Raw genomic sequence first — 144,179 nt, forward strand, 5'->3', positions numbered from 1 at the left:
ATTCCTCGAGATGTAAAATTCTTTAGCATACTGAATTACTGAGTTAAAAAAAAAAAAAGACTTCCTGACATAAGGATAAGGTATATGCTTTGACCTTGACTGTGAGCTATTAGGCTTTTGGAAACTCACACAAAGCCAAAAATAACAAAATCAACTCTTATAGCTCATTCCACTGCTGAGCCACCCCTCCCTAACCTCATCCCCTCCAAAAAACTCCCAGACAGATATTCTCCAGAACACAAAAATATCTTGCTGTAATAAGATTATCAGTCTTACCAAGATGAGAATAGTAATTTTCTTTTACTTTTTTCTTTTTTTTGTGGCAGTACTGGGGTTTGAACCAGGGCCTTTTACTTGTTTAGGCACTCTATAACTTGAGTCACGCCCCCAGCTGGAAAACCATAATTTTCTTTTGTTGATGTTGAAGATAGGATTACAACCAAGGAATAAATGAGAATATCCCCAAGTCACAAATACAATTTAAGATCACTGAAAACAAGCTGTATACATACAAAATAAAGGATTTGACAAATTATGAAGTCATTATCTTGAGGAAGAATTCATGCAGAATTAGGCCCTTGAAATGGAAATCTAATCCTGTTAGTTTGCACGTTCTTTCTATGCTTTCTTGCTCATGGAAAGCTTCCTAAGGTGCCCAAGTGAGGAGCAGTGAGCCCTCAGTGTCAGCTGATCTAAGCTTCTCTGATCTAAGCTTCCAGGTTGTTTTCAACCTTAACCTTCCATTTCTTCTTGGAATCTGCATATCACAATTAAAATATCTGGGGGGACCAATTTGACTGAATGGAGTTCAAACACCAAGCCATTTAAAGTACATTGAAAGTGTTTTTAGGAGGAAGGTTTTGTTCAGGTTTTGGGTCCCACTTGAGCAAGCTCAAGAAGCTGCTGTGAAACATTTCTCCATTGAAACCATAACCCATCGATGAGAAACAAAGCCCAGTGAAACTGGCTGCAGAGTTCAGCCTTGACAAAATCAGAGCCAGTTCAGGACCATGCGTAAAGGACTAGCCCGCCATATATCCACTCCCACAGACTCAGTGCTTTAAGCTGCAAACTAGGGAAGGGAATGTGAGTGGGTGCTGACCCGGGCTTTCTCTTTTGCAGATCTTGATTATTTCAGCAGAAACATAGCTATTCAAATCAAGAGGGGCCTTGAGATAATGGGACTGCCACTGTATTTTTCCTCCCCAATAAAAGGACTGATAATCAAACTTTAAAAAATGACAAGCAAATAGATTTTTGAAGAACAAATGATTGTTTTGTCTCCCTTTGTTCTCATGAAGAGGGTAAAAATGACTCTACTCTGTGGCCAGGGGAGGTAAATGGCTGGCTGGGCTGCTGGGATGGGGTGTGCTGTAGGAAGATGAGCTCTCTCTGGGGTAGGAAGAACTTTTTTTTTCTTTTTTTTTCTTGGCAGCTTACATCACTGGTTACAAACAAGAAATCAGGGATACATTTGCAGTAATGAAAATAATCTTTAGTAAGATTCCATTTTTGGATTTGATCAAACCCTTTCAAGAATGCTAGCTCTCTGATGAGCTGTGCTTTCTGGATGGAAAAGGTGTCCCAGTTTAAAAGCGTCTCAGTTGAGGGGTCAACTGGGGACACAGGTGGATAAACCAGGACACCTGACTATAAGTCCCAAAGTCAGGCCTCTGTCTGCACGGTGAAGGGAAGTTTGTGGCACGAAGAGGGACAAGGGGTGAGGCTAGAGAAGGAGGTCCTTTAGTGACTCAGTCACACAGGGGCACCAACTCTTTATTCTGGGACTAGATGGCTGACAGCCTAGCCAGAAAATTGGGTAGGCCATTTACAGGTACAAAGGCTGTTATTGGATTGTTTGAAGGTGGGTGCAGTTTGTGTTCAGATCTTTCTTCAGCAACATTGGGATTTGAATAAGACCACAGGCTTCCATCTGTACAGTTTTTCTTAGGGCTCTGTATAGAGGGTAAGGCGAGGGCAGTGATGACTGGTCCCCAGTGATGTTTAGTGAAAATATGTAGCATGAGCTACATACACCAGTCTGGTCTGTTCTCAAGGCAATGAAGAGCTGAGTCTGCAGAATGGGCCCATGCCCTGTCTCAAGGACACATCCGAGTCTGTCTTGACCTGACATTTAGAGTTTTGTGTCTTAATGAAGACAGAAGCTTCTCCAAAAGTTTTCTGTCTTGGAAACTTGTTTTATTTTCATTTATGTAAATGTGTAGCTCCGAGTGACATGAATCTTTCTTATTTCTTTACAGAAAGTGATTGAGGGGACATTTTTTCCCTCTCCCTTATAAACACTAAAAAGCCTTTCAAAACAGAAATACTTGAGACTTAGCACATCTTTCAAGCCAGATACTGCTTTTCTCCTTGGTTCCAAAATATGCATATCCCTTTATGCAGCTGGGTAGCACATGGTGAGAAAAAGAAGAAATCTTGACAGCCCTTGTACTCATCCAGGAAATTCCAATCACTCAAATACTGACCTGAGGAATACCTGCAACACAGCCTTGCAGAGACAGGCTAAGCTGATGGGTACAGACTGCTAAGGAATCATAGACCAGTTCTTTCCCATTTTTAATGTGCATGCAATCTCTTAGGATCTTGTTAAAATGCACATTCTGACTCAGTAGGTCTGGACTGGGCCAGAGATGCTACAGTCCTAATCAGCTGCTTGGTGGTGCTGATGCTGCCAGTTCCTGAGCGACATTTTGAGTAGCAAGGGGCTAGACAGCTTCCCAGAAAACAATTTGCATGAGTGGCCGATGGAGACACCCTCAGATGACCCACAAAGAAGAGTAGGAAAAAAACGTATTTAATGACTTGAGTCTCAGAACATGGTACAAGATAAATTGCAAGGTTAAAGATTACATGAAATAATATTCCATTACTTATGAAAAAGGTACATAAACTAACCATTACACGAGATGCGGATTGTTGAGAACACCAGCCCATGAGCAGGTCAGGGATACATCCTTCACTGTAGACATTACGTTGGGCACACAGGAACTGTGGCAGTTGGGGAAAAATTCTGCAGAGATGTACTTACACAGTAATCGCTGTTTACTTAGAGCAAAAGACAATTTCTCCAGGTGATAAGAATGTGACTCCTTGAGTAGAAAATAATCTGATCGCTTAAAAAATGATTTTGAAAAGTGATGTGTAGAGATAATTTTAAACGTGTATTTACATATTTTTCTACTCGGATAGTGTTTTTTTTCCCCCCCAAAGAGCTAACATAAGCTCAGAAGACTGACTTGTGCAGGTCACTGGGAGGCTGAGGACTAAGTAAGGCTACCTGTCCTCAGAGTGCCCAAGACAGCAGGTCCTCTCGTCACACGGATCAGACCCTGTTCAACAGAGATACTTGAACATATAAGAGCCTTGGAGGACATGACAAAAATGCAACAAAATTACTCCAGTGATGTATCCTTAACTCCTGAGCCACTGCAGAACTCACAGAGCAAAATGAAATCATGTTTGGTGCATGTTTAAAACGCACATGCGCCAAACAACCCTAGGTTTTGATGAGTATCTATCCCCTGAGGAGAAAAAAAATTGATTGTGATCAAGATTACTCATGTAGCTTTTACTCTCATTTCCTGTATTGGAATTGCAAAGCCAAGAGCTGTTGTGGGACTTGCATCCCACAGATGAGCCAAATTCTCCTTGATTCATACCTCCCCCTATAAAGAGATCCCAAAAGAGCCTGGCTGAGCCCCTGACGGCTGAAGCTAGGCTGCTCTGATTTCCTTTCTGGTCCTTGTTGACCATGGAAGCACCATGAATTATTGCTTTGTTTTATATTTTTGCAACCTATTATTGCATTTGTGCACATTGAATATAATATTTCTACTTAGAAATGTCCCGCTGAAGATGAATAAATATCATTCATACAACTATCTTTCTAGGTATCCCAGAGTTACTGTTTTTAGGTTTTATATCATGTTCATGCTCAAAGAAACTTTCTGAAATTATTTATTGACTCAGATTGCTTGGTAAGTTGCCCTTGACTGCTGTGTATAAGTAGAGAAGGTGAAAGACAGGAAGACTACTGTCCAGGATTTCATTCATTTGTAGAGAGCCATGAGGGGAGTTACCCAGGACTATCACAGGGTTAGCCCTGCCAGTCAGGAATGCTCACCACGTGAACACTCCTCCTGTCTTCCTATGCCTCTGGAGACTCGGCCAAGACAACAGCTCTCCAGAATTGTCAGGTGTGTGTTTTGCCTTTAGCTTCCTCTCCATTCTCTAAATGCTTCCTTTTTTCAAAACGTGCCCAGCTTCTTTTGTAAGAAAGAAACAGGTCAGTTTCTCTGACCTCTCTTTTCCTTTCTCTTTCCATTGGTCCTGGAAATCACAATATTTTTTTGAGTTTCCTTATTTGTACGTGGGCAGCCTACTGGGTGACTCTTAGGAGAATTGCTTAGGGGTCTGTGGTTCTCTCTGTGGAGAGAGAATTGCATTTCCCATCCTGACAGTTAAACAGTATAGATATAAAAATGAACCAGATAACTTATACGATATTATGTCCAGGATGATGTCAAAGATGCCTTTAAAGTAAAACTTCAATTTGTAATCTTCCATCACTTTGGTCTCATGAATGAATTTTCCTTTATGATCTTTTTTTGGTGAGACACTATCTTGCTATATACCTCTGGGTCCTTGGTGCTGAGATTACAGGCATTTGTCACCATTCTTGCTTCTGTTATATGGTATTTTAAGAGGCTTGCCTCAAGTCAAATATTTCTTCTTAAAGATGCTCTACCTACTGAGACGACTGCTCACAGGAACTTATACCCTAAATTATGACAATTTTTTGTTGTATTCAAATTCTGGATTTAGTTTCCTTTAGTTTTTCCTAAAATTCTGAATACAGTTGTGTTTGTTCTTTTACCATTATTGGTGGTCCAGTTTAAATTGTGTACATTGCTTCATTTGGCACTTCTCTTATGGACCAGAAATCTTCCAAATTGTTCTTTGCATATCCTGATCATTTTGTCATTGAAGTCTCAGAATCAAAACCCTCTTCCTGTCATATAGGTAGGACTTAGTTTTCCCACCTAGTGCTTCCTAGTTTAGGGTTGCTTTAGTTACTGCTATTAATTCTTTTTTTTTAGGGGACTGGATTTGAACTTTGGGCTTGGTGTTTGCTAGTCAGGTGCTTTACCATTAGAGTCACATCCCCAGCCCAATTAATACTTTCTGTAATTGTCCTTTGAGTTTCATTATCCTTGGCAGAAATCAGCCCAGCTTTCTTACTGTGGACATGGCTTTGACTTGTGTCTTTTTCCTTTTGTATTTCCAAAATAGTCCAAGGAGTCCATTAATACTATCAAACAACCAATCTCCTGAGTGAAAAATATCTGTAAAGCGGCCTGCCTGATTGAGCCGCTAGATTGGGATCACATTGCTGTGTTCTCTGGACTCAGGCTTACTAGTACAGAGATCAAATTCTTGTCCCTAGTTTCCAACCAGCTTGATGGATTTAATCCTGTTTACAGTGGCCTAACTATCTGAAATTATTTGTTCAGAATATGGCTGGAATCTGCAGAATAAACAAACGTAACCGCAATAGTAAGTCCCCACAAAACTCCAACTCTATACATGATGATGAATAAATTGTAGTGTGGAGATGAAGGGTGCTGGATGGGAAGCTGAAAAGCTGAGATCGGTCCCAGCTTAGCCGCAAGCCACCTCTCCTGACCCATCTAGGCCAAATTTCCCATCTGCGTACTAAGGAATTGGACTATGGTTTCTGAGACCTTTTCTAGCTTTGGAAAGTTAAGATTACCCTCACATGGAGATCAGCTGCTGCTTGTTGACTTTAGGAGATAGCGTGGATGGTTAAAGGAACTTTCTTCAGGTTTCCGTCTCTTTTTATTTACTTACTCATTTTTTGTGGTGCTGGGGACTGAACTCAGGTTCTTGTGCTTGCCAGGCAAGTGTTCTATCACTTGAACCATGCCCTCAGTTCTCTTTCTATTTTTGATTTCAGAATAATTGTATGGGAGAAATATCATTTCTATTGAAATGATAGTCCATTTTGCTATTAAAAAAAAGAATGAATGATTAGTTTGGTGGAGTGACATTACCTCATTTAGGATGCTTTGTTCTACAAAATGTGTTTTGCTTAGTAATTAACTCCTAGAACCTCTTGGAGACTGAGCTCCATTCAGACACTGAGTCTTTATTTGGGTTCTGGTTTTAGGTGTGAGGGCAATCTTCCTGCCATGAACAAGTTAATCTGAGTGGGCCTTTAGGGAGCTATTTGCCTGTTGAGTGCACACATCTGGAAAATTCTTGATAGAGCCAACACACTGCTTTCAATTTTTCATCCACATCAATAACTGAGAAGTGGCCTTTAGCAAGATCTAGCTATGCAATAATTTAACAAAGCTGGCTAATAGCACTTCCTTTATGATGGCTAAATGTTCATTATTGTTTGGAAAGGATACTCTGTAATCTCTGCAGAGTTATAGTTCATACACAGTTGATTTCCACCTACCAAGTCAAAAAGTCCAGTTTTCTCTAAATGTCAAGTTTTGACTTACAAAACCGTTTCCCTTTAGATGGTATGTGTGTGTGTGTGTATATATTTAGGAAAATGTGCAGCAATTAGATGGGAGAAAAGAGAAATAGCACTTGAAGTGTGGGAGAAGGGAACGTGCATATTAGAAATGCTAAACAAAAAGAACTCAAAAAACTGAAGGAGTGTCAGGGAAGATCTTAAGAGAAAAGACTCATATGACACAATTGTTTTCTGTGTGGTTCTACTAGGAGCTGAAGAGACTAGAAAGACTGACTTTTTTTTTTCCAACAGAGTGAGTTTGACTCTGGAATAAAATTGGCGTAATTCCATAATGAAAAGATATGCTTGGAGTATGCAATTAAATGCCTATCTGAGAGATTCTAGGGCATTTGTAAGCAAGGAAGACTGAAGAGAGGTCATTTTAGCCTCCAATTAAACAGTAGGAGCAAACTCACTCTATGCTGAGAATTCCTGGGTGTTTGGAAGTGTCCTGGAGCAAAGACACGTGATTACTTATTGAGGGTATTTCCTTCCCCAAGCCCAAGCCTCTGCTGAATGTGTATTATTCTACGAATGGTTCCAGAGCTTGGCACACGCAAACCTACTTCCTAAGAGAGATTTGGGAGAATGAGTAAGGAAAGAGAGACAGTAATTTAATTTAGTTGTAACTGGAAAATGTCATCTTAGTGGAATGGGAGCTTCCCTGGGGCATGTGAGAAGCGCTTTGAGTTGAAGCAAGTGGAAAAATTGGGGCTTTGTTCAACCTCTGGGGATTTGGAAATGTTTGCTTTTTCATGTCCTATGCCCAGATTCTTCTTTTAGGTTGGGTTACAACTGGGAAGATAAAAGGAATTGGGCACAGAAGAAAGTGTAAAATCGAGAGAGGGAGCAGTTTAGTTCACTTGGCTGAATAAAAAATATTTTAAAAGATATTTTCAGCCATATTCTTGTCCTGGTCACTTTGATTTTTGTTTTGGCAGTACTGGAGTTTAAACTCAGGGCTTTGTGCTTGCTAGGCAGGCACTCTACTACTTGAGCCATGCCTCCAGCCCACCTTGTCCAATTTGAACGAAAAGCAGAAATACTATTTTCTTACACACAGTTCACTTTTAGTTCGTATGACATTATAAGATGGGAGAAAAGCAAAGGATTTATGAACTTAAGCATTTGTAGGGTGAGTCTTTGGCAAAATTATGGACCTGCTATAGTTCAGATGATGTTTTCTTCCAGCCAGTTCCAAAAATTGTGGCTTTAAATCTGTAAAGTTTTAAAGTTTTCCCGTGTCTTCTTATAACCAGGCATTCAGAGGTACATATTGGTTCTGACAACTTTGGTAGAAACCTGCTGGAAATAGAAATGAATTAAGTCACCTTGTCTTTAGGCTACTTTGGTATGGATTCATAAGGCCTGAGTAAGCTGGAAATTAGAAAATTGCCTGAAATAATATAAATGAACATAAGACACGTGGGTATAAAAGCAGAACCAGAAAGAAAAGTTAGTGTTGCATTCCCCGGTTTTGTGAAAGACATCAAGTAAGGCCACAGTACAGGAACCATGTCCTCCTCTGGCTTTCCTGTGATGATCTCCCATCAGCTTCACATTCAGGGGAGAGGAGAAGTGAAATGCAAGATGGCCTTTGACCTGGTTTCCAAAGTGTCCAGCAGGGGCACCTTCTGAAGTCAGGGCTCAGCATTCTTGGTGAGCGCAGTGTGGAGGCTTCTGTCTGGCAGGGACATGGTGGTCGGCTGACATGATGGTGTGACAGGAGGGCTTGCAGGGTGGAAGGCAGGCCTCTGTGTGCGGGAATTCCTTTCTGGTCTCGCCCTCCTTTTTGGCTGGAGCTGGGTGGCAGAGGTTAGCTGCCATTCTCATCGTTGGATGGGGTGGAGGCGGGTCTCAGGCAACCTCAGATAATTGAGCAGCTGTGGCACTCAGAACAGCCTTTCTTCTTTTTCTTGGGGTGGAAAATGGTGAGGATTGCTTCATCAAAAACTGCTTTGAGACCTTTCTGAGTCAGGGCCGAACACTCCAAGTAGCATTGTGCTCCGATCTTAAACAGAGAGAAAGTCATGAGTAGGGGGTGGGGAGAAAGAGAGCAAAACACAGGGGTATCCACCCTCTGCCCAGCCACGTCCTCACTTCTGCTTGTCCCACAAACAGCCTGGGGTTTTGTCTGGATTATGTTTTCTCTTTTGCATTCCAATTTGTATCTGCTACTCTAAATTTTTGTATTTTTGACATTCCTATATCAAGGCAATAAATGGTTGTGGATCACTTTTGGTAAGTAATAAATCCTGAAAGTGATCCACAACTATTTACTCCTAACATAAGAATATGAAAATATAAAAAATTAGGAGAGGATGCAGTGGTATGGTTCGAATATATTTTGTGAAAAACAGGGTTGTGTGATGTTTCAGTATCTTCTCATTTGTATGCAGAATACAGAAATCAAATCAAGTGTCATGTATCTCCTGTGTGTAGTAAACAAAGTGTCAACCTGACTGATAAAGCATCTAGAAAGAGAGTGGGTGGTAGGATTTATGGGTCACTCTTGATTGAAATGTACTTCTGATAAGATATCTCTCAGCAAGGTAATATCTGATTGGCATAATTATTCAGTTTCAACATACTTTAAAAAATATATTTTAAGAAGTTAAAAACCAAAACATAATAAAAGTCATGGGTACATTTATTGACAGAGACACTGCTCCTCGTCAGTGTACAATTTGTAAATTTATTTCCTCACTTACTTTGAGGTGCTGGGGGTGCAACCCATTACCTTGTGTTGCATGTGGTGTCTGACTGACCTATATCCCCTTCAGTTTTTGAGACAGGGTTCCACAATGCAGCTTGGACTGGCCTCAAACTTGATATACAGCCCAGATGCCCAGAACTCTCGATTCTCCTGCTTCTGCCTCCTGAGGGCTGGCATTACAGATGTGTACAGATTTATACCACTGCACCCAGTGCCCAGTCTACATATTTAAATGACAATGTATTTTGTCTTTGCCTAAGGCTTTATTTCAAAGCTTTTTGATGATTTCCTATGATGGTGTATTTGGTAATTACAAAATCCCCATGAGAAACCTAGAAATTCAGGCCAGAAGTATAGATTCTCATTAAGAAAATCACAGACCATGAAGACTATGGTTGGCAGTCAGCTTCATTGAAGGAGACCTGGAGTATTAATTATTAATTGCTTACAAACTCAGCAGAAGCCAGCGATATGATGTGGGCTTCTTCATAGTAAGAACATCTGGAGAAACGCTCTTATTTTTGTTTCATATTGTGAGGCTAACTTTGAAGAATTAAAGCAGCTGGGCACTGGTGGCTCACACCTGTAATCCTAGCTACTTAGGAAGCAGAGATCAGGAGAACCACAGTTCCAAGCCAGCCAGGCAAATAGTTCATGAGACCCTATGTCGAAAATATCCATCACAAAAAAGGGATGGTGGAGTGGCTCAAGGTGAAGACCCTGAGTTCAAGCCCCAGTACTGAAAAAAAAACAAAAAACAAAAACAAAAGAAGAATTAAAGCAGATTTAGGAGAGTTTGGGGGGATGATGAACCCCTGAAAACAATGGCCAATGAACAGCTATAATGGCAGAAAACCGCATGCCTGTGTGGCTAGTAGTATATGCAAATGAAAAAAGTAGGGCTGGTGCCCAACAATAAGGAGAGGTGAGGACTGTGGTGCATGGTAAAGTACAGGCTCCTGCTAGAGTGGGAGGTCTTAGTCTTCTTCCACATGGGAAGGTTGGGTGATGACTGCTCACGTGTATATTTTTCAAAGGAGCTGGGAATTTGGATTTTTGTTTAATATTCACCAAATTTATAAGACATTCTGTAGGCCAGTGAGGACACTGATGTTTGACTATAACCAGTTGGTGGAGTTTAGTTTAGACTAGAGTAGGCACAGCTCCAGGAAGTTAAAATGAATCACTTGAGGGCATTAACTAGAAAGTGAAAAGACCAGGCTTAAACTCTGGCTCTCTTAATGTGTGCTCCTTTCCTGTTTCATGATGGACTCTGTGACCTCCATCATTTAGCCCAGAAAGAAGTTTGTCAGGTTGACCATCAATGAAATGAAGCTGCTCACTTATTTGAAAGGTCAGTAGACAGAATATGAAATAAAGTCATTTTTGGATAGGCCTGGAAATGATTTCTTAACTTCTCCAACAGATATTATGTTCTTTTTTTTTTTTTTTGGTTTTGTTTTGTGCTGACAAGAATGGTTACTGTATGAGCCAAAGGAAAATACGGTATTGAAACCATCAGTGGATGTTGAAAACATATTTTATGGCTTTCATTTTGACCATGGTTTGGCCTTTAGATTGGGAAATAACTTTCTTTATGAAATAATTAAAAACAGTAGGATATGAGAGAACAACAACAGTCAGAGAAAAATTTCTTAATTATGTCATGAAGTGCCATCTATTGCATTTGGGGATTGGGTCTATGTTTGATATAAACACACATGAAAAGCACACTAATTTAATGGAAATGGACCAACTGAAGGACTTCTTGTAATAGAATGACTCTTGCCAGTCAAATTGAAAAATACCTAGAAAGTGTTATGGGCCATTCTGTGTGTGAAACCACCCTACAAATGACCACAGCCTCAAACTTATTCTGGAAATCCCAGGAGAGCTGGGCTGAACTCTCTTCATACTGGGGTCCTGCAAGATGGATGGGACACTCTCTCCTCTGCCTCCTCCCCAGTGAAGCACCACCAACTGCTAGTCTGTCAGAGTTTGCCTTTGGAGGATGCAGGATGAGCCCAAACTTGTCTCTCTCAATTCTGACATCACTGGGGATGATGAAACAGTAGAGAAAGGAATTATTATGTGACGAGGTTAACATAACAGTACATTGTACTGATGGTCAGGGAAAGTAGCCAACAGATTTTGGGTGTAGTTTGGGAAGTATTTGTGAGAAACAGAACCCAGTGATGAGGTTCTGTTTGAAGTGCTCTGAGAGTCAGAGAGAATTCATCTTACTTCAGAGAAGAGGCACAGCCACGTTAGAGAGGTTGCTAAAAAAAAATCATTTGTGTCATAAAAGATGTGAAATGGAAAATCATCTCAAGTCTTCTAGTAGCAACTTCATTCTCAGAGCAAAATGACATACTCAGCCAAACATTTAGAGTCCATCTGGAAGAGCTCAGGATTTGGAGAAGACTCCTTGTTTAGACACGCGTTAGTGATCTGGAACCCCGACAGATTTTCAAGAAAAATGTAGAGATTGAAGTTGTAAACAGACTGAACAATTCTGATAATTTTTACAATAGCTAAAACTGTTTCCAAAGCTGGAAAATACACCATAGATGTACAGAAGATGAAAGAGCTTCCTAAGTGTTAAATCGTGCCCACTCAATACCTGTGTAGAGGGATAAAAATATTTGTGGGTAGAATTTGGCCTGTCAGTTTCCAGTTTGCTTCATGTGCCTTAAAAGATGCCTTTGAACATGCTGGGTTCCCTGTCTGGAATTTTTGTTCCCTGTCCTCTGTCTACCTGACAAATCCATCCTCAGCCTCGATAATACTTGGCTGACATGTCACAGTGTTAAGTCTCCTCTGACCCCTCCCTGCTGCTTTAATGTTGTGCCCAGTGTCTGTAACTGCCCATTCAGCGACGTGGGCTTGTGTGCCCACCTCCCTCCTCTTCTGGCCTAAGTGCCCCTGGAACGCAGTTGCCATGGGTGAAGTGAGCAGCTTCCCATGAGCACAGGGAAAGAAGAAACAACCAACACATGCAACGAGGCAGACTCTGACTGCTTCATCCCCGAGGGGGCGGAAGGCTGCCTTTCGTTCTCACTCGACTGGACATTGATTTCAGGTCAATGCAATTTTGCTGCTTTGATCCCACCTGTGCTCCTTAAAACCCGGCAGGAAACAGGTGCCAAGTTACAGCAACAGAAGGGACTGGGGGAGGAGCAAAGAAGGCTAGAGATGGGAAAAAAAGACAAGTAGGAAAGTGTTGCATCAAGAAATATCCTAGGAAGTCTAAACCAAGTGCTGGCAATCCCAGCATTTGGGAGGCTGAGGTAGGAGGATTATGAATTTGAGGCTAGCCTGGGGGGACAATCTGAGGCCCTGTCACAAAAAAACCCAACCGGCTCCCCTACTCCTTTCCTGCCTCCTTCTCCCCGAAAAAAACCCTTTAGGAAGTTTGAACTTAGATGTGTAGCAACTAGTAAAACACCTGGTAATGGTAGGTGTTTTGTAATTATTATTGAGTAAATCTAGAAGTAATGTGGACATTTACAGATGTGTAGGCTGAGGTTTAAAAAAAATAATTAAAAGAAGAGGGAGGATAAAACAAAGGATAATAAGGAATAATATTATAAATTAGTGCAAAACACTTATGTAAATGCACTTAGCTTTGGAATGTAAAGTATAGAAGTATGTATGCTATGGAAACATTGTTTGAAAATAAAATGCCCTTTGAAATAAAAAACCCAATGACCATAGATGAAAAATGCTTTGGAAATCAAAAGGCACTGAAGGAAAAGAACCAGCTATGAGAACTCAGAATCTACGATGTACTTGAGCTTTACACATTAAAATATGGTGTTCAGAATATAAGAAAAGAAGCCCCAAACCTAAGCGTGTCTTTTCTGGTTATGGGAGGGAGCAGAAAAGCACTGTGGTTAAAGCATGGCTTCGTATCCTCAGTCTGGCGAGTTCTAGATGCGTGACCTTGACCTCTCTGAGACTCAGTTTCCTTTGGGAAAGGGGAGATAATAATATACACACCTCAGGGGGTTGCTGTGAGGAGTAATTAAGATGAAGTTTGGAGAGCGCTTGGCATTCAGCCTAGCACAAGATAAACACTCCACAAATCCTGGCTGTTATAAACTACTCCACAGAGAAGTCAAAGAGTAGAGAAACTTCCAGCATCCCTATAATTACATGAATTGTGATGAAACAAGTTAAAATCTCGCTTGGTTTTCTTCTAAATTGGATTTTGTAAGTTAAATGTGATTCTCTCTGCATCTGAGTGCAGTTGCTAGGAGAAGCTGGCAAAAAGGCAATAAATTGGTGAACTCAGCCATTGTTCCGAAAATAAGTCTGAATCGAGATGGGAGGCTTTGGTATAACTTCTTTTCAGAGGGAAAAAACAACTCCCCAAGTGAGAAATGAGGCAGGAAGCTGACAGGGTGCAGGTGGGAGACTGGCCCAGAAGCAAGGAACTGGGGACTAAGCTCCTGGAGAAAGCTGGTGTGGAGCCAGCTGGGACCTCCTGCTGGGAGTCACATGCAGTTATGTATGGAGCTGTGTGCTTACACATGTTAATAACAGCCTCTGAGGTGGAAGAATACACAGACACACTCATTTGCCCTGCAGCAGTGCATATGGCAGGGGAAGAGACAGTTTACACAATGGTCAGGTGCGCAGACGGCCATGTCCCAGAAAGGGATTCAAATTTCTTTGTTCTGCTTAGCTGTGTAAGTCGAGTGTGCTCATCTCCCCAAGCTTGTATTTCCTCTCCTGAGAGATGAGACACTGTCCACTTAAGAGGGTCATCATGAGCCTGAAATAAGGTAAAGTTTGTAAAACTGCTTAGCATCATGAGAACTCTGTGAATAGCTGAGGCTGGTAGTCTTAATATGACTGGGTGCCAAAGTAGGAAGCATTCAAGTATTTGTGAGATGTCCTCACTAGTGCATGAGTCAAAATATCTTACTTACTTTGTCTCTAGTTAAGTGGGTCGTACTTTTATTATCTGTCAACAACTTTCAATAAGAGAAAGGCATACATTGTTTTGTTAATGGGAATTTGTGTGTGTGTGTGACACAATCCAGCCTAAGTGGCTATTCATTATATGAAGGGAAATACCAGACAAATCTAACTCTGTCAGATGCTAGCATAAGTCTTGCCCAAGAAAGTCACAAAATGCCTTGCATGAGGTCATTAAAATGAATGGCACAGATAATAAACAATAAGATTTGCAGTTATACACCTGATGACTCCCTTCAATTGGCAAGGCTCTGTTCTAGAGGTTGCTAAGTGGAAATAAGTGTTTCAGCTGTTCTAATCTTAATGTAAAACAGACAATGCTAGCTGACAAGAAAGTGAACCAAATGGCCCTTCTGGGAGAGAGAGGATTCTCAACCCGTCCCAGTTGAAAGCAAGACCCCAGTGTAGCCCACCTGTTCCAAGCCCACACCAAACCCTTCTCTCTGGGCATACACTGCAAATTAATTCAACGCTGACTGTACCGCTTTTGCAAGCTTCACTCCGTGCTCGTAGGTGAGGGGCTTCTCCTTCATGTACAGCAGGCGGGCCAAGGTTTTGGGGTCATCTCGGAGATCAATCTAGCACAGAACACACAAACCATAAGCTCATTTGTCTTCACAGGCCTTATCAGACATTTTACACTGTGATACGATAGGGATTTTTTCCTCCTGAACAAGCAGGGTGATTCTTTGTTGGTGGACATACCAGCTTGTCCTTACACTCTACTTCAGAGCAGTCACCCTGGGTGCTGAGGACTCACTCTGATTTTGGTGCTGTGTGGTGTTTTTCAAATTTTCTGGACTTCGCTGATAGGGCATACAAGATGACAAGGTGTTCTTGACTTGTTTGATTCCAAATTATGTTACTCATTGTTTGTTACTTATTTCCTGGATTTCTCCGGATATATATATTTTTCTTTCCCAAATCATTTGAGGGTGATGATGGTTTGTTCGTCCCTTTGAGGGTGATGATTTTCTTCCTGTGAGACTATTTTAACAAATAACTAGTGTACAGGAAGCTCGAAGGCAGTCCCAAAGAGGGAGATCCTTGCTCAGTGAAGAAGCATTGAGCTTTTCAAGGCAGCACTGCTTTGAAGGGAGCATATTTCAGATCTGATAATTCCATTAGGTATTTTAGTTGCTTTACCACTTCACTGTGATTGTCAACCTAAAGGTGAGCTCACAGGGCTGTGTCTTACAGAAAAACAATCTGTCACCTGCTGAGGTCCCGTTCATAAGCACAGTGCTCAGCTCTACCAAGCTATGGTTCTGTTGTTTCATTTTTTTGTTTTTTTTTTTCCCTCAATTGTTCAACTTAGTACCTACCTGTTATAATACAGGCTCAAGTCACACTAAGGTGTAATGTTCTATCATATACTTTGGAAGCAGGGATCCAGGCTCCGTCAATATGGAAAAACATAAATATTTGGAATTTTCAGGCAAAAGGTTTCATTTAAATAAATGATTATCTTTCAAAGCAGAAGCACTAATTGTACCCTGATTTACTGATATATTAATTCTTCTACATATTGTCTCTATTTATCCATATATTCTTTTTTTTGGGTGGGACTGGAATTTGAACTCAGGGCTTTGTGCTTGCACAGCAGGTGCTGTACAGCTTTAGCCATGCCTCCAGTCCATTTTGGAGAAGAGGGTTTCGAGAACTAGTTGCCCAGGCTGGCCTCAAACCTTGATCCTCCCAACCTTAGTCTCCCAAGTTAGCTTGGATTACAAGTGTGAACCACTGGTGCCTGGCTATCCATATCTTTTTTTAGGAAATACTTGTCTTTCCTTTATGAGTTTCAAATTTTGCTTTATCAAACAAAATGTAAAATGAGAAACAGAAAGAAGCAGCATATGAAGCAGACAACCATAAATCCTTTCAGTGTTATTATACACTTACGTCTTTGGAATAGTAATTTAGGTTTTAATAAACAAAAGAACTGAACCCATTTAAAACTATAAAAACTTCAGACAATGTCTGATCCATTTATGCAAGTGGCTTACTAGTGGAAGTTCAAACTGTGAACTTGACTAGTTTACAAACACTGTAGAGGCTTTTATAAGCCAGGTCTATTTAGCTCGGTTTGTATTTTACTTTCTTTTCTAAGATCCAGAAGACCTTAGGGTTTAAGGAGAACAGGGAGCAGTGAGTTTGCCTTTCTTCTCCAGGAGAGCTCACAGGGGTTTCTTCGTAATTCTCACTGCTGGAGTCTTTTTGACCCTCACACCTATTTTGTGATTTTAAAACAACCACAGATTTCAGCTACAAAAATGTTAGATTATCTACAAAATTAACATCCTTACTTCATTTTTCTACTTCAGGACTAAAGAAGAGTGTGCATTAAAAAAATACTTTGTTATTTAAAGAGAAAAGTTGAGAGATTAATTTTAAAGGCTTTATCAAAACTTCCTGTTTCATATTAAAGAGCTGTCTTATCTTTTCAGCTCTGGGCTATCATCATGCATACCTTGTAAGGACTTCCATTCCTACAGTGTTACGCCTGAGACTTTTCCTTAGTATTTGGTGGAAGACATGGCTGGGGACAGTCCTTCCTTCTTCCACAGCCCGCCCCACCCAGCCATCACCCGCATCTTCACCTGGGTCCCTATGAGGACGTAAGGCACGTGAGGCATGCAGTCTTTCAGCTCTGGGACCCATTCCTCCTGGACATTGTGGTAGGAGGCAGGATTTACGACAGAGAAGCAGATGAGGAACACGTCAGTGTTGGGGTAGGAGAGTGGCCTCAACTGGTTATAGTCCTCCTGTGGGAAGAGCAGACGAGAGTTTGACAGCCTGAGTCAGGGAGTCTGTGTGGCTGTAGAGGGTGACACAGGGAAGAGTCTGCGCACCGTGGTCCAGCTCCTTCCTCGTTCTGGAGTCTGCTGGTTCTCTAGCTTACTAGAAATAAAAGAGCCATCGGTCAGGAAAACACCTTTGCATTCTGTACTGAACTTATATTGACCCCTTGAAGATAGTTATGTATATTTTTCACAGAATTTAGTGACCTGTAAGTCAACAGGAACTTGTGTGTGCGTATACACACAGGCACCCTTTTTATGTGTGTACCACATAGTACAACATGATACGAGTATCCACACCCATGACATGTTCATATATGCACCACAGAGCGCTATGTCCGTGCACGCACTGTGTGTGCATGTATTCACACTTACCATACACGTGTTCAGAGGCAGCCAGTGGATCAGTTCATCTGGGCCCTCACTGCTCTTCCTAGCATTTAAAAAATTATAAAACACACACATGCTCATTGCAAAGTGCAAACATTATAGAAGTTGCAGAGGTAGGAGTGAAATTTGCTTTCATCCCAATGACCTCTAAGAGTCTCTCTCTCCTTGGAAGTGCTCACCATTCTTTATGCATCCAATACACGTTCAGCTTTAAAAAAATGAATTGATTATATAACTATATTGTTTTGCCCTTTTTTAAACACAATATATCATGAGTATAGTTTTATTATTTAATTTTAATTTAATTTATTTATTTTTAGTTTTATTTTTCTTGCACTGCTTTTGTGCTGGGGATGGAAACCACGGTCCATAAGGGCTAGGGCCATCCGACCCCTCCTCAGTCCCTTTAGCAATGTTTTTAAAATTTATTTATTTGTTTATTTGTGTATTTATTTATTTACTTAGTGGTGCTGGGGTTTGAACTCAGGACCTTATGCTTGCCAGAGAAGCCCTTTACCACTTCAGTCACACCCCCAACCCTGATCTCACACGTACTGTTACGGTACTTTTCTTTTGCTGATACTGGGTTTTGAACTCAGAGCTACAGACTGGTTAAGCAGGCGCTCTACCATTTGAGCCACTCTACCAGCTCTCCATTTTATTTTTGACACAAGGTCTTGCTATGTAGCCCAGGTTGGCCTGGAACTTTCAATCCTCCTGCCTCAGCCTCCTGAGTGATAGAATTATAGATGAGTACCACCATACCTGGCAAATGCATATAAATAAATAAATAAATAAATAAAATGTATATTAAAAAATATATAAAAATATATAAATAAATATAAATATAATTATATATATACATATAAAATGTAGAGTTGTACTGGGTGGGGGTACACTGGTATTTACAAAAGTTCTTACAATATATCAAATATATCATACTTGAATTCACCCCCTCCACCATTCTCCTTTTTTTTCTTTATTCATATATTCATATGAATATACATATATTCATATACATTGTTTGGGCCATTTCTCCCCCCTGTCCCCCACCCCCAACTTCCTCCTCCACTTCCTTGCTTCCAGGGAGAACCTGTTTTTCCCTTTTCTCCAATTTTGTTGAAGAGTAGACATAAGCAATAATAAGAAAGACAAAGCGTTTTTGCTACTTGAAATAAGGATAGCTATACAGAGAGAGTCCTAGCATTGCTTCCATGCACAAGTGTGTTGCAACCCGAATTGACTCATCTCTACCTGACCTCTTCACTAGTTCCCAGTCACCTTCCCATATTGATCTCTGTCGTTTTAAGGTTACTGTATTAGTTCTTCTGGAGTGGGCACATCAAACACTTTCAACTTTTGGGTTTCCTACCTATCCCCATTCCTCCCGTATGTGCTCTCCCCTTAGCATGTGACCCAAGTCCAACAACATTACTGCCTTTGCCCTAGATCTAAAGTCTGCATATGAGGGCGAACATACGACTTTTGGTCTTCTGAGCCTGGCTGACCTTGCTCAAGATGATGTTCTCCAGTTCTATCCATTTGCTTGTGAATGATAAGATTTCATTCTTCTTCATGGCTGAGTAAAATTCCATTAGGTATAAATACATTTTCTTGATCCATTCCTCAGTAGTGGGGCATCTTGGCTGTTTCCATAACTTGGCTATTGTGAATAGCTCTGGAATAAACATGGGTGTGCAGGTGCCTCTGGAGTAACATGAGTCGCATTTCTTTGGGTATATCCCTAGGAGTGGGATTGCAGGATCATATGGCAGATCTGTTTAGATTTTTAAGAAGCCTCCATATTATTTTCCAGAGTGGTTGCACTAGCTTGCATTCCTACCAGCAGTGTACAAGGGTTCCTTTTTCCCCACATCCTCTCCAACATCTGTTGTTGTTGGTGTTTTTGGTGATAGTCATTCTAACAGAGTGAGGTGGAATCTTAGTGTAGTTTTGATTTGTATTTCCTTTATGGCCAGAGATGGTGAACATTTTTTCATGTGTTTTTCTGGCCATTTGAATTTCTTCTTCTGAAAAAGTTCTGTTTAGTTCAGTTGCCCATTTCTTTATTGGTTCATTGATTTTGGGAGAGTTTAGTTTTTTAAGTTCCCTGTATATTCTGGTTATCAGTCCTTTATCTGATGTGTAGCTGGCAAATGTTTTCTCCCACTCTGTGAGTGGTCTGTTCAGTTTAGAGACCATTTCTTTTGTTGTGCAGCACCTTTTTTCATTTTATATAGTCCCATTTGTCCATCCTTTCTCTTAGTTGCTGAGCAGCTGGGGTTCTACTGAGGAAGTCCTTGCCTATACCTATTGCTTCCAGAGTATTTCCTCTCTTTCCTGTACTAACTTCGGAGTTTTGGGTCTGATATTAAGGTCCTTGATCCATTTTGAGTTGATACTAGTACAGGGTGATAAACATGGATCTAGTTTCACTTTTTTGCAGGCAGATAACCACTTTTCCCAGCAACATTTGTTGAAGAGGCTGTCTTTTCTCCATCATATGTCTTTGGTGACTTTGTCAAAAATAAGGTGGGCATAGCCGTGTGGATTCATATCCGGGTTCTCTATTCGGTTCCATTGGTCTTCATATCTGTTTTTGTGCCACTACTATGCTGTTTTTATTGCTATTGCTTTGTAATATAGATTGAAGTTGGATATTGTGATACCTCCAGCATTGCTCTTTTTGCTGAGTATTGCCTTGGCTATTCGTGGCCTCTTGTGTTTCCAAATGAACTTTAGGGTAGATTTTTCAATCTCTTTGATGGATGTCATTGGGATTTTGATGGGAATTGCATTAAACATGTAGATTGCTTTTGGTAGTATAGCCATTTTTACTATGTTGATTCTACCAATCAATGAGCATGGGAGACCGTTCCACCTTCTGTAGTCTTCCTCTATCTCTTTCTTCAAGGGTTTGTAGTTCTCCTTGTAGAGATCATTCACACCCTTCGTTAAGTTTACTCCTAGGTATTTGATTTTTTTTTGAGGCTATTATAAATGGAATTGTTTCCATATATTCTTTCTCAATTTGTTCATTGTTGGTGTATGGAAAAGCTAATGATTTTTGTAAGTTGATTTTGTATCCTGCCACCTTGCTGTAGCTGTTTATGGTGTCTACGAGTTTTGGGTAGAGTTTTTGGGTCTTTAAGGTATAGGATCATATCATCTGCAAACAGGGATATTTTGACAGTTTCTTTACCTATTTGTATTCCTTTTATTTGTTCTTCTTGCCTAATTGCTCTGGCTAGGCATCCTAGTACTATGTTGAATAGGAGTGGGGATAGTGGGCACCCTTGACTCGTTCCTGATTTTAGGGGAAATGGTTTCAGTTTTTCACTGTTAAGTATGATGTTGGCTATAGGTTGTTTGTCATATATAGTCTTTACAATGTTGAGGTACTTTCCTTCTGTTCCTAGTTTTCTTAGGGCTTTTGTCATGAAGTGGTGTTGGATCTTATCAAAGGCTTTTTCTGCATCTATTGAGATGACCAAGTGGTTTTTGTCTTTGCTTCTATTAATGTGCTGTATTACATTTATAGATTTGTGTATGTTGAACCACCCCTGCATCCCTGGGATGAAGTCAACTTGGTTGTGGTGAATGATCTTTCTGATATGTTGTTGGATTCGATTTGCCATTATTTTGTTGAGGATTTTTGCATCAATGTTCATTAAAGAGATTGGCCTATAATTCTCCTTTTTGGAGGTGTCTTTGTCTGGTTTTGGGATGAGTGTTATACTGGCTTCATAAAATGAGTTAGGCAGTTTTCCTTCCCTTTCTATTTCATGGAACAGTTTAAGGAGGGTTGGTATCAGTTCTTCTTTAAAGGTCTGATAGAATTCAGCTGAGAATCCATCAGGTCCTGGACTTTTCTCTTTTGGGGGACTCTATTGCTGCTTCAATTTTATTTTGTGTTATAGATCTATTCAGGTGATTAATATCCTCTTGATTCAATTTTGGGTAGTCAGAAGTAGCTAGATATTTGTCCATTTCTTCAAGATTTTCAAATTTATTTGAATATAGGTTCTCAAAATAGTCGCTGACGATTCCCTGGATTTCTGTGGTGTTTGTTGTTATCTCTCCTTTTGTATTTCTGATTTTACTGATTTGGGTTTTTTTCTTTCTTCATTTTAGTCAGGTTTGTCAGGTGTCTGTCAATCTTGTTTATTTTTTCAAAGAACCAGCTTTTGGTTTTGTTGATTCTTTGTATGTTTTCTCTTTTTGTTTCTAGTTCATTAATTTCAGCCCTTATTTTTATTATTTCTCTCCTTCTGCTTGTTTTGGGTTTTGCTTGTTCTTGTTTTTCTAGGAGTTTGAGATGTAGCATTAGGTCATTGATTTGAGAAATTTCTGACTTTTTAATGTATGCACACATGGGTATAAACATTCATCTTAAGACTGCCTTTGCTGTGTCCCATAGGTTCCAGTAGGTCGTGTTTTCATTTTCATTAACTTCCAGGAACCTTTTAATTTCTTCTTTTATTTCATCAATGACCCACTGATCATTGAGCAATGTGTTGTTCAGCTTCCAACTGTTTACATGTTTTCTACTGTTGTTTTTGTTGTTGAGTTCTAGTTTTAATGCACTGTGCTCAGATAGAATGCCTGGGATTATTTCTGTTTTCTTATATTTGCTGAGGCTTGCTTTGTGCCCTAAGATATGATCAATTTTGGAGAAAGCTCCATGGGCTTCTGAGAAGAATGTTTATTGTGCGGAAGTTGGATGCACTATTCTGTAGACATCAGCTAGGTCCATTTGATCTATGGTGAGATTTAGTTCTAGAATTTCTTTATTGATTTTTTGTTTGGATGACCTATGTGCTAGTGATGGGGGGTATTAAAGTCTCCCACTACCACTGTGTTGGAATCTGTGTGTGCTTTTAAGTCCTTCAGAGTATGTTTGATAAAATTGGGTGCACTGATGTTGGATGCATATAAGTTGATAATTGTTATTTCCTTTTGGTGTGTTTCCCCTTTTGTTAGTATGAAGTGCCCTTCTTTATCTCATTTGATCAATGTAGGTTTGAAGTCTACTTTGTCTGATGTAAGTATTGCTACTCCTGCCTGTTTTCAGGGGCCATTGTCTTGGTAAATCTTCTTCCAGCCCTTCACCCTAAGCCAGTGCTTATTTCTGTCAATGAGATGGGTCTCCTGTAGACAACAGATTGTTGGATCTTCCTTTTTAATCCAGTTTGCCAGATGGTGTCCTTGATAGGGGAGTTAAGTCCATATAAGTGCTAATATTGATAGGTATGTGGTGATTCCTGTCATTTAGTTGTTTTTGTTGTTTAAGGGTTTGATTGTGTGCAGCTGAATCAATGTTACTCTCTGATTCCTTGTCTTTTCTTCTCCTGGGTTTGGTACTGCCTGTCCTCTCATGATTTTGTTTGCTTTCATTTTCTGTGTTTAGAATTCCTTGAAGAATCTTTTGTATTGGTGGCTTGTTGGTCAAATATTGTTTTAGTTTCTGTTTATCATGGAAGACTTTTATTGATCCATCTATTTTGAATGACAGTTTTGCTGGGTAGAGTATCCTAGGGTCAAAGTTGTTTTCATTCAGTGGCCTTCCATTGTGTTTTGTGTTTTTGTTTCATTCTTTTTTTCTGAGGTTTTCCATATCATGGGTTACTTCCTCTTTAATATTGTCTGTTTTCATCTTTAATTCACTTATCTCTCTATTTATAGTGTTCTCTGTTTCACTTTGGTGTTTATTTAGGGTTCCTATGAGTTCATTTGTTTGTTTCTGTGTCTTCTTGTATTCTTTATTTTTGGTGTCTTGAAATTGCTTGAGTGCCTCTTGTACATTTTGGTTGACCATGTCTAGTAACAGTTCTAGGAAATTTTCAGTGATTCCTTGCAGGATTTCTTCTTTGAGAGTGTTCTTCAAGGGGATTGGACTATGAGCACATGATAAAAGTGAGAGCACACAAGGGAGGGGTGAGGATAGGTAAGACACCTAAAAAACTAGCTAGCATTTGTTGCCCTTAACGCAGAGAAACTAAAGCAGATACCTTAAAGCAACTGAGGCCAATAGGAAAAGGGGAACAGGTACTAGAGAAAAGGTTAGATCAAAAAGAATTAACCTAGAAGGTAACACCCACGCACAGGAAATCAATGTGAGTCAATGCCCTGTATAGCTATCCTTATCTCAACCAGCAAAAACCCTTGTTCCTTCCTATTATTGCTTATACTCTCTCTACAACAAAATTAGAAATAAGGGCAAAATAGTTTCTGCTGGGTATTGAGGGGGGCGGAGAGGGAGGGGGCGGAGTGGGTGGTAAGGGAGGGGGTGGGAGCAGGGGGGAAAAATGAACCAAGCCTTGTACGCACATATGAATAATAAAAGAAAAATGAAAAAAAAAAAAAGAGAGTGTTCTTATGGGCATCATTGGGTTCCTTGGTGTCGTTTATCTTTGTTTTGTTGGAGTCTGGAACTGGGTATCCATTTTCTTCATTTCCCTCTGAATCCTGTATTCAATTATTTTTGAGGGAAGAATGGTTTCTATCCCTTTTTCATCTTCCCATCACTCCACTTGGTACTGTGCAACTATCTTTGCCTTGCCCCCTTTCTCTTGGGCAAGGTCGGTGATCCATCAGCCGGCCCCCTGGTTTCAGTGTGTTGTGATGGTTTGCTGATTATTTTTCAATTTTGAGGTATTGTTTGACTTTGGATGTTGCACACTGGCTCAGGAGATGAACTTTGTGGACTGCTACCTGCCTTATTTCAGGCAGCAGCTTATTGACCACCAGCTGTTGGCCCTTCTGCCTTTCCAGCCTTTGTTTACTGAAAGTTCCAGTGGAGATCAGCTCCTTGCTTTCAGCAACTCCGCCCCTCTGCTGTGTGTTACTTTTGAGTTCCTTGTTTATTGTTCAGTTTTCTTTGTGTGTGTGTGTGTGTGGGGGGGGCGGGGAAGGTCAGTCTGCCCAGGGGGCTATGCTGGTTTATTCTAGGGGTGGCTGGGGAATATTGCAATATTGTGTAATGCTTGGTGCTCACCTGTTGGTCTGCCAAATGTCTATCAAGCAGGTTTGGAGTCAGCATCTGGTGGTGGTGAGAGCCCTCCTGTTTTCTCAGTGTAATGTGGCGAGGAGAAGCTTTCCATGGGCTAGGGGTTCAGGGTATCCCGAAGTTGTGATTCTCCTTGCTGCTTTATTGCCACCAAATGTGGCTCCAGTGTCTCAGCAAGGTTTTGGAGTCAAGGAGCTCATGCTGTCTGCTTCTGTGCCCTAGTCACCATCTTGGATCTCTCCTCCACCATTCTCCTTTATCTATTCACCCACCAAATGGGTATATTTTTAAACATCAACCTTGCTGTCTTTCTACTGACACTGCTAATGTCTTTTTAAAAGAGAAAAAAGAAAATTTTATTTTCTTCTTTTTCAATTTATTTTGTATTTGCATATAATAGTTGTCCTGAGGAGACATTGTGACATTTATATATGTGCTTACAATATATCTTAATTATATTCACTCCTCCTGCTAATGTCTTTATGAAAAGCAGTGCATATACATATACACATGTGACTGGAAGAATGTGCTTCGATTGTGTGTGTGGTCATCTCTGGCCATTGGGCACATGTTGATCTATCTTTGGGCTAACCAAAGTGCCCAGAACACAGGGCTCAGTATGCATGGCGCTGGCTGCTATCACCATGGCTACTGTTTAAACTTAAGCAACAGCTTCAGTTATAATGCAAGCTGGCAAGCATGCAGAAAAATAGAATCCTAAAAAGTAAACCCTAAAGAAAAGCCCTGCTATTGTGATTCCATCACCACATTGCTATGAAAGCACATAGTTAGAGTTGGGTGTATTGCTGAATAAATGCTGGTCATGTGGGAGGTTGGTCTGGCCAGCTGGTTGCACCTCAGCTGAATTGTATTGTGTCTGTGTCTATGTTGTGAGTGGTGGGGGGGAGACATGGGTAAGGGTAGCCTGTCTTTTGGGACAACCTTATACAACCATCACTGAACATCGAACTTTCTCTCCCATGGTCTCTTTGCCTTTCTCCCTTTTCTCTGGACTATTCCTCTAAAGCAGCAAGCTAAGACTTCCAAGCTAAGAAGTCTCAGGTCACAATCTATAGCTTTCATGAAATTCCTGCCCTCTGCCACTTCATCCTCCCACCTGGGTTGTCATAAACGGATCAGGGACTAGCTTGATTTTTGTCTCCTTCTCCACCTGTACTCTGTTCACCGCAAATATTCCAACAACATGGCTGACCCACTGGAAGAGATCTAATCTACAGTGACCTCTAATGCACACGTGGATTTTTGGTGACCACTTACTACAATGGCTTTCATTGGAACCACCTGGGAACTCTTCAAACATCCTGGCGCCTAGCTAATCAATTGTCTGTCCCATCACCTTTTGGGATCAATGAAGTCATAATGTCTGGAGGTGGGCAGGGGTACTGGAAACCCAGCATTAATTGGTCTGGGGTGGTCCTCGAGTTGAGAACAGCTGATTTGCCATATTGTCCTCACCATAACCGAGGACCAGCATTGTTTTAAGCAGCATCTCATTGAATTCTCATAATGGCACTGGAAAGACGGCACCATCAACACTGGAACCTCATGGAAGAGGAAGTTAAGGTTTAGAGAAGTTCCTTAATAGACCACAGCCACAGAGTGACTGAATACCAGGAGGGGGTATTTGGCCTACATCCATCTCTTAATTATGATCACATTATTGTGACAGCTTGGAATTTTAAGTGATAGATTAAGCATTTTCTTTCTTCCTTTTTCTTTTCTTTCTTTTGGTTTACTGGGAGTTGAAATCAGGGCTTCATGCTTGCTAGGTAGGGCAAGCATGAGTCACACCTTCAGCCCTGTTCTAGTAGTTTTGGAGACAGGGTCTCACTTTTTGCCTAGCCTGGCCTGTGATCCTCCTTTTTTATACTTCACACCATTGCTGGGATGACAGGCCCATATCTTCACACCTAGCTTTTTCTATGGAATTGGAATCTTGCCAATTTTTTGCCTTGGGTTGGCCTTGAACTGTGATCCTCCTGATCTCTGCCTCCGAAGTAGCTAGGATAACGGGTGAGCCACTGCACCTGACTCATGTTAACCATTTCCTCACATTCAGTTTTCCAGGAGTCAGTGTAGACTCATGAATTCCCCAGAGAGCTAAGAAATGTTAGTCCCTGGGGTGTATTGTCTACTTGATGGCTGGCATCTGCTCAAAGATACCACTAGATGTCAGCAGACACTTGTATATTTAAAACCTCGAGGCTCCAAACCATAACAGAACTAGAGTAGGAGTGAATAACCAGTAGTCTGAAAGGATCGTGTTTATTTGAGTCTTTACCTTGCAGCTATGGAATAAGGAAAAGTTGCTGGGCTGACAGTGGAATGGTGAGAGAAGAGTGTCTGCTATCTACTCTCCCAGGGCTCCAGTTGAGTGGTTTTTGGTGGCACTGGCATGGAACTTCACCATGTTCTGTATTCTGGTTTTTGTTTCTGTGGAAAGCCCTGTTGCATAACTCCACTTAAAAAGATTTATGGCTAACTGAATGAGTGGTGCTGTAAAGATGCTGTATGAACCATATAAGGTGAATAAGAACTGGCAATGTAAAAACACAAAACAATTCCAATTATGTGAACTGAGATGGGTGGAGTTTCTCTTGCCTTTCATTAGTGAATGTGACAACATAGAATACTTATTTGGCTGAGTTGGGAAAATACAAGATCAAGGCTGGAAGAGGTCTTTGAGATGAGTTAGTGCAGTGGTTTCCAGATTGTGGACCCCAGACCAGCAGCATGGACATGGCCTGGAAGCCTGTTAGATGTGCACATTCTCAGGGGTCATCCAGCACTCCTGAAGATGAGGCTGGGAGGAGCTGCACCCTGTGCTTTATCCTGCCCTCCAGAAGATTTGGATGCAGCTCAAATTTCAGAACCACAGGTTACTATTCTTACCCTCACCTCAGCCACTTTTATAGTTTCAGAAACCAAGGTCTGGCAAATTGAGTGATTTAAATAGCACTGAAGAGCAAAAATACTTTCATAGATGGCTCATACCTGGGCTGGCAGAGGGGCGCCATTGGGCATGGCTGTGAAGCATGTCAGGCGTTCAGAATTAATAACAGGAAGTGTCAGTTGGGACTGAGAGCTGGGAGGTGGGAGGTCAGGAATTTGAATGGATCCCACTGTATAGATGGACTTTGCGATGGAGTACACTATGACCCGTGGTTGGATGGGTCACGTTTGTTATGATGATATCAAGGGACTGTGAGGAGGGGCTAAATGATCCACCTGGCACAGACCTCCTTCTAATGTTGGCATTGGCAATGGAAGACAGGTTGTATGCTTCTGGAAGAGCTAGTCTTAGGCTGTAAGAACATTTGTCGGTGCTTTAGAGGCATGAAGGGTAGGCTAAGAGAGGGCTTTGGGCAAGGTAGGTTTCTGAATACTCCTCAGACTTAGCATACATTTGAATCACCTGGGAGCCTTGTTACATCCTAGAGTCTTAGCCAACAGCAGGTCTGGAGTGGAACCAAAAGATTTGCAGGTATTGCTGGTTGGGGACCCTCACTTCGGGTAGCCAGGACATCTGTGCTGAGCACTACCCCCTACTCCTCACAGAATACTGCTTCCAGTTCTTTGTTTGTTTACTTTATCCCAGATTTCCGAGCACCAACTTGGTTAGGAAAATCTAGGCATCCCACGTGGGGTGTAGGATAGAGCTTAAGAGCGTGAGCTGTGGAGACAAATCCTCTGTGTTCAAGTCCCCACTTTGCCTGTTACCGCAGTGTGGTCTTGGGTAAGTTCTCTGTGCCTTAGCTTCCTTCTCTGTGAAGTGTAAGTGATAACAGTGCTGGTCTCATAGAACAAAATGTGTTAATATTTGTAGACTGCGTGGAGCAAGGTCTTGAACATAGTAAGTACTTTAATGGTTGAGTACAAGAGTTCATCCTTCATCTACATGTCAACAACTGCAGCTCCTGGCGCTGTCTCCACGCCCTCATTGGACACCAGCTCAGACTCTGAAGTTAACTTTTTTTGAACTGAGTAGTAATGAGATCCACATGCTTGCAAACTCTGATTGCCATGTCCTAAGGTCACTTTTACCAGCAACCATGTGGGCAGACTTCTCCCTAATCCTCCAAACTACACACTCCTAGGAACCGCATTAAGATGTGTGTGGGTGAGAAAGGGTGAGTTGCTCATTGAGGGAAAACTTTCCAGAGCATCGGTGCCAGATCCTGTGCTCCAGATGGCCCTACTGGCTCAGCCAATAGCAAAGAGGAAGGCCTGTGTGCTTCCAAGTGCACCTTGGGATGCTGGTAATGAACCCCAGCTGTACTTAACTTCCTGTCCACCTGCATGCTTCTTCAGCCCTTGGGGAAATAACTTCAGAAATCAGACCTGGGTGAGTAAGGGTCTTGGCTGATGGCCTTCCTTTCCCCACAGTCACTGGTGGCAGCTAAGCCACTATGGGCTGTGGTTTCTCGGTGACAGACACCATTCTTGGGTGTGCTTGTCCACATGCAGGCAAGTCCCAGGTATGTGAGGCTTGTGTGTCAGAGACTCAAGAGTTCGAGCTGCTCAGAAACCTTGTGCCTGGCTAGGCTGACTTGTAGGCTGCACCTGGCTCCTGACCCCAGGAGAAGCTCTGCCACTTTTGCTAGTGCTGTCTTTGAGAGATGTCTACCCTGGAACCTGGCCTGAGAGGCAACAATGTGGGTAGGCTTTGTTATGTGTCTAGGCGAGTGTCCACTGAATGAAGGAGGTAAGACGCCTTAGTGACATGGCTGGCTCTACCCCAGGTGGTGGGCAGTGGGTGGGAGGACCTGGCTCTGAGCCATAAACTGGGAAAGGCCGCTGTCCAGACTCGAGGTTTGCTGCTGCATTGTCACCCCCAGCCTGCCCTCACTTGGTCTCTCATGACACACTCTGGATGAGCTGGCTTCGTGGAGCACAGCACGCAACAGTCAGCTTGGACTTCTTTCTGTAGCTGAGCCAGATGTGTAAGCTGTACAAATGCCTTTCAGAGAGACTTGGGAACACAGGATGAGGGTGTGGGGCATGGCGGGGACCTGTGCTGCACGGGATGAGTTGGCACGACCTAATAGATTTGGCTGGAGGACTACCTCACTGCCTGCCCAGTGTGGTCTGAAGGGCAAGTGCCTTCCTTCCCTGCCTAACACGGTTGGAGGCCTACCCAGCAGGTGATCCAGAGTCTGGAAGACTCCATGTTCAGAACACTCCACTCAAGCCCAAATGTTGGATGGTTTCAGGAGCTTGCGGGGAGACACCATGTTTGATAGCAGCTGCCTTGAGCTGACAGTTTGGGGGACCTCAGTATACACAGTTTTAGCAGGTGCTTGGCTGAATCATGAAAGGCAGGGGGGTCTTGAGATGAGGGTCTGCTGCAGTCAACTGTGACCTCATAGTTGAGGGAGCCAGGTCGGAGGGTCGGGTCAGGGCTGCCTTACAGGGTAGTGATGGCGAGTTTCTATTAGTTTCCTTCTCAGACCACACATTGGCTGTTTGAGGTTGCTTTTGCCAACTCTGGTCCAGAAGACAGTACTGTTATTTATGTAAGAAAATCTAATTATTCAAGCAGGGATGGAATTCTCTAGCCTGATTCAGAGATCTCCCTTTTTTGTGGTTCAGGGATTAATCACTTTGGTGCCCCTGGGGCTGTGCCCTTGCTAGGCAGGTGCTCTACCACTTGAGTCACGACCCCAGCCCCTTTTGCTTTAGTTATTTTTGAGATTGTTTTTGAGATTAGGTCTGTTTTCATGCCTGGGGCTGGTCTGGATTGTTTCCTGTGTAGTTGGGATGGCAGGCTTGTGCCACCTCATCCAGCTTTTATTAATTGAGATACGGAGTCAAGAACTTTTGCCAGGGCTGGCCTTGAACTGTGATCCTCCCCATCTCTGCCTCCCAAGTAGCTAGGATTACAGGTGTGAGTAACTGGGGCAAGCTTTATCAATTGGTTTCGAGATCTTCTGTCTTTAGTAGTTGGCTAAATGAGTAATTTGAATTATAGATACTCCTTAGCCATTGAGCTCAGCAACAGTTACTAGAATATAACTGAGGATTGGGGAGGGGGGTGAAACTTTTGGGACAATGCTTCTAAATTAATTACAAAGGCTTTTCAGCTAAACTGTAGACCAATAGGAATCAACTTGGGAAATGGTTATTTCCCAGTGAATTCTAACTTTGGGAACAATGCTTCAATCACCAAAGGCTCCTGGAATAATTCTTCTCAAAGTTTAATGTGCATACAAGTCACCTGGGGATCTTCTTGGGGTCAGTGGGCTGGAGCCTGAGAGTCACCATCTGGCAGGCTCCCTGTGAGGCAGTGCTGCCAGTCAGTGGCCATACTTGATGGGAATTTTCTAGAACAGTGTTTTCAAAGTCAGCTATTCAGACCAGCAGCAGCACCAGGACACATGTTAGAAAATGCAAACTCTTGGTGCTCACCCTGGACCTACAGAGTCAGGAATTCTGCAGGTGGAGCCCAGTGGCTGGGTTCAACAAACCCTATAGCCCTACAGGTGACTGATATATGCTCAAGTTTGAGAACCACCGTTCTAGAAAATTCACTGCCGACCATCTTTAGTGTAATGCACGCCAGCGTTCAAAGTCTTTCACTGAAGAAAGGTCTCCCTTGGGTTGTGCCTCAAGTTCTTTGGCTTAATCACCCCAGGTTTTTCAAGATTTCTTGGGCAGTACCAGGGATCTTGGCCTTTTGCCTGGGTTGGTCTTGGACTACATCCTCCTATCTCCACTTCCTGAGTAGCTGGGACCCCTCCTGGCCCTGAAGTTATCATTTTAAGGTTCTAATCACAGAAGTTGAGGCTTAGAAGGAACTTTAAGATGTTCTGATTCCTTTTCCTTATGCTTTATGTTCCTCTGCAAATCTTGTCTACCTCTGAGCTATCAAATTAAGTGGTGGAAAACATTAAAGTGAAATCTAAATTGAAGATACATCTAAAACTCATTTGTTGTTTTATCAGTACTTATCACTTCTGTGTCAGAGGTTTGGGCCATCCTGCCTGCTTTGATTTGAGGTGTAAAGATACTTTTATAATGACTTATAGTTTCACCTCTTATTTATTAATTTTTTTTACAGGAGCAAAGATTGGGAGGATTGTGGTTCAAGGCCAGTCTACTGAAAAAGTTATTGAGTCCCTATCTCAACAAAAAAGCTGGGTATGGTGGTAAACATCTGTAATCTCAGCTATGTGGGAAGCCCAGAAAGAATTGTGGCCAAGGCTGGCCCCAGGCAAAAAGTGAAACCCTATCTGAAAAACAACTAAAGCAAAAAGGACTGCTTGCCTAGCAAATATGAGGCTCTAAGTTCAAACCCCAATACTGCCAAAAGAAAATTTTTTTTTTTCAAAAGGACAGAGCAGTGGGCAAGAATAAGTTAGATGCTACAGGAGCTTTTAGACAGCTTTTTCTTCTTTGAATTTGAAATTAGAGGCCTAGAGAGGTTGCTCTTGGGAAAATTAATGAATAGGTACCAAAAACTGTTATGGATTGCTATGGAAGAGGGAGGACTGAGTGGGCACCAGGGGCTTACCGAGCTTTGTTAGAAGACCAGGGAACCAGAGAGGTTTCAAAGTCATGAAATAATTCTTGCTAGATTGAGCTCTGAAACTGGATTCATACAACCCGACTATGAGGCAGGAGAGTGTAAGCTATCTTTTAGACTGAGGTCCTGATTGCACCTAGACAGATCAGTGACTCTGACTGCATGCGAGCAAGGTGATGCTAGCCCCCCAGAGCAGTGGGCCTGTGTGGCTGGACTGCTCTGGCCAGTGAGGCTGAGCTGTACCAAGGCCCTCTACCTCAGTGTGGAGGAGCCAAACTGATTTTCTCTCTTGAGCACATTCCTTCCTAGTTATGTGTCTTGCTACTGACACTCGTATGTGCCACTCCCTAGTTCCTCACAGTAGTTCGCCAAAACAATCATCTGCCCATGAGGAGAATTTGGGTTCTACTTGGAGCCTTGAGTCTGGTGCTAGATTTTTTTAGGGTCCCCTCCCTAGCTGCATAATACCAGCTTTTGATGTCCGCTCCCCCCAATTCACATAGTGTTCTTGCAAATGCATGTAGAAACCCCATTTGTTTTCCAGGAGAGAGCTTTTGAGTTGAGCAAAATGACACATCTCCAGATACTTGTGAAAAAAGGCCTAGATGAATGCATAACTACTAACAATGACCAGGAAAGTGACAGTGGGAAATAGCATGGTCAAAGGCTCATGCCAAAGGACTTAAGATGTATGAATTTTGACAGGCTGAACAGCTGCTGATTCTGACCTAAATAAATGATCCAAGACATATGCTAAGAAGCTCTAGCCAAAAAATTGGGCTGTGGCCATCCATGGCATAGCCATTCTCCTCCTCCCATGCATGAACTTGAGACACTAGAATCTTTCCATAGCTTGTGGGGGGAACAGGAAGGACAAAGTGACATTTCAACTCAAGTAGAGCATGTGCTAACTGAGCAATCAGGTGTTGAGGGTTTGAGTCCATGGCCTTATATTGTTGGTCACCAGGTTCTGTAACCTGGAGAGATAAATCTGACAGAATATTTTGAGAATCTTAGAAATTAGTCAGTTAACAATGTATGCACATGTGAATAAATGAATAAAAAAAAGAAATTAGTCAGTCGGGTTGAGCTTCACTTTTGGAATTCCAGATTTTCTTTCAACAATTAATACATGGTTTAATTAACCTCTTCCCCCACCAATCTTTATTTTCTTTTTGTGACCTTTTTGTAGTTCATTTGGCAAATCAAAGGATGGCCAAAGAAAAGAACATTAAAAATGGGAAAAACTAAGATTTATAAAATGGACCCATTAATCTTAGACCTGGAATAGGTTTTGGTAGGAGGACATTGAAACCACCATGTTGTTTTGGTTATTGATGATTTTCAGTCGATGAATAAATTATTAGCTGTCAACATCTTGGATAATTAATTTTTAAAAAAAGTATTAAGAATGTGCTTTTGGTTGTTATTTAAATGGATAAGTTGGCCCCAAATGACCAGAACGGGTAACAGCTGTGCCGTTAGTCTCACATGCCTAGCCAAAAGGGTTATTTTTCTTCCCTACCTCCTTCCCCAGCCCTTTATGAAGCCAGATAATAAAAATGTACCTGTCCTGCAGTATCATAGAGTCCCAGCAAGTGCTGCTTGCCTCCCACTGTCACAGTCACTAGGAGAGAAGAGGAGAAACCATGAACATAGCTTCAATCAGGAGACCTTACCGTTCTGCATGCCAGCATCTCTCTGGGCAGCGAGGAAAGCATATGCCTCACACGTGTATATTCTAAACCGAGTTGACAGCATGATTTCCAAATGAAAGGCAACCTTGGGCTGCCATGACAGCAGATGGCCTGAGCCAAGTCCAAATTTCCCAACAAGATGAATAGGGTTGGTGCTGCTGGCATCGGACTGCATGTTGATGCTTACTGGGTTCTAGAGCACCAAGCCTCTGATGGGAAAGGAGGCTGTCCCCTTCATGGTTAGCTTATTGTTGTCATCTTTTCTTTGGTTGAGCCACCTCTCAGAGGATACAGAATTATGTAAGCAACTCCTCTGTTAGAAATCTCTCCACTTTTATCTGCCTTTGAAATGCTAATAAAACCCAGAAAACAAAGAATATTAACCTATCTCCATATTTTATATTTTTAGCAAATAATTAAGTGAAAAAGGCTTAGCATTTATTTAATTTTCTTAACATTAGCATTTATTTAAGTTTCTTAATTAAGCATAAACTTGATTAAAAACATAGATCAAATTTCCTGGGCTTTGGTGCAACAAATTCCTTATGATTTTGAATCTTGGTTGTGAAGGAGCTGTGGTATGGGCTCCATTTCACACACCTAAAGTACACATCTAGAGTGAAAAGTAACCAGGTTGATCGACCCAGCAGGCTCACTGCCTTGCCATGTAACTGTGTCCAACAGTGAGAAGAAATCCAGGGACAGCAATGTGCCCAAGCCTGGAAGTGAAATAAAGTCTCAACTTGAAACTACATGGACTTTAAACAGATTGAATGCAGGAGTAGTACAAGTCTCTTGGTGACTGGAAAGAGTAAATTTAAATTTCCAGAAACAACCAAATCCCTTTTTTTTTGGAAATAGAAATAACATATGAGGGAAAGTATGAGTTCCTCTTCCCTGCCCCACTGATTAAAATATATGCAAATGCGATGTGATGATGAGTTACAAGTCCTATCACTAGCTGTGCAGGAAATGAAACAGAAAAAGAATAGCAACCTTTTCTAACCATATCTCTGATATATGCTGGCCACATTCTCTAGTCTGCTGCCCAGAGTTGCTGCTTTGGTCCTGATTTTCACTTTTCAGGTTCATGGGCTGCCTGTATGCAAAACACTTCTTAACCGTCATTCTTTGGAAAGCAGTTGTTTGAAAGCACTGCCTCCTAGACACTGGGGACGATGCTAATCCACTCAGATCCATGTGTGTTCAGCTCAGTAACATAGCTGCAGTCACCCATGAGCTTTTAAATGTGCATTTTAAACCACGAATCCAGTTCCATCCATCCCTTGTTGCAATGCTGGCAGAGGAAGGGCATTTAAACATTTTTAGTCGAGTCCTTAAGTCAGGGTAGTAATGGAAATGAAGGTAAGAACCTGTGGCCCAGAGTGCTTTGTCCTGTTTTTTTTTTTTTTTTTTGTCTTCATGTTGGCTGGCAGAAGACAGCCTGGTCAGATGTTTCTGAAATCTTTAACAACCAGTTGGCTACTTAGTCATGGATCAGGAATGAAGGGAAGAAATCCATCCATTACAACATGGAATTTCCTGCCTCCAGTGGGCCCAGTGCATGAAGGTCAGGGCAGCTGTTCCTGAGACCCCTTAAGCAGTTCTGTGACACCCAGGCCCAGGGTCATCCATGGAACAAGCACTGGAAGCCAAGTCATCGTACTGCCACTGTGCCCTGCAAGCATTCCTAAGCAATGGCCCTGACCTTTGTCACTGGAGCCTGAAGCGCCCTGTTTTTTTCAGAGCACGCTTTTCCTCTGGCCTCACCCTTTTCTCCTTGGCAGTTTTGGCTCAAGGGAATTTCACCAGGCCTAAAACAAGAGTGAGCTAAGAGAGGTTTTGTCATGGACTGAGAGTCTGGGCACTGCCTTCTTTCCCCCCTCCCTTCTGTCCCTTCCCTTCTTCAAGGGCCTGTTCAGTCCTGGACTGGACCTGGGGCTGGGGATCGAAAGAGCAGATACGGTTTCTCCTGTTATGGAAACAAGTGGTTTCCCAGCAAAGCACAGGCACAATGCTGTGCCCAGGCAGTGTGGAGGGGTTTGGGAGCACACAGCAAGGGCACTGAGTGTACATGCCTAGGGCACACTTGGTCAGACAAGGCCTTCTGGACGGGATGTTTGAGCTGAGGTCCAAGGGATGGCCCAGAGTTCCCCAGGGTACCCTGGGAGAGATGGTGCTGAAAAGTGGGCATACAGGACAGACAGGGCTCACTAACTCAGGTTTTATCTGGAGGCTTTAAGCTATGAAAGTCCTGAATTATTCTTTCCCAAAACTACCATTTTGCCTTACCATTAAGGCAAAATGGTAGTAGGAGGGAGGACACCATTCTTGGCATGAAAGCCACATTGGATTTTCAGCTTTGCTGTTAGGGTCTGTGAGCCCTGCCGGAGGAATTCTAAAGGAAGGGAGCAAAGCTTACATCCCTAGCTTGAGAGGTCACTTTATTCCCTCTTCCCTGCCTTGCATTCTCCCGTTCTACTGCAGGGAAGGTAAGTAGATCGGTTTATGCCAGAGGATATCAAGGGACAACCAGAGCATCAGTCCTACACTGTGGGTGGTACAGGTCATATTTCTGAGCCCTTATCCTGGAATAGCTGTGGATGCCTTGCTACTTGCTACCCTGTATGCCCTAGGCGGCTCAACTGGAAAATTTCAATTGGAAAATTTCACAGAAGGAAGGTGTCATAAAATGTTAATGGTAAATCTAGTGAGGTTGAAAGAGGATTTTTTTTTTTGGTTAGCATATATTGTACAAAATAATGGATTTTTTTAATGATATTTTCATACATGTATATAATATACCTCAATATTCACCCTATCACCCTCACTTGTCCCCTCCTCCGGCTGTCCCCCTCCCCTCCGAATAGTCCTCCTTTGACTTTCATATCCTAAAAAACTAGATTCCATGTGTGAGAGAGAACATTATATTTGTCTTTCTGAGTCTTATTTTGCTTAACACGATGAACTCTAGTTCCATCCATTTTCCTGCAAGTGTCCTAATTTTATTCTTTACGAATAATGTTCCACTGTGTATATATGCCACATTTTCTTTATCTGTTCATCTGTTGATGTAACTTAGGTTCATTTTATGACTTGGCTATTGTGAATAGTGCTGCAATAAGCATGGGTGTACAGGTCTCTGTTGTATGCTGACTTACATTCCTTTGGGTATCTCCCCAGGAGTGGTATACTAGGATCATGTAGTTCCACTTTTACTTTTTTTGAGTAATTTCCATAGTGGCTGTACTCATTAACATTCCCACTAAAAATGTATAACTTTTCCTTTTTTTCTGCATCCTTACCAGCATCTGTTGTCATTTTGTTGGTGATTGCCATTCTGTCTGGAGTGAGGTGGAATCTCAGTATAGTTTTGACTTGCATGTCCTTTATGGCTAAGGGTGATAAACATTTTTTCATGTATTTATTGGCCATTAGTAATTCCTTTAAGAACTATCTATTCATTTGCCCATTTATTGATTAGATTTTTCTTTTGGTGTTTAGTTTTTCTAGTTCTTTATATATTCTGGATATTCTTCATCAGATAAATAACTGGCAAAGGTTTCTCTCCCACTCTGTAGGCTATCTTTTCATGCTGGTAATTGTTTCTTGTGCAGAAGCTTTTAAATTTGATGCAATCATATTTGTCAATTCTAAAAGCAGGCTCTTTTGAGTCATATAGTTGTACACCTGAATCCTATCTTCACCATTGGAGTGATCTTGGGAAAGTCACCTAATATCCTCAGCCCCTTATCTATATACAATGTGGAGTACATCTCCTACCAAAGTGAAGTGAAAGAAAATGAATAAGTGAAATGAGCAAATGCCTGGCATACATCCTGCCTCAGGACAGATGCTGAATAATTATTCAACCAATGCTTATTTGGCCCATTTTGAGGACAAGGGTCACTCTTTCTTTCCATTGATGACCTGGTGCACATTAGCTGGCACATAATGGGATCTTAATATTTGTGAATTTATGAGTCACCTTCTACCCTTTCTGTTAGTTATAGTCCCACTAGATAGCATGATCCTTGAGGCAGAATCTGGTTGCCTGACATACCCCACACTACCCAGCATGCTTCATGCTTCCTGCCGGACACAGTGGCTGCTGAGTTCATGGTACAGGGGTGGAGCTGCAGGGCAGCTCAGGCCCTGGAAGTCTCTTAGCATGTGCAGAACTGCAGCTTGATGCTCTGATTCTTGGGGAAGATACTGCTGGGAAGGCCTGCAGCCAGCAGAACTGCCTGGCAAACAGTGGAGAGGCTGAAGTCCCTGATGGCCTTCTATTCTCGGAGCTATTAGAGTTGTTTTCTGGACCTAGACCAGTTTCAGAGAGAGTAGGCCAAATGACCTGCTAATAGCTAGGATGGGTCTCTCAGTATAGTGTGAAAAGCTATCAGTGACCCGTTATGCAAAATGAAGCCTTTCTTGTTCAAATCCATTCCAACTCTGTTTCCTTGGGTATGTTCTTAGAGTGAGTTGGGGTGGTTAATTCCACTAGGCATTGTGAAGTAGCTAAGTTATGGGTCTAGGTTTGTTCTCTGAGGATCAGTTAACTTTACCCAGAGAGAGAATATCCCAAGCCTCCTTCCTCTGCATTTTAGTTATTACACCAAGCTGTGCGTCATTTGCAAAGGTGAATGAATCGACTTGGGCCATCAGTTCTGCCCTCCAGTGGCCCTAGGAATGGGGTTCAGTGCTCCTTCCTTGTTGGGTGGTGGGCTTGTCTCAGTTGCCAGGAGCAGCTTTTTTTTTTTTTTTTTTGTGGTATTGGGGTTTGAATTCAGGGTCTACACCTTGAGCCACTCCACCAGCCCTTTTTTTTTGTGATGGGTTTTTCAAGATAAGTTCTCATGAACTATTTGCCTGTCGTTGGCTTCGAACCATGATCCTCCTGATCTCTGCCTCCTGAGTAGCTAGGATTACAGGTGTGAGCCACCGGTACCTGGCAAGACCAGTCTTTTGAAGTCAATATGATGACCTGATGACTCCTAGGACTCTACAGGTGGAAACGCCAGGTCATTTAGGGGACGTCCCCAAATATCCTCTGTTCCTAGCATAGAGCTGGCTCTCTATGCACTTATGTCTAGTGTATGCTACTTGCTTTGTGGGATGGTGATGCCTATGTGACTGTGTGGTATGAGTAGGTACTGTGATGGTGCTGTTTTGGAGGAAGAAATGCTAGAGTTTAGATAGAGCAAGAAACAGAATTTTAAGGAAGTTATAGAAATATAGAATGAGCACATGTCAAAGATTTATTAATTCACTAATGAGTGAACACACAAATGGGAAAAATTGTGCAAAGAGCTTTTTGAAGAACTAGGTATTTAAAAGGCAGTGTTGGAATAAAGTGACTAGCTTTAATGGAAAACTGGCACTGAGTATGGTGGTACACACTTGTAATACCAGCACTGGTGAGGCTGAGGTACGAGGATAGTGAGTTTGAGGCCAGTTCGACCTATATTGCAAGACCCTGCTTCAGAAAACAAACCAACAGACAAAAAGTTAGCTATTGTATTATAGAAAAGATAGCTTTATATTCTCTTCTGATAAGCAGGATTTATTTGCATCTCTTCCCTTCAAGACTTACAAGTTAACACATAACTTCACAAAGTCTAAGCTTTTAATTAATAGCAAAATGAGACAAATTTAGCTTCCTCTAGATAAACAAGATCCTGGGGCGGGGAGGGTATGTGTCAACCACCACTTGGTGTGACATTGGAAGGCATCTTGCATCTTGGCCTGCTATCCGATTTTCAGATAATTTTTCTTGATACCCAAATTCAGACCCAAGTTTTGCTACTCATTTGATGAAGGGTTGGGCGAGCAGCCCGAGGGGTTCTCACCTGAAAACATGATTACTCTGAGGGGGCATAAAAGCTGTTCAGAGATCATGGGTAACCACCACAGCAATCTCTCTGTCTTCAGAGGAATGTGTGACTGGGAATTTACACAAGAATTGACAATTCTGACTCCCCTCACACTGTCTGGAGAGCAGAGTGTCCCCTTTCCCATCTAGACTGACCTCATCCCCTGCTCTCCTTTCTTTCCTGTGTTCTGGAAGTTGTCTCGAAATGGCGACCCACCTAGCTCTAGTGGCTGCCCCCAGAGGCTCCCTGACACATTTGCTGCCTGCTTGAAGCTTCATACCTGTGTACATTTGATTAAGGGACAAACTCAGAAGTACCAGACATCCCCCCTAATCGAAATAAGTTAGAAAGCAATTAGTGTGAAACTAGAAACAAAGCACTGCATTTTCCTAATCACCGGTGGTGGCGAATTCCTTTTTGGGGGGTTGGGGGTTGGGGGGGTTGAGGGAGAACCTTCATCTTTCCCGTATTTTTTTTTTTTTTAAACTCAGGGCTTCACACTTGCAAAGCAGGTGCTGTACCTCTTGAGCCACACCTCTAGTCCATATTGCTCTGGTTATTTTGGAGATGGGGGCGGAGGGGGGGGCAGGGGGGTGAAGGGGTGTCCCTCAAACTATTTGTGTGGGCTGGCCTCAAACTGCCATCCTCCTGATCTCAACCTCTCAAGTAGTTAGGATTATAGGCGTGAGCCACTCATGCCCCCAGGACCTGTGTTCTTCCTTATGCTACTTAATCTGCTTCTCACCCAGTCCACTGGCTTTCCTAAACCTGCTTATTTCCTTCCTTGCAAAGGGTTTCTTTTGCTACCTGAGTAATAGGCTGGATGAAAATCTCTCATTTAATGGGCTGACATGAGGTCCTATGTGTTAGAACAAAGATGGAGGAGAAAACTAAACACATTTCCTGGGAATCTATTAGGATTCTGAGCTGAAGGCTCCTTTTCTTAGGTCTGAATAATACTCACTCTGCAATGACAAGTCCCATTTAAACAGGTGACACAGAACTGCCATATATCTTCTAGCCCTGGTCATGCAAATTTCCCCATCTGGTATGTCAATTGTGACCAGCGATTTGTTTTGCAGTTGTACCATTTTCTAAGCTCTGTGGGTTTTAAAGTAGAAGAAGTAACTGGAGCCCTGGGCTTACTAACCTCTGGGACGTTTAGCAAGCCACAGCTTTCCTAAGCCTTGATTCTTCTTAGCAAATGAAGGTTTATTTGAGGAGCAAGAGAGATCGTGAAAATAAAAATTTGGTACCCCAAGGTGGTGTCACTGCTCAAATGACTTCATAATAGTAACAGTACTTGTAGGAACAGAGCTTCCTGGAAAGGTGTTGCCCTGGGTGTGGGTATGGGATGTTTGGGAACGTTCTGCCTGTCAGTACTTGTTTGATGATGGAGGATATTCGGATGGGAGGAGAAGGTGAGTGGGAAGAACTTACTCAGTCTCAGACTCTTAGAACCAACTGGGAATGTGGCCAAACCAAAGAAAAAGTCACAGTTCCAAGAAATCCACATCTAGACATTTCAGTCTTGCTTGGCTCCACCCTTCCTTCCTCAGCATTCATTTGGCCTCTGCCTCTTGCCAATTCTACCTGCTAAGGATCTTTAGGATCTGACTCGTCTTTGCCATCCTTACAGCTGATCCCATGTTGCCCCTGCCTTATCCATTTGGAAAAGGCTCCTAACCCATGTCCCATTCCTTTTCCTCAGTGCCATCAGAGGTGATGCCAGATAAAGTCCAAGTAATGTGTAAGAGCATACACAAAGGGGAAATGTAAATAATGTACAATATAAGTCTGATTGGAATTGTCACTTCAAATCTCCCTGTATAGTGAATATATCCTAATAAAAATTTTATAATTAAAAAATGCATACACATTCTTATAATCTGGACCCTAGTCTACCTGCCCAGTTTTTATTTTCATCCTGTTAGAACCCAAACTCATAATCTGCTGTAGTCATGGTGCCTTTGCGTAAGCTGTTGCCTCTGGAATTCGGGAAAGGAAGTTCTGGAGTACTTTTTCCATACTTGTCAGTCTGGAAAACCAACTTCCTTAATCCCTCGACACGACACCCCTCCCTCCCCCAAGTAATTGAAGCCCATTTCCAGGCTTACTTTCCCATTGGGAACCTGAATTAATCTCCAACCAAAGTGAAGAAACTCTTTTTTAGGTAAGTTTTTGGCACTTCCCAAAAGGTTGCCATGAGTTTCTCTGGATGTAGCAATGGCAGGGTGGAATCACCAGCCTGATGTCTTACACTAGAGCTGGCCTATCTGTTGTGAAGAAACATGGCTTTCTCAGGTGGCATCTCGGCTCATGGCAGTCTTTCCCTTTTCTAGTTTTCTAATCAACATTCACCAGCGACAGGCTGTTGGTGGGGCAGGATCACGGCCAAGATGTCTTGAGTTTCCTGTGGTAGCCAGGCCAGTGTGACATTAGCCACAGAGTAGAAGGGAATCATTTTCTAAGACTTTGGCTAGAAGAGACAAGGCTATAAATGAAATCTGTACATAGAGGTTGTGGCTTAGAAACCAGGGTGTGCTTTTTGTAGGATTCCCTTGTACAGAGAGATAGGAGCAAGTGTTCCTTTAATGATACGCATACACTGCTGGACATTCGTAGTTTAAATAAGCTGTTATTGAGGTATGGTGGAGTAAATATGGTAGAGTAAATACCTGATTTTGAGGCAGATACTTTTTTTTTTTTTGATGAGACTGGGGTTTGAACTCAGGGCCTTGTGCTTGCAAGGCAGGCATTCTGCCTCTGAGCCATGCCCCCAGTCTTTTTTTTTTTTTTTACTTTAGTTATTTCTCAGGTATGTCTCCCTTTTTGCCTGGGGCATGCCTTGGACCATGATCTTCCTACTGATGGCCTTCTGCATAGCTGGGATTGCAGATGAATACTACCAGGTCTGGCATGTTGTTGAGATGGGATATTGCTAACTTTTTGCCTGGGTTGGCCTCCATCTGTGATCCTCCCTCTTTCCCCTCATGAGTAGCTGGGTTTATAGGCAATGTGCCTCAGACACTTGCCATGTTAGCCTTGGCTTTGATTCCTAATCTAAGTCTTCTGTAGTAGTCACAAGGGACAGCTGGTTAAAAACACAGCTTTCCTGGCCTTAGACTGTCTCCTAAGATTCAGCAGAAACAGGTCTGCCTGGGGCAGAGTCTTTTTTTTTTTTTTCAATTTCTTTTATTCATATATGCATACAATGTTTGGGTCATTTCTCCCCCCTGCCCCCTCCCTTTCCCCTGCTCCCTCCCTCTCCCCACCTACCCTCTTGCTACCAGACAGAAACTATTTTGCCCTTATTTCTAATTTTGTTGAAGAGAGAGTATAAGCAATAATAGGAAGGACCAAGGGTTTTTGCCAGTTGAGATAAGGATAGCTATACAGGGAGTTGACTCACATTGCTTTCCTGTACATATGTGTTACATTCTAAATTAATTCTTCTCAAACTAACCTTTTCTCTAGTTCCTGGTCCCCTTCTCCTACTGGCCTCTGTCACTTTAAAGTTTCTGCATTAGTTCCTTTGCATTGAGGACATCAAATGCTATCTTGTTTTTTTTTTTTTTTTAAGGAAGTTTTTTCAAAAAGTGATTTAGCCCTGAACCTTGGTTCTCTCATCTTTAGATGAGAAGCATACTCAGTTTGATACTCTAGAGCATCCCGCCCACTTTAGAGGTTGTGTGACTGGCAGATGAGACAGCCTATAGGGATCAACTTTAAATGCATAAGGCACTAGAGGGGCATTATTTTTTTAGTCACGTCAGACACCAGCACAGGAACAAAAGAGTTTTCCTGTAAGGATCAGTGTTCTCCTCTCCTTGTTGAGAAGTAGTCACTAAGGACATCCACACACCTAGGTGATGAGAAAAGCAGACTTGTGCCTTCCTGTAAAGAGTTGTGAAAGAATTATTAAGCTCATAAAAAGATCTATCAGGCTCTGGCTATAACAAGATAGAAAATATCCTTTCAGAATATCAACAAAAACCATAAAGTGTCCTGGAATATGTAAGACCAATGAAACCTGTGGAGATTGTTTTAAGTAGGACATGAGGGGGAAGAAAGAGAAGGAGGGTGGTGGTGACTCTAACCGAGGTACATTGTAAGCATATACAGAAATTTCACAATGAGCCTCCCACTCCGTGCAGCTAATATATGCTACTACAAATTTTCAAAAAGCACAACACTTTGCTGAGATACATAAAGGTAGAGAAATGTTGAAATATCTCTTGTTCTGGACTGAGAAGATCTATGTTGGGAAGATGTCACACCTCCTCAGTTAATATGTTTAAAGTACACATAACAGGATTTTTGTGCTGGGAACAGGTCAAGTGATGATGGGGGTTACATGAACTTAAATTGGTGAGAACAGCTAAGAATGAAAAGAATGACATGTACTATATGTTAACACATGACACAATAAACATGTTAGTGTATGTTATAAAGTTAAATCATTTAAAACAGTATCAGCCCAGCATAAGAATTAATGGAAGTGAAAAGGAACCTCAGCACCAAAGCTACCTATGAAAGGTATTAGCATTTGATAAATGGCATTTCAAATCAGTGGGAAAGATGAAGTGTTCAATATATAGTATTTAGATAATTGGTTATCTGAAAATGATAAAAGGATTTTGAAAATATAAAAGCAAAGGAAGAGAACCATAAAGAAAAAGATTGACATATTTAACTTAAAAAAAGAAAGGTAATATATTCTAGAAAAAGTGGTCATAGCATATAAAGGTAAAAAAGATTATTTCTTTGATACCTAAGCATACTGTCTAATCAATAATTACCTCTGAAGAAAGTAAGAGAAGAAAATAGACATCTTACAACAAAATAAATGTAAAGGATCAATGAATATTGGAGTTAAAGCCTTTCAAATTCAAGATACAATCCTTGACTTACCAAATTGGCAATGGAAAGGATTGGTGCCTCATACTAGGGAGTCTATGAAGATGTGGTGCTCAGACACTGCTGGAAGAAATGGAAATTGCTCAAGTTTTCTGGAAAGCCACTTGGCACTAGAGGTGAAAAGCCTAAATGTAAAACATGTTTTTCACCTCTAGCTCAGCACTCTTTTCTGCAATGTAGTCCAAGAAATGATCATACAAGTGTGCAATAATATATGCATGTAAGAATACTCACTACCAAAATGTTTATAATAGCTAGCTATTGGAAGCAATCCAAATTCTCAGCTATGAGGGACTGGTCCTCACCAGTTAAAGAGAATCCTTAAAAGGAACCTTTTAAGTTCCTTTTAAGTGAGGGCTCTGGAAAGATATTGAGGACATAATTCCTAGGTAATAAGAAAAAAGTTTTACATTGCATATGCAAAAATATGCGTAGAATTTTTTTTTTTTCAGTACTGGGGATTGCACTTAGGACTTTACACTTGCTAGGCAGCTATTCTGCCAACTGGGCCACGACCACAGTCCTTTTTTGTTGGTTGTTTTGACATAGGGTCTTGCTTTTTACCCTGAACCATGATCCTATTATTTGTGCTTCACTGTGTAGCTGGGATGACAGGTGCACACCACTGCACCCCAGCCATTTTGAGATGGGGGTCTTGCTAGCTAACTTTTTGCCAGGGATGGCCCTGAACTGTGTGCTCAAGAATTGTGGTTATGGTCAGGCGTGGTGGCTCACACTGTAATCCCAGCTAATTGGAAGAAGGAAATCAGGAGAATCTAAGTTTGAGACCAGCCTGGGCAAAAAGTAAGTTGGGTGTGGTAGAGTGTGCCTGTAGTCCCAGCTACTTGGGAGGCATATGTGGGGAGATCGTGGTATGAGGCTAGCCCCAAGAAAAAATGTGAGACCCTACCTTAAAAATAATTAAAGCAAAAAAGGTGTAGGGGTGGGTCCAGGTAGTATTGCTCCCTGCCCACCAAGCATGAGGCCCTAAGTTCAAACCCCAATACAATAAAAAAAAAAAAAAGAAAACCGTGGTTATTCTGCTGCTGTTATTATATATAGATTGGCTTCACGACCTTGTAGGTTACCTCCTCTCACTTAAATTCTGTTTTTCCTCCTAGGTGCACTCTCAGAAGCTCTGTGCTAGGCTTGTCGGATTTGTGTTGGGCTGTAGGAGCGAGCTTGCATTTTGATGAAGAGGACGTGATGAATAGGCTGCTGCAGTGAGGTTTATAAACGGTTGCAGAGCAGGCCATCATTTCCAGAGAATTATGATGACCACTAATGCTCTATCTACACTTCCTTTTTGAAGGTACCAAGGAAATATGTGCATTTGAGAATGCTGGAGTCTGCCTGTGTCTTAGTTGCAAACTGAAAGAAGTATCTGAGCTGTAAAGACAACGGTAGTAAACTGACTCCAAATATAGCTCTTTATTGACAACATCTAGGCATAGTGAGATAAACTAACATGAACTAGGCACAGTGAGATAAACCAGCCAAGTGGATATTTAGTGTGTGTGTTTCTGCTCTCATTAACTCCTTTTCTAAAGTGTTACGAGATAATTTGGAGAACATTAAGTGATTTTTCTGTTTTCTGTATTTGTACATGGTTGTTATCCTATGATTGTACCTACTTCTCTGTTTCTTTTGTTATTCAGAGTCCTGGAATTTTACTTGTTTTTTTTTTTTTGTTTTATTTTTGTATATGTTATTTATCTTTATCTAATGTCCTCAGCCAGAAAAGGGGTTCTTTTCAGATAATAAATAGGATTTCTTGGGTTGGGAGTGTGGAACCTGCCTAGCAAGTGCAAGGTCTTGAGCTCAAATCCCAGCACTGGGGGAAAAAAGTATCTTTTCAGGTAAAAATAAGGCAACTCTATTTTTCACATCTTAATATCAGTCAAGAAATACAAATATCTTCTGATTAATATTTGATGGTTAACTATGATCAAAGGAGGCTATATGTAGATAAGGGTGTATGTGTGGTAAATTGAGATAAACAATTCTTAGATCCTTTCTGTAATAAGTGTATGTGATAGCATCTTTCCTTTGTTATTTTATTAAGTATGTTCTCAGTTATATAAGGTAATACCTAACATTTTTATTTTGTTCACATAGTTTTCCTAACTGCTCTTCCTCAAACCATCTATAAATAAGCATATGGCTTTAGGGATGCTTATCAGCAGCTAGCTGAGGTAGAGGTGCCGGGGATGTGCTGATGGCCACCATCAGAGCCTGTGGTACACATTGGTGCACAGAGCAGAAAGGCCAGGTGCAATGTGTGACATCTGGAGTCAGTTAGTTGGGTCCATCAGTATTCTGAGGCTTAAATTGTCATTCTTGCTGATGCTTTCCTGTCAAGTTTTAGGTAAGGTGCAATTTATCCAGAATACTTGGCCAATTAAAGAGATTAAAAAAACACAACTCAAATATAAGTGGGGAACCCTGTGGATAGTCAAAAGATAGTGTCACAGTACCAACAAGAAAAAGGGCTTATCACCCATGGTGATCCTTCCTGAAAGATAGAGATATTGGAGGCAGAGGGAGGTCAAGTCACTGCTTCTAAAAGCCATTTTCTGCTTGTATCTTTCATAGCCTGCCACAGTCTAGAAGTTTTGCTTCTACCCCCTACTGCTTATCAGAATACCTGTAAATGTTTTTGTCTTCTCTCTGGCAGTGCAGTAAAGCCCAGGGTGTGCCTGATGCCCCCACACTTTCCTTTGGGCTTTGACAACCTTGTGAGAAAAGTCTGGAAGGAGGAAAAGAAGTCCAGTTTTCTGGGGAAAAAGGTGAGGCTGGAGTAGGAAAAGAAGATGAAGGAAGGGGAGACATGGGGAGGCAGTGAGTCACCTTGAAGAATCTTTGAAAGTTGGGGTGGGCTTCCTCCAGGGCAGTCAAGGAGCTGGTTCCATCCAGGTACCTAGGCTGCTTGGTCCTGACATACAGCTTTCATGACAACACCACTGTTGGCCTGAACTGACCTGATCATCTAAAGAATTCCCTAACCTTGGTGTCTCTGCGTGTTTCTCAGTTTTGACCTACATGACCCCTCAGCTGGGAAAACCCAACCCAGTTTTGGAAGACTGTTAAACTCATTTGAGCTGGCTATGGCAGGAGGTTTTGCTCTTGTCAATTTTATTTGGCCTATTCTTTTCCAGGTGTGCTCAGATAGTACAGAGCCCTATCCTCCAAGAAGAAACTGGTGAAGAGACAAGGTTGGACCAAGTATGTTATGAAGGGCAAAGTGTTGGTACGGCCAGTGAGGCCACAATAGCACACCCAGTACCTTTACTGTGCTCTGACACCTCTATCTCGTGAAGCTTTGGCCTCTCTCTCACCCCTCTAACCACCAATTTGTTTTTTTTTTTCTTTTATTATTCATATGTGCATACAAGGCTTGGTTCATTTCTCCCCCCTGCCCCCTCCCCCTCCCTTACCACCCACTCCACCCCCTCCCACTCCCCCCCCTCAATACCCAGCAGAAACTATTTTGCCCTTATCTCTAATTTTGTTGTAGAGAGAGTATAAGCAATAATAGGAAGGAACAAGGGGTTTTGCTGGTTGAGATAAGGATAGCTATACAGGGCATTGACTCACATTGATTTCCTGTGCGTGGGTGTTACCTTCTAGGTTAATTCTTTTTGATCTAACCTTTTCTCTAGTTCCTGTTCCCCTTTTCCTATTGGCCTCAGTTGCTTTAAGGTATCTGCTTTAGTTTCTCTGCATTAAGGGCAACAAATGCTAGCTAGTTTTTTAGGTGTCTTACCTATCCTCACCCCTCCCTTGTGTACTCTCGCTTTTATCATGTGCTCATAGTCCAATCCCCTTGTTGTGCTTGCCCTTGATCTAATGTCCACATATGAGGGAGAACATACGATTTTTGGTCTTTTGGGCCAGGCTAACCTCACTCAGAATGATGTTCTCCAATTCCATCCATTTACCAGCGAATGATAACATTTCGTTCTTCTTCATGGCTGCATAAAATTCCATTGTGTATAGATACCACATTTTCTTAATCCATTCGTCAGTGCTGGGGCATCTTGGCTGTTTCCATAACTTGGCTATTGTGAATAGTGCTGCAATAAACATGGGTGTGCAAGTGCCTCTGGAGTAACAGTCTTTTGGGTATATCCCCAAGAGTGGTATTGCTGGATCAAATGGTAGATCGATGTCCAGCTTTTTAAGTAGCCTCCAAATTTTTTTCCAGAGTGGTTGTACTAGTCTACATTCCCACCAACAGTGTAAGAGGGTTCCTTTTTCCCCGCATCCTCGCCAACACCTGTTGTTGGTGGTGTTGCTGATGATGGCTATTCTAACAGGTCTAACCACCAATTTGTAATGAGGCTGTACATAGGATTGTGCAGTTTGATCCACAAGCTCTGACACAGAGGACAAATGTCTAGCAGAGTACTGGGTCCGCTATAGGGATTCAACATATGGATAATGAATAAAAGAATATTCTTAGTCACAATTTGTTTGATGGTAACTGATCCAGCTGCCGACTGGTGTGTAGTGCAGGGGTAAGTGCCACCGGCATGAGTAATAAATAAAGAAGGTGCTAAGATGATTCGCAAATGCCTTGCCCACCGTGGCACACAGCACACTTCTATTAATGGTGGAGGGAGCATCCTTGGTGAAGTCAAGCAAGGGCCACTTCTTCAGATTTGAAGAGATGTGTCTCCAAAGCAGACAGAAAAGCAGAGATAGAAAAGCTAGCATGGGAAGAGGCAGCCCTTCAATTGAGTGTGAGGCAGGGCAGAGAGCAGGGCTCTCATCCTCTGCTGCCATCAGAAGGCTTATGTAAATCAGGAGCATAGGGAGAGGTGTGGGGGTGGGGAATCAGGATGTGGAGGTGACATGGGGTGGGCGTAGGGGGGCGGCTCTTACTGTACGCAGATGCTGGCTCCATTGGAATCTGTGTTCCTTTCCCTTTCCTCTCTTCCCTTCCTGGATCTTGCTATATAGGCTGACATTGAAGTCAAGATCCTCCTGCTTTGTCTTCCCAAGCACTGGGATTATAGGAGTGTACTTGGTGAAGATTCCATATTTGTTTTTCTTTCTTCTTATTGAAATTTGAACTTAGGGCCTTACTTTTGCTAGGCAGGCACTCTACCACTTGAGCCACTCTGCCAGCCTGAGATTCTACATTTCTAGTAAGCTACCAGGTGGTGCCTTGGTCTGCAGACCACACACTCCATCCTCTTCTCACCTGCTTTCAACATGGCCTATTTGAGCTCCTCAGGTAATTGACAGATACATATGAGAGAGGGTGGTATATTCCACAAAAGACATGCAGAAGGGAACCTGAGTCTAGACACAGTGGCAATACTCATTCATTACTTGCCTCTCCCAGATCTTCAGAAAAGAAGGAGGTGGGGTCCTGCAGAGAGTTGTGAGGGGGTCTGTTATGAGGAATTCACCTGAGGGAGCTGCTGTTTCGCCCCTCCCCCCCGGGGGGTGATTGGAGGCGTGGAAAGGACTATATCCAAAAAAAGAGATGAAATTATAAACAAGTCATATTGGGACTGGAATGTCTCTCTCCCTCGGGTCATTGCTGGGATGTTGATCTCAAAATCTGAAAGCACTGGTAAAGGGAGAGAGGCAAGTGATGGCGTCAAAGGGCCCTGTGGGAAGGCTGCTTTCTTAGTTGTTTATTTCAGTATTTTAGTAGATTGTACCTGGAACTTGGATGACCATAAAAACCCAAGTGGTTTCTTCCATAGGGGGACTTGTGTCGTTTTGAAATTCCACGATGTAATTTTTAAAAATGTACTTCTGGACCTGTGAAAGTCCTTACTCTGGCTGTGTGCCTACATGTCTACCATGACAGCCTGTGTCAACGTGGCTTTAAGAGCAGCTGGTGAAGCCAATGAATTTGTCTTCTTTGGCTGAATCTCTGTTTCCCTGTTTTCTTTGTCCTCTCTAGCCCTGGTAACTGGTATCCTATAGGTCTCTTGTCCCATCTCAGAATTGATTCTGTCTTCTTATTTCTCCACACTGAGTTATTACATCAATGGTTAATTACTGACTGGACTGTGTATTTCTTATAAGCAAAGACAAACCTCTAAGGCTCAGCAGGGTGCCTTGCTAGTGATGGGCATTCCATCAGTGGGTGTATATTGAATGAATGGATAGTTTAAACATCTCTCTGCAGCCTCCAGGAGGGCATCTGCTTCAAGGGGATCACAGCAAACCGATCATGCTCTAATTGGGATCTCAGGAGCAGCTGGTAGGTGGGAGGTGTGTGTGTGTGTGGAGTCTTGCAGCTTTCCCAGCACTCAGGAAATCACAGCAGAAGGTGCTGGTGATACTTTCTGGTGTGGATGCCAGGAGACACAGCTGTTGAATTGAAACTGATCAATTCTAGAAAACAAGGAAGGCCATTGAGCCATGGCTTGGGCCCACTCCAAGATAGACAGTGATGGAGCATTTGGCTAGCTCCCAGTGCTGGCAGCTGAGACTACTCTCATCTAGTCTTGTGGGATGTAAGGCAGCCATTGAAGTAGTCAGGCTTGGGCCTAACGACAGGAACTGAAGCCCTTGCCCTCAACTTCTGCAAGGCACTGGCTCCACCATTGCTCCAGCCACCATGCTGCCCATGAGTACTGCATAGGGATAGGAGTAGAGCTACAATGGCTCTGCTCCCCAGGCAAACAGCAGAGAAAAATAACAGCACATCTGCTAATTATGTTCCAGACTAAAAAATTAGCAGAAATGACCATATCCTTACCTATTGAGATATATTCAAGCTGTCTTTTTAACTATCACACTGGTTGATACTTCAACTATCACCAAAAGCTTTTCTCTTTTAGTGAGAATCTGTGACTCTGGATCAGGTCTTCTGGCTCACCATGAGGTCTGGCATCTGTAGCTGGTTGTTTTCCTTGCATATGATCTCTGAAACAGTGAGAAGTCTTACAAATCAATAAGTCCTGACCTGCCTAAAAATAGAAATGGCTAGAGGAATGCTGAGGACAGCAAGAAAGAAGAAAAGAAAAAGAAAAAGAAAAGAAAATGCTAAGGAAATGATTTAAAATAATTTCTGACATGCTCTGAAGTAGTCAGGGAAGTGTGCTTTTAGCAGGTGGGGGGCTATGAACTGGCATATGTGGAGAAGTGTCAGCCTGATGGTCAGGATTAATGAGAAATGTTATCTATTCAGTGATCCTTTGCATGGTATGACCTTGGGCTTCACCTTGAGAATGATGGAGACCTTGAGCTCTTAGAGCTACAAAAAGTAAGGAAAGACAAGAAGAATAAACAATATACGTAAAAAAATTTGGAAAGCTAGAAAAAATTGTCTAAAAATCAAACCAAATCCTTTTTTAAGTAGCAATGGAGAATTTCTTAATTTCTCTGTTAAGTATTATCTCCTCTGCATCACGTTCCTATTCCTCAGCTAGGGTCATTGTGTGTGTGTGTATGTGTGTGTGTGTGTGTGTGGCAGTATCAGAGATTGAACTTGGAGCCTGGAGATCACTTGAGCGACATCTTCAGTTTTTTGCTTTTTTTTAGTTTATTTTTCGGATAGGGTCTTGTGCTTTTGCCGAGGATGGCCTTTGACTGTGAAGAGATGCTTTGTATCCAACCTTCATGTCTCTGTTCTGATGCTGTTGTATTTTGGTGGGCATGGGGGAGTGAAGGGAGAAGGCTAGGGAATGGCTAGGCATGGGAGAGTTGGAGGGACAACAGAGAAGGTGTGAATTCCAGACAGGAGGAACAACATGCTGGTGCATGCCAGAGGGCTATTGATTAGAAAGCAATGATGATTGTTTTAGGGTTGAAGCCAACCTTTGGAAATATCCCTGGGCTACTTTTCCAGAGTGAAAAGTTTTTTGTATCATGTCTTTGGGTTGAGTTGTTTGAATTCGTGAACTGGATGGTACTGGACCCTGGAGACAGTGCTTTGTTAGGATTTTAACCACATCCCTAATTCATACTTTGGCATAGCCATAGGTGCCTCATTATTTAGTGTAACTCTAGTAGGTAGTATAATGGCCCCCAAAGATACCCATATCTTAATTCTGCAAAAGTCCTGCAGTTCTGCAAATTCTGCAGAATTTGTGGGTGTGATTAAGTTGAGGATCTTGAGTTGAGGAGATTCTGGATTACTTGGTGGGCTCCATATTAGCACAGGGTTCCTTATAAGAGCAAGAGGGAGTTGAGAAGGAGATATTAGAACAGAAACAGAGATTGGATGGACATGACAGAGGCCATGAGCCAAGGAATGCAGGCAGATTCTGGAAACTGGAAAAGGCCAGGTATGGCTTCTCCCTAACGCCTATAGATATGTAGTCAGCTGCATCTTCGTTTTAGCCTACAGAGACACAGTTTGGACCTCTGACCTTCAGAATGGTAAGATAATAGGCAATGAAGTCTTTGTTATAAAATACTTCCTAGCCACATAAATGGTGTGAAGTCAGTGATGTCGAGGGAGAGAGAATGCATGTGAAAGACATCACTTGGTGTTAATCCTCTTATTTGGACTGCTCCCAGAGGAGTAGAGAGCATTATCTGGTGGGTAAATTTGGGAGGCACCGCTTAGCCTCTCCTCCTTTCTTTTTGGGATCTGCCTGCAGAGAGCTTACTGAATCTTGGCGGTAACTATGCCCCCTTACCTCCTCCCCTCTCCACCTGCTGCACACAGGCCTTAGTTTCCCTGAACCATTTGTGATGGATTAGGAAGCCCACTGCTGCCCAAGTACCCAGGCTTGCTCCAATCTTTTTCTGTTACTCTTCTTTCTCTTTTTCAGGCAGGGAAAAGAGGTGTTATTTATTGAATCCCTGAAACACAATTCACCAAATATTCTTTTTTCTTTTCCTTGGGTAAGTTATTAATTTATTTATTAAGTGTTGTTTAGCTCCAGAGAGATGGGAGGTAGTTTGTAAATACATTAAAATTAACAATAATAAACAAGGGAAAATGCAGCAAAGTTGATTGGATGGAAGGGGAATAAGGGTATAAGGAAAAATATATACCATGTGAATCTGTTCTGGCATGGGTGGGGATGAGGTGGGTAAGGGCTACAGATTTGGCTCTGAGCCTTCTTAATCAGTCAAAGTAAAGAGGCAAGTCTAATTGGTGAATGATTTATGGAATCATTATAGAATCAAAATCTCATGATTTATGGAATATGGTAGCAAAGCACCAACTGGATACTCAAGCAAAATATAACCATTCCTAGAACTGAGACTGTGAAAAGCTCTTGTGTAAGGGTTTTCATAAACAAAGTATTTGCAGGGGGAAGAGGGGAGAAATGACCCAAACATTGTATGCACATATAAATAAAAGAAAAAAAATCCAAAGCATTTTATAACATAGTGGACAGCATTCTAAACATCATTTTGAGTAAATATGGCTTTATATTTCCTAAGCTATTTTTCCAATGTCCCTCCCCATAAGTAAGTGAATAGAGCACATTATATATTCTGGGTAATTATTTATCGAGCATCTGCCATGGGCCAGGGGTAAGGCTGGGTGCTAGGGCATACATGGGTGAGCAAAACAGAATTATCTTTATCTTTAGGGAGCTTATAGTTTGAAGGGGGAGGCAAATACTGTACAAATAACCCCTCACTAAGAAAATACAAACTAGGTTGCTAAGAGAGTGTAAGAAGTCTCTCTTTAGGCATCAGGGACAACCTCTTTGTGGAAGTGACATTTACACAGCCTTGAGCAATAAGTAGAATGAGCAAGGCAAAGAGTGTTTGTGTGTTTAGTGGCAAGAGGTCAGATATCTGTTTGTGGAACATTCTGGGCAGAGGGAACAACACATCCAGAGGAGCTGACATTGGAAAGGTGTGGAGGAAAAGAAAAGCCAATGTGGCTGGAGTGTAGGGAATGAGGGGAGATGGTGTGTCCTGGAGACTTGTGTGTTGTATAGCTTGGAAGTTTATTAAAGTCAAATATGATAGCACCATAGACTGAGAGATGGCAGTGAAGAGGCGGGACCTGCGTCCATGGGCAGGGGCAAAAGGTGCACAAACAGGTCGGTTGCTGTTATGGAGAATGCTTCTCCCTATTTCTGAATTCAATGTAATCTTTAATTGTTTAAATTATTTGTGTTTTCAAGTTGGACATGTTGTATAGGGGACACCTCTTCATCTCTAACAAGGCTCTACTTAGAGCATCAGTTCTTAACCTTGACCACTTCCTAGACCCATTACCACAGAGTCCATTAGATGTAGGCATTGATATTTTCTAAAGCTTCCTAAGTGACCCATTGTAGCCGAGGTTGAGACCACTGACTTAGAGCCTTAGATTGCTGATGAGGTATAAATGTGAGGTTATAATTAAATCCAGCATTCAAGGTGGAAAACAAGGTAGGGGAAGAGTATTTCTATTAACATAAAGTCTGAACGAAGCGGAGACTTTGCAATTTTCTCTAACCCACTCTATGTGGGGACAATTAAATCATGATTAATTGAGGAAACTAACATCCTTGAAAACACTTTAACTTTCAGTAGCTCTTGTCAAATTTATTGGAAACCCTGAAGTTTATAAATAAAGATGGATTTTTAGGTATGGCATGAATCAAAGTGTAGGCTAATTGGAAACGAAAGGTTTTACCTCTAAATCACTGACAGAGGCCAGCAGGTTTGAGCATATGGTAGCTGCTCAGGAGTAGTTTTTAACAGAATGCATGGCCTGGGTCCTGCTGCTGTGGAAAGAGTCCCAGGGCTACCCACCTGTTAGCCCTCATCTAGCAGAAATGATTCATGTCTGCACTGAGGTGGTGAGGGCTTCATCCTGGCAACTCTTTAGAAGCTATTATCTCTGTAAGGACAGGGACTGAGTGGTCATGTCTTGTTCCTTCTAGCATCAATTCCAGGCCCTCTTCTTCTTCCTAAAACCACCCTCTGTCATATGCACTGGGCTCTGATTGCCTGCAAGAATAAACTTAAACCTAGCATAGATCCCATGTGCTGACCACATTGATTGGTCAACAGTTGATACATCACCCAAGTCAGACCAATAGAGACAATAAGATGCACTTTGAGCTATGGGGGAATGGGCATGCATATATATATATATATATATATTTTACTAGCAATGAGTAAGGAGGAAGCTGCAGGAGCTGCTGACAGTCATTTTGGAACTATATAAAGAAATTTGAGAAGGCAGGGTTAGAAGATGTCATGTGAGCAATGGATCAAAGTTCACTTGAAGCTAGGACTATTCTTGTAACTTACATAACACAGGGACTGTATCTGTCCTATTCTTTCTGTGACTCCAGGCTGCCAATAGATTTTTCTTAAATGAATAAGGGTTGAAGAGAAGAAAGAACACAATGTAGAAAACAGAAATTAGTATTGAGTTTAATCACAATTATACAATCACCAGAAGAAAAAAAGCCACTGTATTAAGAGCCAAATTCCTATCATTTTTCTGTCTCTGAAATATCAAAATAGAAAAATATGGAATTCCCTTTTGACTACCTTAAATGACAAAGAGAGCTAAAATTGAAAAGTTTAGTAATAAATACTAAGTTTGACTATGGGATGGATGAGAGGGAACAAATTCTTTTTCCATAACACTAGTATCAAAGGAAGTCTGACTCAGCTTTAAGGCATGTAAGTAATTGAGTTCCCAAACTGAAGTATTTTATTATTTTCTTAGCTCTACAAATGTTCCACCTCATTTAATCACATTTACCTTGACATAAATCATCAAAATTTTCCCATATTTGAATTTGTAGAATCAGTAGATCATAAAGGAAAATATATGCTACTTAAGACAACATATTTGGTCAAAAAGCCATATCAACATTTAGTAACATACTTTATTGGAGGCTCTGAATGTATTTTGTATGGCATCTATCTTATTTCACAAATAAAGAGATAAGAGAGCAAAAGAAAGAAGTTATACTAGAAGTCTTGATGAAGCATCTATCATATTTTACCCAAGGACACACTGGAAGAAGAAAAAGCGATAATTCACCTTGATAAGTGAAAGTAAGGATGGTTTGCATTTGTCAAAAAAAACTTACTAGTTTCTTCCCAAGTTATAATGAAAAAAATTCACCATTTCTTCCCTGAAGATTATAGTTTCCTTCCCCCCCTTTTTCTTTTTTTTCCTATTTCTTTTCCTTTCCCTTTTTCCTTTCCTCTCCCCCTTTCCCTTTCCTCTCCTCTCTTCTTCTTTCCTTCCCCTACTCAGTAGAATATACTAGAATCTAGAACTACAGGAAAGAAGGAAGTAGAAACAGAAGAAAAGGATAGAGTTTTTAGGATCAAATTTCATGGTCTGAAAGCTTAAAAACATTTGGCAGGCAGGAAACCACCATTGGAGATGCTGCTCCAGACCTGTACCTCAGAGGCCTGCTGGGCTGGAAGGAACCTAAGGAATATGCAGTGCTTACACTGATAAGCCTGTGCATGGTTTCAATGTACTGCCCCCAACTTTTGCCTAGTCTTTAATGTGCCTCGTCTGTCCTTCAGTCCATACTTCACTTTAGTCATGATGAAGGCCAAAGTTCCCAGGTCTCCCAGAAGTCCCCTGATTAGCTCCAGTTTTTTCTGATCCCAGATGTGTTCTGCATTTCCTTCCAATTTTGTTTCAAAACTTGTAAGATGGTACTGGGTAGGAAGCAGGGACCAGTTAGTAAATGTTTCCACTAAGGGCTGACTTGAAAGCCTTCTAATATACTACCTGTATTCAGGTTGTGATCTAAAGTTTGTCAAGCTGAATTTGGAACTTGGAATATATTTATCTGCTCACACCGCCACTTCTCAGTGTCTAGCTTCCAAGGCTAGCACACAATAAAGTTGACTTCTTATAAATACATATAAAACCAGAAGATTTTCTTGTTGCATGTACTGTTACTGTAGAAAAAAATTGTTAAAAAATTTGCTTGAAACCTAGTGGTGAAAGTAAAGCAGGGTGTAGGAGATAGGAGGAGGGAGATAATATTAAGAATAGCTAACATGCAATTCATGCGTCTTACAATGTACACACTGTACTAAGCATTTGATGTGAATTATTTAATTTCTTACTTTAACAGTAAAGGAGAAAGGAATCTTGGGCTTTGTGATTTTTCCAAGAGCATACTAGTAGTAGAAGAACTGGAAGAGGAATGCAAGTTTGTGTGCTTATAAAGCCCAGGCTTTGCCTACTATATGGCTTTTGTAGAGATCACAAAGAAAGCCTCTGCATATTTGTAAAGCTCTTGATGTCATGGTTTATTATTAAGCTCAATTTCCCTAAACATCCAAGACTTTAATTTTTTTTTATTATTCATATATGCATACAATGCTTGGGTCATTTCTCCCCCCTGCCCCCACCCCCCTCCCTTACCACTCACTCCACCCCCTCCCTCTACCCCCTACCCCCTTGATACCCAGCAGAAACTATTTTGCCCTTATCTCTAATTTTGTTGAAGAGAGAGTATAAGCAATAATAGGAAGGAACAAGGGGTTTTGCTAGTTGAGATAAGGATAGCTATACAGGGAGTTGACTCACATTAATTTCCTGTGCATCAAGACTTTAATTTTTAGTATTGTTATTATTGCATGTTGTGCTCTTCACTTACACATGAAGTGGAGAGAAATTGCCTGAGATTAAAGAAAACTATTTTGAAGACCAAGGGGAAAGGTAGAGCACGAGGAGCATTTGTGAGTAGAGAGGACAGGGGGAGAGGGAGGAGGAATGAGCACTTAAGAAGGTGATGGGAAACAGATCCCAGGTTGTACCCTTACCTGGAGCCTGGCTCAGCTCCCTCCCCTGTTGCCAGGAGAGAACTAGGTCTGGGGGAGGGGAGGCTGAGGCTCTCCTCAGCTGGGTCTTTGAAACATTGGGAATCCTTGCACTCAGGGGTTCTTCTGGGTTTATGAAAAGGTCATAAATCATCTAATAATAATAGTCACATAGATGACACATGGTGACAGAGCTAGGATTAGAATTCAGGTCTGCTTGAATTCAAAGCTTGGGCTCTAAGCCCTCCCCTTTTTTGATGTCTCTAATTGCTGTGATTATAGACATCTTCTATGAGGTCCACTCACAAGTGGTTATGGATTTTAGAAGTTTTATAGAGTTTAGAAGTAGGTAAACATTTACCCACGAAGAGATCATTGTTCCAGATTTACACACTGGTCTGCACATATGTCAGAGTTGTATAAAAAGTGTTTTCTCCCCCAAACAATATGTCCTGTGTATTGATAGAGCTGGTTGTGTTTTTCTGACATTCTTTTAAATGAAGCAAGCCAGTATTAAATTAGCACTTGAGATAACCCAAAGGTGAGGCAAAGTAATGTTCAGAAACAAAAATACTGAACAAGTTCAAGCTGTTGCAGACGGAGTTCTTTAGAACAGTAATCTTTGGGCTTAATGTTTCCAAAGATGTGATGAAGATATGCTTGGTTCCTAGTTACTCAGACTTGCACAGTTCAGGACATTGACATGCAGAGAAGGTCACACAGCAGTAAACTCTGGACACTGTATTTAAATTTGTGATTGTGTGACTCAAATCTCAAGCTGTTCTTGATATGCTGTGTGTCTTTTGGAACATGTGAATACCTGTGTCTAAATGAACACAATCAGAGACAAAGATAATGACATCAAAGCTAAATCCTTGCTTACCTGAAAGCATCTTTATTTGTAGAAAAGTAATTTTTTTCAGAATTCTATGACCTTGGGCAAATTATTTAATATTCTTGAGTTTCCTTCTTTTTGAAAATAGGACCCTCATATATTTGTTGTATTATTATAAGAATTAAAGACTGTATAAATATCACTAATGGAATGCCTCAAGTGGCAGATATTAAAATTTCCGAAGCTAATCATTTTCAACCAAGCATTACCTTGGTTTGATAACACCCCTGACAGTTTCATAAACAACAATAATTGCATGGTAGTTGCTGAAATTTGTTGCCTACTTGCAACAGGCGAATTGCCAAACACATTTTCTGAGCTGTGGCATCTCACACATCCCTCCCAACAAGTCTATGGAGGACACAGCTTTAACATCCCCATCTTAGAGATGATGAAAGCGAAGGTAATTGAAGAGTCATCTGTTTCAGAAATGAATGTCCTACATGCTCTGTGTAGGGATATGTATTTTAACCAACTGACATTAATTGATTACTGAGATTTGTCTATGAAATACACTTTTTACAATGTTATCCTTTTGGTATCCCCTGAGTGATAAGGCCTTATGCACAACTACGTAAACGACTGCCAAGTGCCTCTGAAGAGAGTTCCTGGGCTTCTCAGCCTGGTTGAGAAGATCTCTCTTCCAAAGCAGACACTGGGCTGTTGTGTTTTCTATCTCATGGTTAAAGGAGTCAGAGGCAAAGACTTCCCCATGTGCTGGGGAGTTGTTTTCATACTGGTGCTTTTCAAGATATACTTGCCGTTTAGGCAAAATAGGGTGTGGGCTATTGGGCCAAGTCCTTCCTGCTGCATCAGAACTATCATTTCATGATATTATGTCATTTCAAAGAGGAGGGGAGTGAGAGGGGCTGGCCTTGGTGCTTACTCATGGGTCCATCATACCAATGGAGAAACCTTATGATGCCAGCTGGGTTACTTCAGGACCTAAGAGGAGAAATGCCTTTCTTTCCTTGACTTTTAGAAGGCCTTGTTCAGATTGAAGAGGTAATCCTAAAGGTATAGTTACCACTTGGGAACTTCTCTTTATTTTTTATTTCAGTAAAAATAGAAGAATATGCAATTACTGTGGTTTTCCATTTGGCTACTTTATTGTTTTAAATATTTTTATGACCATAGTGTACATTCTTGTGGGACTGGGAATCCAGTAGGTTTCTTGTATTTGGTGATGTGAATGACATACCTGGTAATTTGAGCTGTAAAGCTCAATAGAAAACTGGAAGCTTTATTTTGAGTCATCTGTCAGTTTTTAAAAATTTATATAAAAATAAAATCCTGGACATGGTGGCACATGTTTGTAATCCCAGGAAGAAGGATTGCAAATTTGAGGTCAGCCTGAGATACATAGTGAGAGCCTGTCTCAAAAAACAACAAAAAATATTTGTAGCAAAAAATTGTGGGCATTTTATTTTAAATCTGTGAGTTATTACTCAATATAACTGCTTGTATTGGTCTGTTGACAGTGGTATTCAGTTTGGACAAGAGTTTATGGATTTTTTTAATATAAAATTAGGAGCAGGGAATGGCTTATTTCAAGAGATTCATGGCAAAGTAACTTATGTTGATTACGAATGTCTGCCCTCGCATCAGACCCTTCTTGAACTGGGTCTGAGTAGTGAGGCACAGAGAGGGGAATTCTTCCAGCTATATCAGCTGCCAACACAGCAGTCAGATAGCAACACTTCCTCTTTGTGTTAAAGCAAAGCAGGATGTCTTATGGGATAGAAAGCCAAATCCACCAGGATAGCAAGATAAAACATAGAACGTCAAAGAACTTTTGTACTTGCCACTACTGGGGACATAGACTGCTGCTCCCGTTCCCACTATTTCCAAGTCACTAGCCTTGCCTTGGAGTTGGATTTGGCACCAAGGATTTCATTTTGCACCAAAGAATGACATTGGATGGAAACTACTGAGAGACACTGCTGATTTCACCCACGGCACTTTAATTTAACCTGAGAATAACATGTTCTTTAAAAAATGGTATCCTCATACCATTTTTTTCTTTATCTTTATTCCATGGACTCTGCTGGCTGAATATAAATTAGCTTGACATTTAGCTATTGGATCAGCCAGCCCCTGCAGGGACTTTGCTCCTGCAGACACCCTGTAGGCCTCAGGCTCATGTCCCAGCAGGCTCTGGGTGCCCGCCTGCACATTCTTCTTCTTAACCTCTGAACAGCATCACCAGCTGTTCTACAAAGTTAGCAGGATATTGATGTCCCTGTCATCTGCAAAGCTGCAGAAGGCATATAACTGTAGTTATTGTGAGAGTCCTTTTCTTATACTTGCTTTCCTTTATAACAATAAATCCTAAAGCCTCCCTTGAAGCCACCCCAAAACAACTGGCAAGTCATCCTTCTGAATGTGTGCCCAGAGACAGGGGGACAATTATTTGTTTAAGGTATAAAAGTAAAACTGGCAAGTTTGGGATTAGAAATTGCTTCCTTACTCCCTGTCTTGGTGCCTCTGAGTATTTATGGCTGTATCACAGGAGGATGCAAATGATGTTGGTCCTTGCTTTCCCAGAAAGTTAGAAGACAGATGATCAATACTATTAAAATGGCATCACATTTTAAAAATCTATACTCTTTAAATGTAGACTTCCAATGACCATGGGATAATGAGTGCACAGTGGCAGGACCTCCCACTGCACTTGACTTTTCACTGAGAAGCATTTTTATGAGCCCCTATAGAATTTGTAATAACATCAAAAGAACGTTCCTAAGCTCTATCTTAGTTATCTGACATTTATTTATGTTAGTTATTACTTCTCATGAGCTGTCTTGGAAGAAAAGTCAGTGAAATATGGAGGGAGAGTATTTGCATTGGTTGAATTGGTATCAAGGACTTTATATGCTGAGTCCACTGTTGAGCACATTCTTAGTAAAGTATAGTTGCTATTTCATGGAACCATTATGAAAAAATGAGAAAGCAAATACAGTGAGTGAACTCCTATTGTAAATGTTTTAGTTACACTGAATGAGTAAAATGTTTTTCCTTGAAAAAACCTAATTTCATGTGTGTATGTGTGAATCCTGATGTAATTTTTTTTTGTTTTTTTGAGGCAGGGTCTTACTAAGTTGTCTAAATTAACCTCAAACTCACGATCCTTCTACTTTAGCTTTCCCAGTATTGGAATTATAGATGTGTGCCACTGTGCCTCGTGATTTCAGTACTTTTTAACTTGTTCTGAAAAGCCAGCAGGTATTTGTGAAGGCTGCTCTGTTCAGCCTTAAAACAAGAATATAAAAGAAATAGCCCTATTGTTTGTGGACTTGATTTTTAAAAGTTTATCTTTGACAGCTTCTGCTGGGCATTGATAATCCACTCTTTTCCTACTGCTTCTATTATATATTCAATGTCAAAATATTCTAGTACCTGTTTATTCACTATTTATCTTCTGCTGCCTGGAGCCCTTTACATCTTCAGCTGCCTTCTTTTTTTTCCTTCTTTAAGATCAGTCAACCAGCAAGTATTTGTTATATTGTCCTCTAGCAGGATTTGCAGGAATAAGACGATAATTCCCACAGGAATGGGGACAATTTCAGTCCAAACTGTTGGGCATAGCAAGTTGTATAGATGTCAAAAAGCACTTAGTAGTTTTGATTTATCATAATAAATTATATATATATATCTTAGAAAAGGATGAGATCTTTGTCTTCTTTCTTTAAAAACACAGCTACACTTAGACTATTCTAGAAAGTATATTCACACACTGTTATTAAAACTTTCAATGTTTGTTTAACCACAAGATACCTTCTAGCCTTTACATCTTCCTCTTAGTCATTAGTCAAATCCACCTTCATTAGAGTTTTCTCAATGACCCTGTTTTCAATGTTATATTATTCATTGTATCATTCTACCATATTCATGAAGTACTTATAATATGGAATAAAATATAAAATTCTGTGACACTTTATAAAAGAAATTCGAGTCAGGGATATTGCTCCTGAGGTTTGGAAGCAGTGAGATTCAAATAGCCTTGAGTCTCATAGCACAGGCTAACTTGCTTCATAACCTCCTCCTCTTCCCTTAATTACAGCAAATATCATACACAGATTGGTAAAGAGCCTTCTCTTTCCATTCCTCTAATCATCTTTGAGAGAAGTCTGTTTTCTTATATTTCTGTCCTGCAAATAGACAGCAGTGGTTACTATTATGATAATTATAGCCAAGGTCTCCTGACTTGACTTTCTTAACCCCTGAAGCAGAGAAGAAGCCCTTGACATGTGCAGGAGGTCAGTCAAGTTAGGTTGTGACAAATAAGTTATTCTTGACAAAGCATCTTTCAGAAAAACCTGTAGCCATTAAAATTTCCCAAAGAATCAAGAAAAGAATTTGGGTTCCTGATTTCTAATGTTCATGAACAATGGGGATTATGAAGTCCATGGGGACTCCCCAAAGTTTGTTTGTAATGTGGGTCAAACTGATCGCTTAAACTCTCATTTCAATTCACACTTTATTCGTTTAATCAGATTATACTTAGTAGTGTGTAGTAACCTGGAAAGACCATGGGCCAAGTTTGGGCTCCCACTCCCCTAGCACCCCATCCAATTAAGACCCACTTGTGTGCTTTTATGGTTAAGAGCATTAGATGGAATTCCAACTCTGCCACTTACTCATGCATGATGTGGCCACAGCACATTTCTTAATTGTGTTGCGATGTCCTCATTTCCAGAAATGGGGCAATCAGTTATCTCCCAGGATCCCAGGACTATGTACTGATATACATGATAATTCCTTTCAGAGTTCCTGAAGAATGAGTGAACTCTGTAAATTTTATACTGACCTTATAGGCTGAGTATCCCTTATCTGAAATGCTTGGGACCAGGAGTGTTTCAAATTTCAGATTTTGGAATATTTCCATACGCATGAGATATTTTGGGACTGGAACTCAATTATAAACATGAAATTCATTTGTGTTTCACACACACATAGCCTGGAGGTAATTTGTACAATATTTTTAGTGTACCTGTGTTTTGACTATAACCATCACCTATAGTTAAGTGTGGAATGTTTACTTGGGGGATCATATCTGCCCTCTGAAATGTGTGGGGTTTTGTTTTTTTGAATTAAGATTGCTCTACTTATATTACTGTCCTGTACACTATGAGAAGTTCACAGCCCAGGATTTTCTCCTGACCCTGATTTTTGCAGAGGTAGCTTTACCATGGTGATGGTGACTGTTGCTTCAACAATTTGCATAGCTTCCTAAGTGATCTGGTCTGAATTATATTTTTCTCATATGCCAAAAGAAGACAAGGAAACCAATCAACAACCAAGCAAAATTCAGTAGTTAACCTCTAATAGCACTTCTTTAATAAATTTGACTTTGGCTTTCTAAATAGACATGACAATTTTTTTTTGTCATTTCTCACTTCTGAGTTATCAAAAAAATTTCTTCCCTATGTGAAAGTTTTGCAATGTTAAGCCATGATCTCCTGCAGGTGGAAACTAAGGCCAAAGGGTGAACTCATTACAGCGGATCTGGAATGTGGTTAATCTGATCAGAAGGTCACCAGTGCAAAGCAGCTGCAGGACCAGCAGGACAGAGCAGAGTGGGAGAACAGCCAGGCTTAAGTGGCAAGAAAAATTCCTTTCACACCTAAGTTGTACTGCTACAGACTAAGAAGCATGTGAAAAATCTCTTCCTCTCAGTGCACCATAATGACAAGAGCAGGTGTGATGGAGGGAGTGTGATGACACACATCCGGAAATCTAGATCCTTCATATTTAGTAGAAATTTATAATAAAATTCGAAACTATAAAAATGTATGGGTGAATTTTCATCAGCATTTCTCAGTATATACACATATTTGATGACATTTCTACCATATTTGAATGTTATTTGGAACACCAAAGAAATTGCCCTTTGAAACCATAAGATTCTAAGTTAAACTGAAATTTAACAAGTGTGTAATTGGAGTTTTTGACTAATGGCTAACAGAATGCATGTCACACACCATTTTCCTGCTATTGGCCAAAGAGGGAAACAAGGACAATTTAAGAGCCAATTATGACTCTCAAGAGTAGACGTTTTAGTGTTTAAGATTTAACAATTTCCAGGGACTGCAACTGATCAGACATTCATGCTGTTTCATGTTCTAAAATCTTTTCTTGTGAGATAAACTTGAGCTGGTTAATGTTTTGTCAGATCCTGTTTTCCAGATTATGTCAGCTTGTTTCCTAGGAGGGCCAAGCCCAGTCTTAGAAAAATAGGGAATTTTTTTTTCTCTTGCTTATTTTTCTCTTATTTTTATATGCAAGTTAGAGCTCTTTTTCTGCTCAAGCTCCTTTGGAATAAAATTCTCCACTGTGTGTGTGTGCATGTGTTTCAAACCTTTTTCCAAGAAGAGAGACTTCTGAATCCTTCCTTGCTTGTTGACAACTAGAAACAGTCCACACTACATATGGACTTTGGACAGAATATTCTAGAAGGCATTAGCTGGGTCATTCACAGCTGGTTCTCACACCATGCTTTGTTCAGGAAGTCCAGAGGTACGTTTGCAAGTGATTCATGAAGCTTGCATCCTCTTACAGAACCTGTCTCTTTCTTAGAATGTGCTGGCCATGAACTGGGGACATGGCTTAAGTGGTAGAGTGCTTGTTTAGCGTGAGGCCTGAGTTAAATTCCCAGTATCAGAAAAAAAAAACAAACAAAAAAACCAAACCCAAAACTTCCCCCCAAATTTGGAAATTTGGAAATTAGGAAAACTGAGGGGTTGGGGTAAGGAAACAGGATATAGAAGGGAAGATTTTGACATTTATGGCACAAAAAATAAAAACACTAACTTAAAATCTGTGAATACTATGGTTAGCTTTTAGAAGACTGAAATAATGAAGACATGTATTTATGAGGGAGAATTTCTCCCACGTGTTTCCATATTCCCATCACCCCCTGGGGAATACTTGTTCAAGCACAGAAGTCTTTATTAGAGAAAGTCATAAACTTGCATTTTGATGTTTCCTCTCAAGGAGAAAATAATTCTAACCTCAAGTCATTTTAAATAAATTCTAGAGGAGGATTAGAGGATTCAATTTTCTCATTTAAACAAAGAGACAGAGTTTATAATCAGAAAGAAAGTCTGACATCTCTGTGCTATCAATTACCATAGCAGATTCACTCATCTCTCATACCAAAGGAACTTCTCTTGGTGGAGTTCAGGCAACAGGCATTATTTTTAAAAAATCTTTCTTCAAAGAGGATTTTATTTCAATTTTTTTGTTTTGAAAAATTTGAAGAATATTTCAAAGTAAAATAATGACAGGAGCACCCATACCCTGCTGGCACCCGAGGTTCAGCAATGTTATTTTGCCACAAAAGCTTTATCTCTGGATACACACAGTCAGTAGCCCTCCCCAAGGCTCTGAATCATTTGAAAGTGAACTGTAGATATGGTGATAGTTTTCCCATAAATAGCAGCATCGCTAAAAATAAGGACATTATTTTAGATAACCACAATATACCTAAGCCTTGTGCTTGGCAGCCAAATGCTCTTCTATTCAAGCCATACTCCAGTCCTTTGGCTTTTATTTTTTATTTTAGGTTTAGGGTTTCATACTTTTGTTTGGACTGGCCTTGGATCAATGTCTTCCTTCCTTTGCCTCCTGAGTAGCCAGAGTTACTGGTATGCACAACCACAGCTGGCTGTATTTCCTAATCTAAATTATTCTACATTAAATTGTCTGAAATTGTCCTTAATTGTCTGAAAACTATCCTTAATAGCTTTTTTCTTTTTATATCAGGATCCAATCAGGTTAAAACAGATTTAATCTAGAGTGGCTTCTTCAGCAATTTTTATCCCTGTCTCCATGACACAGCTATATGTTTTTGGAGTTCAGGTGATTATTCTTGTATCACATTCTGGAACCAGTAACAGTTTTGATATACCTTTTGATAATTTACAGTCACAAAAGAAGAACCCTTAGAACTTAGTTTGATGTATTAGTAAAGGGATAGTCACCAAAGTGCTTTCATATTAGCATAGAAGCCCCAGGCAAGTTAGATTAGGCAGAAGGAATTTGGCAGAAAACTTACGAATATTTTTGGATCACATTGTTTCCAACTGTACTAGTTTTTATTATTATTATTATTATTTTGATGTTTGCATCTCAAAATGGACAGGGTCCACTCCTAGGGACATACCTGAAGGAATGTGAGTCAAGCTACAACAAAGGCACCGGCACACCCATGTCCATTGCAGCACCATTCACAACAGCCAAGCCATGGAAAGAGCCAAGATGCCTCACCACTGATGGGTCAAGAAAATGTATTTATACAGAATGGAACTTTACTCAGCCACAAAAGAAGAACGAAACTTTGTCATTCGCGGGTAAATGGATGGAACTGGAGAACATCATCCTAAGTGAAGTTAGCCTGATTCAGAAGGCCAAAAGCCGTACGTTTTCTCTCATGGAATATAGACCTGATATAAATACAGCAATATTACGAGAAACAGGTCAGACTGAGGGGAGGTCACATGTGAGAGGCGTAGTGTTAAAGAAGGAAGTTAAGAAGGTGAATGTGGTTGATGTACTTTCTATACAAGAATGAATACAGAATTTTTAAACTGGCTGAAATCACCACATGAAAGCGACTAAGGTAGAATGAAGAAAAATAGAGGAGATGAACCAATTTGGGATATAATACTTATGTACATGGAAATATCACAAGGAAACTCCCTGTGTAGCTACTTTTATTTCAAAATGTCATTTTTTTCTTTTATTCTTCTACAAAATCGGAGAACAGGAGGCTGGAACAGGTCCTGCTGGTGTGTGAGGGGGTGTGGTACCAGTGGGAGGAGGGAGGTGGAAGGGAAAAGGGGTAGGAGGGTGAATATTGCAAAAATGCAAAAATGATAACCTGTTAAAACTGTTTCAGTAATGGGGGGATAACAGAGAGCAGTGGAGGGCGTGAATTCAAGTATGATATATTTGATACATTGTAAGAATGAACCTCTGTAAATGCCACAATGTATTCCCACCCATCAGAGCAGTAAAAAAAAAAAAAAAAAAAAAGAAAGAAAAAAACTCCCAAGAGTTCTTAAAGGGAAGTATCTTAGGGTGAGAAGTGTATGAATTTATAAGGACCTTTTCTGCTTCTGAATTTTTTATATTTGGAATATTTATAAATGAGCGTGTACCTTCTTTGTAATTATAAACAACAAAGACATAATTTTAAAGGAATTCCGACCCAATTTTAAGCCTTCCTATATTCAAGAATATCATTCAGCAGAATGTGTTCAGTTCTTGTTGGTCTGCTCTATACGTTAAATGAACAGTACAGTAGACCCTTGGTGTCTGCTGGCATTTGGTTGAGGAAAAACCATAGATGCTCAGGATTCATAGAGATCAGGGCTATACTGCAGATGCTTAATTCGTTTTTCCCGTCATGCTGCCCAACTTCCAGTAAAGGCATGCTGGCTTCCAACAAATCTAAAATTTCACTTTCTCAGTTAAATTAAGCACATTAACTTTGACCTTGCTTTTGGGTACCATTTACTTTGGCGATGCACGTTTTCACAAAATTAAGGGCTGTACTGGTTTTTAGATATTCTGAAATTAAGCAAAAATGAACTAATTTCTTTAACAGGTCATCATTCCTCAGTTCATATGTTCAGTGGTTTGGGGCTCACATGAGAAATTGCACTTAAAAACCAGTTATTGCTAGAGATGGTGAGCATTTTTTCATGTGTTTTTTGGCCATTTGAATTTCTTCTTTTGAGAAAGTTCTGTTTAGTTCACTTACCCATTTCTTTATTGGTTCATTAGTTTTGGGAGAATTTAGTTTTTTAAGTTCCCTATATATTCTGGTTATCAGTCCCTTGTCTGATGTGTAGCTGGCAAATATTTTCTCCCACTCTGTGGGTAGTCTCTTCAGTTTAGAGACCATTTCTTTTATTGTGCAGAGCTTTTTAATTTTATGAAGTCCCATTTGTCCATCCTTTCTCTTGGTTGGTGGGCTGCTGGGGTAAGATTCCACCTCACCCCTGTTAGAATAGCCATCATCAAAAACACCACCAACAATATATGTTGGCGAGGATGTGGGAAAAAAGGAACCCTAATCCACTGCTGGTGGGAATGCAAGCTGGTGCAAGCTGGAAAAAAATTTGGAGACTTCTTAAAAATCTAAACATAGACCTGCCATAAGATCCAGCAATCCCACTCCTGGGGATATAGCCAAAGGAATGCAACACAGGTTACTCCAGAGGCAACTGCACATCCATATTTATTGCAGCACTATTCACAATAGCCAAGTTATGGAAACAGCCAAGATGCCCCACTATTAATGAACAGATCAAGAAAATGTGGTACTTGTACACAATAGCATTTTACTCAGCCATGAAGAAGAATGAAATCTTATCATTTGCAGGTAAATGGATGGAACTGGAGAACATCATTCTGAGTGAGGTCAGCCAAGTTCAGAAGACCAAAAATCGTATGTTCTCCCTCATATGCAGACTTTAGATCTAGGGCCAATGCAGCAATGTGGTTGGACTGGGACCACATGACAAGGGGAGAGCACATATGGGTGATATAGAAATAGGTAGAAAACCCAAAACATGAAAGCGTTTGATGTCCCCACTCCAGAGGAACTAATACAGAAACCTTAAAGCAACAGAGGTTAACATGAGAAGGGGATCAGTAATCAGTGTGAAGATCAGTTAGAGATGAATCAACACGGGTCATAACACGTGTATACGAAAGCAATGCTAGGAATATTTCTGTGTAGCTATCCTCAACTCAACTAGCAAAAACACTTTGTCTCTTTTCTTTAACAAAATTAGTGATAAAGGCAGAACAGGACCTGCCTGGAACTGAGGGGGGAAGGGAGGAGAGCATGGGGGAGGGGAGAAGGGGGGAGAAATGACCCAAACAATGTATGCACATGTGAATAAATGAAATAATAATTTAAAAAATGATGTAATAAGCAACACTGATATAAAAGAAAACACAAAAAAACAGTTATCGCCATAGAGGTTATGTTGAGACTTATGGAGACAGAGAACTTTTTATATGTACAAACTCATTTTTTGGAAAAATATGTGAAAAATTAGAAGTGAGACAAATTTTTATCTTATGTTAATGCTTTATCTGTTTAAAATATTTTTGTGTTCAATATGAAAGTATATGTAATTATGTGTATATGTGCATTATGTATCAAAAAACTTTAGTTCTGAACAACCATGAAAACTGGTGTTATTTTTACTAATTCCAATAAAAATCTTTTATATCAAGGGTTTTTGTACTGAAGTGGAAGAATGGTTTGTAAGTAATGTTGATGGTATTCAAATAGTCTCTTTAGGTTTTTCTTTTTTTCATTTATCCAAGGAATTATTCAGTACCTATAATGTGTCAGGTGGACACACTGGATACAAAGGATATAAAGGTGAACAGTAGTATATGACCTCTGTCAGAGGTTAGTGGGAGGAGGCTCCAGCAGTGTGGAGCTGCTGCAATGAAGGTACATGCAAGGCGCTATGTGGTTGCCCCACAGCAACCACTCAACAGTGTTTGTTGAGTCAGTGGATGAATGAAGATGATAGAGTAGGAATCACCTAGGAGAACATCTGGGAGATTCAGAAAATTGCAAGAAGGTCGTGAAGAGTGGGCTGTGTCTTGAAGGATGTACAGAAATTTTTCAAGTGAACAAGGATAGCTGGAAACAAAAATGTGAGGATGATACAGAGTTCAGGGTGACCCAATCCCCAGCTTTACATAGGTGGGTGGGATATGGTGGAAAAGAGAAGTCAGAGCTGAGAACATAGAGATATTTTAAGACTTTCTAGAGATTTCTCACTCTACTCTGGAAATGGGTGGGAGACACTGAATGGTATTAATTGGAGGATTGACATGGAAGTTTTTTTGTCTTGTTTAGAAAAGCTCTCTGGTGATGGCTTGTAGAACTAGTAGAAAGGGAGAAGACTGGCTGGTTAGAGTCTACTTTAATAGTCCAGGGAAAAGAAGAATAGGTCAGGGACAACAGGAAAGGGAGATGAGGACAAATTCAAAAGTCGTTTGGCTTGGAGGGTTGGAACATACCCCATAGCAGATAAGTGGAGGAGCTACTACATTTTTTCAGCTTTTTTTTCCTCACTGAGATATAGTTGAGATACTGTACAATTCATCCATTTAAAGCATACAGTTTTCAGTAGCTTTTTTGTATAATCATAGTTTACAATCATCCCCACCATAAATTTTAGAACATTTTAATCACTCCAGAAAGAAGCCTTGAACCCATTAGGAACCAGTCTCCATTCTTTCCTCTCCTGAGTCCCTAAGAATACTTGTAGAGGGTCTCTGAGTAGGATAGTCCAACTTTTGATATTTTGACTTTATGATGGTATAAGAACCTATACACATTCAGTAGAAACCATAATTTGAATTTTGATCTTTTTTTTGGGCTAGCAATATGTGGTACAATACTCTCTCCCAAACCACAGCTCCCAGTCAGCCAAATAGGTTGTAAGGGTAAATAACCAACACTCTAGACTACTGTGCTGCCAGTAGTTTTAGGTTACAGGTAATCAATAAATTGCGTGAGATAGTCAACGCTTTGTTATAGGCTTTGTATTAGATATTTGCCAAGCTGTGGGCTAATGTAAATGTCCGGAGGTGTTTAATGTAGGCCAGGCTAAGCTATGATATTCTGTAGGTTAGGTATAATAAATGTCCCTTCAACTTCTGATATTTTCAACTTATGACTTTATTGGGACATAAACTTATTGTAAATCAAGACACATCTGTAATGTATTCTCTGTCTCTAAGGATTAGGCAGGAAGTTACTCATTTTCAGAGCTCAAAGGTTATGCTCTTAACCACTGCTGGAGAATACAAAACCCTTTATTTTTTTTCCATTTCATTTTATAAACCACTTGTCACGATCCTCAGTCTTCTCAATTCATAATGTCTCACTTATCTTTTGGGTGCTCGTGTCACCTTTTGAAAATTTAAGAAAACTCATAAAAACAAGTCCTTGTTAAGAGTTGGTAGGACCAAGAATCTCATTGTTTCAGATGGAGTTGGGGGTTAACTTCATTGTGAAAGGTCACAGTGCTTCCTCTTTTGTCATTCAAACAAATGGATAGGAATTCATCACTTTAAAGATTTAAATAATTATGATTATTACAGATATCATATTATTGTCTCTCAATGTTGCATGAGAAACATATTCTGACTTAATTTTAAACCAACTATGGCTTATTAGTTTGGATCTAGATTGGACAGTGAAGAGCTTCCTGCAAGGGTCAACTGTGTATTGGCTTTAGTATATTCTGGCAAACTTCCTAAGCAGAGAAGTGGCTCTAGGAAATAGATTGTCAGTGTTCTTTGTTGAAAAGAAAGGGTAAGGGGGAAAGAGTAGGGGATAGTAACAGTGGGGGTGAATCTGACTAAAGCACAAAATATTCACAGGTGAAATACCATGGCGAAACCCCTTTGAACAATGAATATACACTTAAAAAATGAAGGACAGGAATATAAAACAGATCCTGTTGGAGGAGGGTTCTAGTGGGAGAGAGAGGATAAATAGAGAGTGAAAGAGGGTGAATGTGGTTGATGTACTTTATATGCTTGTATGAAAACAGAATAGTGAAACCTGTGGAAATCATTTTAAGTAGGAGAGAAGGGAATGAGGGAGAATGATGGTGGGGATGAACCTAACGAGGGTGCATATAAGCATATATGGAAATGTCATAATGAAACTCTGTGCAACTAATATATGCTAATAAAAATGTTAAAAAAAAAAGAGTATACTTGAAGGCCCAAGAATTTAAGAGTTCACTTGAGACTTGTAGCTACTAGGCCTTAGTTGAGAAGTATATGATGAAACCTACAGGATGGGGAGGCTTTTCAAAGAAAAAGAAAATGTAGGTCTGGAATGGACTCAAGGAACAGACTTCATGTCATCCATTACTTCAGGATGTCATTGTCTTAACCACCTCAGTGCCACACTATCCTCTATATGCACACCATATCTATAACCTCATTCCAGTGTCCTATAAAAAGACCAACTAGTATCAGTCCACACTGATTTAATGTATAGACATTTTTTGTTATTAATCCTTCCTAGATGTAGGAAACTGACCATAGCCAGGCAAAAAACAGTTTATGTGATGAGTAATTACAGGACAAAGAAGTTGGAGCAAATATATCTACACGATAAACAAAAAGAACAATAGCAAAACTCACTGGTGTATTCAACACTGCTCCATGTATTGAATGTCTTACTCGATTATCATACATCTAGGTGAAAAAGTCCTATTATTATCCTCATTTCATAAGTGAATAAACTATAGCCTAGAAAGTAAGTGACTCCACTAAGATCAAGCATCACTGAATTACAGAGCTGAATGTTTCATCTGGTCATATTTGATTCCAAATTACATCTTCTGAGCTGCTCTATGTGTGTACATCTGTTCCTAATATGGCTATCCAACTAAATTATAGAACGCAACTTTGCAAAAGCATGACTAGTTCCTTGCTCATTCAACCAGGAAAAGAAATGGTTTAAGCACAGCATGTTATAAAGAAAGTAATTTTGATTTGCTTAGCTGTTAATGTCATCCAGCAAGGTCCTTGGGTTCACAAATAAATTATGGCACTGGTAAATTTTTCTGTACTTATTAATATACTCTAATATCCACTGTAAAGGACTCATATCATCAGAGGGAAAATGTAGAGATGTATCCAAGTGATTGATGGAATGAAGGAAGAATCGACATATAAAAATAACTAGGGAGTGAAAACAATGTATCCTTGTAAACTTATTTATTCACTCAAAAATATTCATTGGGTGCCAGGCGTTCTTCTAAATGCTGGAGTTATGGCCACTTGTCTTAATATCTAGATGATAAGCAATGCGTGTGTGTGTGTGTGTGTGCACACGGATGCCTATGTGTCATTAGGTGGTGACAAATTCTATAGAAAAATAAAGCAAGGCACATAGAAAGCAGTTCCTTTTTAGGTAGTGTGATTAGGGAAGACCTTGCTGCTAAAGTGATATTAGGGCAATCTCTGAAGAAGGTGAGCAAACCAGTCAATGTGAGTGGCTGGTACAACGGACATGGGTAATGGGGACATAAGAGCTGGGCAGTGAGAGCAGCAAGAACAAAGGCTCTAAGGGGAAACTTGCTCTCAACAAAGGCAGGAACGAATGAGGATGGATGAAAGGGAGAGAGAAGAAACTGTGTTAGAATATCTAAGTTACTGACATATCAGTAATCGTTGGATATTGGTGTATAATATAAATGCTATGAGTTGCTAGAAAACATTGATTTGACTACAATCTGAAGATCTATTTGGGGGGAAAATAGGTTTAATTTTATAAAATATATTATTTAACCCATGTAATATTTTAAAGTAATCATAATCGTTTCATTAAATGAGGGAGAAATGACCAGATTTCAGAGCATAGACTTGCAAAAGTAATACCAGCTAGTAAGAAAAGATGAGAATTATTTAAAAATAATTATGGGGAAAAAACCCTAGAAAACACAAAAGTCAGTTGACTTGATAGCAAACTCCAAGGCTTTATATGAGTAACAAAATTTCTGTGTTAAATGAGACTCCAGTTAGACCAGGAGAATTTCCCCTCTATATCTTGGTCTATCTTGGATGCCTAGATAAATTACATTCACCAATTAAATTTTTTTTGTTGTTCTTCTTAGACTTGCATTGTTTTTCTGTAAGGGTGTGTGTGAAGCAATCCTTAGATATACCAACTGATGTTCTCAGATCATGAAATTCCAGGAACTAATTGAAAGGAGGAAAAAAAAGACACGGAGAAGAAAAAAAAAAAGTCTTTGTTCTCTAGAAAAAATAGTGTCGAGAGCTCTGGATCTGACAAAGATCTGAGTTTAATAACACACTCAACTGACAAAAGAGTTGAACACAAGAAGCAGATTAATAGCCAAGCCAATGAAGGTTAGGTTTCATGCCCCTACATTTGCAGTGCCACCTTCCAAAGACCTGAATGGCTCTAGGATGTTGCTCATATGGCCACATGCTTTTGAAGCATTTGCAGAGGAGATTTCCTAAGTCATTTTAAGTGTTATTAGTAAAATAGTTGTTTCTTTCTACTCTAACATAGTGGTCTTCTTATCCTTGAATTAGGGGGCATTTTGAGAATCCAGATAAGGGTAAGTTGGGTTGCAGATTAATTTGTTTAGATGCACAGTTAAGTCATTGCTAGTCTTTCTAGGGATGAAATAACTGCCAGGAATATTATGAAGCCTACATACCAGCTCACTTAAGTGAGTCAAAGATGAAAGCCAAAGACACTGTTATCATATGAGCATGTCTGAGCACTTGGCATTAGAAATATAAACTGTAAGAAGTCCCAGAGGTGATACAAGGCTTGATGTAGTTTGATTCTTTCTCTAAATAATATATTTTCATAATAATTTGTACTCTGTTTCTTAAGAAGGCCCCCCAAATTCCACATACTCAGGCTCCTTGGGCAATCTTACCCATTGATGGTAGGAATGTAAATTAGAGTAATTTATCAAAATTTCAAATGTATTTCTATGTAATTCAACAATCTTAAGTTTTTTTCCTACAGCTGTTCATAAGCATGTACAAAATGACTTACAATTGTGTTCTTGGCAGTATTGCTTATAATGGCAAGCAAGGAGAAATAATCCGAATATCTATGAACAGAAGACTGACTCAATGAAGGATGACATACCCAAGTAATGTAATACTATGCAATTGTCAAAAATAACGAGCAAACACTTCAAGTATTGAATATAAAGATCTCAGGATAAAAATGCTACGTGGAAAAAAAAGTCAAGCTATAGAAAAATGTGAATAGTGGCTGTCATGGACGTTAAAGAGGAGATTATAGCAGAATAAAACACAATTGCAATCCACACATACTTTAAAAATCTGAAAGAATAAAGACAGCACTAAGATACCAAGTTATCTATTGGAGGTTGCAAACTGGATGAAAGAAAATCACTGGTAGGAAAGACAATATTTATTGCATGCCTTCTATACATGTTTAATATTTCAACTCATGAATGTTATGAAGTATTCAAAATTTAGTAGTTTTAACAGTCTAAATCTCTTTTATTTATTTTTAGGAAGATAGATCCAAAAGACAAAAGATAAACATATACACATAAACAAACATAATATACAAACTCACTGTAGACCACGTTTGTAACAGTGAAACTACTCTATGGAACTTGGAGAAAGAGGGAAAGGAAAAGAGAATAATAGAGCATCAATAATATCATAAAACGTAACCTCCGTGAAGGTAGAGGATACAAGTATAAGTACTAAAAGCTGTTGAATAATGGGGGGTGGAAGGGAAGGGGTAAGGGGGAGCAATGGAAGGGGTTGAACTGGCTAAGGTGAAGCATACTCACAGCAGGGATGTTGAGAAACCCCTTTGAACACTGACTTAGAAATTAATAACAAAAGAAACAGTGTTGAAAACAGGCACAGTGTGTGTAGGGAACACTTGTGGGAGGAGGGAGGGGGAGCATAGGAGAATAAAGTGAGGGAATATGGTTGAGGAACTACATACACTGATATGAACTAGAAAATTAAGGATTTTTTGAAGACCTCACAGCAGCGTCTTCTTAGGTTCTTCCAGAAGCCATCCAAACTCTTTAAAGGTTACCTACCCCTTCTACATACTGAGCTAGCCCTCTGTTCTTAGCTAGTATAGCTCCTACAAGACTCTACTGCAATGGCCTATTTACCGAGTAGTCTCCTTCAGGCATCAGGTCCTCAAGCTTCTGGCACAATGCTTGCTTCGTACTAGATGCACAAAGTGCTTGTCAGAATAAGTCAGTAGGAATAATTTGCTTTTCCTTCACTAAAGCTCTGTTTGTCTAGGTTTTGACTCTTATCCTACTAGACTGTCCATGTGTCAGTTCCATGCTGCTTTAATTACTAAACATTATAATCATTTAATATTTGATAGGGCAATTGCAATTTCTCTTTTTTTGTTTTTTTTAAACTTTTTTTGTGTACCAAGTCCAGTTCGTTTTGTCTTCCAGTATTAACTTTTAGAATTTTTATTGTGACTGTGTTGAATACCTACATTACTTAGGAAGGAGTGCACTTTTGCTATTTTGTATATATTTCTATTAAATTGTCTTGGTTGTCCTTTGGGAATACTTAAAAATTTTCTTTATAAAGATCTTATACATTGTTTTAGACAATATTGTTATTGTAAATGGAGTAGTTTCTTCTACTCTGTTTTCTAAGTCATATTTTTATTTTGTTTCCCTATTTTAAAACTTTTTTGTAGCATTGTTTTAATTAATTTTTCCATTGTTTCACCTGTAAAGAATGACAGTTACAACTCTTCCTTAACCTTTTAAAAACTTAGTATCTCACTCTTATCCAATTTTACACCTCTCATAAAATATTAAATGATAATGACACTAAGGGATCCCTGTCTTTCTGATTTCAGTGGAAATATTCGTTGCTTTTGTCCTTTAAGCCTGATCCTGACTTTTGGACTGAGAAAGATGTATCAAAAATACCCACACATTTGTTGTCTATTGTTCCATAACAAGCCACACCAAAATTTGGTTACTTAAAACCACAGTCATTTTGTTATTGCTCACATTTCTCAGCATTGACTGTATTCTGCCGGGGAGTTTTTCTGTCTCATAACATATTAGCATGAAGTTGTGTGAGGGCTTGACTGGGCTGGGGCATCCAAGATGGCTGACTCACAATGTGTGGCAGTTGGTGTTGACTGTTGTCTGGTTGCTAGCTGAGACTGTTGACCACAGGGCCTTCTCATTTTCATCTTTCCATATTGCTTGCATTTCACAGGATTAGTATTTGAGTTTGAAGAGGAAGGAAAGCCTGGACTCAGAAGTACTAGGAAGACAATTTCTCTGTATTCTCTTGGCTAAGACACTTACAGGAACAGGAGAATAAACTTCATTTCTTGATGGTAGAGTGAGGGAAGGAATTGACAAGTGTGCATAGTTAGAGGCTATCATACTATCATTTTCCTGTTTTGTTGTTACTGTCTAAATAAAATTTTAATGATTTGCCTAAGCCTTTTCAGTTTCCATGAAAATGGTCATATCTCTCTCTTCAGACCTAGTAACACAATAAATTTGGTTAATAGATTTTCTCAGATTCATCCCTAAATACATGGGGATAAATCTTTCTGGCAATGGCTGCTGAGTTCTTTTGCCAGTGTTTCATATAAGTATTTGACATGGATATTTCTAAGATGAGATTTTCCTATAGTTTTTTCAGCTAAATCTTTGTTGGGCTTTGGTATTAGTATTATGCTTATTACACAAGAGTATTTGTAACTTTTCCTTTTTTATAATGTTCTAGAATACTTTATCATTGGAATGTCTTGGTGGGATTTTCCTAAAAACCCTCTGCTACTTTCATTTGTAGGATTTCCTATAAAACTCTCTGGACTTGGACTTGGCACTTTTTTGTTTTGAGGGTTAGATCTTTAACAAATTTCTGTATTTTTTTTCTCTAGAAATACCTGTTTACATTTTCCATCTCCATCCACTTAGTCTGTTAAAACCCGAGAGCAGTGAATTAAAAAATTTCTTTTAACCAGTGTGTTTCTGTTTGTCTTTCCATCTTCTCTAGGCTTTGCTTTTTGACTATCAATACTAGTTTCTATCAGGCATTGGTAGTTATTGCATAGTTTCATTGTGGTTTGAACCCATTAGTTAGTATTATAGGGTATGCTCTTTTCTCTTTCAAGTATATTTTTTATTGAATTTTGCTGTGTTTGACATTAGAGTTCAATGCCTTTCTTTTTCTTGTTTTTGTCATGCCCTTTTCTACTATTTACAAACTATTTCTGAATCACTTTGTTTTGGGCATGCCATCTGTATACAGCATAGAATAACTGCTTTATTATTCAATTAAATTTTTTAAAAAATAGGTTGATTTAAGCAATTTATAAATATTGATATACAGTCATGATTGATTTTTCATTTATTTCATATTATGAATTCTATGTTAGAATAAATGGTCTAGTATGTGGTTGCGTTGATTTGTTATTTGTGTCTAGCTCTGATATTTAAGGAATCTTAATACATAGTTTTGTACTAGGAATTACTTTATATTATTTTTAATTTCTTTTCTTTTTTTGGCAGTACTGGAGTTTGAACTCAGGACTTGATGCTTGCTAGGCAGGCGCTATACCACTTGAGCCACTCTGCCAGCCCATTAGTTTTAATTTCATATAACTTTTTCTAATTTTTTAGAGAACACCTATTTCCTTTTTTAACAATGATAAAATGAATGTAGTTCTTTTTCTTCACTTCCCTTTTGCATTTTCCAATTTTGGTCATGTATCGTACTTTTATTACTAAATTTGTTAGCTTTTGTGCATTCTTTTCTACTTCCATTTTTTTATGGAGAAGGCAGCAATTAGTGTGTGTACTCTTTTCCCTACCTCATTTCTTCTTTCTGTTCCTGTTGTTAGTTGTATCCTTTCTACATTGACAAGACTTATTACCCTTGGTTCTGTTCTGTTACATTTGTGTCTTATTTCTACTGTTAGAACAGTTCCTTAAGCATCTAGTGTTGTTCTGTAGGCTCCCCTGGTCTTTGTTGCCTGAACTTTGCTGTATAGTAGCTTTACTTCCTCAAGAAAGACTTTTGACACCAATATTCCTGGAATTCTTGCATGTTAAAGTCAGTTTTTTATGATCATATTATTCTCATATTAGGGGTACATTGTGACATTTACAAAAATTCTTACGATATAACCTTTATGTGAAGTGTTATTCTGTTGAAGATAAGCAGAGTTGGCTTTTTAAACTTCCTTTTCTAGATTATCTTTACATGTTACACCATTTTCTTCTAGCATACAAATCTCAGAGCTAAATAAATATCCCCTCCATTAAGTGATTTGATTTTTTTCCTATCTCTCCAAAGCTATTATTCAACTTTTCTAGGAGTTGTATCAGCGTTGACTGTCTCAGGTCAATTATCCTGGTAAAATCTTTCCAAAGTGTAGATTTGACTTTCATTCCAGGACATTTTTCTTATATAAGATGACTTTACTTGTTCTATGATATTGTTTTGCTTTTATTATTCAAAAAATACTTTGGGAACTCCAATTACATATGTATATTTATGTGGGGGTCTTTTCCTTTTTTTTTATATATTACTTATTTATATATTATATTTGTGTTTGTATTTATACGTTATTGCATATATTGATCTCTAATCCTTTTTAACTATTTAAATTTTGTTTACTTTTTTTGGTGGTGCTGAGGTTTGAACTCAGGTCCTCACACTTGGTACACAAGTGCTTTATCACGCAATCCACACTTCCAGCTCTTTCAGAAAGCTGTGTTAGTTACTTTTTGAATAGGATGGTCTTGAGTTTTTGCTCATGCTGGCCTGGATGACAATCCTCCTATTTACCCCTCCTATTTACACCTGGCAGGTGGATGTCACCATGTCCAGCTTCATTGGTTGAGATTGGGTACCATTAACTTTTTGCTGGGGCTGGCCTTGAACTATGATGTTCCCAATCTCTACTTCCTGAGTAGCTGGGATTATAGGCATGACCCACTGCACCTAGCCTATTTTTAAAATAACTTTATCCTTATATCCTTTTTTTTCCCCTATTTTTTGTTTGTTTTCGTTGTTTCTTCAATTTTATCTTCATTTTTCCCAGTGGTTTTGTTTTTCCTTCTAATTCTTTCCTAAGTTTTGATAGTCAACATTCCAGTTTTTTCACCTGTCTTGCTGTTTCTGCTTTGGTTTCTTGCATTATTACTTTGTGATCCTTAATAGAGCTGATCACTTCATTAAGTTTTCCTATGCAAAATATTTTGTGACAATATCCATCCACCATGTGGCATTATTTTTTGTGAGAATAAGCCTTATCAGTTAATAAATTTTGCTATTCTTTCTCCCCTTCATTTCTTTTCAAAATTATTTACCATGTAATGAGATGAAGTTCCCTGAACCAACTACTTGTGAGTGGTCATTGAGAAGGGAGCCAACATGGTATTCCAGGCTGGCCTGTAACAATGAAAAGGTTTATTCTTTCAGTGTTTTAGAGACCTACATATTTTAGCAAATACTAATGCTTTACCTGCATTATTCTTCTGCTGCCCTGAGTGTCTGGGGTCTGAACTAGTCTATGAAGGCTGATGGTATCTGGGATATTAATCTCTTTTCTGTACCTCTTTTGTCTACATGGGATATCATTCTTTTCCCTTTCAGGTATGTCTGTCACATTCAAAAAAGTATATTTTTGTTGGCAGTTTCTGAGACTTTTCACCATGTAACCCTGTCTCTTCAACCTCTTTCTACTATATTCCATTGTCTTTTCTGTGAATTCTGCTGTTTTGGGCATCGTTTTATAAATTTCTTAAAGTCTATGTACTGCTTTTACTGAAAATATAGCTTGTGTTTTTGTTTTCCATTTTTTCTTTTAGATAATCTTCATAAAGAGAAGAGGAGAAAACTGGTTTCATATAAATGCAGTCACACCAGAAGTCCTAGGATATATTATTATTATTTTTATTATTATAGAAATAAAAGTGAAAATAGCAAATGGATTTTCACAAGATACCAATAGGCATTTTAGAGTTAACATTTTTTGAGAAATGCGAAGTCTCGATATTTATGAAAATTGGTATGAGATTATTTATAAATGACTTTCTCTTCTTTTCTTTGATAGTAAATTTAATCATCATCTGGAAAGCTAGAGGTAATTTTTATTGCTCCTTTGTCAAGTTCTACCTGTGACCTAAAAAAGTATATAAGTGATCGTTGTGTAAGTTATAAGAATTGTTGAAGAGATGGTTTGCTGCACCTGGGGAAAATGACTTTTCTTGAAGACAGACCTCAGTCACTTCCAGAATTGTGATGGGGATGGGCATTGGTGAAAGTCTTCCAGAGTGAGGGTGTATGGGGTAGCACTGACTTCAGAAGTAAGAGAGTGCTAGGAAAATCAGGAGAGAAACAAAATCTTCCAAACAACCAAGTTCTGGATCTATCCTAGTAGGGACCACTTATTCTTACAGTAGTTTTCTTTTATTCATAGTTTTGCTTCCTGTGATTTCAGCTACCCATGGACAATCATGGCCTGAAAGTCTTAAAATTCCAGAAGTAAACAGTTCATACGTTTTAAATTGCATGCCATTCTGAATAATGTGATGAAATTTCACACCATCACATTCTCTACTGCCCAGGAAATGAAAAAATGTTTTTTGCCCAGTGCATCCATGCTGTAGCTAGTACCCTCCCATTAGTCTCAGAGTAGACATGTCAGTTATCAGGTCGACTGTCATAATATCAAGGTGTTTTTATTCAACTAACCCTTATGTTAGCCTAACACTATGTCACAAGGTCTATGTCATTCACTTCACTTCATCTGGTCACATAGGCATTGTATCATCTCACAATATCACAAGAATGGTGAGCATAGTACAATAAAATATTTGCATAGACCACATTCATGTAACTTTTCTCACATTACATTGTAATTGCTCTATTTTATTGTTACTTATTATTGCTTATCTCTCACTGTGCTTAAACTTACAAACTTTATTATAGGTATGTATGTATAGGAAAATACAGTATTTATAGGGTTAGATGTTACCTGCAGTGTTGGCATCCACTGGGAGTGTTGGAATGTATCCTCCACAGACAAAGGTGGCGGGGAGATACTATGTTAAGGGCTCTGTGAACTTGGCAGAAAGTAGACTTAGATCTTTCACTAAGCAAGATATTGCCCGTGGCATAGTGTCAACTGTGTGCAGTACAATTGCAATGATGACTTTAGAATAGAGAGTTTTAATATCCAAATGTTCTTATTGCAAGCTTTTTTAAGGCCATAAAAATGGATTTACATGCTTGATTAGAAACAATTGTTGGTACTGCAGCTGGGTGATGTGTGTGGCGGAGGTCCCCCTCCCTCACTGCTGCTGAGATAATGCCAACAGCTCTCAGGCATTTCTACCCATAAAAGGAGCAAGAAGACCGAGTGTGTAAGTTATTGTACATGAGGCGGAGACCTTCAGTTCTGAGCCCATATCGCTTATGCATGCGTGAAGGAACAAATAAGATTAACTGCATTCTTAGAGATGCAGTGTTGGGGAAAGAGGATGTGTTTGGTTTTATGATTTTGATGTAACTTGTGGCTAATTATACATTATGTCATTCCACACTTATGGCACGTTTAATAAATAAGGTGATTTATTGCTAATAAGGAGCAATAACCTTCTATAGTGCTTTCCAGCACACAACATGCTTTTGTGTCTATTATATAATTTGTTATTTCTTGGGGGGTGTTAGCCTTACACAGATTAGTTGCCTGGGGATCCCTGCAGCACCTTGTTGTCAAGGAGACAGGTAATTTCCTAGATACCTGGCTTTAATACAAAATTGTGTTAGAGAGAGTTGTGGTAATAAACTCAGCAAAATATTTTTAGAGGCTCTGGATTGAGTGATTAAACTATGAAAAGAGACTATAAAAACTTTTAAAGAGCTTTCATGGATAATATCATCTCTTTGTTAAAAAATTAGAACATGTTGAAGTCATCTTTTAAGAATGAGGTTCAACCCTAATCTGGAAAAACAGAGCTTTCAGGGACACGGGAGGGCAATGCCTGAAGGATCTATTAATATATCTCCTCCTCGTTTCCACAGAGAGTTGCAGAGCCTGGGTCTTTCTCTTTCCATTTCAGTCTCTCTCTTTGGCTATCTCTGTCTCCATCTCTCAAGAACAACAATGAATCGGACTGTACTTATTTTAGTTTTCCAAAAGTAATCATGAAATTCAAGGTTGCAATATTCATATTGAAAACATCCTTCCCATTACTGAGCTGATGAGATAGGCCTGGAAATTAACCATTATGGATATTTTATAACTTTCCTGTGAAACTTTGGAGATATAATTTCTCTGTAAGAAAAGCACTGACTACTGAAGGAGTAGCTCAAGTGGTAGAGTGCCTGCCTAGCAAGTCTGAGGCCGAGTTCAAATCCCAATACCACCAAAAAACCAAAAAAATAAAAAAAAACAAAAAACAATGAAGGCAAGAGAAAAGCACTGACACAGAGTGACGAATGAGGATTTTTTGGGGGGAGGTAATACTCAACCCACTGAATGTGCCCCCCATTATATGCACCTTTGTAGATTGCTTGAGATGATGGAAGAGTAGGATGATCTCTGAACATGACATACATATATGGAGAATTTGGATGGAGATGAGAGAAAAATCCGTACAACTAAGGAAGAGACATCTGTCAATGATGGGGGTTCAGTGAAGAGAAAATGGATGAGATTCTAATAACAGGGGATGTTTGGACCTCTTTCTCAGAACAATAGGTCCCTCCTAAACCAATAGTCTAGATGGCTGACTTTCAACCAGCTGTACCCAACAGAGCCCTTGGAGGAATGCCTCCAAGATGGAACACCACAGGAGACTTGCACCTATGGATTTTGGGGGATAATATACGTAAGGTCTGTTTAATTGCTCATGAGCTCCAAACTCTGCTCTGACTCATTCTTGTTACTTGTCATCCAACAATGCTGGGTGAGTTGAGAACCGGAGGGGCTATTCTGTTTCTTTTCTTTCCTGCTCCTTTTGTGTTCTCCAGATACACAGAACTGAGCAGGGCAAGAACTCAGACACTTTTTTGAAAGGATTGCATTCTTCTGCCTTTACTGCCTGGAGATTCAGAGTCAACACAATACTAGGCTGCTCTCATTTCTCAGTGAATCCACTTACCCTAATATCAGATCTTCTGAAGGGAGGTTCCACCAACATTATGGCAGTTATACAGCAATGTAATTTAAACCTGTCTAGTCTAAATCCCTCATCTTAAATAGTAAGGAGACTTTTTTTTTTTAAGAGGTGGGGTCTTGCCATGTCACCCAGGCTCCTTGTGAACTCAAGCCATCTTCCTGCCTCAGCCTCCTGAGTAGCTGGGACTACAGATGCATGCTACCATGCCTGATAGAATCCCTCATTTTGTAGTTTAAGATGATCTCTTTGTCCCTGGGACACAAATCTCATCACTGGAGCATCCACTGTTCCTGACACTGGAAAAGGTGCTATATTCTTTATCACTACTCTCTGGTGTTAGAAATGTAGTCAATATTTACCACCAAGAAACTACTGCAAGCCTGTGTATGACAGGGAAAAGAGGCTTGTCTCATCCTGAGGAATAACCTGGCAAAGGGGATAAAAGAAGTTATTTTAAGGACATGTCATATAGCTGAGAGACAACTGAGGAGGAGGAGAAGGAAAGGGAGCTTGTTGTCTCAAGAGACCAAGCTCAACAGTGTAGCTATGTAGGCATAGGGGATAGTTTAGAAAAAAGTCCAGTTTTGTTCTTTCAATTTCTGCATTTCTAATCATTGAATGACAGTACATATGAAGGGGGAAGCAATTTTTCAGTAAATACTTGGATCTTTTCTGAGAATATCCAACTCACTCACATCCAGTGCCTGACACCTCAGGCAGATCCTGTTTTCAGAAATATTTCTCTTGGCCAGCGAGATGGAGTCACCAAGCCAGGGATTCTAGGGACCAAAGAGTTCCTGTGCTTATCTTTCTCATAGAACACACAGAATTTTCTGTTTCTGAGACTTGATATTAAAAATGAGACGAGTAGAAAGTTTGCACCAAAGCAAGGACCCTAAAAGGTCTTAGGAATTAAAAAAAACTTGAGACAAGGTCTTGATATGTAGCCCAGACTGGCCTCAAACTCAGGATCCTCTTGCCTCAGCCTCTCAAATGCTAGGATTACAGGTATGCACGACCTGGTACCAAGTCTGCCTCTAATGTATCTTAGTGGAAAAAGTGCCATGTTTAAGTCTGAAAGAATCTTGTTCTTGAATAATTACAGGGAACATTTTTACTTAATTTTCTCTTTCCATAGATTTGACAGACATTGCTCCAGGGTAGACTCAAATTATTTCTCATGAATCACTGATTAATTCACCAAAGAAGAAATATGCAATCCTTCCTCATTCCTCTTGCATGACAGCATAATTTCCATAACTGAATTCCTATGATTTTCACATATACCATTAAAGTATTTCTTGAGTCCTTCCTTGGTAAAGGATAAACTTTAAATAGTATTAGCATGAAATTTAGCTTATCAGGAGCTGCTCCTCAAGTTGATAGATACACCATTGATTTCCTCTTGGAAGATGTGAATTCCACATCAGGAATTCACTTGGTAGAGAGACTCTGAAGTACTTCATGCATATACCAAAGAAAGTTTAGGAACCTTTAAAAAGGGTTGGGAGAATACCAATATGACTGAATAAGAAAGAACAAACACAAATTTTCTTCATTAGAGGATTTTTGATTTTAAGAATCATGAGGAGAAAAATATGTACATTGAATCTTCTGAAGGAACCATGTTTGTATACTTTGTTTAAAGGTTGTTGGTGCCCATTTGCAAAGGAAAAGTCTAGACAAATCCATAGACAAATGGATCATTCTGTGAGCAGATCCATCTTACCCACAAAATGTTTTACTCTATGTTTCTATGGGCTCTGAAGTAAGTGTAGGGCTTGGGAGAGTAGCCCAATATTGGCCATAAAAGTAGAGTCAAGTCATATCAGTGGAATTCTCTTGCTGATTTCACAAGAAACAGACTTTTAAAGTGCTTATGAGATGGTGAGAGATGAGAAAACTGAGGCAGTGATCATATCATAAAGAGAAATGGTGGGTTTGCTAGTTCCCTGTGACCCAGAAGGCAAATTAAGTGTTTTCCCAAATGTGTTGATGCATTAAAAGCTATGCATCGATTTATGTGTACCTCCAGCCCCCTTTTACGCTTTCTCTGCTATCATAAGAGCCAACAGTTGGAGTTTCAGAAATCACTCAAAGACCACATATAGCACAGACACAATGTTAAGTAACTTCTTTTTCTGTGTGTATTGCTACACTTAATGATGATGTAGTAGAGTGCAAAATATTCATGTATTTTTGAAGGGGCTTTGAGGTTTGATTATAGCCTGGAGCCCAAGATTTATTCCTGGGCCAAGAAAAACCACTGAGTTCTAGAGCACCCAGGTGTAGAATATCTTTTGTGAAGCTGGAATTAAATCTGTAGTTAATGGTAAGGTCACTAAATAGGATTTTTTTCTGATTTGCACTGCCCTTATAGAACTGGAATTCCTACCAGAGCAATAAGACAAGAGAAAGAAATAAAAGGGATTCAAATGGAGAAGGAAGAAATCAAATTATCCCTATTTGCAAATGATATGAGGGCAATCGCTGGAAGGGGAGAGGTGAAGAGGATGGAAGTACACGGCATGTATCCATATGAAGATGGCACAATGAAACCCATAATGAAACACTGCTTCAAAGAGGGGGAAGAGAGAGAGGAGAACTGGGGGTATAATAGAGGGGTAAACTTGTTCAAGGTATGCTGTACACATGACTGAAATTATCACAGTGAAATCTCCCTTATATTAATAATGTATGGTAAATCAAAATTAAAAAAATTTAAAAAGGAGGTTTGAATGTGTTCACTGGTGGGAAAGGAATGAAGCATAAGAATAACTCAGGATTATTTGTGATCTTCATAATAAATCCTAACAAAACTAGAATATCTGTTAAAACAATGAAGTATCCAGTACTACAAGAAAGCAGTGATCTATGGTAACCACAGTGACCAAAATGTCTTTCCAAAATACTCAAAAATGTGCCAACCTAAGGTTTATATGAAGATCCCATGATTCATTTATTCTAAGATCCAGAGAAATCTTATTTTTGAAAGCCTTAACATGATACTATCATGTAGATAAACCTGGGGATAATTTAATGGAGATTTATTAAAATGCTGGTAGAGAATTCAGTATTCTCATCTTGGTGGGGTTTTTTTCCATATTTAGTTGAGTGACCCAAATTAATTTGAGCACCAAAGGAAAAAAGCAGAACATAGAGGTAATCTAAAAGAAATCTAGGATTCTACATTGTTAGGACTTCATTTAACCATGTTGGCAAGATACTCATTGTCAAAAACTTTGACTGAAAATTGCAAACACTACTGTGTGCTGACTGTGAATTTGAAGTGCAAATGCTGTAACTTGCAGTGAATTGATGAGAAGCTTTCCCCTTAAAGGAGGGGGAAAGAATAGGTCAAATGTGAAAAGGAATGGAAGAATATGACTATATGGTTTGACGATAACAAGGATGGACTTTTCCTTGTTCTTTCAAACACGACGAGCTGTTATTCTGAGGACGATCATAAGGTTTCCTCCATCATTGCTGAGCTTGAGGGAGAGGAAATGGCTCTGATCTGCAGCCCGAGAGATTGCGTTTATTGAAGAGAAAGAACTTGGTATGGAGCGTTATTGAGGGGATAAATGAATGAAATGAAAAGAGCAGAACCTCCACAGCAAAGTTGATCCTAATATTGACACTTAAGATTTAGCAGCCACTTTCTGTCTCTTTTGGAAAGTTTGGTTAAAAACCTGTTTCCTATTGAAAATTCTTAGGGCTCTTATTTGCCAGCTTGAACTATTGCAAATGTCATATGAAATTCATTTTAGTTGGGGAAAGAAGCATTGAGGTTCTTAGTGCAAGCTAATCCAATATGAGCAGAGCGAAGGAGTGCTGAGGAGAGAGAGCACAGCCTCTATTCTCCCAATAGCTGTTGCTTTGACAAGTGTAAGTGCCCCATTATTAGCAGAGATGAACAGATTCATTGCATCTCTTGTAAGCACACCAGCTGAAAATTGCTATACTTTGTAAGAAATGAATAGTTGCATTTAAAAAACATCATTCATAATTCTTAGGAGGTTTATGCATGATACATATTAAGGAGATTATTGCTTGTTATTTTCCCTCTTAATTAGTCTCATGATTTGAAAAAGAGAGTTACACAGCATATCATTTAAGGAATCAAATTTTTTTTTTGCATTTAGCATCAGAAAAGCAGAGATAAAAAATCCTTAATGTAATTAGGAAAACAACTTTATGCCTAGTGAAAGCAGAACTCATAAGTTGAATTTGACTGGAAGCCAAACCTTTTGGAAATTTTTTCCCTAGAAAATTAATTTTTATACAAGTTTTAAGTAAGGACAATACAATCTTTTTTTGAATTGTATGTCATGATGTGTAGGTTGTATAATTTTAGGATGTAGGAGGGTAAAATAGTTTCAATGTAGAAAATTACCTTGATTGTTCACATAGGGTGCTTATAACAGTTATGATGGTGAGGCTCTTGGATGTCTTTCCTCATTCATTTACTCATTCACTCAGCCACACAACAAGCACTTCTGGGTGGCTTCTATGTTATAGGCTCATTCCCAGACACAGGGAGCAAAAGAGTAAACAAGGCAAGAAAGAATCTTGCCTTCAGCAAGTACATATTTTAGGGGAGGGATAGCAATGGATAATTAAATGAAGATGATAAAAACTCAGGAGTAAATAAGCAGGTTTTTAAAGGGATCATAGTATAGTGCTGGCGGAGTGGCTCAAGTGGCAAGAGTGCCTGCCTAGCAAACATGAGGCCCTGGGTTCAAACCTCAGTGCCACCAATAACAAACAAACAAAACCCTGAAAGCCAAACAGTTTAATCAGGGAGGTCTGGCCTCCCTAAGGAGGTAACACTTAACCTGATAGATTCCAGTCCCATTCTGACACTTCTCAACCATTGACACTGGACAAGTGACTTCTCTGAGTTTCAGTTTTCTCACCTGTGAGAGGGAGACACTTAAATTCCTAGAGATAATGTGAAGTTCAAGAAATATAGCAAAGGTAACATGGGACTTGATAAACAGGAAATACCCTGCTACTTGCTAATTATTACTTTATTAATAAGCTATAACCATTAGTGCAAAATGACCAAAAGCCAATTTTGTCTCAGGCCTGATCTGTCAGTCAGTATTAAGACAGCCTGAAAGACTCCAAAGGAAGGCTTGGTCTCCACCAGTGGGAATGCCTGTCAACAGGTTGTCCAGAATCTGGTGGCTGAGTTCCAGTTATACAATATCTGTCTCTCCCAGGATTTCCATGCTCCCACTTTCAGGAACCAGATTCTGGCCTAAGTAAAGGTCTTTTTGGACTTGGAGCAATTGTTCTGTAGGAGGTTTTTCCATTTTGTATTTTCTCTTTTCCCCCCAAATGTTAGGTCAAAGTAGAACAGAAGGGCTTGCTGAGGAGAACCAGATGTTTACTGTTCATTTCTAAATCACAGAGCTGGATGGAGATGGAAGAACAATAACAGTTTCCAAGACAGAGCTGTACCCAAACCACTTCAAGGCTCCCAGGATCTTTCCTGTTGCTTAAGACTCCTTTGCTTTTTCCCATGAGAGTAGGTGTTCTCTAATGTGCCCACTCCTGAGGTCCAGCAGTTGTGCTGGCTACTGATTTTCTGGGCAGCAGTTCCAGGAAAAGGGATCCAGGTTGATGGGGCTTTGTGGATCATGCCCAAGCCCCTGGCTGTTTTCCCAGCAGCTGGCACATGGTGCACCCAAGTGACCTGGTCACTCTCCCACTGTTCTGCTTTCTGATTCCCACAGGCCTCCGAGGCTTCTCTGCCCTCCCCGTGCAGCCTTCTCCCAACACTTGCTGTTGTGAGAGCTGCTGTTTCCTGGGTTACCCTCCATGTCACAGGCGTGAGTATGGATCTCTTTGGAGAGCACCCTGGCTCATTTATAAATTTACTAGTGGTTCCTGACAGACTCTAAAGCCCTTTTCTGTTTTCCACAATCTATTGGAAACTTCCAAGTCATGTAACTGTACATGCATATCTGCTTTTAAATTGCTTTTTACTGATTGATGGTTGATTATAGAATTGCTTCTTTTGGATTGGTTTATAGGCATTATTATAGCATAAAGAATGATTTACTGAACTTGCTAAATTACAGTAGCTTAAACTATATGTATTTGTGATATTTAAATGGTTCCAAACTACAAAATTAGAGTTTCATAGGTTCACTTGTAATACCTAGGAAGCTTGTTGAAATAGTCACAACTCTTAGTGGGTCTGGTTTAATAGCCTTGGCATAGATCCAGAATTTGCATTTTAAACAAATTTTTCCATATGATCAGGGAGGTTTGGGAAATATAAATATATCATTTGTAGCTGAATAAACAACTAAATATGGTGGTTTGGGCAGTTAAGAGTATTTATAAGTGACTATTGTATCTGATATAAGCAATTTCAACTTAATGACTATGGTGAGTCAATTAAAATCTCTCCTTTTTTTGGGCACATAACTGGGCTTCTGTACCCACTTCCTTGGGTAGTGTGACCCTCAGTTTCAAGTTCTTTCTGGTGAGATGTGAGCAGGAGGGAGGCATGCCATTTGTGGAGCTGCCACACACCATCATTTCCTGCCCTCACTTCTCTACAGTCTTTTATCTTCTGCTGTCTAGATACAGAGTGCCACAAAGCCCTAGGTTGTAACAGAGTCAAAAACAGGAAAAGTTAGGTCCCTGAATGACCATGTGGAACAGAATTATCTCACCAGCCTAAACAGCTGACTGTGAATCTCACATGATCAAGAAAAAAGATTCTAATAATTTGAACCATTATATATTTGTGGCAGCACCCTAGCTTACCCAGTAGTGTGGTAGCATCACTACAAAAACCTAAAAAGAGTGCTGAGCTGTTAGGTGGCAGTTGGTGAAAAATAGAGCAGGTCAGATAGATGTGGATCTATATTATATTGTGGCAAAATATTTTGTAAAACTATTGTCTGCAAAGTCTGTGTGGTAAACTTACTTTCTATCGAACCTATAGCACTCTATGAAAAGATTGGGATAAGCCATACTGTATAGTATGTATACTAATTGTTACTTTATATGTTTAGCAAGATATCACAAGAAAGGGAAGAGCTGAATTGGTTGTTTTTCTCTCCTAAAACAGAGTGATAGAACACAGATATTAAAGACCTGATAGAGTAAAAAATTCATTATTTCTTGATTCTCCAGCTAGAAGATACACTTAAAAAGAATTTGAACAAATGTCCATTAAGGCTTCTCTGTTAAATCAGGAGGATCTGCTCTGTTGTCACAGGGTGTTGCATTCCTGTCTAAGCCCATTGTTTCATATGTTGCTATTTTTAATTTGAGAGCAAAAGGAAGCAGACAAATAAAATATATTTACAAAGTATGTCTACAAACCGGAGGTGTCACTCAAGTGGTAGAGTGACTGCTTTGCAAGTGTGAAGTTCTGAGTTCAAACCCCAGTCCCACCAAAAAAAAAAAAAAAAAAGGAAAGACATACTTTAGTTTTGGTATGATTACAGGCACAAAGAATTTACCAGAAACCTGGTAAGTTTTTGAGGGAGTTATATTTCCACAAAACTTCAAGTTTGGAATAAATGCTTATAACTATAAAACAATAAGTATCCCAAATTATTCAAACAAAAAGCACTGAGAAAGCTGTGCAGCCCCCAAGAAAGTCATATTTCCAGAGGACCAGACCAGGAAAAGTTGAGGATAATGGACAAAGGTATTTCCCCTAGACAACGGTCAGGGTCAGTTCAAGAACTTTCCCCATTATTAGGATGTGTATCGGGGTCTTCCCACTGATTGCCATTAAGATTCCATTATTCTATTAGTCTATCTCCCATTCTTCTCTTTCTGACAAGGGATTCGAATATTTTGGTCATTCCATTCCTATTCCATCATTGCATGAGGGGCAATGACCTTTTATTGGGCCACAGGAGCCACCTTTAGATCTAATTGAGAGTACCATGTATCACCCACTGATGCTGGGCTTTGCCATGGTGGCAGATAACAGTAGGACTCTGGGGAGAATGCGAATTTATATGTGGGAAAATTGTGTAAAGGTATTTGGTGGTTGGAGAGATTGCTCATTTCCATTAAAATACACTCTTCTCTCTTTTGGGCATACACATAAGTTTTTCTCAGTCTCCCTTAGAGTGAAGTACGGTGTGTGACTGAGTTATCTCCAGTGGAGAGTGACTGCCTCTTCCAGGCCTGGTCCATAAGACTTTCCATCCCAGCTTCTCCATGCTCTTTCTCATTAGGCTTGTTGATGCAGATAACTGGAGATGCTAGTGGATGGCAGGGTCATAAGACAAGAGCATTCTGTGTCCCTAAGTGGCCACATGGGCGAAAGCAACCCTACTGACTTGAATACTGGATCAGGATCAGAACAGCATGAAGGAATCCCCTCTCACTGAGTTGATGTTTGTGTTGATTGGTGTATCAGGTCAGCTTATTTTAACTGGCAGTGGCTTTTGATTGGTATTAATTATAAATCTGTGCAATGTCTATATCATTTACTATTTCATGGCACCCCCTATTCCATCATTGGCAACTTAACCTTGGGAAAATTGACTAATAGCTTTGTGTCCTGGATTCATCGTCAGTAAAACTGAGAAAACAACAGCATCTTATAAGCTCATTATGAGGAGGCAATGAATTGATCCCCGAAACACTTTGTCAATGCTTGAGTCACAGCAAGGACTATGTAGGTGTATAGCTCTTATCACCATGTTATATATTCTAGGGGTATTCTAGTTTCAAGACTAGTACTGCCACACTGCTGGTGGGAAAACATGTGGCCACAATGAAATTGATGCAGATTGGGAATGAAGAACACCATAAATAAAAACTGTATTGTGAACCAACGCAAAATGCTAAGTGAGTACACATGAATAACATCCTTATGTTTTGTGAAACTTGAGTACATCTGAAAAATTGGCGGACTGTTCAGTTACCCTAGGGGCAATACTGGGCTTCCCTGTGACTCACACTTGGCCCTTATTGCATTAATGATGAGGTCTTTCCTGACTGTGTTATCACCAGAATGTTCACTATTTGGTTTCTGCTAACTAACCCAGAAAGTGCCATGGATTTTTCTTGTATCAAAGAAAATTTCCAGTGGAGTGAGAACCTGTGTCTTGCACAGAGGGTAGGACCTCCACAGATTCTTGTGGGGCTTGTGAGAGAGGCAGTTGCTGCTGAGTTTGCTTACTTGTTCTTTCCTGAAAGGCCTCATGTTTGCTGCTACCTTCATGCTGCCTTTGTAAAACACAGAATCCAGAAACATAGACATCCAATGTCTTGAGCCATCTCTCAGTCAATTTTGCTATTTGCTCCACAAGAACAGAGAGAGATGGATAATTTTGCAAATGCTATTTACCTGAAGACTGGCTCCAATGGGCACTCAGGTAGTCAAGTTTATGAGGCATTTCCTAAACTGCACAGTGAACGGAGCCAGGCCAAGTAGGACTAAACGCTATTCACAGGGAGCCTGTCTGCTGAGTCTGAGTTGGTCATAATCCTTGGCGTGTTTCTGGCTAAAGATGGAGTGCAGGGGGACTGTGTATCAGCACAGACAGCTTCCCATCCCAGAGCAGGCTTTCTTTTATTTTTTGTGGTGCTGAGAACCAAACCCAAGGCCTCACGCATGCTAGGCAACATTGTCACAGCTTAAAATTATAGGCTTGGAACTTTGTTTTTATTCACTCTTTGTTATTTTATTATCACCTTAACCCCCGTGGATTGTACATAGTCTCTCCCCCCACCCCACTCTGGCCATTATCATTGTGACTTGAGTCTACCTTGGGCCAACTACCATTCAATTTGGTGGAAAAAGTTAGAACTGACTTTCAGTTCTCTATGAAAACAACTTCCTTTTATATCTCGTTCAACTGATGGAGTAACTTGGATTTTCCTCCAATTGTGTTAATTTTCTGCATAAGAGCCCCAGGTTTACAAATATTGGCTTAAAGCAAATTTCCAATTTGATGGCTTTTGACAAAAGAGCCCTAGGAGAGAAGAGTGTTAGAAGAAAGACCCTTAGACACAATTTCAACACAGAGGATGATAGAAACAGTGAGTTAGGTACATCATGGACACATTTCAACTAAAATCAGCTTATTTTATATGCCCACGAGTCCAGACATAAAACCATGCCCACAATCCAGCTAAACTCAAATGGAAGTCTCATTCTTACATCATATTTCATGTGAAACATTAATTGAGAAGAATATTTTATCAGTAAGAAGTCTGCTGCAAAACTCAAGGCTAAAGACAGGATTGGAGAAGATATGGGGTTGTTCCATGGCAAACTGTGAAAACACTAAAGGCCATCCCTGGACTGGAGTAGGGAGCAGGGCCCAGAGAGCTTTTTTAGGTACACTTGTAACAAACATGAGTGACCCTTTCTATCTTCATCCCACTGACCCTACTTTTTTCCGTCTTAGTCCTTAGTTGTACTTAGGGTTACTCTGGAACATGTGTTGCATATAAGAATTACAAGTGTTTGAGTGGGCCATTCCAAATTTAGGTTAGCTTTGAGAGTAATACAAATGGAGGAATCCCTAGTAACATTTACACACTATAGAGTTACACTAGTTCATAGATGTGGTGCTAGAGAATTTAACACTGTATGACAACTATGTAGAGATAAAATAATTACCTAAAATGTGAACAAAAGTTACAAAACAGAATACTCTTAGATGAGCAATTTGTTCACTTATTTGTCAGAGATTTTTTTTTTCTAGGACTTAGGAGCAAACCTCAGATCTTGTGCATGATAGGCATGTGTTCTACCACTGAGCTACATCCCCAGTCCTATTCATCAAAATTTTAATAGACCAGGAACTACTTAAATGTGGAGAGACCAAAATGAAGACATACTAATTATTTGATGATTGTCTACAATCCAGGTTCTGCATTAAAAATCAAGGAGAGCAAATAAATATATAATGTCATATAGTGTTAAATACTGTGAAGAAAGATGTAGCAGGATAAGAAGACAGAGTGACTGTGTGTGTATGTCTATATGTGACAACATGTGACCAACATGTGGTCAAATGAAGCTAAGGAAGATCTGGGGGAAGTTTTAGGTTAGGGCAAGGAAAAGTATAAAGCCTTTAAGGAAAGAAGGAGTCTGGTGTGTTTCATGAATAGCCAGATGGCTATTGTGGCTACAGTAGAAATATTGAAGAAGTACATGTTAAGAGATGTGGTGGGAGAGAAAACAAAGCCATGCAGTGCCTTGTACTCCATGATAAAGAATGGGGTCTGAATAATAATGGAAGTGATTGCAGGAGTTTAGACTGTGGCTAGTCCTTCTTCCAGTTGTGTGGAGAATTGACTATAGGGTATAAGATTGGAAGAAGCTGGGAGGCCATTATAGTAGTTTGGATAGGAGATGGTGGTGGTTTGGACAGGAGAAAAAGCAATGGGGGTGGTGGCAAGTGAATGGGTTTGGGTTGTACTGTATGTTGAATTTCCAGCTCATTGGTAGGAGAAGCAAGTGATACTAAATAATAGTTTGAATGGACAGGGAGGAAGATGTTGTCAAAAGAGTTTAGGGTAATACCGAAGTTTTTGTTCTCAGTCATTGGGTAGAAGATAATGGTAATATTATTGATGGGAGGACTAGGTGAAGAGGAGTTTGTGGGGAGGATTGAAAACTTCTGTTTGGACAGGTTAAGTTTGAGTGTCTATTAGATATCCAGTGGACAGTTGGGTATATGAGTGGTCAGTGTTTTTCTGGGGAAGTTGAAATATAAATTTGAGAGTTAGCAGTACATAAGTAATATTTTAATCTGTGAGACTAGATACAATCAACAAACCTAAATAGAGAAGAGGATCAAGGCCTGAAAGCTGAGGTATGTAAACATTTAGTGGCTGGGAAGTGACAGAGAAGGTAGCAGAAAAGTTGACCTCTTTATCTTTTAATTACATTTTATTTTTATTTATTTTGGTGGTACTGGGACTTGAACTCGGGACCTCACCCTTGATAGGCAAGCATTCTACCACTGAGCCATATCCCTTCTTTTAATTACATTTTAATTAAATTTCATAGATATGTGCAATTGTACAGATCTTATTCTAAATAATAATACCACCAAAAATCTAACACCACACATGAGGCACTAAGAACTACGTATATGAATTCATTTTGTTCTCAAAAATAATTCAAATACCTTTATTATCTCTGTTTTAACTTCATCAGAACTGAGGCAGAGAGAGGTAAAGTAACTTGCTGAAGGCCACAGAGTAATGGCAGAGGCAGGATGAAAACTGGATTGTGAGATTTTAGAGTTCTTCACCTTCAGTATATTGTATTTCCAGCCTTACTGTTACATATACATTTTCCTAGGATGCACAATTATTAGTGAAAAATCTTCAGGGGACCTTTTTGGTTTTTTTTGAGGCAAAGCTGTAGCCCAGGATGACCTCGAAATCATGATCCTCCTGCCTCAGCCTAATGAAATGATTGCTTCATCTCTTTCCTAGATATAGCAGACTTGTGTCTTTCTTTCTGTTTTAACCTTATTGAAAGCACGTGAAATGATTTCATACTTAAGTACAAAGTGAAAATCAAAGCCACTGTGTTTAGCAACTCCTACTATACTCTCAACACAGTGGCAGTGATTTTTGGGGAGCTAAAATCAGTCTTTGAGAAGTTTTGATGCTTATACACCAACCAGTAAGTGTGTACATGATCAAAATATAAAACAATTTGATACTAGAGAAATCGTGCCTTGGTTTGATCTCTAATGCTATTTTCTTTTTTTTTTGGAAATTGGCTGGCTTTATTTCCAAAGATGGTTTAATCCTCTTTCTTTCTGACACCACTGTAATTGGTTCACCTAGTTGATGGGGATTTGGATACACAATTTTCCTAAGTATTTGAAACCTCTCCTTTTAGTAGATTTTGAGTTCCACCTTTGATCTAAAAGTTTTTGAAATAAGAAACTAGCTACTTTTCCTTTCCTGGCAGAAAGAGGTAGAATAAATAATTTTATGATGTTTTCAGACCAGAATCTGAGTAACTTCCTCAAGGCACAGAATCAAAAATTTTATAATTAATTTTTTTCTCAAGATGAAAGTTTATCTGTCCTCTTTATTCTGTTCTCATTGAAATGCTCTTCACTGGGCATATTTATTATATTTTCAGAAAAGCTTAAGGGATCCAGTATTAAAAGTTGCTCATAATTTTTACAAATACAGAAAACCTTCTGGGAAATGGATACTATATTCCTAGTTTCTTTTTCTCCGTTTGCTATGTAATATTGCCATAAAGCATGTATACAGAAGGAAGAAAGACTTAAGTGATTGTGTAGGTCTGGAAAAGAAGCTACTTTCTATAGAAGGAGGATTTAAACGGCCACAGAGCAATGCAAACACTCACACTGCTTTCCAGTGGGCCATTTCCTCTTTGCTGATCGGGATTCAAAGCCAAGGTAAGGGAAGAGAAAACTCCTCTCACAAGATCTCAAATCTCTGATAACTTGCCTTGCCAGTCTCTATGTTCAAAAAGTTATGAAACTTAGGCTACTATGAGCTTACAGGATTTCATGAATTTGCATATGAGAAACTTAGTAAGATCTGTTTTGGAAGTTAGAAGAAAGAGTCAGAATCCAAATGAGAACATTTAAAAAAAACCCAAAAAAACAAAACGAGAAAATTTAGATGTTGATACTGCTCTGCCCAGTCTTCCTACAAACTATAGAACACTCAAACACTGAAAGCCCACTGAAAGAAAGAAGGTGTGACTGTAGGCTTTCTAATGTTTTATGCTCAATTTTGTCTTTTCCAGACATACTTTAAAATGATTTTAATTCTATTTGTGTTCTTTTTAAAAGATACTAACTGAAAATGTTTCTTTAAATCCAAACACAGATTTCCTAATCAATATTTAAAACCTTTTAATATTTTTTTTTTCCATTCACAACCACAGGAAAATGAAAGTCCAGTATTTTGGCACCAAGTACTACAGAAAATCAAATGAGTGCTTTATTTATTAATCTTAGCATTTTCATTTATGAATGGCAAGAAGTGAGTGGATAAAACCTGGTAAGGAGATATCTTTCACCAGTGTGTGTCTCAGGGTGATTATTTTTTTTAATAGGAATTCTGATGTAATTATGCTACATTTTAAAATGTTCACAATAAAAAGTTGAGTACTATTTAGGCCCCAAAGTCTAGAGAGCAGCTCAGGGTATTTCCCTAGGATTATTCATTTACTTTAAGGAGAAAAGGTGACACAATATAAACTGATAACACAAATTCTCCCAACAGTACCAGCAAAGTCCTTGCTTGTGTATGTTGCCAAGCTACCTGGTGCCTGCCAGGCCCACCACCCAGCACTGGCACTGCAGGTAAGCCAGGCCCCTCTAAACTTGGGATATGGCCTCCCACACTGTAGAGAGAGTTTCCCACTTTTTCTTACCTGCATAGTGGTCAAACACAGTGGGCACATACTCCTCGGGGAAGGCGTCATTGGCGTAGCTCATCAGCAAGCAGGTTTTGCCCACTGCACCGTCTCCAACCACCACACACTTGAGCATCTTCTTCTCGTCGGTGCCCCCGCAGCTGCAGCTGCTGTTGTCCCCCTCTCTGCAGTTCATCCTTGCGGCTCCAGCTGCTGTGGCTGCTGCTGCTGCCTCCAAAGCACATGAAGCAGGGGAAGCCAGCGCCAGGCAGGAGGCTCAGTCTGCTTTACTGTGGCTACCTCGGATCACACAGTCACAGCCGAGGCTCCTGCACGCCCTGCTGCCTACCATACTGGGAAAGAAAGATAACACACACTTGGGGGAAATCACTAAAAAGGTCTGTTCCTCTCCCTTATCACGTTGAGGTAGGAAAGCCTCATTTCCACAGACTTCTAGGGACTTCCTGACAGTCTAGAAATTTCAGCAGCCTCAGGCTTTCCCTCTGCTGTCTTCCTCTCCAGCCTGGCTGAAGACACTGTGGGATTCTGCTAAATCTTCCCCATTTTCCACTTCACATCTAACATGGAGGGAAGCTGGGCTTTTTAATGGAGTTTTCCCCTTGCTTCCTCCTGCCTGCGAGTGTCAGGAAATCATGGGTTTCCTGCTGCATTCCATATTAGGATCAGTGGGCTGGAGAGGGCTGTGACAATGGAGCTCTGTGTGCGTGTGTTTGTACTTCTGGGGAACCATGCCAGGACATGGAGTGGGAAAACACTAGGGGTCCCGCGCAGACTCAAGCTGTCAGACTTCCTGTTTCATCCTGCTAGTCAGGCTGTTTGCTAGTCAGGCTGGCTGGGAAGAAGCTGCCGAAAGAATGGAAACCCAGAGTGCTGTCTGCCACAGGCAGAGAGGGAATGGCTTGAGTGAGCGGACAGCCACACTAGCGATTGCAGGATAACATATGACATCATCTCTCCCTGAGTCACTAGTTTAAAGCTCTGCAAATTGAAAACGGACAGTTTTTTCCTTACTTAAATGAGAACTCTCAAGTGATTCTTTTCTGTAATAAAGAAGAAAACCTTCCAGAGTTACACAGTTTCAAGGGGAAATCTTTGTGCAGGTCGTGGGCATGAAACACGCCATCAGGTTTATAAGCTGTCATACTTGGGCATAATGCTCAAATATATATTCCAGACACAAAAATGTCTCTTAGGGTTGTAGCATAGAAAAAAATGCATCAGATGTAGGACATTTGCATTTTCCTATTTGTAAATACACACATATGTGGTTGGCTCAAACTTAACACCCTTGGAAAGGAGCGGGTGTAGGATGGCTTTTTGGTTTGCGTAAGATCCCTAATACTGTTTTTGCTTGGATGGTTCCCTTCTGGACTTAGTCCTCTCCCCTTGGGTCAGCCTGGCCCTCTTCAATTACAAAGGAACAATTGGCAGCTAATTTATTTGTCTGTTGGGTCCCTCAAAGTGAGGCCCCTTTGAAGTTCTGTGCTTGGTTGATGTACTTGGCCTCAGAATAGAAGTGGAACTCTCAAATGATTTTGACAATGGCTCAAAATGGGGGAACTCTGTTTTTTTTTTAAGATTTTGAAGAACCTAGATTATCCAATTGCTGCAAACATTTTTTTTTTTTTGTTTTGAGTGGGGGATGGAGGTCAGAGAAATTTGTCTTAGTAAGTGGCTATCGGTGGAATACACCTACATATTGTGCATATGTCACCAAATAATAGATATAGTGTGAGTGTCTTCTGTTTTGCATTAGGGTAACATTTGCCAGAATGCTTGGTGTTCCAATATTTCCTGTGTAAGAATGCGCTTCAGTTAGGTTATCATGTGTTAGCTAGATTATATTGTAGTAGCAGAGAATCCCTGAAGCAGCTCAATCATTTAAAGTAAAACATGTGTTCTGTTTTTTTGTTTTACTTTTTTGGTCATATCCTATTTCTGTTGTGTATTGTTGTCATCTTTATTCAGGGATCTAGGCTGACTTTGAGAACGTTGATAATCGTGGTGGCAGAGGAAGAAATGAACATGGTGAAGGGACCCTGATTCTTCCTCCTGGAAGTGAGACTTCTGCTCACACTCACTGGCTAAGCAAGCCACATGCCCACTCTGAGTTCAGCAGGAGGGTCAGAAGCATCCTACCGTGCGCCAGGAAGAATGGAACACGTATTGGTGAACGGCCTCAATGACAATCAGAGATAGTTTAGTTGAAGTTACATTTGCAATATAAAAGTTGAATGGTTTATGTTTGGTAGCATTTGAAGATATCTATGAGCACTTGCAATGTATATAGTTTTATGTTTTCATTTACTCTATCTGGAATACCTTGTATATGTGATAATAAAATTGCAATTTGGAAACTTATGTTTAACTTCCAAGAAAAAAGGTTTGAGTTGAAAGTGGCAGCCAAACAAACCTGTGCAGGTGAAGGGGTGATTGACAGTATCAAGAATCCCTCCTGACAATGAACTCACTTTGAGCATTTTGTGGATAATATGCGGTTGACAGATCTTTAAGGGGACTCTTCCCTTGACCTTAACCCTGAGGCTAGGCAGTAAACATGGCATATACTCCATTTGTGGCGTTCTGAAAAGTGGCTCCAGGCTGTTCAGCTAAAAGCCTATATTCCTTCCTTACCATCATGCCCAGTCCACTGAGCATCTGGGCTATGAAAAAGCTTTGAGGTAAGCTTTTGCTATGACTGTGTGTAACCTAAACTTTGCACCATGGGACACAGATATTTAAGTCCATTCTGAGTGCTTTGTGGATGGTGAATTGAGAGCTTTCAGAGTCTTCAAGCAGCTAATTATGGATCCTTTATCTATAACTCAAAGGATTGGTATGTCAGGGTAGATTATATGCATAGATGGCTATGGAGAATATTGGTTATATTTCTTAAAATAAACTTGCTTCATCACTGTTTACTGCCCCTAACTTTAATATTTAATGGAGAGAAAAATTCAAGAATCATAGTAAGAATGGCAAAAATATTAGAATTTTAATATCTTGGCCTGATGATTAAGTGGATCATATTGTCCCTGTGAGAATAAATCTTTTTAAATATTAAAAATATATAAACATCAAAAGATTTACATGACCAGCATAACAAACACTAAAAAAGCTCAGCGGTGTTCTATGGCCTGGGAGTCCATAGAATTGAATTGACCTAGATAAAATGGTTGGGAATATACTTCAATTCTGAAGATTTGTATGTCAAAGCTTAGAAGTGGTTTGGAGACCACTGTGTAAAATACTTTTTACCAGATGCCTGTACTTTTGGGTCCTGGGCCATGCAAATGATTGAGTGGTGGTTACATAGCCATTAATTACTTGGTTTGCCTCACCACCAAGTTTATGAAAACTTCCCAGCACATGGCAAAATCTTGTTGGGTGATATTTTCTGCTTTTTCCTAGAGATCTTAATTCCCTGGCCCCCTCTTTTCCTCTAAGCTTTTGATCTCACATGATCTCCCCAAATACTAGCAGAGCACTTTTTTTTGCATAAATTCTAATTCCTCTGGTTGCATCCATTTTTTTGTTGTGACTTTACAGAAGAAAAAAAAATCTAGTGTTTTCTCTTTTGTCTTTCTTTTTTGTTTAAAACTGGAAGTAGTATAAGAAAGAGTACGACTGGATCAGATACTCTGATTCCAGATTAGCTTCTGAGTGAGAGACTGTTTTGACTCCCATCTCAGGAATGTGGGAAGTGCTGTGATTCCAGGATGACCAGCAGTGTCACTGGTCACTGGCATTCCAGAGAAAGCCCTCTTTGGGACTGATCCGGAAGTCAGGTCTCTAATGGTGGTGAGTGTAGTATGAGTCAAGAGGGCAGAGCTGGGTAGTTCTACAGGTTTTGACCCAAATATCCTACTACGCCTAAATCTCAAGCTTAGTCGGATGCTAAAACTGAACAGGATGTCCTAGGACTGTCCTGCACTGCCCCTTCTTGGGGGGTGGGGTGAGTCATCGCCACCAGAGATACTCGTATATCCATGTTTGTCATCTTTCAGGCCTCCTGTACCTAACCTCTGGCTATTGCCATGTCATGTATCATATCATGTCAGTCAGATACCATCTTGGAGACGAATATTTTATAATTCCAGAAATGCTTTTCTTTTTACTGCTTGGAAGACTTCTTTTTTTTTTCCCCTCAATCTCTTAATTTTGAGACAAGTAGCAGATGGGAGTTCTTTCTGTCCTAGGAAAGAAGAAACCTATTGGCCAGTAATGATAAAAGGGTGTCTATGTGTGTGTTTCTTGTGCTGTTTTACTATTGCACAGCTTAACCTTGAATACCAAACCTTGTCTTGCTGAAGAGAGTCCTGTAGGTTAGCTGATTTTTTATTTTTTGTCTGAAACTTGGAAATTAGGGACCATTCAAGTTCTCCTTATCCAGAAAATCTGGAGATAGAGAACAGTTTAAAGAGAACTTTCCTACTGTTTCCTGATCTTCTATATTCTGCTAGAAAACCAGCTCAAACTTGACCTTGGCTTTGAATGCATCAATAGCATGGATGCTCCATAAAATATTAGCATATAGGCTGAGGACTTGAAGGTTTCTCAACAATAGCTGGGAAATAAGGCTCTGTTGTATGCAAGAAAGCATTGAAGTTACTGTGACTGGATTAAACACGAACAGGAGCAGTCTTGAGAACCCACAAGTGACTGACCAGCCCCTGTTGGTAAAACACTAAATGCTGAGGGAAGTGTAATTCTTCTGCATGTACCGAATGTGTCTGATCTGATTACCTGAACAGCTCATTTGTTAATTAATCCTCACCCAGAAATCCCCTGCATCAGAAAAGGCAGTAATAAAGATTACCAGGGCTGCAATGAGATCACAGCTCAAATCTCAGGTTCAGTGTTTGTGCGTGATAGGGTCTGAGAGGGAAGATCTGTAATCTGCCCCTCAGTGGGGTAAGTGGAACAAGGAGTTAGGCAAGAAAATACCTTCAGACAAATCTTTTAAAGGCAGCCACCAAGATAAAAGAAGGAAGAGAATTAAAATCTTCCATGAACAAAACCCCAGAAGCCATGGACAGAGGTAGATGGAGTAATTATTTGAAAGAAACAGGGCCTTCAAGTTAAGTGTCTGAGAAAAGACTCGCCCTTATTGTCAAGAGAATTCTTACAAAGTGTTTATTTTCCAATCTTATGAAATTTCCTTTTTTCTTTATTCATTATTGTGCTGTTTTATTGAAAGCACTCTGGGTATTTCAACAATGTTAAGCAGTGTTTTAAAAAATTCTATTGTTTTTGATGATATTATATTTTGAGAATATTTTATATTTTACCTGATGTTTTGGAAAATTGAAAAATTATAATTGGCTGGCAGAGTGGCTCAAGTGATAGAGCACCTGCCTAGCAAGTGTAAAGCCCTGAGTTCAAGCCCCAGTACCATAAAAAAGAAAAATTGTAATTGGTTTTGTGAACTGTATCTCTTGTCTACTATGGAAGTCTGAAGCTAACTTTTTTATACTTTAATTTTATATCATGAAATAATCTAATTTTACTGACTTTATAATGGGAAAATAGGCAACATGCTTAAAATGGTTTGGTTGTTAAATAAATTTTACACTTTTTTATTCAACCTGAACTTCATCCTTCTATATCAAAAGAAAGATGATCTTCAGAACTGCTTATATCTATAAAGCCTCCATGGCTAATTCCAATGGCAGAAAACCACAAGCAGTGCCATTTATTTGTGCTCTTCAATATGGAGCCTTTGTAGTAAATGTGTGCCCACTCTGTAGACACCTAAAGATTTATTTCTAGTACACTTTCATTTTTATTATGTCTCAAAAATCTAAATGTCATTATCACTGAATCCAGAATGGGACTTTTCTTTTTTTAGCATAAATTAATAGTACAAGGAGGTTTAATTGTGATAATTCCATGGAGGCATACAGTGTACTTTGAAAAGTTTACCCCTCGGTTATATTTTCTTAACCCCCCCTCCCTCCTCATGCAGTGTTTGGTGGGTTTCACTATATATATATACATATATATATATATATATATATATATATATATATATATATGTATATATTTAAAATTATCAATTCAACTTCCACCGAAATAAGGGAATTTAAAAAATACAGGGCTCATGGGCTGTGTCCTTTTCTTTCTTTCTTTTTTTTGCAGTTTTATAACTTTATTTTCACTCAGCTGTTAGTTCTCATCCACATTGTCTGCAGATTTTTGAATGTGGTAACAGGGACAAAGGTCACCAAAGTATAGAGCTTGTCTGGTGAGTCTTCATCCTCTTTATGTTCTCAGGATAACCGCACACAGTACCACATGGGACATCCCTTATTTCTTTGGCTCAGGCAGCTTTGTTGAGCCTGGGATCGATGTGCACATCTGGAGTCCCCATCTCCTTCATGGCAAATTTCCCAATCTTTGAGTGCCTGAGGTGCAGTTTCTTAAAGCCCACTCAATGGATCTGCTTGTGAGTGTTGATGGTCCATTTTTGGGTCACAACCTTGTTGATGGCAGAACGGCCCTTCTTCTTCTCGCCACCCTTCTTTGGGGGAGCCATTCTGTTGGACCAAAGTTGGAAAGAAAAAGTTCTGTTTTTTTCCTTCACATTTTTATTAGAACATGATAGTAATCTGGCTGTGTCCTTTTCATAAATACTATTATTCACTGTGCAAAGCTGCAAACAATTATTACTATTTTAACAATCAGGTGTAGTTGGCACTGTAGTGAACATTTGTTGTTTTGGCTCAAGATTGCCATCCTTTTTTCCTTTTTTTGGAGCTGCATTTCAGTTTTCCTTTGAGGTGCACCTCTCTTCTGCCTTTAGTTCATGTTGTCTGGCTGGGGCTGACCCGCCCGTCTAGTCCAGGGGGCGATATGTGATCCAGGTTTGTAATAGAAGAATTGTGTCTGGGCTGTTCCTGAAGTTCTCAGCAAAGGGGTTCTTTTCCCCTGGAATTTCTCACACTAAGGATTATGTAAGCTTGTTATTGGGGCCATCTTTGCCACCAGGTGGAATGTGTCTGATGCTGATAATGATGGTGATTAAAGAGCTTTATGTTTTTGAACCAATTTATTCCTCCTCCCAAACTCAGGAGGTAAACATTGTTGTTATCTCATTTTTATGATTGAAAACATTGAGGTGAAATAAGTCAGGTGATGAGGTTAGTGTAAAACAGCTGAGGATGCAGTGGATCCAGGATTCTAAATCTTGCAGTCTGCTTCTAGAGCTCATTAATTTTACCATTATGCTGCAGAAAACACAGCTGGAAAGGAAAAACAGATTCCTGATCAAATCATTTGACCCCTTCACTCAGTTATTTCTTTTTCCCTTTATAAAGAGCCAATACAAGTCAGGTGTGGTGGTGCTACACCTGTAATCTCAGCTGTGTAGGAGGAAGAGGTAGGAGGATCATGATCTGAAGCCTTCTTGGACAAAAGTCAGACCCTACCTGAAAACTAAACTAAAGCAAAAAGGGTCAAGTGGTAAAGTACTTGCCTAGCAACTACTGAATTTAAACTCCAGTACTTCCAAAAATAAAAAAAGAAGAACCAATACATTCTCTTTTGGTTTAATTGATTCGGCATGAATGTCCATTACTTGTACTTGATTAATGCATGGATGGAAAGTGGGGAGTCTTGGGTTACTGTTTGCCATGTGATATTTGAGACAACACAAGTAGAGATTTGCTTAAGTCTGTGCCTGCTCAGTCAAGCTACGGAATCCTGTATAACATGTGGTTATGATTGAGTTAATTTTCCCCTCAAATCTACTCTTTTGTATTTACATGGTTAACACCTAGATCCAACTCACTTAAGTCCTATTTTTATAGATTTCTGAGAGAACCTCATAATGACTTTTTTGTCTTTGACCTGTTTTCATGTTTTAAATAAAAACATACTAATCACATTCCCATAGAACACAGTCATGAATATATTAAAAAAAAAAACTTAGGAACAAAATTGGACCCAAACTAGGTTAAACTAAAAGGAATTGCTTTAGTCCATTCAGGATGCTATAACAAAATACCCTAGATAGGGTAATTTACAAACAACAGAAATTCATTGCTTATAGTTCTGGGGGTTGGGAACTCCAAGATTAAGGTGCTAGTAGGTCCACTGTCTGGTGAAGGCCTATTTTTCATAAGTGGCACCCTCTATATATCCTCTCATGGCAGAAGAGACAAACCAACTCTCTCAGGCCTCTTTTTAAGAACACCAATCCACTAATGAGGGTTCTTCTCTCATAACCTAATCACCTCACAAAGGCCCCCACCTTTTAACATAATTGCATTGGTGACTAGGTTTCAACATATAAATTTTTTTTGTGTGTGTATTCATTGGTTGGTGTGGGGACCCATACATTCAGGAATTCCTATTTGGGAATTTATCATCCTGTAACTGAACATTCTAGGGAGGCTGGCTTTGAGTTTGGTTGGTCAGGACTCAATGCCATTGAGGTCCATTCTTGGCCTCCTACTTCTGATTGGCTCAATCCTCAGGCACTGCAAGTGGGCCTCTGGCATCTCTAGGCCATTCCATAGCCACAGTGGAGGTAAGGTTCGAATCTTCAGCCCAAGGAGGAGAGTGTATATCTTGACTCTTCCTACACAGAGCCAGATTTCTTTCTGCCTTGGGTTAGGTAAATTATGTTGATGGGTTTAAGCCAACCAGCCCCTGCCCCCGCCTCCACTGGTAATCACCAAACCCCAGGGTCGAAAATGAGGGATGGAGATGAGGAAGAAAACTCCAGGTATTGATGGCAAGGGGGAAGTGAATAACAATAGTAGTAATAATGATACTACTGTAGGGCTGGTAGAGTGGCTCAAGTGGTAGAGTGCTTGCCTAGCAAGTGTGAGGCCCTGAGTTCAAATCCCAGTGCTGCCAAAAAAATAATACTGTGATAGTAGTAGAAGTAATAACCATCATAATAATAATGGCTAACCATCCATTAATTATTGTGTATTAGCATATATTAACCCATCTAATCCTTGGCAAAGCTCTATGAGAGCATTAAGTCATCATTTTACAGACAAGATGACTAAAACACAGATTGAATTCATCTCCCTAGGAGACACAGAGCCAGGGCTTAGTCCCTCAGGCTATGGAGCTTGCACTGTTTACTTGGCAATGTGAATCTTTGCAGCTGATTCAACCATTCTTTAATGGAAGATGACTGTTAAATAAACTTCTCCCCCATTTTCCTGGGTACCTTTTGCATGGTCAAAGCAGGATTCAGGTTGTAAGGCTGAAACTTCATTGCTTGGATGTAATGACTGCCTCTTTAGTTACAGATTTTTTGACTGGCTATGGAAAAGTAGCTACTTCATCTTTTGTGTCTTGTTTGTCCTGGTAGGTAAATGTGGCACATAATAGGAAACACTTAAGTTCCTTTTTACTTTGGGTACAAAAGCTTTTTGTCAGATAAGTTGATCTACTTTGGTATCATTGGAAAAAGAGGAACTAAGTGCCATTTTGTCTACAGTCTTCCTTCCTGAAAAATACATTTTGGACATGATACCTATTTTAAAAAACTAAGCTGTCACAGTATTCAGCATGATAGATATGGTTACTAGGCCAAATCAACTTGATGAATATCATAGCATATTAAGAGAAAATCCTATCCATTTCTAGAGTTCTTTCCCTCCATTAGCATGTGTCTTAGGCACTTATTTTTAGTATTTCTAATAGCACTAGAATCAATACAATTCTTAATCCTAAATTATTCTTAACTGGAGAGGTTTTTAAAAACTGTGTTGGAATTCTCTTTCTGCCATTGACATAAGGCTTCTTTGGAGTAAATGTGGCCTTTCAAAATCCTGTCGAGGTCATAGGATTTGTGAAGCCTGATTAGCTAACCTTCTGTGGTCTTAAACCCAATCCTGAATACAGTGAAAGAGATAGACTCCATAAAAATGAAGTGACAGTTCAGTTGGTTTGATAAGCCTTTATAGAAATATAGATTTTCCACTGTCTTTCCCTAAGCCTTTCTTAACCTCAGAAATAATTCTTCAGTTGATGTTGGTATAACACAGCTCCCCTCACAGTTATGCTAGAAAAGTCAAATGAGCATTTTGAGAAATAGAAGTTTCTTCTATGATGCAGTATGGTGAATCTTTAAGTCTAGTATGGTAGTCTAGTATGGTAGCTCAACAGCTACCATTTCCCTCCAACGCCATAGTAAGTGTCGGTCCTGGTTTGGTGAATCTGGATCTGGCTTCTAAATCCTTCTCAGCCTAGTAAGATCCTTTATCAGCACTGCTCAACCTTCACCAGACAGAGGAAGTAACTCCCTATAATCAAGGAGGAAGGAGGAAGGGAGTGGTGCTTACTAACATTTAATGAACAACTAGAATATGTTAGGCATTGTGCTCAGAAATTTTGCATGCTTGTCACATTTAATCCTTTCAATAATCAGAGAGGTAAATGCCATGATTTTCATTCTTATTAAATGGAAATGAAAGCTCAGGGACAAAGTCACACAGCTGGAAAGTTAGGAGATGGAGCAAAGATTCAAGTCCAAGTCTGAATCTTAAGATTTTTTTCTCACTTGCTTTTCAACCATTAATAACCAGTTGCTTATAATTTTAAACATACATTATAGGCTTGGGAAAATTCTTGGAAGTACTTTACCACAGATGCATGGATATCTGCAATAGATATTCCTCAAGTACCTACTAAGTGGAACAAATCAGACAGAAAGCATCATTGCCCTTGAGGAGCTTGCATTGTAGTGGCAGGAGACAAATTATAAATATAGTACATGTATAAATTATCTTAAGAGATGGTTAAGTGCTATGAGAAAATAAACATTATAGCAAAATAATGATAACTAGCCAGAAGAGGAAAGGGATCTTGAAGTCTGGACATTTAATAGCGATATCTCATCTCTGGAGGAAGAACATTGTAGACAGAGGGACCAGCCAAGGCAAGGGCCCTCTATGAGAGGATCCCTAGAGGACTTGAGCTCCTCTGTAGCTGGAACAGAATGAGCACGGAATAACACAGTGGTGCCAGTGAAGTGCCAGATTGTGCGGGGTCTTTAGGTCATGACTGAGTGAGTGGAGTGCTGTGACTGGATGTGCTACCTGGCTGCTGGGAAGGGAATGGGGAGAATGAAAGCAAGGAGAGCAGTTATAATAATCCCAATGAGATGTGGTGACTTGAACCAGACAGGAAGCAGGGGAAGTGGAGAGAAAAGGTCTTGCTATGGATGTGCCTATGGTCTGAAGAGTCTTGTGAAGAATTAGAGGGAAGTTATGGAGAGTGCATAATGACCTCTCAAGATTTTGGCCTAAGCAGCTGGGAAGATCTTCCATGGGCTGAAGCTGTGAAGGGAGATTTAGAAGTAGGGAAGATCAAGAGTTCATTTTGGGGATGGTGTGTTTATTAGACCAACAACTAGAGATGCTGAGAAATAGTGCCATATGTGACCCTCACTTTCAGGAGAGAACTAGCATTGGAGATGTACATTTGCTTCCTAAGAGAAAGGAGAAATGTCTCACTGTGAGAAGAGCACAGGACATTGGGGAAGGACAAGGAGGAACATAAGAGAGTGGGGTGTCCTGGAGGGCAAGTGTTACTATGGTTTGAATATGTTCCCTCAAATTCAGGTTGGACTTAATTTTCAATTCATATGCTAATGATATGTGGAGGCCTTTGACAGGTAGTCAGGATTAGATGAAGTCACGAGGGCGGGGCCCCGTCATGGCATCAATAGATTGATAAGGAAAAGGTGGACTTGAGCTGCTGTGCTTGCTCTGCCTTACTGTGTGATGCTCTTGGAATGCCCAACCTCTAGAGCTATGAGCTAAGGGGACCTGCATTTTTTTTAATAAATTACCTGGTCTCAGACATTTTGTTATACCAACAGAAAATGGACTAAGACCCAAGTAAATAAAGAAGGTGTCTCCTGGAGGAGGCAGTGATCAGCAGTACTGTATATTTTAAAAAAAGCTGTGAGAATGGGTTTTAATGTTTTCACCATAAAACAATGGTAAATGTTTGAGGAGACAGAGAAATGCTTGTCCTGACTTGAACATTACACTATAGAACTGTATCAAAACATCAGATGGCCCACTATAAACATGTATAAATTTTGTGTGAATTAAAAAATAATATCAAATGCTGCTGATGTTCAAGAAACAGGAGGACTGAGAATTGGCCATTAGGTTTAAGGACATGGAAGTGACTGGTACTTTTGACAAGAGTGGTTTTAGTAGAATTTGTTTAATCAGGGCAAAGATCTGATTGGAAGGGTTTAAGAGAGGTATCAGATAAATCAGAGCATTTTTTTAAAGAGGGAAAGAATAAAGCATGTTTTTAATGCTGATGGAAATGATCTAATAAAAAAGAATAAAAAATGACTCAGAAGATGGGCGAGAATTGTTGGTGCCCAGTCTTTGCAGTGTGGGAAGAGAAAAACATTTCTTGAGGATGACCTGATGATGACAGCACCATGTCATTGAAATATGTTTTCAAGTGGCTTGCTCAAGTGGTGTGTCCTAGTGATCTCAGAATCTCAATCAGCCTGATCTATTGTTGGAAAGCTGGCATATCACGATTTCCAATGAGGAAGGTAAAATGAAAGAGCTCACTGCAAAGACTGACCTCTGGTGAAAAGGGCTCTGTTGCTAAGGATTTGATTTTTTTCTCAGCACATGATGATGTTCTTCTCTGATCTCAGAAAAAAAAAACAAAACAACATATTATTGAGGGATGGTTGAAAACCAAATCTAAATGTGACAGTAGACTCATAAGAAATGCTGCCAGAGTGGACTGGAAATTGATTCATAAGCTAACCTTTCTTCTTCGGTGTGTTCTATGCCTTTCCTTTGTTTTCTTTTCTTTCTCTTCCCTTCCTCCCTCTCTCCCTTCTTTTCCTCCCTCCCTTCGTCCCTCCCTCCCTCCCTCCCTCCCTGCCTTTCTTCCTCTCTCTCTCCTTCCCTCACTCTCTTCCTTTCTTCCTCCCTCCCTCCCTTTCTTCCTCCCTCCCTCTCTTTCTTTGGATAGGATCTTGTTATATAGCCCAAGCTGGCCTTGAATTTGCAATCCCACAGAATTTTGGTTCTTCTACTTAATTAAATTATGAGCCCTCTGTCAGTTTCACCACAGAATGCCATTCCTGATGATTTGTAATTGTGATTTAAGATTTTACAGTTTATTAAAAATAAAATATAAGAAAATAAACCATCTAGCCAGGTGCTGGTGGCTCATGCCTATAATCCTAGCAACTTGGGAGGCTAAGATTGGGAGGATCACAGTCCAGGATGGCCTGGGCAAAAACTGAGACCCTATTTCCAAAATAACCAGAGCAAAAGGGATTGGAGGTGTGTCTCAAGTGGTAGAGCTCCTTATGAAGTGCAAAGCCCTGAGTTCAAACTCCAGAACTGCCAAAAAAATATACATTAATAAATAAAGAATAAACCATCTACATATGGATGGGAATTAAGTTTGTGTGGATCTGGATGCCTTGGTAAAAAATAAAAGCAATATTTTACTTCTCACATCTATCTGCTATCATTTTTTAAAAACCATATTTTCATTATTTAACATTGAGATGAATATTTGGTTCTCTCTCCTTTTTTTAACCTAAAATTAGTAGCACTGTGTTAACTTACTGACCATCATGTGATTTTCAGCTGTCATAAGTTGGAAAAAAAGCTAGGCTAGGTCATGCAGAGACATGCAGTCTTCAAAAAATGTTTGGATTTTATTCAAGAGTAATGAGAACTCACTGAAAAGCATTAGAGCAGGGGTATTACACTCTAACAGTGTTTTTTAAGGGTCTTTTAGTAGTTGTGTAAGTTAGAGACACAAATGTGAGATTAAGGAGACCATATTTTCTCTCATATGTAGAATTCAGACCTAATACAAATGCAGCAATATTATGAAGCAGGTCATACTAACGGGAGGTCACATATGGGAGGGGGAGGGTAAAAGAAGGAAGTTAAGAAGGCAAATATGGATGATGTACTCTATACAAGAATGGATGTAGAATTTTTATTTTTTTTCAGGTTTTTGCTTGTTTTTTTAAATGAATTTTTATTAGGTATACTCATGATATAAGGAGTATTTCATAGTGAAAATTCCAATTAGATTTATGCTATACATTAGTTACATTGCCCCATCATCTCTCCCCCTCAGCCCCCTCCCCACCCCATTTAGAGCAATTGCAAGAGGTTTTCTAGTGCTGTTTCATATAGGTATATGAAGTCTATCAACCATATACAGTCACCTTAATCTCCTTAGTTCACCCCCCCCCCACTAATACCCTCCCCTTCCAATGCCTATTTTATAGTCCTGGTTTTCATAATTAGTATTTGAGTATGTAGAATTGGAGAACGTAGAATTTTTAAACCAATGGAACCTAGCATAAGAAAGGGACAAAGGTAGGAAGAAGAAAAATGGAGGAGATAAACCAATTCAGTTACAATACGTATTATGGAAATGGCACAAGAAGACTCCCTGTGTAGTTATCTTAAACAAGCAAAAATGTCATTTTGTTTTTCTTTTTTCTTCTACAAAATCAGAGAACAGGAGGGAAGAACAGGTTGTGCCTGGGATGTGTGTGTGTGTGTGTGTGTGTGTGTGTGTGTTTGTGTGTGTAAAAATGAAAAGAAAAGGAGACCAGTAAAAGGCAAATCTAGTGAACAGATGATGGCTGGACTGAAGTGGTGGTGAAAGAGACTTATGCAGCACTTTATTGAGGATTCACTATAAGAATTCTATCATATGGATGCCATTTTTGGTCCCAATTTTACAGATGAAGACATTGAGGTAAAATAACTTCTGAGATTATAGCTTGGATTTAATCCAAGTAATCTGATTTGAGGATTCACGTGCTTAATTACTGTAATTATTTGCCTCTCATAGATGGAAATAAGTCAATAACTTACGAAATATTTGGAGAAAGAATCAGTAGGTCTTGGCAACTCACTGACTGTGGGTAGGAGGAAGATGGGGTGTGTGCAGACTTAACCTCCATATTTCTCCCTGAATCAACTGGAAGGATTCAATATTTATTGAAATAGAGAAAAGATGGAGTTGAGTTTGGTAGGTAGAAGTGCACCTGCCTATGAGGCATGCAAATAGAGCTACCCCACTGGTTGTGACCATGTGGACCTGCCACTTAGGAGAGGGGTGAGTGACTCATCTGGGAGCTGGCAGTTTATTGGCAATAGTGGTTGTGGTTTAGGATGACCCACAAATGGCTCACTGCCTGACACATAGCAGGGACCCATAATACAGAGGCAACAAGTTGCAGGGCAACCAGGATCTTTGGATTTAGAGGGCTCCTTAAAATAAGGATTCATGATGTTCAGAGTTTAACTTCCTGGATGTTAGGTGGTTGATAATGTCTACTCAAAACATCCTCACTCTTCAGGTATTTCCAGTGAAACTACTGTGAAAGAAAAGCAGTCTTAAAAATATCCATTTCAAACATGCATAAGAATACTTAAAACTATCTGCTTAATGAGCAGTTCTAATTATCTATGTAATGAGTTTACCAAGAGATAAACATCAATTTTTCCTTTTTTTGAGAACTTATCAACATTTTAAAACAATATAGTGGATTTTTCAAGGCTTAATAACCTCATATTTTAAGAGTTAAGTTTAAACACTTAAATTAAAAAAAAACTTTAAAATTACAGAATTTTATGAGCAGTATGAAGTGCTCCCATAGATCCTGAGTCCAGATTCACTCATTGTCGTCATTTGTCCCAGGTGCTTTATCATGCCTTCTCACTGTAGAGCCACACTGCATTTCCTGTGCCTTTGGAGAGCACGATGTTCCTTGACTCCTGTATGTTTTCGCATGTGCTTCCTAGGAATGAACACTTTCGCCTACACAGCCGTTACCAAATTTAGGAACTTTTACATTTTACCGTACCATTTTACCATGTCTTGTCCATATTTAAATTTCCTTGTAGTAGTTACCTTCCCCAAAGAAGATCTAAACTAGAATCATGCATTACGCTTATTCCTCCACATCTTCTTAAGCCTCCTTTAGTTTGGAGTGTTCCTTAGCCTTTATTTTTCTTTCATATTTTTGGGAGAATATTGGCCAGTGTTTTGTAAAATGTCCCTCACTTTAGGCTTGTCTGATATTTACTCGTGGTGCATAATGTGATTAAATTCAGGTTATGTATTTTAGGTAAAAAGGCTGTAAAAGAAGTGTGTGTTCTCACTGTTCAATGTCAGGAGGCCAGTGATGTCAACTTGCTAACTATTGGTGATGTTAGCTTTCAGTTACATGGTTTAGGTGCTGTTGGCCAGACTTCCTCAATATAAAGCTGTAATTTGTCCCTTTGTAAATATTAAGTCACCTGAAAGAATTAGATTTTTGAAGTCTACAATTCAAACCTAAAACAACTTCTACAATTCAAAACCTAGTTTACTAGTTTCCAGACCCCTAGCAGGAAGATAGATGAAGAATCTAGCAGCAAGTAAACTGAGTCTGGTGGCATTACTTTGTTCAGCTTCTGCTATACACTTGTTTAAACCTCTTAACCATATGTTAGGTCTAAGCTGGACGACTGGTGGTATAAGGCCATACGTTACTGACGTGGCTCCATCCGGTTCTGGAAGACAGAAGAAAACATCTGGTTTTTGTACCAACCCCATTCTCCTCCTCAGCCCAATTTAGAAGAGTTTGCCTGGTTATATTGAATATATATTCAAATTCCTTTACATAAGTTGTCATTGCCTCTTCTTCCCCTCTTTACAAGTATTCTAACATTCCTAATATCCCGGAATTGGGGATTGGCTTTTTCTCCTTATCTCTTACTTCCCATACTTATCAATCTTAGGATGCTAAAACAGGCCTTAAAACATCAATAATCTTTATCTGTCTAGTTGAATAAATGTACAATACACTGTTAATTTTATTCTTGAATTAAATGGTTATTCTCTCAGGCATGTTATTAGATTTAAAACAAGTTTTGTAACATCCATAAAAACATGAAAAACAACATATTTGTGTAAGTCTTTATGCACATTTTATCCATTTTTATTTTATAAATTTCCAGTGAGTCATCCAATCTGAATTTTGGCAGACTAGTGTGAAACAGCAGAGTTCTGTAATTTTTTTTTTCAGATTCTGGTAACACTGCGTCACATTTTGCCTTGTTCCACATCTGCACAAAGCTTACAATAAGTCTACCAAAACTCTTGCTGTAAAAGAACTACTCTAAATATGAGATTTCAGAGATAATTCTTTTAAAGCATAAATATTTAGACAGGGTATTTGTATGTAGAACTATGGTTTAGTTGATTAAAATGCCTGTCTTATAAATAAGGTATTTGTACTTAATTGTACTTAATTTCCTCTCATAAAAATTGCCTCTTTTTCCTATGTTTCTAGTTGTTTAATATTCAAGTGAATGCTAGTGCTTTAAAAAGTCTCCATGATTGGCCCTTGAGATAATGGAATGAAACACAAAATAGAGAGTGAAGTGTGTTTTTATGTTTTTCAGGAGCATATCAAATATGATACAAATCAATCACTTCATTTAATATTCATAAATTTAAAATATTGAATATCCACATTAAAACAAGGAGAAGTATTGAGACTGGACATTTCAAAAAATATACATTGCTACCAATAGTGACTAATCTTAGCCCAAAAGTAAGCTGGATACTTTGAGTGCTTTTAGAATATTTTTCAATTAAAGTCAAATTTAGAAAAATGTTTTTAGTCTTGACTACATCATGCTTCCAATAAAATATAAGATATTTTATTACACAAAATTGTTAGCTGTCTTACTGTGTTCATTTGAAGAAAGACACTTTTCCTGTGGGGGAGTATGGAGGGACTGATAATTTTTAAATATTCTCACTATTTCTGCTATGCAGAGAGTATCAGTCGACTAACTTCAAATGACTTCACACATTTAACACTAAGACACAGAGCATTTTAGCTAGGAAAAAGGGTAAGGTACAGTACAACAAATGGGATAATACTGTGGCTGAAAGAGCATAGAAGCTTCTCTCTCTCATTATCAGGTGCGTCTAGGATGGGTGCTTCATGTAGTCAGTCAGAAACCTATGTTCCTTTCATATTGTTTCCTTATTATTTCACAATTAAAGCTAGGTTGCGGCACATCTGTCTTCTAGTCCTTTGAAAAAGGCAGAGTATGGAGAAATGCACAGTGGGACGTATGGGCCAAGAAATGGCACACATTTATTCTGCATATATTCCTTGGTCACATAGTTACGAAGTGGAAGGGAAGGTGGGGAGTGTAGTCTAATGGGATAGCCATATACACAATGACAATTGTAGGCATGGAAGAGGAACATCTAGCTTCACAGAGAGCCTGGGTAGCTTGCCTAAGTCACATAGCTAGTAAAGGGCTCAAAATCAGAGAACAATTCACGTGGTCCTTGAAAGCCTGGCACTGGAAATTACACACCTTTAGTTCTATTACATTCTTTTAGTAAAATCAATTCAAAGTGCAGATTTAAGGGTCAGCTCCATGGGTTTATGATTGCACTGGGAAATACTAATTGCAAAAGGAATATGGATGGTGGCTACAGCTACTGTTGAGACCATCTTTATGAATAATTTGCCACTACTAGGAAATTCTGCTTTTCAAATTTTCTAGGGCTAAAGAGAGCCTAGGAAGATTATAGTCAGAGAGGTCTCTCACTTAGGTCTGAACTTCACATAAAGACATAAGGGTTTTGTGGTCTTCCTGTTTTCATTCTACCCTAAGGGAAGGTCAGGAAGTGGGCAGGATTAGACTGGGAGACTGAGAAAGAATGGATGATCCTGGGGCTTCCTATGGGGTAATAGGTTACATGGGGAGTGTATTCAGAGGATCTTGTTACCTGAGCTCCTTAGAGGGCAGCCAGCCGAGGTTCTCAGTGACTTTATCTGGGATACAACCACGAGAAGATTTTCCCTAAATAAAAAGCCCTGGGATCATGGTGGCTGGGATGCCTCTGAATTTAAGGAGAAAATCAGGGAGAAATAGGACACCTGAGTTCTCAGGACACAGTAAAGGAGGCAGTGTTGATCAAGTAAGAGTAGAGTCAGTAGAGTTTTCAAAAGAAAACAGGATAGGAGACAATATTTGTAATCCATGTAGGGTAATATTAAGTAGTTAGCCACAGCGTAACTGGAGTGAAAAGGAGAAAGAAATGGGACCAAAAATTTTCCATGGATGATGAAAACCTCAACTCATGGATGTGTGATACTTAACAAAATCAAAGCAAGATAAATATGAAGCAAACCACACCTAGACAACTGAGCCAGACTGCTGAAAAACCAAAGAGAAAAATCTTAAAAGTAGCCAGCAAAAAAGTCTGTAGAGAAAATCAACAAATTGCAGGTGGTTACTTGTGAGGACTAATAAGATTGGTGAACTAACAAAATGGATAAAGATAAATATACAAAACAAATTATGAATTGTGGGAAGAGAAGATTAGACATAACTATAAACCTTACAGACATTAAACACAGAGGAGAATATTATGAACAACTTCACAATATTTGACAATTCAATTTCTTAAAAGGTACAACTTCCAAAACTGACACAAGGAATAGAAAATATAGTCTTAAAATTACACTTCCCCTGTTTCCGGATTAACTATAAGTATGCAGTAATCAAGACAGAATAATAGATTAAAGCTAGACAAATTAATTTATGGAATCAAATAGAAAATTTAGAAATCCACATTTTATAAACAACTGCTTTTCAATAATGATGCATAACCACTCAATAGCATGGTGGCTTTCAACAAACGGTGCTGGAAGAACTAGATATTGTATGAAAGAAAATGAGCATCAATCTACCTTAAACCACACACAAAAGTTACTTCAAAATAGAAAAATATCTTTTATTTTTTTCAGTGTGCAGATTTTCTTAGTGTGACAGAAAAAGCATTAGCTATAGAAGGAACACCTACCTGATAAATGAGACTTCAGAAAGATTAAAAATCTCAGTTCATCAGAAGACATTAAGAAAATGATCAGGTAGGTCACAGACTAGGAGGCAATATTTGCAATCCATGTGGCATACAAAGGACTCACAGCCAGATTGTAACAGATCTCTTCCAATTAGGCAATCAGAACTGACAAATCTGCATAAGAAAAAGGATAAAAGACTCGAAGAGGCATTTTACTGAGAATATGAACAGCAAGTGTATGAAAGATGGTCACCATTACTTATCATTGGGAGGATGCAATTTAAGAGCAGTGAGGGCTGGGAATGTGACTCAGTGGGTAAAATACTCCCTAACACATGCAAGGTCCTTGGGGTTAAGTCCCACCCAGCACCACAAAAAGAAAAAAAAGGCACAAGGAGTTGCACTTCATTCCTCCCACAGTAGTTCAAATTAGAAAGACTGATCCCGCCACTAAAAAGACCACATGTAGGTGAGGATGTAGAACATGGGGAACTTTTGTATCTTACTTGTGAGAGTGTAAAATAGTACAATCATTTCACAAAATCAGTTAAAAATTTTTAGATTTCCTTTAACGTTAAAAACATACCTGCCTTATAAATCAATAGTAATTCTCTTTCTGGATATTTTCAAGAAAAATCAATATACACTTTCACTAAGTTTTATATAAGGTTATTCATATAAGCTACATTTATAACAGTCTCAGAAGCATTGAGAGCCTGGGGATTAGTCACATGTCCATCCGTAGAAAAATGGAAAACTAAAATAGAATGATGTTCACATGAAAGATTACTGCATGGCAAGGAAGGAAAACGAACAACCTATCGAATGCAACAACATGGGTAAGTCTTGGATGGGTTATAGTGATGGAAAGCAGCCAGCCCCTTGCACGCCAAAACAGCACAGCACTTCATTACTTCTTTTCTATGCAGTTCAAGAGAGGAAGAACTAATCTACAGTGCTAGACATTAGAATAATTATTGTTCTTGCTGAGACTGCCAGGAGGGGCAGAGTGGTCTGTCTGGAGTTACTGAAATACTCTGTATCTTGATTGGGGTGTGAGTTGAGTGGGTTTAGATAATTGTCAAAATTCATCAAGCTGTATACATCAGATCTGTGCATGTAACTGTATGGAAATTATAGTTCAACAACAAAACAAAAAGAACAGTATACAATAAGGAATTGAATGTGACAAATTAAAATGAAAGAAAACTCTCTCCATATTATAATGCCACAGATACATTTTTTAAAAAAAAATTAACCTGGACAAGTTGGGTACTGGTAGCTCTTGCCTATAATCCTAGCTATTTGGGAGGTTGAGATCAGGAGGATCACGGTTCAAGGCCAGCTGGGGCAAATAGTTCTCAAGATCCCATCTCCAAAATAACCAGAGTAAAATGGACTGGAGGCTCAAGTGGTAGAGTACCTGCTTTACAGGCTGGAAGCCCTGAGTTCAAACCCTTGTCCCACCCCACCAAAAAAAATTAACCTGGACTGATAATGATTTTATTTAAAAAAATATATCAAGTATCTCCTGCATGGGAGCCATGTTCTAGGAATTGGTGAAAAGGGCAAAAAATAGCCCTGTTTTCCTGTGCTTTACATAGTAGGGGGGCAAAGAAAGTAGGGAGACTGGGATGAGGTAAACAGCAAACAAGTTAATGAGTAAGATAATTTCAGATATGTGTCCAGAAGACAGCTGTGACCTGGGAAAGAATAGAAAGAAAACATTTTCAGATGATGAGCTCAGGAACACTTCTATGAGGAGAGATTTAAGCTGAGCTCGCAATGAGGAAAAGGGGCCAGCTCTGTGGAGACCTGTGGAGAAAGATTTCCGAGCAGAGGGAACAGGCAGGAAGTACAGTGACATAGCATGGCACATTGAAAGGACTGCTATTGGCCTTCATGACAAGAGTGAAACAGGCAGAAGGGAGGAGGGTGATTTTGTATCTGCTATGTGGAATTTCAAATCTTTTTTTTTTTGGACTGGGGTTTGCAACTTAGGGTCTTGCACTTGCTAGGCAGGTACAGGCATTCTACCACTTAAGCCAGGCCTTCAGCTGGATTCTCATTGATTGTTTGGAATATAAGCCTGGCTAGTGTTGAAATCACTTTATGGATCTAAAATTTGCATGAACATATGCTTGTCAAACTGTAAAGAACTAAATGCAATCTAATTATTATCATTACTTTACATTCTTAAATATTTATATGATTTTATTAGAAAACCCTACTTTTAATTACTTTGTAGTATATGTTATAGTGGGACAATTAGAAAACTACAAACAAAGCAAAAAATAGAAAATCTCAGCAGTGGTTTTAATAATATGATTCTGGATATAATCACATGTATTAAACAATCATCATAATGTTTTGAAAATTGATGTCCCTGCTCTATTTCCATGTCACTTATAATATTACTTAAGGGCTGCACAGTGAGCCACACACAGATAAACAGTAATTCATAAAATTAATCCTGTAATCTTGAACATTTAGGCTGTTTTCTACTCTTTGTCATTATTCAAAATTGTGTATCTTTTTGCCTATCCCCAATTACTTTTGGGATCGCATTTACTTCTGATATATACTTCCCAACTGACCTTCTCAATGTCTATATTTTATTCAATAAACTATCTTAATGTTAGTTCCCTACATCCCCCATAAAGTTTACCTGGAAAAAATGACAGCCTTTCCATTGTTCTGCAGGCACATTCTGAACCAGGAAATGTGGTGTTTTGATTTTTAGAATATCAAATCCAAGACAAAAGCTTTGGAAAAAAAAAAAAAGGAGAGGTGATGCTCCAGTGGAAAAATCATGGCTCAGGGTTTGACCCATGATGCTTCCTTCTTCCTGTTTGGTTGATGTGTTACCAGAATCATGACATGGTTTTGTTACGAGGGAAAGAATGAGAAGGACACAATGGGTAACAGGATGAAGGGCACAGATTGATAAGACAAGCATACTGTGGTGGGGAGACTAAAAGCCCCAAAGGCATCCATATCCTAATTCTCAGGACCTATGACTATGTTGACCTGTGATACAGGTCAAGAGAGACTTTATAGATGTGGTTAAATTAAGGATCTTGAAAGATGGGGATTATCCTGGATTATATGGGTGGGATCAATGTAGTCATTGAGATCCTTGTAAGTGAAAGAGACAGGCTTGAGAATATTCAGCAAAGAAGTGATGAGGGAGTAGAGATGGGAGTGATGTGATTGTGGTAGAAGCTTACCAGTCAAGGAATGGGTGCAGCTTCTAGAAGCTGAAAAAGGCAAGCTAACTCGTTTTCTCCTAGGGCCGTAGAAAGAACACAGCCCTGCTGACAACTTGATGTTAGTCTCTGAGAACCATTTTGGACTTTTTAGCTCCATTTTTATGATAATAAAATTATCATATTTATAATAATAAATTTGTTTTGTTTTAACCCACTAAACTTGTGCTAATTTGTATGGCAGCAATAGGAAACTGGGATAGCTGGTGGATTGAATGGGAGGAATTAGGGAGTTATACACCTTGGAAGAATGTGAATATTTGCAAAGTGAGTTTGGTGGAGAAACAATGATGGCAGAAGGTAAACTGTGTGAAACTGCAGGGGTGGGAGAGAGCAGAATAAGGGTGATTTCAAGATGAGGTCATGACTCTGCTGTTTGTTTCCCAGCATTCCACATCCTTCCTTCCTAACACAAGTGGAAGTTAAATATCTGCTAGTGCAATCATTTCACTAAACTCTGGTTTTCCCTCTGGTGTAGTGATTGCGTAAGAGTGGGGGTGGGAGGTGGCTTTGAAACTCTACCTCTTTTGGTTTAGATCCGTATAGCAGTGCATACTGTCTTGTACTGATGTCCTTAACATACTTAAATGTGATACCTGTCAGTGCAGCTAGGGAGCTAAAGTACACTAAAAGGGTTCATTATTCATTCTTTTCTTTTCATTGTTCATTCTTATGTCTATCTGTCCATCCATCCATCCATCCATTTGTCCGTCCGTCCATCCAGCTTGGCTTGGTGGTTAAGAGCACAGTTTATGGAGCCAAACACCAGAGGCTTTATCTCAGTTCTGCCAGTTACTTATGAGACATTGGTCAAGTTATGTAACAGTCAAGTTTTTGCTCTGTAAAACAGAGATAATAATATAGTTGTTGAAAGGATTACGTATAAAGCAATTAAAACAATTCCTGGTACATAGTCATTGATAAATATTAACTATTATTATTAGCTGTATAAAATAAATTTCGGTTTAGTAGAAAGAAACAGAGACCATGTCTCCACTATTTAGCTGTGTGACTGTGGCCAGGCTTGACCTCCCTGGATAGGAAAAGGACTGTACCAGGGAGTCTCTGTCTTTACTGTGCATATTAAGTGTCTGAGGTCCTTTTAAGATGCAGATTCTGGTTCAGCAGGTCTGGATGGAGGATGAGATTCTGTATTTCTAACAGTACCCAGGTGATGCTGATGCTGGAGGTTCCTGGACAATCCTTTGAGTAGCTGGTATCTAGGTAACCCTGAAGTTCCTTCTTCAATATTCTGCCATTGGTATCTATCACCATGCTTCTAGTCCTGAAGCCACATAACCTTGGAGTTGAGCTATTTATTCCTTCATATTGCCTAAATGCGATCTTGTAAAGAAAACTGATTATGTTTATTCCTTTAAAATGTCTCTTCAGTGTCCACTAAACATAAATTATAGAAGGATGATTTAGAAAATTGACATAACTGCTTGAATTTACTATGAAATTATCACAAGATATGTCAATGACATGGAAAAATTGTATAATTTAATATTTTATATATCTGGATATATAAACGTATACCATATATGATCAAACCGGGGAGAAAAAGTCCTCCATCATTCTGCATATTCAGGAAAAAGGACAAGAAGGAAATGCCCTATGTGGTCTGAATGCAGATGGTAGAAATATGGTTTTCTCTCTATATATATTTCTTTTTCTATAGTTTATTTAATGTTTCTGTGTAATACAGAAAACAAAAACAATGCTTTCAAAGAATTACCAGAGCTGAATCCCTCCAATTAAAAGGTATTTCTGGAGTTCTTTGGGTTCATTGCCTTCTTTTTCTCTTCTAAGAATCTTTATAGCTCCTTTTTCATTTTTTATCTTCTGGCTTTACTGACAGAAAAGGCCTCATTCTCCAAAAAAAGACTTTTCATATCCCTTGTGAATAGAAACTGATTTTTTTTTTCCTGCAGGTCTCTGTGATGGAAGGGATTAATTTATTCCCCAAACTATAGCATGGTGACAGAACATCAGTCCCCACACAGAGAGGTCTCACTTTCAATGGCTACCAAGACTAAGAGCCAGAATTTTGACACTGTCTTGTCTTTTCCAAAATCCCTGACTCTCTTAGGGTCTGCTTCAAGCAGAAGGACAGAGAAGGATGTGGAAGAATGAAGTCAGATGTTGCACAGCTGCAGCTTATGCTAAATGTGACTTGGGATGCAGTCCCACAGCTGTGAAGCAAGCCAAGCAGCCAGACACGTCCACAGCCACTGAGTCTCCAAAGGGATAAAAGCCGGAGAGCCAGATGTTACTTCTAGAAAAAAAGTTCTGTGCAGAACTTGGCCTCTGAATGATGCATCTGTCCAACTCATCTTTCTACTTTGTCAGAGATAATGAAAACTCTGCTTGGAGAGCCTGGAAAAAAACAGAATAAGAACATAAGTTGACTATGAGAAGAAAGTCATGAAATACTAGTGTTTTTGCCAAAGCAAAAACACTTAGTTTGAATTCAAATTGTAATGAACTTTCTGGGAGGAAAAGAAGTCTGTTATTCAGCTGCTAATGCAGGTTCTACTTCATTCTGCTTTTCTTGTCCTATATGGTTTGAGGAGAATGCTGTTTTACCTTAGAGAAGTGAAATCCTTCCCCTACCCTTTCCAGGATGATCTTTGTTTTATCCTTGGGTCACTGCTTTCTCAGATGCTGGGCCAGCAACACTCAAGTCTCAAGGATGGATCCATCCCAGAGAGTATAAAGGACTCTGACTAGAGTCAAAGCACCAAGTCTGGCCATAAACTTATATCTCTATTCTGAACAGAGAGGTTTTGCCTCAAGACCCTGACCTTCACTTTATTCAACAGATAGATTCTTCTTTTACCTCCTCAGCCCAATTGCTATCTCTGATACCTGTCTGCTATGTTGGCACTGCAGAGCTGGGGCCCATATTGGACTATCAATGGAGAAGTCAGGGTCTCCAGTATGGCTCTTGCTCCCCAGCAGGGCTGCTGTTCCTTGGTTCCATGAAGGTTCTTTCCCACTTGGATCTCTGCAAGTGACCTGCTCCAGGGTGAATCTCCTTCTTAGTGTTCCACCTACCTGCCAGTTTGTGCTGTGTTCCTGAAGTTGCCGGCTTGCTTGGATCACTACTTTTCTCTGTTGTCTTGAATCCTCTGGACACTGTATTCTGCCTCCTGAGCTGAACTTTTTCTTAAGACCTCTCCATTGACTAGGTCTGGCTTTGTGTCTGTTCTTTCATAGCTGCCTCATCTGGTTGTAGAAAGAAATTGCACACCTAGCCATTCTCTGAGATGTAGCAATTAGCTCCAGGGAGGGCCAACCTATGTCAGCAAATAATCATTTCAGTGTCATGGTGGACACTCTTCCCTGAAAGTATCCCTTTGTCACATAGACAATATGGAAAAATCTACCAATAGCTTTACTCCTTCTAGGAGTCCTCTGAAGGAGGAAGGGACAGGGACCAATCAGTCATAAGCACACATGGCCATTAGTACGTTACTACATCATTATCTTATCTAGCTACAGGAATCCAGGGCAGCATGAAGGTGTAAGAGGTCCAGGGAGGGCACAACAGAAGAGAACCACTAGAGAAGAAGTGGAGAGGGGCACTGAAGACAAATTCCCATCTTTCTCACTTTACTTTACCCTGGTCATGGACTTGCAGCTCACATAACTTTAGACTTTGAGGTGGTTTGGCATATCAGAGGCTGAGAGAATACTGGACAAAAACATTGTTCTTTAGGATCTAAGGAGAAAGAAACTGATCCGGGGTTTGTTTATTATTTGGAGGTGAGCAGAGGAATGAGTCATGGTGGTACCTTTTAATAGATTATAATGCAAAACAAGGACTGAAAAATGGCTTTTGTCAGAAAGAAGTTAGGAATAAAGCTTGGGGAAAGTTGGGTCATAGCTAAGTCAAGCAGCAGTCCTTACATCACTAACATTGGCTTTGAGTGTAATGTATATACCCCAACCCTCACATAAGTACTCCTGGATCACGGACAATTTGGGTACCTCACTTCCTCGACGTTGCTCTTACATGGGTATGTTAGACCACGAAGTGGGAGACCCTCTGGTGTCATTAGAGGCATTAGAGGTATTTTAAGGAAATTAACCCACCTCCAGAGATGGTGATCCAGGGTAGCTATAACATGGCTTTGGTGACAGGCACTTTCTAGTTGTATGTGCTTGAGCACTTAATATAAATTGCACTTTCCTCATCTGTGAATAGGGTATGCTAATAGGATCTCTGCCATAGGATGCTGTGAAGAGTGCTTGAGCTCATATAATATTAAATGATGTACTGTTATAAAGATAGAAATAGAGAGAGGATCCAAAATGGTGACTGGGACACAGACATAGACTGTGCAAACTCTGTGAATCAGGGACCTTGCTGAGACAATGGAGACACACTTGGCTGAAGTAAAGCAACAGGGAGAGCTGAAACTTCAGCACCCTGAATCCTGAGTCCATGGAAGTCTTCTCCACTTTGCAGTACACTGTGGGCTCATGGGGTGGCCCAGTGTGCCAGCAGATGGTGGTGGAGTGGGGGTGGTGGCTCACTTGCTCTTCAGTGTATCGTGGAGTAGAGAAGCCTTTCATGGGCTAGGAGTTCTGGGAGCCTCTGCCCCGCAGAATAGCCAAGCTGCCGCTCACTGGCCCACCTGGCCACTGGCCTGAGGGCCCGCTGGGCCACTGCCCTGCCTGGCCAACGACCCTGCCTAGGAGACACAGACAAACAGGACTACTGTTCCTGAGCCAGGAATTTTTTTTTTCTTTTTTCTCTTTTGTTTAAGTGTTTGTTTGTCTTGTTCACTGTCTGATTGTCCAACATATCTCCCTGTTGATTTCTTTGGTTCTCCTTTTTTAGTTTTCTTTTCCTTCTTTTTCAGTTTTGTTAGTTTTACTATTGTAAGTTAGCTAATGCTAAATTACACACAAACCAGAGACAGAAACAGTACTAAGTGGAATGATGGGAAGATGAAAAAAGGATGGAAACCATTCTCCCACCAAAAGTAAATTAGTACAGGATTCAGAGGGAAATGAAGAAAACAGATACCCAGATCCAGACTCCAACAAAACAAAGATAAACTATACTAAGGAACCCAATGAAGCCCACAGAACATCTTGAAAGAAGAAATTCTGCAAGTAATCAATGATACTAGACATAGTCAACCAAAATGTACAGGAGACACTTAAGAAATTCCAAGACAACAAAAGTAAAGAATATGAAAAAACACAAAAACAAATAAATGAAATCATAGGAGCCCTAAATAAATACCAAGATGAAACAGAGAACACCATAAATAGAGAGATAAATGAATTAAGGATGAAAATTGACAATATTAAAGAGGAAGTGACCCATGATATAAAAAACCTCAGAAAAAAGAATGAAACAGAAATACAAAACAAAATGGGAGGTCACTCCAGCAGACTAGAACAAGCAGAAGACAAAATCTCAGAACTCGAAGATGAAATGTTAAGTAAAGGAAAAACTGAAGAACTATTAGGCAGACAACTAAAGACTTGTGACAGGAATATGAAAGAATACACCAACTCCATCAAAAGACCAAACCTGAGAATCATGGGCATTGAAGAAGGAGATGAGGTGTGAGCAAAAGGAATTTGTAATATATTCAACAAAATAATAACAGAAAATTTCCCAAATCTAGAGAAAACTATGCTCATTCAGGTACAGGAAGCCTCCAGGACACCAAACAGACTTGACTGAAAAAAAATGACCCCACGACATATTATCACTAAAACAACAAGCACAGAGAATAGAGAAAGAATATTGAAGGCTGTAAGAGAGAAAAAAGAAATAAAATACAAAGGTAAACCCATCAAAATCACAGCAGATTTCTCAATGGAATCCTTAAAAACAAGAAGAGCATGGAGTGAGGTCTTCTGGGCACTGAATGAAAATAACTTCAACCCTAGGATACTCTACCCAGCAAAACTATCATTCAAAATAGATGGAGCAATAAAAGTCTTCCATGATAAGCAGAAACTAAAACAATATATGACCACCGAGCCACCACTACAAAAGATTCTTCAAGGAATTTGCACATGGAAAGTGAAAGCAAGCAAAACTACGAAAGGGCAGGCAGTACCAAACCACATGAGAAGAAAAGGCAAGAAAACAGAGAGTAACACTGATTTAGCTACACACAATCAAACCCTTAAACAACAAAGACAACTAAATGACAGGAGTCACCACATACCTATCAATGTTAGCACTGAATGTTAATGGACTTAATTCCCCCATCAAAAGACACCATCTGGCAAGCTGGATTAAAAAGGAAGATCCAACAATCTGTTGTCTACAGGAGACCCATCTCATTGACAGAAACAAGAATAGGCTGAGGGTGAAAGGCTGGAAGAAGATTTAACAAGCCAATGGTCCCCCAAAACAGGCAGGGGTAGCAATACTTATCTTGGGCAAAGTAGATATCAAACTTACATTGATCAAATGAGATAAAGAAGGACATTCCATACTAATAAAAGGGGAAATAGGCCAAAAGGAAATAACAATTATTAACTTAGATGCACCCAATGCCAATGCACCCAATTTCATCAAACATACTCTGAAGGACTTAAAAGCACATATAGACTCCAACACAGTGGTAGTGGGAGACTTTAAAACCCCCATCACTAGCAGATAGGTCATCCAAACAAAAAATCGATAAAGAAATTCTAGAACTAAATCTCACCATAGATCAAATGGACCTAGCTGATGTCTACAGAATAGTGCATCCAACTTCCTCACAATAAACATTCTTCTGAGAAGCCCACGGAACTTTCTCCAAAATTAATCATATCTTAGGGCACAAAGCAAGCCTCAGCAAATATAAGAAAATAGAAATAATCCCAGGCATTCTATCTGATCCCAATGCATTAAAACTAGAAATCATCAACAAAAACAACAGTAGAAAACATGCAAACAATTGGAAATGGAACAACACATTGCTCAATGATCAGTGGGTCATTGATGAAATAAAAGAAGAAATTAAAAATTTCCTGGAAGTTAATGAATATGAAAATACAACTGACCACCTATGGTTCACAGCAAAGGTAGTCTTAAGATGAATGTTTATACCCATGTGTGCATATATTAAAAGGTCAGAAAGTTCTCAAATCAATCACCTAATGACACATCTCAAACTCCTAGAAAAACAAGAACAAACAAAACTCAAAAAAGCAGAAAGAGAAATAATAAAAGTAAGAACTCAAATCAATGAAATAGAAACAACAACAACAACAACAACAAAACCCATACAAAGAATCAATGAAACAAAAAGCTGGTTCTTTGAAAAAGTACATAACATTGACAGACCCCTGGCAAACCTGGCTAAAATGAGGAGAGAAAAAACCCCAATCAGTGAAATCAGAAATACAAAAAGGAGAGATAACAACAAACACTAAAGACATCCAGGAAATCATCAGAGACTACTTTGGGAACCCATACTCTAATAAATTTGAAAATATTGAAGAAATGGACAGATTTCTAGATACTTATGACCATCCAAAAGTGAACCAAGAGGATATTAATCACCTGAATAGATCTATAACACAAATGAAATTGAAGCAGCAACAAAATGGCTCCCAATAAAGAAAAGTCCAGGACCTGATGGATTCTCAGCTGAATTCTATCAAACCTTTAAAGAACTAATACCAACTCTCCTTAAACTGTTCCATGAAATAGAAAGGGAAATATTGAAGCCAATATTACTCTCATTCCAAAACCAGACAAAGACACCTACAAAAAGGAGAACTATAGGCCAATCTCCTTAATGAATATAAATGCAAAAATCCTCAATAAAATAATGGCAAACTGAATCCAACAACACATTGGAAAGATCATCCACCATGACCAAGTCAGCTTCATCCCAGGAATGCAGGGGTGACTCAACATACACAAATCTATAAATGTAATACAGCACATGAATAGAAACAAAGACAAAAACCACTTGATCATCTCAATAGATGCAAAAAAAGCCTTTGACAATATTCAACACCACTTGATGATAGAAGCTCTAAGAAGATTAGGAATAGAAGGAATGTACCTCAACATTGTAAAGGCTATATATGACAAACCTATAGCCAACATCATACTTAATGATGAAAAACTGAAACCATTTCCCCTAAAACCAGGAATGAGACAAGGGTGCCCTCTATCCCCATTCCTATTCAACATAGTACTGGAATTCCTAGCCAGAGCAATTAGGCAAGAAGAAGAAATAAAAGGAATTCAAACAGGTAAAGAAACTCAAAATATCCCTATTTGCATATGATATGATCCTATACCTTAAAGACCCAAAAAGCTCTACCGAAGAACTCCTAAACATCATAAACAGCTATAGCAAGGTGGCAGGATACAAAATCAACTTCCAAAAATCATTAGCTTTTCTATACACCAACAATGAACAAACTGAGAAAGAATATATGGAAATAATTCCATTTACGATAGCCTTAAAAAGATCAAATAGCTAGGAGTAAACTTAACAAAGGATGTGAATGATCTCTACAAGAACTACAAACCCCTGAAGAAAGAGATTGAGGAAGACTACAGAAGATGGAACGATCTCCTGTGCTTGTGGATTGGTAGAATCAACATGGTAAAAATGGCTATACTCCCAAAAGCAATCTACATGTTTAATGCAATTCCCATCAAAATACCAATGACTTTCATCACAGAGATTGAAAAATGTCTCTAAAGTTCATTTGGAAACACAGGAGGCCACGAATAGCCAAGGCAATACTCAGCAAAAAGAGCAATGCTGGCAGTATCACAACACCCTACTTCAATCTATATTACAAAGCAGTAGCAATAAAAACAGCATGGTACTGGCACAAAAACAGACATGAAGACCAGTGGAACAGAATAGAGGACCCAGATATGAATCCACACAACTATACACACCTTATTTTTGACAAAGGTGCCAAAAATATACAATGGAGAATAGACAGCCTCTTCAACAAATTTTGCTGGGAAAAATGGTTATCCGTCTGCAAGATATTGAAGCTAGATCCATGTTTATCACCCTGTACAGTATCAATTCAAAATGGATCAAAGACCTTAATATCAGAACCAAAACTCTGAAGTTAGTACAGGAAGGAGCAGGAAACACTCTGGAGCTAATAGGTATAGGCAAGGACTTCCTCAATAGAACCCCAGCAGCCCAGCAACTAAGAGAAAGAATGGACAAATGGGACTTCATAAAATTAAAAAGGTTCTGCACAAGAAAAGAAATGGTCTCTAAACTGAGAAGACCACACACAGAGTGGGAGAAAATATTCGCCAGCTGTACATCAGACAAAGGACTGATAACCAGAATATACATGGAACTTAAGAAACTAAACTCTCCCAAAATCAATGAACCAATAAAGAAATGGGCAACTGAACTAAACAACTTTCTCAAAAGAAGAAATTCAAATAGCCAAAAAACACATGAAAAAATGCTCACCATCTCTAGCCATAAAGGAAATGCAAATTAAAACCATGCTAAGATTCCACCTCACCCCTGTTAGAATAGCCATCATTAGCAACACCACCACCAACAGGTGTTGGTGAGGATGCGGGGAAAAAGGAACCCTCTTACACTGCTGGTGGGAATGTAAACTAGTACAACCATTCTGGAAAAAAATTTGGAGGCTACTTAAAAAGCTAAACATTGATCTACCATATGATCCAGCAATACCACTCTTGGGGATATACCCAAAAGAATGTGACTCAGGTTACTCCAGAGTCACCTGTACACCCATGTTTATTGTAGTGCTATTCACAATAGCCAAGTTATGGAAACAACCAAGATGTCCCACTACTGATGAATGGATCAAGAAAATGTGGGATTTATACACAATGGAATTTTACTCAGCCATGAAGAAGAATGAAATCTTATCATTCACAAATAAATGGATGGAACTAGACAACACTATTCTGAGCGAGGTTAGCCAGGCTCAGAAGATCAAAAATTGTATGTTCTTCCTCATATGCATACTTGAGATCTAGGGCAAACACAGCAATGTTGTTGGACTTGGGTCACATGACAAGGGGAGAGCACATATGGGAGATATGGAAAAAGGTAGAAAACCCAAAACATGAAAGCATTTGATGTCCCCACTCCAGAGGAACTAATACAGAAACCTTAAAGTAACAGAGGTTAACATGAGAAGGGGATCAGGAACCAGTGTAAAGATCAGTTAGAAATGAATCAACATGGGTTGTAACACATTTGTACATGGAAGCAAGGCTAGGAATCTCTCTGTATAGCTGTCCTTATCTCAACTAGCAAAAACGCTTGTCTTCCTTATTATGCTTATGTCTTCTCTTCAACAAAATTAGAGATAAGGGCAGAACATGTTCTTCCTGGAAGTGAAGGGGGGGGCTAGAGAGGGTGGGAGAGGGGCGCAGGGGGGAGAATTGACCCAAACAATGTATGCAGATGTGAATAAATGAATAATAATAATAAAAGATACAAATAGATGCCTAGCAGAACAAAAGTGGGAATGGTGCTTCTGTTTTTATTAGATGTTCCCGCAAAATAACCTGTTACTTTTTTCAGTAGAGTTTCTCCAAAGAGATCAGAGCACTTTCATTTTTGAATCCTCTGGTACATAAAAAATGAAATAGTAAAGCATGTATCTAGTTTATATAATTGCATGTAACAAATGCTGTTAGGGTACACATTCATTCACAAAGTATCATGCAACACGATTGTGTCATTCATACCATCTTTGTGCCCTACAGGGTGGTCTAGAAGGGACCACCTTCCAGGACTCAAGTTCAAAGTTGTACAGTCTTCTTGTCCTGTTTGTGTCTTCCTATAATTGAAAGTATAACCTCATTTGGAGAAGAGATGAAAAGTCTAAATTTGAACTTGCACTAACAGCTCTCTTAGCCTCTTCTATAATATGCCCTGACTGGCAAGAAAGATGGTATTTCAGGAGGATATGGGACTAGTACTGGATCAGGAATGAAGGTTTGACTGTCCATCAACCTTCACTAAGAGATTATAGAAGTTTCCTTTCTCCAGGCTTAAGTCGCCTGACATTAGCTTCTTCCTATGACCTCTCCTCTAAATGTACATGATTCTGTGTGTCAGGAAGTTTGCACATATGCATGGGGCAGGATTTCTTAAAGGCTGAAATAATTTTACTGAGTTAAAGATTTGACCTCAAAAATGTTTGAATCAAGTAAGTTAATTTAGTGTCTTCTTAAAATAATCAAAACAAACAGTTATCTTTAAATCTATTGGTATCATTGTAAGAGCTGGAGATGAAGAGCATCAAATCTGAAAAGAACAACAGTTAGCTAGAAAGGGACAAATCTGAGGTAAAAACCAACAAGGTTTTTCATTCAGTTTTTACTTCATTTATTTTCTAACTAGGTTGCTTCTTTTTGTTTGACACTCCCTTTCCTAGTCTCATAATCCATTATTACGCTTTTATCTTTTAATTTATATAAAAAGGTTTAAAAACATGCTGGAATATCTTTGGGCAAATAGGTAATCATATATAAGAAACAATAATGACTGTTCTTAGTTTTCCTTTCTGTTAACCCTGATCAGTTGGAAAGTGGGAAAACATTTTCCAGTAAACAACTCATGTATTTGTACATGTCTGTTTAGATGAGTGATGAGAAAATAATAAATGTGTAACTTTATTTGAAGAGAAAGTTAAAAGTCTATATTTAAAGTCTTTTGTGAAATCAATTAATGCATTAAAATAGACTTACAACCAGAAATGATGCAAGATTATGCTCTAAATTAGAGCCTATAGCAAAAGGCATTTCATAAGCAATTAGTTTCTTCAAGTTCCTTGAATATAAATGTCTTTTGGCTAGAGGAACAGATTTCCTTATAATATATTATTTATATAAATTATTCAAGATAATTGGATATTTATTTTTTATTATGATTCCAGATCAAGGCAGATCTTAGGATGGGTTATGAGAATGTTGGTCCCAGTTCTCAAATTTCACCCTTGAGAGTTTTATTTCTTCAGATCCTGAAGACCTTTTGTCCTTTCAAGGGCCCCAGTAAACATGATGTGGTTGGTCTTTTGTATTTTTTGAGGGCAAAGGTGGTATCTGAGGGTGGCACAGTGACTGGAGGAGGAGATGAAGAGGTACAATCATCTCTATTTCACAGATGTACATTGAGCTGTTCCCTGGGGCTGTGCGAGACGCCAAAGGCAGGGAGGCACAACAGACTCATTAATTCAAATTCTGAGGGTTATCTTGATCAGAAAAGCATAGAGCTCATTCTTGGAAAGTGAATGCATAGATTCCAGGGAAAAAGACTAATGACCTTGGATGCATGGAATACTTGCATCACCATTCATAGAGATTTCTTTTGTTCGCAACTGAATCCAACCTACTGTCTAGAGAGTTACTAAGTGCATCTGGGAGCTAAAAAGTCAGTCCATGCATTTGCCTAGGGGGTCACTGGGTGTCTCTCCACCTAGTGGCTAGTGCCTCCAGATCACAAAGCCAAAAGACAATTGCTTATTATGGCAATGAAACAAATGAGGTTTCTTTTTTTGCAATGCTAGGCTACCAGATACTAGAATGAAGAAGATATTTAAGCATATGTTCAGAAAAGCCAGTGGGCGTATTAATAATTAGGTTGGTTTGCAAAGCTTCCATTGTTCAATGACATGCTTTGCATTCTAGTGGAAAGAAAGAATGGTTAGCAATGCTTGCTGACCTAGTAATGCCTACGGACAAATTCATAACATGAAATGTTCACATAAAAAAACCCACTTGTCAAGAAACATAAGACATTAGAGAAAAGATTCAAAGGATCTATAATTATTAATTTCACGTGATTTTTAGGTATCAGTCTCACTTATGCTCTGGGGGCGATGACGTACTAAATTAAAGCTTACTGTACTGAAATGAATTTGAGAGATCTTTCTGTGCTTTAGTTTTATGTATAATGTCCAACTAAATCTCATACATCTATAAAAAATGTATGTGAGAGAGCATGTTTAAGGTGTTTTTATGTTGTTCTCTGCAACGTTTGACACTGTTGATACTCCCTTCTTCTAGAAACTTTCCTCCTTCTTTGTTCTCTGGTTTCCATGACACCACCTTTTCCTGCCTACCTCCTACTTCCCCAGTAGGATTTTTTTTTTTTTTTGCATTTTCCTTCATGGTCACTACTTAATTTGCTTGTCTCCAGGGTCATATGTCAGTGTTTTAATCCTAAATCTTCATCTCTAGCTTCACTCATTCTCTCCCGAGATGCACACCAAAACTCCAGTCTGCCTACTCAGTATTTCCACTACGATATCCTGTAGCACAGGGAACTCGTGCAATACTCACTGAGCCCATTCTTTTTTGTGCTTTTCTGCTTCTTGCACTCTCGCCTGCATTTCATATGTGAGCATGCATCAATATTATTCAGCCTGCAAGACCCAAAGGACGGATGGTGTTTGCCTTTCTTATACCTCAATGTTGACTCTGACACTGCTACCACTAGTGACAATGGATTAGGCAGTTGACATATCCATGCTCTGTGCCTAGTGTTTCATAGACTGCACTCGATAGCTCATGAACCCCATGCCACATTGCCCCACTCTGAGTGATTTTTGTGCAGCTGTGGTGGAAAGCTCTGAGCATCTTGCTGTCATCCCTTTTCTAGGATGTTTTAGCAATTCCCCTGTGGCTGAGGAAGGCTGCTCACTCAGTGAATGGGCCATGTTGTGCAGAGATGTGAAAGTTGCAGGAGTGAACCAGGAATGGGAATTAGTGGATAAATTAATAACTAAATTTAATTCAGTTATTTTTCCAGCTTCTTGTCCTTCAGAGGCACAATTCTGAAGGACATTCTATAAATTCCTCAGATACCCAGGATTGCAGCCCAGTTGCCCAGAGTGGTCACCAGTCCAACAATGCATCCTTAGTAGATATGGTGTTTCTCTCTCCCTACCTTCTCTCCCCTCTCCTTCAGTGTCAGGGGATTACTTTTTTTCAGTTTGATGAGAATTCTCTGCAAATGTTTAGTCTGAAGTCTAACAGAATGGAAAGATTTATATTTTAAAGACCCGTATATCTAAAAAAGAAAAAAAAGGATGCACATTTTGACAAGTTTAAAGGATATTAATATTTCCCAAGGGAAATTCTGGATGATTTCTGAAGCTTTTGGACAATTGGCACATTTGTGTTTAACTCTTGGGTGTTCTCTGAATCCCTTTGCAGTAAAAACAGATTTATCTTGAATGTTTCCGTAACATTTCTCATCTTCATTGTTAAAAGGTGTTTTTAAAAGTAGATGTGGTAATCTGTACTGAAGTGTGGTAAGAATTTTGGAAGCATTGGTCATGTGACTCTATTGATGGTAGACAGAAGGGAAATGAAAGGTGGGACTTCACCTTGCTTTACAGTGACAGCTGGATTTTGAATGTGGAAATAGAATGAGGAAAAAGAACCATGTGCTGCTCCTGGTGCTTTACCTATGCAGCCTCTCATCTTCAGTGAACTTCAAGTGCTCTCCCTTTACCCAGATCCTCATGAGGAGGATTTGACAGGCAAGCCTCTGAAACAACAAAAATAACACAATTGGTGTAACTATATTCACTTACTGTTTTCTTTCTCTTTCTGTCTTTGTTTCTTTCTTTCTTTTCTCTCTCTCTCTCTGTCTTTCTTTTCTTTGCTTTTTTGAGACAGGCTCTTACTGTATAGTCCAGGCTGACCTCAGTCTCCCAAGTACTGGGATTATAGTCTATATCACCTTGGCTAACTTCTGGGAAAGCTTTTTTTTTTTTTTTTTTGATACTGGGTGTTGAACTCAGGTCCTTGTACTTGCTAAGCTGGTGCTGTATCACTTGAGCCATCCCTCAGCCCTTTTTGATTTAGTTATTTTTCAGATGGGCTCTTATGTTGCTCAGGCTGGCCTCAGACCACAGTCCTTCTACTTCTGCCACCAGTATACCTGGGATTACAGAAGAGTACCACCACACCCAGCTTGTTTTTTGAGATAGGATCTCACTAACCTTTTTTCGACTTGGTCTGTCCCTGAACTGTGATCCTCTTATTTCCGTCTCCCAAGTAGCGGTAGCTGGAATTGCAAGTGTGTACCACTGCTCCCTACCTTCTGGGTAGCTTTTAAACAACATAAATTTATATCTCTGTCTAGAAGTTCAAAGTCCTAGATTAAGGTGCATACTGATTTGGATTCAGTTGAAGAAATATTTACTGGTTCATGGGCTATGCTTTCTTGCTGTGTGCTCACATGATTGACAGGGCAAGATCACTCACTGGAGACTTTTTTTTTTATGGTGAGACTAGGTATGAACTCAGGGCTATGTGCTTACAAAGCGGAAACTCTACTGCTTGAGTCACACCTCCAGTCCATTTTACTCTAGTTATTTTGGAAATGGGGGTCTCACAAACTATTTTCAGGGGCTGTCCTTGAATTGCAATCCTCCTTATCTCAATCTCCCAAGTAGCTAGGATTACAGACAGTCTCTTTTATAAGGGCATTAATGTCATTCATGAGTGCTCTGCCCTTAGGGCGAATCACCTTCCAAATGCTTATAAAGCACTATTGCCTGGTGCTTATGTTTCAGAATAGGAACTTTGAAGGGACAAAAGCATTCAGAGCATAGCAATGATTTGAGTGACTTCCCAACCACACTTCTATCAAGTTCCTGGGAAATGGAATACATGACTGGGGTGCAAAGATTTCGCAGATGCAAATTTATAATAACCATTCAAAATATATGATCCTTTCCAGGTTCCATGCTAAGGCAGATGGCCTGATAGAGGATGCACAGGTCCCATTTGGTAGACCTGGAATTAATGTAGACAATGATTTCTCTTAGAAGTGTATCTCCAGAGTTCCTCTGAAGAAGCTTCCAGAAGTGGTCAAGCACTTCACTTGCAATATAATCTGGAAATTATTCTAATTTAGAAAACTACCAACAATGGCTAAAGCACCACAGTGAAAGGAACAGACTTGAGTAATTCTTTTATCAGAAAAATGTCCAGTATAGGGTGTCATTTTTATACTAGGGCTTGCCTCATGGGCCAAATGTGGCTTGCTGCCTGTTTTTGAGAATCTGGTGACATGAAGGTTTTTACATTGTTGAGTAGTTGAAAAAAATCAGAAGAATAATATTTATATTTCATGACATGTTGCTGTAGTCTGAATGCTCTTGTTCCCCAACCAGTTCATAGGTTTGAAACTTAGTCCTTAATGAGATAGCATTAAAAGAAGGTGGCTTTGGGTGGTGATTAGATGACAAGGGTGAAGTCCTCATGAAGAGGATTAATGTCCTTAGGAGAGAGGCTGGAAGAAGCTTGTTTGCCCCTTCTGCCATGTGAGGACACACGGAAGGCACGATCTATGAATGGGCCCTCACCAGACACCCAGTCTGCTGGCATCTTAATCTTACATTTTCCAGCATCCAGAACTATCTGAAGTAAATTTCTGTTGCTTATTAATTACCTAATATGTTTTGTTGCAGCATCCTGATTGGACTAAGATACATGTGAAAACTATGTAGTATTCCAATTTTAGTGTGTGCACGTAAACTTTTATTGGAACACAGCCATACTCAATCATTTGCATATTGTTTGTAGTTGTTTTTGCATGACGACTGAGTTGAGTAATTGTGACAGAGACTGCACAGCTCTCAAAGCCTAAAATATTTACTACCTGGCACTTTGCAGAAAGCCTAGCTAGCTCCTGTTCTATATAGTATTTGGTAGCTGAGGGTGAGGTGTTGTCTAAAAATCATTATGACATCTAATGCAAATGCAGTGGAGCTCTCATTACTACTGTGCACATATATTTGGTTTATTCTTGCTATATTTTCTTCTCCACTATCAAGACAATGTTACTCTTATCCTCCAGAGTAAGCTCCAGCAATAAAGAGACACAGAAATGTGAGATGTGCATTTGGAGGCGGAGTCACTCCTGGGTAGCTATTTGTCTGGTGGGAACCAGGTTAAGGGTGGTAGTCATAGTAACCTGGCACTTTACATTGTAAAAATCACTTTCATAAGCCAAGTCACATTTAATCTTGGTCCTTAACTTTGTAAGATCATATTATTATCACATTCGTTTTGTTTACATATGAGGAAACTGAAGCTTTGCAAGATTGACTTTTTCAAGATCCTGAAGCTAGTGTCAGAGTGCAGATTTGCACTCAGCAGTTTTCTTTTTCTTGTTTGGGAGGGGAGACATTTGTTAAAAGGAAGCATTCATGCTTTTACACTTATAAGAAATAAGAATATTTTATCACAAGACTTATGGGAATTTATTTACAGGAACAATTTTTAGATTTGCTTTACATTTTTTTAAACTTTGAGATGGGTTCACACTATATTGCCCAGGCTGGTCTTGAACTCTTGGACTCAAGTGATCCTCCAAAGTGCTGTGACTATAGGCATATGCCACCATGCTTGGCAAAGGTTTTTTCTATTTACAATGCTCCTCAAGGTAATTTCTTTTCCTTGCTATAACTGCCAATATTTGCTTCATACCAGTGAAATGTTCAGCTCTGAAAATAGATTTTGCAAATAGTGACATATGTGAGTGTATCCTAAAATTATTTTTAATTGTATGAGGAAAGATGTTCACTTGATTATAGAAAAATTTCCATTTCAGTATTTTTCTGAATATAAACCAATATTTTAAATGAATAAAATACATTGAAAAAAAAAAGGAGTCAGAGTGGGCTGCAGGAGTGGCTCAAGTGGTAGAGTGTCTGCCTAGCAGGTACAAGGCCCTGAGTTCAAAGCTCAGTACTGCAAAAAAAATCAAAGTCTCAAGGAATTTAAAATAATGAGCTCCTAATGATGGTTTACTTGGATTTATTCTTCAAATTCTATAGGATTGTCTTATTTATTAATTTTTAAAATGTTTAAATAAGTTAATAAGGCACAGCTTCAATCACAGTGTGAGGTGCTGATGGCCCCGTGCCTTTACTAAGTTCTCGGTCTGTGGAGAGGTTAGCATGAACAAGTAGTCACAATATAACTCAGAGGGCTGTGCCAACATGGAAATCTACACGACAGTGCTGTGGGTAGCAGTTATGACTGGGAGAGGAGAAAGTTGTGAGAGGACCGGGTGACTTGATGGTTCCATCTAAATAGAGAACACAGAAGATGAGACGCTTGGGGATAGAGAGTGAGTGGCGGGTCAGAGGGGCCAGGGTGAGGAGAAGTTATTGAGTTTGGTTTGAAGATGCTGGATCACTAACAGTTGAGTAGAGGGAAATACAAGGAGACTGTCAGGTACAATATTTGGTGAAAAGAGCTGTGATTTGATAGCATGGATGCCAAAAGAGGGCAGAAGATAGGTTATAGATTTGACTAAGAGAGGAATCCAGAAGAGCTTCCTAAGGAAGGGACTGCTAAGCAGAGACCTAAAGAGCAAAGTTATCTAGATAAGGCAGAGACAGCTGGGGCTGTCATGGGTAACTGCATGTACACTGTGCAACTCCAAGGCGTACTGGTCATGTCAACTAAGATGTGAATGGAGTCCTTTAATTCTTCACTGTATGACTTGACCAGCCATGTTTAGTGGCCATGTTAGGTTAGAGGTAGATATAAATGAAAGGGACAGCAACAAAACTAGAGAGGTAAGTATGGCCGGCTGGTTGGGGTATCAGATAGTTGTAATTGCATAGGGTTTTGGCACTAGAGATGGAGACAAATGAATATCTCATAGATGGGTATTGTGAGTAAGCATGAGATGTTTTAGGAAATTTTAGAAACTGATGCCTCACAAAAATAGTAGTAAATGTATCATTATTATGTTTTAGGTACTTAGGTATTTTGCATATAATAACTCAGTCTAAGCAACAATCCTATGAAGTAGGTACTGCTACTCCTCCATTTTACAGATGAGATGTTGAAAGTAGAACAGAGGGCATAGCTAGAGGAAGTCCAGTCCTGGGGAAAATCTGTCTGTCTATCATCTATCTATCTATCTATCTATCTATCTATCTATCATCTATCTATCTATCTATCTATCTATCTATCTATCTATCTATCTATCTATCATCATCTATCCATCCATCTCTGGACCCCCAAAGCAGACAGCCAGCAGATGGGTTACTCTTGACACCTGCCATCTACTAGTCATGAAGAAGCAGCATGCCTTTTCTTGCTGCACCGGGCAGAAATGCAGCCTTGCAGAAAGATGCGGCCTTGCAGCTTTGCCTGCTTTCAGCTGCCCACCTCAAGTACACCACGGTACTTGGTAGAGGGGAGGCTAGTGCTCAGACAGCTGTGGGCAGTGCCAGAATGTGCCCAGTGAGTTCCTCTTTCCTTTTACCCCTGTAAATCCACTTTTCATCACTTCCTGTCCTGCTTCCTTGTCTGTGTGGCTTTCCTTTCTCATTCTATTCCACTCAGCTTACTTTGGAACAAATGTGGAAACCCTGTACGATATACCATTTCTGACTGTGGCCCCTTGACACTGCTGCTCTACACATGGTTCCCCCTGGGACTGCTGGTGAGTCTCACAGCTCTCCTCACAGAGAAAGCCTTGAGTCACTGCGTGCATTTCAGATGTTTAGTGACTGATGGGAAAAACCCAGTGGGAGGGAGATGCTTTGTTTTCATGAGTATTGAATTCATTTCCAGGCCTTTTCAGATCCTTATGTATTTATTCTATTGCTTAAAAAATTGTATAGTTGACTTATGCTCTTTTAGACAAAAATGGAAAAATAAAGCATGAACAGTAAAGCTGTCCATTTTCTTAAACACTATCCATCCTATCTGTATCTGTCCATCTGTCTCACATTAAGGTATGAGAAAGTAGGAACTTTTCTCCATTAGGCAGTACCTAATTTTTGTGTTTTTACAAAAATGTTTTTGTTCCTTGTATTTCAACAGTTGACAAGAGAAGAAGAGATAGAACCTGTGATTCTCTCTAGGAAAGTCTATGTTAAAGTTTAAAAACTTACCTCAAAAGTTTTTTACAGTGGCAATCAGAAGCAAAGAGATTCTTTTGGTGGCTATTAAAATGTTTAATTATGAAATATTAGTATTAGGTATTTGCAAAATGTATCTAAGAAGAATAATTTGACTTTAGAGGAAAACTCTCTAAGGCCAGGAACTGTTTACCTTCAAATTTGTCTGTCTGTCTATCTATCTATCTATCTATCTATCTATCTATCATCTGTCTATCCATCCATCCATCAATTCTGTTTTGCATTTCTATATTCCCAGGGCTTAATACAATGCTTGTAGATAGTAGCTCTTAATGAATATTATTACCATTTTAGGTATTAGGTCTTTTGATATTTTCTTCTAATGCATTTGTTTCTGAATTTGCCTTTTGTTAATTCCTTCCTACAACTTTCTTTTGCTATTTCCTTAAACATTTTTGAATTACATGTTTGAATTACTTTCATATTTTAATGATGTATTTTAAGGCCATAAAAATTTTGAGCATTATTTTAAGTTTCATCTTACAGGGCCTGATAGTTACTGTTTTAATTACTATTATTTTCTAGAAATTTTATAGATTTTTCTTTGCATTTTCCACTTGACCTGAAAGATCAAGAAATTTTTTTTTGGTAGGATAATGGTCTTTTAATTTTAAAATTTGCAATAAACTAGTTTTATATAGTTATTATTAGAATAAATTGTATTATTTCCTCTCCCTATTAAGTTTTTTTTTGTGTGCTAATCAATTTTCATGAGTACTTGGAGATAAAGCGTATTTTCTGTTTGCAGATAAAAAATTGATATATGTCAATCAACTCTACATTATGTTGTCTACTTATTATTTCGCCTGGTTTTTTGTTCAAATTGAACTATCTTGGACCAAGAGAGGTAAATTTAAACCTCTATTATTAGTGTTCTTAATATATCATTGTTGTGAAGTTTTTACTTCGTGAAAGTTGCTGATTTGCTTTTTGGTATATAAATATCAAGGGGGAAAAAGATAGTCCAGGTTAGATGTCAATTGACACTTGTCTTCACTAGTCTGAACTTACATAATTTCATGGACATCAGATATAGTTATCTGTGGCTGTGATGGAGTAAGACAAAACAAGAGCACTCTGAAATCATGTGTGGGCAAAGGTGAAAATACAAACACTGTGCCATCAGAAAATCCTCCCAGCTGACATGAGTGATAACTGCTTTGCTAGTGATTACAGTGTTAGACCTTCATGGTCTTCCTGCCTCCTCTGTAAATGTCCTTAAGACCTGGCTACAGAAATTGTTCCTATTTTCTGACATCACCTGGTTTAGAACAAAACCACACATTTCTTTGAACCCTCCTCCTAACCACCTAAAAGACCCCAGTCCTGCATCAAGTCCTGCCTAACATTCTTATACAGTGCCCTGTGTGACATGGTCTACTTTGTCACATTATCAATAAATTCAACTTGGTTGGTGGGCACCATATTCATAGGTGCTGTCTTCATTGTGAGTTGTATCCTCACAAGATGGGGCTATTCTTTGTTTTGATGCTTAACCTGAGTTCTACTTTCTATAATGGTACAGTCACAAGTCCTGTTTTTTTAATGGGTGGTTTTTTCTTCTATTTTTAAGCCATTAACATTGCTAGTATGTCTTTATACTCAGCACAGAATGAAATTCTGTTTTGAGATCTTATCTGAAGGTCTTTTCCTTTTGGTGGGTTACTTAAGCTTTTGCACGTGTAACCCGAGACATTATGTGTTCAGACTTAGTCCTATTGTTTTTGTTTTATGTTTGCTGTGTTTATGTTTAAAATGCTTCTACCATATAGACTTTGTTTTCAGTTTTTTCAACTGCAATTCTTTCCCCTAGACATACAGA

General features: G+C 39.5%; 1 protein-coding gene and 1 pseudogene across 1 annotated transcript; both read right to left on the reverse strand.

The window, feature by feature from the left end:
* Positions 1-2,802: 2,802 nt before the first annotated feature.
* On the reverse strand, positions 2,803-99,980 carry Rhoj (ras homolog family member J). The gene is made up of 5 exons (XM_020188384.2): positions 99,258-99,980; positions 33,591-33,649; positions 16,877-17,041; positions 14,759-14,854; positions 2,803-8,585 (listed from the first exon to the last, which is right to left on the reverse strand). Exons 1-5 carry the CDS (start codon positions 99,433-99,435, stop codon positions 8,442-8,444), a joined length of 642 nt encoding a protein of 213 aa, XP_020043973.1. The 5' UTR covers positions 99,436-99,980; the 3' UTR covers positions 2,803-8,441.
* A 5,441-nt stretch (positions 99,981-105,421) lies between these two features.
* Positions 105,422-105,798, reverse strand: LOC109703234 (large ribosomal subunit protein eL31-like; annotated as a pseudogene).
* Between the last annotated feature and the right edge of the window lie 38,381 nt (positions 105,799-144,179).

The sequence above is a fragment of the Castor canadensis genome, chromosome 3 (genome assembly GCF_047511655.1).
Source record: "Castor canadensis chromosome 3, mCasCan1.hap1v2, whole genome shotgun sequence".
In the NCBI taxonomy this organism is placed as follows: Eukaryota; Metazoa; Chordata; class Mammalia; order Rodentia; family Castoridae; genus Castor; species Castor canadensis.

Coding starts and splice junctions, on each gene's coding strand:
- Rhoj (XM_020188384.2), bottom strand. CDS start 99,435: ATGAACTGCAGAGAGGGGGACAACAGCAGCTGCAGCTGCGGGGGCACC. Junction 17,042..33,590: donor TCTATGATACTGCAGGACAG/GTACATTTTTAT, acceptor CTCTTCCCACAG/GAGGACTATAACCAGTTGAG. Junction 8,586..14,758: donor GAGTGAAGCTTGCAAAAGCG/GTACAGTCAGCG, acceptor TCTCTGTTTAAG/ATCGGAGCACAATGCTACTT.